The sequence below is a fragment of the Giraffa tippelskirchi genome, chromosome 10, assembly GCF_054371585.1.
Source record: "Giraffa tippelskirchi isolate mGirTip1 chromosome 10, T2T-mGirTip1v1.2.pri, whole genome shotgun sequence".
Lineage (NCBI taxonomy): Eukaryota > Metazoa > Chordata > Mammalia > Artiodactyla > Giraffidae > Giraffa > Giraffa tippelskirchi.
Window position 1 is genome coordinate 147,897 of NC_137284.1, and position 108,537 is coordinate 256,433.

The 108,537-nt window shown below is 52.5% G+C and overlaps 7 protein-coding genes and 1 pseudogene across 27 annotated transcripts; 4 read left to right on the forward strand and 4 right to left on the reverse strand.

Annotated features, from left to right (window-relative positions):
• The first annotated feature begins 954 nt into the window (after positions 1 to 954).
• On the forward strand, positions 955 to 12,990 carry PGGHG (protein-glucosylgalactosylhydroxylysine glucosidase). 20 transcript variants are annotated; one of them, XR_014067324.1, is made up of 16 exons: positions 955 to 1,147; positions 1,449 to 1,732; positions 2,105 to 2,315; positions 2,390 to 2,825; positions 3,361 to 3,480; positions 3,855 to 3,986; positions 4,188 to 4,299; positions 4,476 to 4,548; positions 5,021 to 5,646; positions 5,720 to 5,817; positions 5,892 to 6,103; positions 6,178 to 6,658; positions 7,443 to 9,917; positions 10,413 to 10,587; positions 11,189 to 11,299; positions 11,490 to 12,650. XR_014067324.1 is itself a non-coding variant. In XM_081536062.1 (14 exons), the coding sequence occupies exons 2-14, from the start codon at positions 1,474 to 1,476 to the stop codon at positions 6,231 to 6,233; spliced, it is 2,076 nt and encodes a 691-aa protein (XP_081392188.1). In that variant the 5' UTR covers positions 955 to 1,216; positions 1,449 to 1,473; the 3' UTR covers positions 6,234 to 7,113. The 20 variants fall into 20 exon arrangements, 10 of the variants coding, with proteins under 10 accessions (XP_081392188.1, XP_081392195.1, XP_081392189.1 ...); XR_014067325.1 differs by lacking the exons at positions 10,413 to 10,587; positions 11,189 to 11,299; positions 11,490 to 12,650 and having other exon boundaries at positions 955 to 1,216; positions 5,021 to 5,157; positions 5,299 to 5,432; positions 5,551 to 5,646; positions 7,510 to 8,051; XR_014067320.1 differs by lacking the exons at positions 7,443 to 9,917; positions 11,189 to 11,299 and having other exon boundaries at positions 955 to 1,216; positions 11,490 to 12,990.
• On the reverse strand, positions 9,413 to 11,031 carry IFITM5 (interferon induced transmembrane protein 5). Of its 2 annotated transcripts, XM_081536078.1 has the most exons (3): positions 10,969 to 11,031; positions 10,540 to 10,762; positions 9,413 to 9,894 (listed from the first exon to the last, which is right to left on the reverse strand). In XM_081536078.1, the coding sequence occupies exons 2-3, from the start codon at positions 10,729 to 10,731 to the stop codon at positions 9,682 to 9,684; spliced, it is 405 nt and encodes a 134-aa protein (XP_081392204.1). In that variant the 5' UTR covers positions 10,732 to 10,762; positions 10,969 to 11,031; the 3' UTR covers positions 9,413 to 9,681. The 2 variants fall into 2 exon arrangements, with proteins under 2 accessions (XP_081392204.1, XP_081392203.1); XM_081536077.1 differs by lacking the exon at positions 10,969 to 11,031 and having other exon boundaries at positions 10,540 to 10,852.
• Positions 12,991 to 16,256: 3,266 nt separating the features above from the next.
• On the forward strand, positions 16,257 to 17,386 carry LOC145524226 (interferon-induced transmembrane protein 1-like). The gene is made up of 2 exons (XM_081536079.1): positions 16,257 to 16,477; positions 17,051 to 17,386. Exons 1-2 carry the CDS (start codon positions 16,295 to 16,297, stop codon positions 17,237 to 17,239), a joined length of 372 nt encoding a protein of 123 aa, XP_081392205.1. The 5' UTR covers positions 16,257 to 16,294; the 3' UTR covers positions 17,240 to 17,386.
• A 2,693-nt stretch (positions 17,387 to 20,079) lies between these two features.
• LOC145524224 (interferon-induced transmembrane protein 3-like) lies at positions 20,080 to 21,138 on the reverse strand. The gene is made up of 2 exons (XM_081536075.1): positions 20,820 to 21,138; positions 20,080 to 20,364 (listed from the first exon to the last, which is right to left on the reverse strand). The coding sequence occupies exons 1-2, from the start codon at positions 21,066 to 21,068 to the stop codon at positions 20,173 to 20,175; spliced, it is 441 nt and encodes a 146-aa protein (XP_081392201.1). The 5' UTR covers positions 21,069 to 21,138; the 3' UTR covers positions 20,080 to 20,172.
• Positions 21,139 to 31,291: 10,153 nt separating this feature from the next.
• LOC145522759 (protein-tyrosine sulfotransferase 2 pseudogene) lies at positions 31,292 to 32,346 on the forward strand (annotated as a pseudogene).
• Positions 32,347 to 50,613: 18,267 nt separating this feature from the next.
• On the forward strand, positions 50,614 to 51,682 carry IFITM3 (interferon induced transmembrane protein 3). Its single transcript, XM_081536074.1, has 2 exons — positions 50,614 to 50,941; positions 51,398 to 51,682. Exons 1-2 carry the CDS (start codon positions 50,693 to 50,695, stop codon positions 51,587 to 51,589), a joined length of 441 nt encoding a protein of 146 aa, XP_081392200.1. The 5' UTR covers positions 50,614 to 50,692; the 3' UTR covers positions 51,590 to 51,682.
• A 2,693-nt stretch (positions 51,683 to 54,375) lies between these two features.
• On the reverse strand, positions 54,376 to 55,565 carry LOC145524222 (interferon-induced transmembrane protein 1-like). Its single transcript, XM_081536073.1, has 2 exons — positions 55,297 to 55,565; positions 54,376 to 54,711 (listed from the first exon to the last, which is right to left on the reverse strand). The coding sequence occupies exons 1-2, from the start codon at positions 55,480 to 55,482 to the stop codon at positions 54,523 to 54,525; spliced, it is 375 nt and encodes a 124-aa protein (XP_081392199.1). The 5' UTR covers positions 55,483 to 55,565; the 3' UTR covers positions 54,376 to 54,522.
• A 2,858-nt stretch (positions 55,566 to 58,423) lies between these two features.
• Positions 58,424 to 59,509, reverse strand: LOC145524227 (interferon-induced transmembrane protein 3-like). Its single transcript, XM_081536080.1, has 2 exons — positions 59,223 to 59,509; positions 58,424 to 58,773 (listed from the first exon to the last, which is right to left on the reverse strand). The coding sequence occupies exons 1-2, from the start codon at positions 59,406 to 59,408 to the stop codon at positions 58,603 to 58,605; spliced, it is 357 nt and encodes a 118-aa protein (XP_081392206.1). The 5' UTR covers positions 59,409 to 59,509; the 3' UTR covers positions 58,424 to 58,602.
• Between the last annotated feature and the right edge of the window lie 49,028 nt (positions 59,510 to 108,537).

Consider the following 108,537-nt stretch of genomic DNA (forward strand, 5'->3'; position numbering starts at 1 on the left):
TACTGTTGACTGCTCTTGACCTAACGATGTAGCAAAGGCCCCCCCTACAAACACCACCACAGTGGGGGTCAGAGGCCACTGCGGGGGGGCACACGGAGTCCGTAATGGGGAGCGTGCCTGGGATGGGCCGAGGCAGCAGGGGAGCCAGGCAGCAGCTGCGGGCTGGGGGAGGGGCCGGGGGGAGGGGCCCGGGCGGCTCCTCCTGCCGGTACCGCGGGCACCGCTGCAGGCTTTGAGCAGACCCTAACCACTCTCAGGGTGGCTGTGGCTCTGCTCACAAGAGCCACGGGGCCAGAGCAGGCCTACACCAGCCCAGGAGGGTGGCCTGGTCTGACAGGAGGCAGTGCCTGTGGATGGGGAGAGCCTAGATGGGGAGAGCCTGGAAGGGGTCTGGTGGGCGCCCTGGGAGCGGGGATGGACGGGCCTTGGGGGGGATGGTGAGGTCACCGTTGCTTGTGCTGGGCAGGGGTAGGAGGACCAGGTTTCAGGCACATGCTAAACCTGAATGTCTGGTTGGGCGAGTGGTCCCAGCACAGTCATTTGGGTCAGGCCAGAGTTAGAGAAACAAGTTCCAGACAGGCCCAGGGCCCGGAGCTTCAAGGGGGCAGGCGGGCACGCGGGGAAGACGGAGACTGAGGAGGGGGCGCGGAGCCAGCTAGTGGGGCGGGGGCAAAGGCAGGCGGGGCTCCAGAGGAGAACCCCGGCCCCACCTCCCCCGGGGGAGGGCGGTCAGGGGGAGAGGAAGGCGGCGGCCACGGGAGAGGGGCCACCTAAGCCGAAAGCCCTGTCAGACCCACCCTGGAGAAGCCCCAGGGCAAAGCTGGAGCTGGGCTGCTCTCCGCTCGGCCCGGCAGGCTGGGCAGCCGGAGGCGGCCCGGCCCGCCCTTCGCGCCCTCCGCGCGCACGCCCGGGGGTGGGGACGCGCGTCCGGCCCGCCCCGCGCGGCCCTGGGGCGGGGACCGCGGGGCCTTCCGGTGGCACGGCCGCCGCTGGCTGCTTTTCCTCTGGCCCCCGAGGGGCAGCGCCCGCTGGAGCCGAAGGACGCGGCAGGGCTGCGGACCCAGAGACGGGGCCTCTGGCCAGCCTGCCCGTCCCCTTCCCCAGCTGCTGGCCGCACCCCGCCCTGTACCGACTGGCCTCCAGGAGGGTGAGGCCCGCAGGCTGAGGCTCCGCCCTTCCTGCCAGCAGGACCGGTTGGTGGGAGTGCGGCCCTGAGGTGGGAGCTGGGGCCTCCGTTGGGTCCCTGGATGAATGGGGGGGGTGGGAGCGAGCATCTTCAGGCGGAGGGTGTTTTCCTGGGGCGGCCTGAGAAAATCGGGGCCACCCAGGTGGGCACACGCCCTTCCCTTCACCTCTGGGGGCATCAGTCAAGTTCCAAGGAGAGCTTTGGGAGTTACAGAAAACAGAGGCCCAGCCAATTGTGGGGCCTCTGACCCCCGCTTTTGCAGGCCCCTCCTCGGAGTCACCATTGCCATGGAGGGTGCTGGCAAGGACGCCACCAGATTCACTGCCCATTCTCTGCCCAGCGACCCCCGGCTCTTGGCCACCGTGACCAACGCATACCTGGGCACACGCGTGTATCATGAGACACTGCATGTGAGCGGTGTGTACAATGGGGCTTTGGGGGATACCCACCGGGCCATTCTGCCCAGTCCCCTCAATGTCCAGCTGGAAGCCCCTGCAGGGACAGGAGAGCGGCTAACCAAGACCTATGTTCTGGACACTAACACAGGTAGCCACTGCCTGCCCTCCGCCCACCCCTCACCCCACGCCCCACCCCCCGCCATCGATCCAAGCCCGCGGAATACCAGACAGAGGTCCCATCCCGGGACCTTCCCACTCGGGGTGCCAGCACCAGGAGGCTTGGAGAGGCCGCTTTGCGAGGCTTCCAGCGGGCTGCGCCTCCTGAACGAGCAGGAGCCCGACGGCCCCCATGGAGCTGTTACTTCCCAAACAGAACAGCTGGGGCGTGCAGGTGGCTGCCTCACAGAGGGGAGAGGGGAACTTCATTCCCAGCCCAGAAAGGCCTGCAGTTTGGAACTGTCCTTGGTGGCCCCAGGGCAGGTGTGAGAATTGCCCTGTCTTCCTCGCCACCCTTTCCCAGGCTCCTTCCTGCACACCCTGGAGGGCCCCAGCTTCCGTGCCTCCCAGCGCATCTATGCCCACCGCACGCTGCCTCACGTCCTGGCCTTCAGTGTGTCCATCACCCGCCTGGCCAAGGGGAGCTGGCCCATCACAGTGTGGCTGCAGTCAGCCTTCTCCCCAGAAAGTCCGGACCTGGACCTGCATCTGGGTCCTGACTTCCAGGGAGCCCGGTGAGGAGGGGCAGGGGGCCGGCTGGGTGGCCGGAGGAGAGGCTGGTCCCTGAGACACAGCTGCCCTCTTGCAGGTACCTGTGTGGCCACACACTCACCCCGGAGCAGCCTGGGGGTGCACAGCAGGAGGTGCACATGCTGTGGACACCGGTCCCCCCGGCCTTGACCCTTGGAGAAGGGCAGGAGGATGCGACGTGGGAGTTCCTGACGGTGGTGGGTGGCAGCCAGGCTGAGGCCCAGGCCTGCCTCGCAGAGGCCCTGCAGCTGCAGGCCAGGCATGCCCTCTACACGGCCCACGCCCAGGCCTGGGCCCAGCTCTGGGCGGACTGTGGCCTGGATGTGGAGGGGCCCCTGGCCCTGCGCCAGGCCCTGCGTGGCGCCCTCTACTACTTGCTCAGCGCCCTGCCCCCGCCCGGGGCCCCAGGATCCGTCTTGCATGGTCTCAGCCCCGGGGGCCTCTCCAATGGGAGCCGTGGGGAGTGCTACTGGGGCCACGTCTTCTGGGACCAGGTGCGCGCGCGCCATCCCCCATCCACGCCCGCTGCGGGCCTCTGCTCTGCCCGGGGTGGGGCTGCGGCTGGGGAGGCACAGGGAGCGGCCGGTGGAGGCCTGCTGGGGGCAGCGGAGTCGCAGCTGAAGGAAGAGGGATCAGACCAGGGGACCAGAAGGTGCAGAGGCCCAGAGCTACACAGCTGCAGGACCCCGGCCGGGGCGAGGGGTGCCCTCACCCCTGGGGAAGGAGCCACTGTAGAAGGGCCGAGGAGGGCACGGAGCCCTGACCTGGGGAAGGACACGGACAGCAGTGTGCTCTGGAAAGGCCCCTGGGGCTGCTGGGGCAGTGAGGGTGGGGAGGGTGAGGCCCGCTCCCCACACCCGGACTCCGGATTGAGCCCCGACAGACGAAGCGCCCACCGGAGTCAGAGGAGTGTCTTGGTTTGGGGGATGGGGCCGCGGGGTTGGGGACAGACCCGGGGACGCGCTGGAGGAGGACGCTGGATGTGGCTGCAGGGAGAGACCAGGGGCTTTTCCCGTGGCTGTGCTCCAGGACCTCTGGGTGCTCCCTGGTCTCCTGCTGCTCCACCCGGAGGCCGCCAAGGCTCTCCTGCAGTACCGCGTCCGAACGCTCGGCGGGGCCCTGGACAACGCCCGGAGCCTGGGCTACCAGGTCAGGGGCCCCCAGAGGGCCTGAGGCCCCACACCCCTCTCAGGCCTTCACCCCTCGCCCCAGGCCCCCTGTGTGGGTGGGACCCGGACATCCTGGATTCCTCCCCCAGCCTGTACTGCGCAAGTGGGAAGAACAGCCTGATGGGCCCGGCAGGGCTCCCCTCTCTGCCCTGCACCAGGGCAGGGACACAGTAGATGCCAGGCGGAAGCAAGCTGGCCCACGGCAGGGACACAACGGGCACTCAGAGCCAGCAGGGGCCCACAATGGCCCCTGCCTCTGCCCTCCATGGTTGAAGGCTGGCAGCGAGGGGAAAGGGGCGGGCTACCCCTGGCCCCCAGGAACAGAGTCGTCTGCTCCATCCCTCAACCCCCCAGGGAGCCAAGTTTGCCTGGGAGAGCGCGGGCTCCGGCCTGGAGGTCTGCCCTGAAGCCATCTATGGGACCCAGGAGATCCACATCAACGGGGCCGTGGTGCTGGCCTTCCAGCTGTACTACCACACCACCCAGGTGAGGCGTCACTGTGCCTGCCAGGGCGGCCCCTCCACGCTGCGTGACTGCCTGTCTGGGGCCAGTCCTGTGGAGTATCTCGGAGCCAGGCCTTCATTGCTGGGCACTCACAAGGGAGGGCCTTGACAAGAAATGCAGTGACCAGTGGGAGCTAGAATCACAGGTGCCGTGGCCTCTGACATACCCCCTCCTGCTCCTCAGGACTTGGAGCTCTTCCGAGAGGCTGGTGGCTGGGATGTGGTCAGGGCTGTGGCTGAGTTTTGGTGCAGCCGTGTAGAGTGGAGCCCTGAGGAGGAGAAGTACCACCTGAAGGGTGAGAACGTGGCTGTCGCGGAAGGAGTGTGGGTGACGGGGAAGGGCCCTGGAGCGTGGACAGTCATGAGTGGAGGGGCCGACGGACGCATGTGACCCCAGCCCCACAGTGGTGACTGGGCCGGGGCAGGTGCCTAAGCCCCTCCATGAAGTACCGTCTTGCCCTTCTGTGCTCAGGAGTCATGCCCCCTGATGAGTACCACCCAGGGGTCAACAACTCTGTGTACACCAACGTCTTGGTCCAGAACAGGTCAGACCCCACCCTGCCTCCACCACGAAGGGGAAGGAGTACAGGGGCTGCAGCCCATCTCCCCCTGCCCCCTCCCCCCTCCCCCGCCTCCCCTTGCCCCCTCCCCCCTCCCCCGCCTCCCCCTGCCCCAGTCCCCTCCCCCCTCCCCCGCCTCCCCCTGTCCCCTCTCCCCTCCCCTGCCTCCCCGTCCCTTCCCCCGCCTCCCCGTGCCCCCTGCCCCCTCCCCTGCCCCTCCCCCACCTCCCTGTGCCCCCTGCCCCCTCCCCTGCCCCTCCCCCACCTCCCTGTGCCCCTCCCCCCGCCCCCCCGCCTCCCCTCCCCCATCCCTCGCCTCCCCGTGCCCCCTCCCCTCCCCCCTCCCCTGCCCCCTCCCCCTGCCCCCTCCCCCGCCTCCCCGTGCCCCCTCCCCCTCCCCTGCCTCACCCCGCCCGCTTCCCCCGCCTCACCCCTGCCCCGCTGCCTCTGCTCCTAGCCTGCGCTTTGCTGCTGCCCTGGCCCAGGACCTGGGGCATCCTGTCCCCAACCAGTGGCTGGTGGTAGCTGATAAGATCAAAGTGCCCTTTGACCCGAAACTGAACTTTCACCCTGAGTTTGATGGATACCAGCTGGGTGAGTGGACTCACAGCTCCTTCAAGGCCCTTCTCCCCTCCCACAGGACCTTGTGTCCACCCTGGACTCCCCCTTCCCAACAGAGCAGTCCCTGCCCTGCCCGCACCCCTTCAGCAGCACCTCGCCCGCCCTCCCTGCCAGGAGAGGAAGTGAAGCAGGCGGACGTTGTGCTCCTGGGGTACCCTGTCCCCTTCCCCCTGAGTCCCCACGTTCGCAGGCAAAACCTGGAGATTTATGAGGCTGTGACGTCCCCCCACGGCCCAGCCATGACCTGGGTAAGGAGACGGCAGGGTGTGGGGCGGTGGTCCTCACAGCCCCTTGGCACTGTCCCACTGGCCTCAGTCTCCCCTCCCCACGCTGTGGGCCTTGCGCCAGCATGTTCTCTGACCCCAGAGCATGTTTGCGGTGGGCTGGATGGAGCTGAAGGACCCCGGGCGGGCAGGGGCCCTCCTGGAGAGGAGCTTCGCCAACGTCACGGAACCCTTCAAGGTCAGCCTGGCCCCAGCCTGGACCTCCATGCTCACCACGCCCAGCCCTGCCCTGACCGCCTTGCCCCCTGCAGGTGTGGACAGAGAATGCAGACAGATCAGGTGCTGTGAACTTCCTGACAGGCATGGGGGGCTTCTTGCAGGCGGTGCTCTTTGGGGTCACGGGGTTCAGGTGAGTGTGGTGGCAGCAGAGGGCGATCACCTGCTGCCCCCTGCCCTCCTCACAGAACCTTCCCTTCCCTCAAGGATCACCAGGGCCGGTCTGACCTTCGACCCCATGTGTCCGGCGGGGGTCTCTGGAGTGTGTGTCTCTGGCATCTGCTACCAGGGGAGCAGGCTTGACTTCTCCCTCTCTGCGGGCTTCGTGACAGTCGAGGTCACGGCCCGGGCAGGGCCCTGGGCCCCCTCGCTGGAAGCCGAGCTGTGGCCGTCGCGGACTCGGCTCCCCCTGCCTCCAGGTAGGCCCCCCTCCCGGACCCCCCCAAGGTGGCCCTAGTGTGTGCCTTGCCCCACGATGCCCCTCTCCCTGCAGGACGCAGAGTCTGCTTTCCCTGCTCAGCGGGCCGGATACAAAGGTCAGGCCTATAGGCCGCCCGGGCCGCACGCACTGCCCCACGAGCTTCCTGGAAGGCTTTCTGAAGACGTTGAACGCCCGCCCCAAGCCCACAGGCCCCGCTCTGGGACACCCTTGGGCCCTGAAGCTCCATGAGCCCCTCCCCGGGCCCCCTCCCCGCAGACGGCCAGGGCTGTCCCACCCTCTGGCCACTCCCCCTGCGGATGCCCCCAAGTGGCTGTACGCGCCCCTTCTCAATGCCCTCCTGGACCCCCATCCACCTCCATGTGGCAGCCAGGCTCTCTCTGGCCTGAGTTCAAGACTCTGCCTCTAACCGAGCCCCCGCCAGTACATCCCTGTGGACAAGCCGCTTCCCTGCTGCTCCCGCCCAGCCCTGTCTGCTCCCAGGCCCTTCCTGCCCTTTCCCGAGGGGCCAGTTCTGCGGAGAAGACCGAGGCAGGTATGGGCCTCACCAGGGAGGACCGCAGGGTGCAGGGCGTGGGGAGGACTTAGGACCTGGGTTGCAGCTTCACCACAAAGGAAGTGTGTGTGTCACACACCTGAGCGTCGGGTCCAGTGGGCCTAGGTGCTCCTGGACTGTCTGGAGGACCCAGCACCCTCAGTCCTTGGCTTCTCTTGCCTCTGGGCCACTTCAGTCATGTCTGATGGTCTCTGTGACGTGCCTTCCTTGAGGAAGGAAGGGGTGTGGGGTGTGGAGCAGGGCCCTCTCCCCGCGACCAGCCGAAAGGACGGGGCCGCGGCACTGGGCCTGCCCGGCCTGGGCACGCGGCCTTGGCCTCGGCCCGCCCGCTGTCGGCTCCGGGCCTGAGCCCCTCAGCTGGCGCTGACTTGGGTTCTCGGGTCTTCCAGGGTGGGACGGTGTCTGCTTGGGAAGTAAAGCTCAGTGCCGGGCAAGCTGTGCCTGTGCTGGGGAGCCGACGGGCACCCTCCTGAAAGGGAGGCTCTCGACAACGATCAGGTTTCCCTTCCCTTGCTCACACGGAGCGAGTGAGTGGGTCCCATCACATCTGCACCTGCCTCCCTCGCCCACCACCCCCCGCCACCTTCGTCTGGCAAACTACGGCTCTCCGTTCTCAGTGGAGAGTTAGGCTGCTGCTGCTGCTGCTGCTGCTGCTAAGTAGCTTCAGTCATGTCCAACCCTGTGTGGCCCCATAGACAGCAGCCCACCAGGCTCCTCTGTCCCTGGGATTCTCCAGGCAAGATCCATCCATGGGATTTTCCAGGCAAGAGTACTGGAGTGGGTTGCCGTTTCCTTCTGCGGAGAGTTAGCCTGACTTCTTCCGAAAGCAGCTACCGGCAGGTGAACTGTGACAGACTGAAGCCCCCGAGGAATAGAGGACGGAGGTGGCGGAGGAGCTGGCGTCACCAGGGCCTGCGTGCGCGTGGCTGCAGAGAGCGTGGCTGAGCTGCAGACCAGCTTCCTGAGTGCACGTGGCCTCAGAACGGAGTCAGCACTTGATGGGGCTCCCCTGGGTGCCCACAGGCTCTCATTCAGCTGCTGGCAGTGCCGCAAAGGCCCAGGAGGTCTGCTGGAGCTGAGCATTTAGCCCAGGGATGGTCCCCATGAAGCAGACACTTGTCTTTGCAGCCCTGGAGCCAGATGTGGGCACAGGCATTAGGTGGGGGTGGTAGGTGGCCCTTTGTTCACAGGACTGACATAACCTGACATTTCCCCGGGTGTGTGTGCGCACGCGCACCCACCTGTACAGGGGAAGGGGCAACCCTTTGAGGGGCCTTAACAGGGTGGCAACACATGTATGCTGCCTGGCTGATCCAGTCCGTGGCAGCCCACTGTCTAAACTTGACCAGGTCCCTTCCTGGGGCAGGAAGCATTGCTGTGCCTGGCTTGACTGCACATTCTCTGTCCTCACACCTGGGTATGGGCTGGACAATCTCTGCTCCCCTCACCAAATGTGGGGCCCAGCAGGCCATCCCCTGCTTGGAGACATGTATTCGGCCACACACAGGCTAACCCCAGCTCCCAGCCTCTGTGTCCGGCATGGGTTGCTCCCTTCCTGGGCCAGACCTGGAGCTTAGTGTTGGAACACTGCCTCCATCCTAGTCTGAGCACTGGCCTTGTCCTTGGTCCAGGAAGGGGCAGAGCTCCACCTCTGCCCCAGGTCCCTCCAGCACAACCTCTGTCTTGGGCTGGCTCAGAGCAGCACATACCCAGCATGGGGCTGGGGCACTGCTGGCCTGCAGCTGGGGCTCATCGCTGCTGGCATGTGGTGGAGACAGCTGGGCCACCTGCTGGCTGTCGCAGAAGGGGGGCCACTCCAGGGGCTCTAAGTACAGCAGCTCCACAGAGACCTCCACCCCCAGCCCAGGCAGGGTGGGAAGGGACCATGGGTGGGGTGCTCAAAGCCCTGAACCACCCTATGGTTAAGGCCCCTGCAATTAGCTTGCCCTGTCATCGGCCTGGCCACAGCAAGGCCCCAAGGGCCTCGCCCCCAGCCACACAGAGTGTGCGCGTGTGTTGAGCAGCCCCTTCTCTGGGTCTGGTAGGGGGTTGCATAGGGAGGTAAAACAATGCGAGAACATGCACTTGTGCCAAAGACACTTAGAAATGTCCTCACCCCAAGTGTCCCCCTCTCCGCACAATCGTGCGTGGGGGGGGTGCTCCTGTGCATGTGTGTGTGATGGACGTGTGCACAGATGGTGGTGTGACCGTGCCTGTCTGCTTGTGTGTCTCTGTCCAGCCCCACTGATCCAGGAGGGACGGAGCCCACTGCTAGGACGGAGATCAATCAGAATTAAAGGGATGTGAGGTCGGGAGGACACAGTGACACAAAGAAGGAGGTCAGCACAGGCCCAGCCACAGACAGGAACGTGCAGGACAAGGACGGCTCTCACTGGCCAGGGACTCCCCTTAACACGCGTGCACACTCACTCGGGGATGGGCACACACTTGGACTCGGAGACTCACCACACATGTTCTGGAAGAGAGGCCACTAAACCACAGCGTGGCAGAGATCAAAAGCCCAAGTTCCCCAACTTCATTCTAAAATACTCAGGAGCCTCCACCCAAAAGCCGCAGGCTGCCTGGTTCCTGAATGAAGGGGACAGTCAGGGCACGGGCAAGCCAGCGGGACAGGGCGGCCCACCGCGGATGCTGGGGTGGTGGGTCCCTAGAGTAGCTCCCCTCAGGAAGACGCCCTCCCCAGCCCCAGCCAGGAACAGTCCCAGAAGGCACTTTCTGGAACCAGGTCCTTTTAATTGAACAGCTGAGCCTGGTGAGTGGGGAGGGAGGAGCTGGCCTCAGGGCCAGGGGTCAGGGAGCTGGGGGCATCGAGCTGCGGGGAAGCGCCTGAGGCCCGAGTGGAGGACCTCCAGAGTCAGTGTTAGGTGCCCGGGCTGGGGCGGGGGTGGGCCTCAGGCCTGTAGATGGTCAGGGTTTCAGGGGGCTGGCGTAGAGCCCCAGGGTTGGGGTCCCTGGGTGGGATAGGGACAGAGCCCAGCCTGTCAGTCATAGTCGGGGTCATCGAACTTGGTGCTGAAGAAGGCGGCGGAGCCCTTGGCCAGCCGAGACAGGTGCAGGGCGCCGGTCACCACCAGCACAAGCAGCAGCAGCGGCGGCACGAGCGCCCACATCGCGGCCAGGATGTTGTAGCACTTGGCTCGGGAGCCGAGACGCCGGGCTGCCTCCAGGTCTCCGGCCACCTTCTGGTCTCGGGCCTGCGGACCAGCAGCAGGGCCAGGTCTACACGTTCGCGGGGACCGGGGGCCCCGCCACCCCTATCCCAGGCAGCCACTGGGTCCACACCTTGGGGGACCCATGCTAGACCCAAAACCTGGATGGAAGGGCGAGGCCTGAGGGGATACTGTCTGGGCTGGACTCACTCCCTTCACTGCCCCCAGCTGGACACATGGGCTTGACCTTCCTTGGGGGCCTTAGGTGGTAAAAGGTTCATCCTAAGGTGGGGCTGAAGGGAGCCTCTGCACCCTCCCACTCCAGTTAATGGACCCAGTGGCCATCCCAAGCCAGCATCTACCTTCCAGGACCCCTGAGCGTAGGGAGTCCTCATTGGAGCTGGGAGGCCACCACCACAGGAGCTGAAGCCAGGGAGCTATGCTAACAGGAGCCCCAGCGTGTGAAAAGCCCCATTTGAAAGAAGAGACCCCCTTGGGTAAGGCCCCATCTACCCTGGGTCCTTTGGGACAGACTAGACACCCCCCTTCATTTTTATGAACAGCAGTCAGACGCAGAAGCCTCATGGGAGGAAGGCCTCCCCTCACCACCAGCAGAGAGTCCTGCACCCCGGCTTGATAAGCAGCCCCCATGAAATGCTCCTGGGCCCCAACGAAGCCCCCCAGGCCCACCTTGATGGAATAGGCCAGCGCCAGGAAGCCGAGGCAGCACAGGTTCAGGTAGAGGGTGCTGAACACTGACCAGATCAAGTGGTCTCGAGGTGGGGGTCGCGGCGCCCCCAGCGTCAGGGCCGTGTGGGCGTTGCCGTCGGCCTTGCGGGGCGTCGGGGCCCGGGGATCCTCGCGGGGGTACGACGTGTCCATGGGTTCCAGCGCCGTCTCCTCGCTCGGACTCCTGCTTCGAGGGTGGGCGCCCCGCCGCTTATAGCCCCCGCCACCGCCCAGCTGACCGGCCCGCCGCTAAATATAACGACAAATGACAGCCGCCGAGCGCCGCCCCGCCCGCCCCGCCCCGCGAGCCCACCGCCCGCCCCGCAGGAGCCCCGCCCCTCGGAGCGCTACCCCCTCACCGGGAAACGCTGCCCCACAGGCCCCTCCTACCCCGGGGTCCAGCGGGGGAGCCCCCATCCAAGGCGGCCGGCAGAGGCACGCGGGGCTGCGGTCTGCCCAGCAGGGGCCCCACCCCCGCGGACAAAAGGAGGTGGAGGCCCCGGGTCAGGGCCGCTGTGGCGGGGTGGCTGCCTTGGCTTCAGGGCTGATGAAACCACAGCCCCTCTGTCCTCGGCACTGCCCAGATCACCTTCTGATCACCCGTGTCCAGCCTTAGGGATGTGACAGTCCCCCTGAGTGCCAGTGGGAGGAAGCAGGCCACGTCCAGGTGGAACTAGACAGTGCTAAGGAGAAAACGAAGTGTGGAGAGAGAAAGCCGGGGGTGCGCATTTTAGGGGCCTGGCAGTGACCGAGACCTGCTGTTGGAGGCTGCAGTGAGCCCTCCAGGCTCGGGCCTGCCTCCTCCCTCGTGGCAGCTGCCGCCCACGCTGGTTGCTTCTTCCTCCCCAGTCCAGAGCTGTTTGTGGGGGGTGAGCTTTCTATGTCTTAAGCCTGGACTCATCTCCCTCCAGAGGGCCCAGCAGCATCTGTGTGCCAGCGAATCACATGTGTGTCAAGGGCCTGATCGGATGTGAGAGTTGGACTATAAAGAAAGCTGAGCACCAAAGAATTGATGCTTTTGAACTGTGGTGTTGGAGAAGACTCTTGAGAGTCCCTTGGACTGCAGGGAGATCCAACCAGTCCATCCTAAAGGAAATCAATCCGAGTATTCATTGGAAGGACTGATGCTGAAGCTGAAACTCCAGTACTTTGGCCACCTGATGCTAAGAACTGACTCATTGGAAAAGACCCTGATGCTGGGAAAGATTGACGGAGGGAGAAGGGGACGACAGAGGATGAGATGGTTGGATGGCATCACCAACTCAATGGACACGAGTTTGAGTAAGCTCCAGGAGCTGGTGATGGACAGGGAGGCCTGGCGTGCTGCAGTCCATGGGGTCGCAGAGTCGGACACGACTGAGTGACTGAACTGGCTGACTGAGAGTCACATAACTGAGTGCCCGCTCCATGCAGGAGGGCCCTCCAGCCTGCTCCTCCAAGGGTGACCTCAGGCCCCCAAATCTTCTGTCTGACTTGGGACTGCTACACTGGTGCCCAGACCAGTGACTCATAAATAATGGAAATGTGTCTCTCACTTTGCTAAAGGCTTGAAGGTCCAAGATGGTGCCAGCGTGGATGGGCCCTCGTTGCAGACAGCGTACTTCCTCCTCCTCACTGGTGGAAGGAACTGGGGGAGGGATCCACCCTCATGACCTACTAACCTCCTAATACCATCACTTTAGAATTTCAGTAGGAATTTGGGGGAACATAAGCATTCAGTCCACTGTACCCTCTGCCCAGTCTCCGCCTCCGGCACAGGAGGTAGCCACTGGCCACTCCACCCATCCAGCTCCACCCATTCCTCTGCCCCTCCTGCCCCTCACACCAAACCCGCTTGGTCCCAATTCCAGAATGGGCAGAATCTCAGCACCCCTGAGACCGAGCTGGGCTCACTTCTCCTGGATTAGCGCAGCCCCTCTGCATTCTCTCTCCAGCAGCCAGAGCGGTCCTGTTACAGCAGAAAGCACGTGTTCCATTCAACTGCTTTGATTCAGGAAATTTTGCTTTCAGGTCCACCTCTTATGTGATCTTATTTATTTGGAATATTCCTCATAAATGGCCATTCTATTCTAGGTTGTTTTAGTAAGACTTTGCCATTTTTGTGATATATACAGCTTCTGGGACAGTAGTTCTTAGATATAAAGTAAACAGTTGCGCTGGCAGGTAGCGAGCTCCTTGCTTATATCTAACCCTTGGGTTCTCTCTCAAACGAACTAATACCTCAAAGGGACTTGCCTCTGTGATCAGATTGTCGTGATTCGTGGTGTGCCTCGCTGCTTAGTTTTCTTGGGTTTGATGAGTGATCTGGAGTCAATACAACCAATTCCATGATCAACCTATTCTAACATGTGAGTCCTTAAGTCAGGAGGCAAGTGGTGTAACAGCTCTTAAATGCTTAATCTGCACTACCAATTTTTGCTGCTTGTTTTTCTAACTTGCAAATTTTGCATTCCCAGTAGGACTTGCGCTAGACCCAGTCCAGCTTAAACTGGAAGTAGCTCATTTCGACATCCAGTTCAGTTTTTAAATGAGACCCAGCCTGACTCCGGATGGTAAACACTGACAGTTCCTAACATGGAGTCTGAGGACTGGGAGAGGATTGACCAGCAGAACTGCACACGTGCAGAGTGCAGCCGGGGGCTCCACACCGACCGGAGACCGCGTGGGGACCCACAGTTCCCACACAGGTGCTGAGACAGATTTGGGGGACTGGGGTTTTACCTCCAAAATAGGGAACTGTGAAAACTGTGGCTTGGGGGACCCTTCCCAGTGAGAGATCAAGGCAAGGCTGTGGGTGCCCAAGGGGTGGGGGTGGGGGGTCTATGCCTCCATTGTCCCAAGATGTCCTCCTTCCCAGCCTCCTTAGAAAAGGGACATCCTTCACACTCAGATACATTCAGATCTCGAGTCTGGTCCAGAAAAGAGAAAGGTGCTGGAAGGACACGGTCCCCTGGTGGGTGAGTGGCCAGCAAAGGAAGGCTGAGAGTCTGGGAGGAAGAGATGGAGGCCCCAGGAGGGGAGGGGGCCCACCAAGCACTGGCCTGCTCAGGCCCCGGGGGACGGGCACTGGGGTCCAGCAGGGGGGCCCCACGTCACAGCCCCTGTCACTTAGACCCACACCACCTCTTCTCCCCTCGTCCAGGAAGCGGAAGACGGTGGGCGACACCGCTGGGGCCCAGAGCCACGCTCCACTGCCGGTGCCTGGGCATCTGTGCCCTGGTCCTGGGCCTCCTTCTGACCATCAGGTTGATTGTTCTTGTGTGTGCATACCTGACTGCCACCAGATGGCTTTATAGTTTGTGCAGGATAGCAGAGGCTGTTGCCCACGGCAGGCACCCCACGAACTCCCCTGTCCACCGCTGGTCCTGCCCCTGGGGCTATGGCCCTGCCCCTTGTCCCCACTCTTTTATAAAGCAGTTTATACCTGAATATTCATTGGAAAGACTGATGCTGAAGCTGAAGCTCCAATACTTTGGCCACCTAATGTGAAGAGCTGATTCATTGGAAAAGACCCAGATGCTGTGAAAGATTGAGGGCAGGAGGAGAAGGGGACGACAGAGGATGAGATGGCTGGATGGCATCACTGACTCAATAGCCATGAATTTGAGGGAGATAGTGAAGGACAGGGAAGTCTGGCATGCTGCAGTTCATGGGGTCCCAGAGAGTTGGACATGACTTGGGAACTAAACCTGTCAGCAATTGAATTCAACACGCACGCTAAGTCACTTCGGTCGTGTCTGACTCTGCGACCCTGTGGACCTAGCCCCACCTGGGAAGGCTCCCTTCTTACCTAGAGCGGACAGGAGGCTCCTTCCCCCAGGATCCTCCACCCCGGGAGCCTCGGCTACGCAGAGGGCTGACGGAGCAGCCAGGGAGAGAATGGCTTTCGTGCCCAGTGGCTCCGTCGTGTCCAACTCTCTGTGACCGCAGGGACTGTGGCCGCTGGGCCCCTCTGTCCATGGGATGTTCCAGGCAGAAATACTGGAGTAGGTTGCCATTTCATCCTCCAGGGGATCTTCCCGACTGGGATCAAACTCGCATCTCCTGCATTGGCAGGCAGATTCTTTACCACAAGCCGCATAGGAAGCCCCAGAATGGTAGCAAATCTGAAATTTGTTTTGAAAACTCTACCTTATCGAAAGGGATGGGATTTTTCATACACAACATGGTTAATTATAGGGCTTCCCTGGTGGCTCAAGATGGCTCAAGGAGACCAGGGTTCAATCCCTGGGTCAGGAAGATCCCCTGAACAAGATAATGGCAACCCACTCCAGTATTCATGCCTGGAGAATTCCATGGACAGAGGAGCCTGGTGGGCTACAGTCCACGGGGTCACAAAGAGTCAGACGTGACTGAGTGACTAAGACTTTGACTTTGACGGCTAACTATATGACCCAAAACATTTAAACCTATTCCCATGTATCAAATTAATGTTCCAAACACATATTAACCCTATCCAGCACTGGAATTGGCGCACATGTCAATTCTACTACAAGATGGGAGACAGTAAAATGACAATGGAATCATATCCAAGAGATGGAGAATAACAGAATATCTGGATAGAGTCAGAATCTCTTTTCTGAAGCCCCAGAAGAAAGCTGTACTGTTCCGCCTGATTTTCTCTGGTGGGTCTAGGCATTGCGATGCCATCGCATTTTGGATGCAACCGTGAGGTAATCTATCAACTGCACCAGCACAAAACTGGGATCGTGATGCCCAGTATGTTTTGTCTTCTTCATCTCTGCCAGAAAGATGAAAGTGAGTCTTTAATTATGGCAAAATGTAGCTTCCTCATCGGCCACACGCCCTTGGGCTGACAGTCAGACTAAAGGATTCTTCACATCAGATGAAACTGGAGTAATGGCTATAAAACATATCAAACACCAAGAGCTGCCTGAAACACCGCTGTTTACTCTGAATGAAAAGGAGCAGTGTAAAAACCAGCCGTTACCAAACGAACCCACAGGGATCTTTAAAATAAGACAGATGAGTATCATTCACCCTTCAGAAGGGAGGGAGTTCATGCTACGGTGTGGATGGACCTTGAGGACATGACGCTCAGTGGAATAACCAGTCACCAAACAACATATCCTGTCTGACTCCACTCACGCAAGGACCCTGGAGGGGTCAGATTCACCGACCCAGGAAGTAGACGGTGGGGCGGGGGCTGCAGGAGGGCAGTGGAGGGGAGGGTTTCCGGGGACAGAGTGTCCCTTTGGGAGGGTGAGCAAGTCCTGGAGGTGGATGGTGCTGGTGGTTGCACCACAGTGTGAATATGCTTAATACCCCTGAGCTGCGCTCTTAGACATGGCTAAGACGGTAAATTTTATGTGTGTTTTACCACAATTAAGAAAAAGACAAAGTCTCGTGTCAATAATCTGATGAATGATTAGCTCAAGTGTTTTCCCCAGGGTGGAAACCAGGCCTCTGTTTAGCCAGAAGGGCTGCTGGGAGGACCTTGGGACTAGTGGTACCACCCGGGGAGAATTGGGGCCATAAAATCACATTGAGGCCTCAGGCATCTGTTCCACCCAACAAGGTCCCAGACAACCCAACCAATTCAGAAACAACAGGAAATAGAAAGTAGTGAGAAATAAAAACCAACCTTGAATGGGAGCACCCACTGAAAACCACTGTCATCACAGACTATATAACAGGAAACTCATTTCTCAACCTTTCCCTCTACCATCGGCACAACGATCCTCCTACACAAGACATGCTGGAGGAGCACAAGCTGGCCGTGCTGGGGGCGCCCCAGAGCCAGGCGCCCGTGACGACCACGGTGATCAACATCCCGAGCGAGACCGCCGTGCCCGACCACATCATCTGGTCCCTGTTCAACACCATCTTCATGAACTGGTTCTGCCTGGGCTTCGTGGCATTCGCCTACTCTGTGAAGGTGGGTGGGCACCTGCGGGCGTCTCCAAGAAAGTGTCCGGGAGCCTGGAGGGGCCCGGCCCGGATGACATGTGGGGTTGGGGAGCCCCCGTGCGTGTGGGTCCGTGTGCGTGTTCTTGGTGTGTGTGTGTGTGTGCGTGTGTGAGTGTGGCTTGGGGGGTCATTCCCGCTGAGACTCGTGGCGAGGCTGCCTGGGTGCACATGGGGTGGAGGTGGGGGTCTGTGTCTCTCGCACCCCAAGACGGCCTCCTTCCCAGCCTCATTAGGGAAGGCACGTCCTTCACACTCAGCTTCAGAACTCGTCCAGAAACGAGACAGGTGCTGAAAGGACACTGATCCCTGGTGGGTGAATGGCCGGTGAAGGGGCCTGAGAGGAAGGGAGGGTGAGCCCTGGCCCTCCTGGAGAGGCTGACTCTCTGTGACGACTCAGACTGAGGCCTCAAGAGGGGAGGGTCTCACCGGCCACTGTCCTGCTCAGACTCCAGGGAACGGGAGGGTGAGGGCCCATCGGGGTGACGGGGACCAGCCGGCGGGGGCCTGAGTCACAGGACCCTCAGCACCTCTCCTCCTCCAGTCCAGGGACCGGAAGATGGTGGGCGACATCACTGGGGCCCAGAGCTACGCCTCCACCGCCAAGTGCCTGAACATCTGGGCCCTGGTCCTGGGCATCTTTCTGACCATTGGATCGATCGTTCTTCTCGTTTTTGTCTACATGGCAGCCTACCAGATGACTTTGCAGATGATGAAAAATAGAGGCTACTAGCCGCTGTCCGTGGAGGCGGTCCGGGCCTTCACCGTCCCTGGCTGGTTTGGCACCTGAGGCATGGGCCCGCCCCTCCCCAACCCATAGGCAGCAGTTTATAGACCCAGATTGTCAACCATGGAGTCAATAAAGTGCCCTTGTCTGTGAGGCTGCTGTGATGTCTCCTGTGGAGGGGACACTGCTGTGGCTCCGGCGGCCTCTGGGAAGCCCGGAGCGGTCAGCTGTGGGCTGACTGAGAAGGCCAGAGCAGAGCTGTCGACCCCACCCCGGCCAACAGGAGCCCCAGAGGAAAGACCCCTTCCTCCGCTCAAACCCGGCAGGCCTTGCTGGGTGGAAGGGTCTCCCAGACACTGGGGACCCTGGGACACTGTGGTGAGCCTGGGATGCAGACGGGGAGATGGGGACCCTCCTAGCCCAATGCGGAGAGAAACACCCGAACAGGTATTCCTGTCTCTGACGCCCCAGGGGGAGCGGGTGGGGGACGCACCCCGCCTGCCGAGCCGCTGTGCCCTGCGCAGGGTGTCCTGGGTGTCACCCCAGAGAGGCTGGAGGAGTCCAGGCGGCCACAGGCTGCTGCTGGGGAGGGACCCCGCTCCACATGGCCTCTGGGGACCCAGGCTCTTCTGGGCTCACTCAGGGAGCCCAGGGCCAGTCCTGTCCGTCTCTTGCTGAAGTCGGCAGCTCTTTGCAGTGGGTTCCCTTCCTCCTGGCACCCAGAGGGGGTGGGCGCCCAGCCCCTACTGGGCCCTACCTGGGAGCCAGGCTGGTCGGGATCCTCCCTGGAGGACGGTGACTCAGATGAGGTTGCCCACCTCTCTCTTGGGTCCCACACGCGAGCACAGGGGCTCAGCCTCAGGGACGCTGAGTCCTGCAGGGGGAGAGGCTGGCAGACTGCCTCTCTGAGCCCAGGAAGGACTGTCTCCCAGGCAGGGCCAGGGGGACAGACGAGTGATCCCGACCCCAACCTCTGAACCCCCAGCCCCGGCAGGCCGACTGCGGGGTCCCCGCATCCCCTGTCAGGTGGGCAGCAGTCATGAGGAGTGGTGGCACTGCGTGTAACCCGTCTGAGCTTCACCGATTTGTGGTGAGGGTCCTGCTAAGTGGGAGACCCCCTGGGGCAGGCCGCAAAGCCCCGTGCTCTGGACCTTCTGAAAATCCACAGGAGGCCCGAGGATCAAGCGGGGGAACCCGAGGGACCTTCCCTCGATGGTCCTGGGTGCTGCTGACTGCCGGGCCGTGAGCAGCTTTAGTCCTCAGAGCCACACCCAGGCCTGGTTCCCTGTGGACGGTCCCGGTGTCGTCTGTGACTGTGGGTGGACGGGGCTGGGCTGAAAGAGTCGGGGGGGCCTGGGGACAGAGTGGGGAGGTTGGGGCCCTGGGCCCGGGTGACGGGGGGTCGGCAGCGGGGCTGGGAGGCTCCACTGGTCCCTTTGCCAAGTGGCCCGTGGGGAGAAGGCTCTGCCTCTGCTTTGCCTGGACTGGGCCTCGGAGAAATTCAGGAGACGGGGCTCCTTAAGATGCCAGGCTCGGTCCCAGCTAGGGGAGGGCAGAGCAGGGCACATGAGTCCCGGGTGGGAGGAGGGTGGGCGGGCAGATGTGCCCCTGGCCTCGCCCCTGGCTCCCTTCCTGTCGCTGCTGGTGCGGGAAGATTCTGCCTCCCCAGCCCACCCGGCAGGGTCTGTGCCGCTGGGCAGCGCTCCTGCCCGCCTCCCGGGCTTTGCTGGCTGCTGGCTCTTCCCCACCTTGGAGGCAGTCCTTCCCGACCCCGAGGGGCGTGCCTGCCAGCCGCCCTCCTCCAGGACTTCCTTGGTGCTGCCCCTCCCTGCTCACGGGTGTCAGACCCACAGGGAGACGGGCTCCCTCCTGCCCCATCCTGGGATCCCAGCCTCCCCGCCAGCCTCCCCAAGTCAGGGGGCTGGGGCAGGCACAGATATGGGGGAGGGGACGAGGACCCACATGTGGAGTCAGGGGACCGGGGGTGGCTCCGCGGCCCCTCTACCCGCCTGGCAGCCCAGCTGGCGGTGGGCGGGCCTGCCCTGCCCCCTCAGGTGCCCCGTGTCTGCAGGCCATGGCAGAAGCAGGGATGGGGCTGATGTTGAGGGCAGGGCAGGGCAGGGCAGGGCGGGGGCCTCTCCTCTACCTGAGCAGCACGGGGCTCTCTCTGCAGTGGAGGACACTGTGCTCCTGTTGCCTTCCCGGCAGAGGGGGCCTGTGGGGCCGTGCAAAGGACGGTGACCTGAGGGACGTGCCACAGGGTGTGAGAGGGAGCTGGGAGCCAGGAGAGCTGGAACTGACCAGCGCCCAGGCCTGGCCGCCCGCGGACCCCCTGGAACTCCTGCTCTTCGCTCCCTGGAAACCTCTGTTTAGCCACCCGTCAGCTGCCGGCTGTGACCCTGGCCTGCTGGCGCCGCCCCCTTTGTGCAACCTCCCGAAACCGCTCTGGAAAGTCCTCGCTGTGTTGTCACCCCCGCCACCTGGACTTCCCTGGAGCACAGTGGACTTGCCACCCGCATCTGCATTTCTCCAATTGCAAATCCTAAGGTGCCAAACTATCTTTTTATTTGCAGGCTTCTGAGGGTCTTGTTCTCTGTTTTGTCAACAGAGCCGAGGGTGTTCTGCGCCCAGCGTGGCCCTTCCCTTGAGGAACCCACACCCCAAACCCCTGACCAGTAACTGCAGCCCCAGCCCAAGGCCCCAGACAGGCCAGGCCTGACGACTGGCGGGCCCCGCCTGGAGCCGCAGAGCACGCGGACAGCGCGGGGCGGGGGTGAGGTGGGCTCGGGCTCAGGTCCAGGCTGGGGCTCTCAGGGGCCCCCTCCCCAGGTCAGAACGCAGCGCCCTCACACACAAACGCTTCCTTTTATTTCCGGGTGGACAGATGCCTGTACAGGCTGCAGGAAAGAGGGGTGACTGCCTCGGGCTGTGGGCAGGGACTAGTGGCCTCCGGAGTTCTGTATGAGCTCCGAGACCGCCTGAGCGATCATCAGGGAGCCGGTGGACACCACGATGATGAGCACGATAATCAGAAGGAGGCCCAGGACCAGGGCGCAGATGTTCAGGCACTTGGCGGTGGAGGCGTAGCTCTGGGCCCCAATGATGTCGCCGACCATCTTCCGGTCCCTAGACTGGAGGGGGAGAGGGGGTGAGGGTCCAGGTGGCAGCCGGGCGCTGTGACTCAGGCCCTCCCCGGCTGGTCCCCCAGTGCTCGTTCTTCCCAGCGGGGACCCACGCCCGCCCGTCCCCTGGAGTCTGAGCGCACGACGCCGGCCGGTGAGCCCTCCTCCCCTCCTGGGGCCTCCATCTGCTTTCCCACAGACAGTCAGCCTCTCTAGGAGGCCCAGGGCTCACCCATCCTTCCTCTCAGGCCCCATTCACCGGCCGCTCACCCACCAGGGGACAAAAGGCTGACCCTGGTCATCGCCATGCACCCCCTGCAGCCTCATCATGATCTGCACATGTGTACACACACACACACACACACACACACACACAGGGCTCCCCAACCCCACGTGTCACCCGGACAGGGGCCCCTCCAGGCTCCCGGACTCTTTCTTGGAGACGCCCGCAGGTGCCCACCCACCTTCACAGAGTAGGCGAATGCCACAAAGCCCAGGCAGCACCAGTTCATGAAGATGGTGTTGAACAGGGACCAGACGATGTGGTCGGGCACGGCGGTCTCCCTGGGGATGTTGATCACCGTGGTTGTCACGGGCGCCTGGCTCTGGGGCGCCCCCAGCACGGCCACCTCGTGCTCCTCCTTGAGCACCTCATAGGCTGGGGGCACCCCGCCGTGGGCCCCAGTGAATAAGGCCTGGGATGTGCGGTTCATGGTGGGGACGGTCAACTGCGTTCCAGACGCCAGCACACACTCAGGGGGCCCTCCTTTACCCAGGACTTTCAGTTTCTCCTAAGTTTCCTTTTCCTGGGCCCGATTTGTGTTTCGTTTCGTAAGTGGAAATGGGCTGGTCTTAGGAGGTGGGATGAACCGCTGAGTGTCAGGTTACACTGAGGTCAGCGGGAGGCAGGCTCCTTCCCCAGAGGCTGGAAGGAGCGGGAGGTTTCCTTCCGCCCCCCCAGGGTCTTGGCTGGAACTCCCCTCTGCCACAATAAAAAGACAGTTCAGCAGGAGAAAACAACAGTTTACCAGCAAGTATACCTCCTGTCTATGGGAGGGACCCAGAAAAGCTGAGCAACTTCCCGAAATGCTGAAGCCAGCACCCAAATGCCATCTGAGCTGAAGATGAAAGGTTGCTGCGGGCAGGAGAGGCCTCCTTGGGGAGGTTACCCAGAAAAGCACAGAAATAAGGGTGGTTTCTTGCAGAGGTCAGTCCTTGCCTCCTCCATCCATGAAAGTTTCCAGGAATGTGGTTGCCCCCTGGTCCTGGTACAATAGGGGCACCCTTACAGGGAGGTTTGCCTTGTACATTAAATGTCTCTCATAGGCTGACTTCTACTCAGCCTCCGAATTAAAAATAACCAGTTAAAATAATCAATGTACCAAAGAGGCTTATTTGGGGTAATGAATTCTACTTCCCTTAACACCCAAGTCAGGCCTTGTGTTAGCCACGCTCCCTTCCCTATTCAGGGATGTGGTCTGGGGACCCTTCCCCAGCCTGGGGATCTCAGGCCCAAGCCTGCTGCAGCGCCCACTGTCAGGGGCCCCACTCAGCCTCACCCCCAGGCCCAGAGGAGCCCCGCCCCCACCGCCAGCCCCCCAGCCGCACAGGCCTCCCCTTTGGAGGGCATGGCCCCTCAGTCCTGAGTCCCCGCTCCAGGTGGGGTTTGGGTCCTTCCTGGTTGCAGGTCAGCACCCAGCGGCCCCTCTGGTCTGCCCCGAAGGAGCCTCCCACGGTCCCCCAAGGGCTGGAGGAGCGGACCCGGCCGGCTGTGTGGAGGCGGGACTCCTGCCGGGCGTCTGGCAGCCGCAGGGAGCCCCGGGCCCACCCGTCCGTGCAGCCCCGGCCTTCCTCCCCCGCCCCCCCTCATTTCTCATGGGACCTGGGGTGGCTCCAGGGGAAGCGGGCATGCTGGCAGGTCGGCTCTTGGGCTTGGGGCTGTGCCCGCTCCTCAGGGACAGGGCGGGTGGGCTCTGTGGCCAGGCCTCCGCTCTCTTCAGACTTCTTGAAAAGAGCCAGTTATTTTACTAGCAAATAGATTCATACACAGGAACAGCAGATACTTGCAATTCAGGACAGGAAAGTCACAGCAAAAACTGTAAACACATTCAGGAAACACGGGGGAAGATGTTACTCTATCGAGAAAAAGGAGGCAGTTGGGAGGGATGGCTGTGAAGAAAAGTCCATCCGAGAAACGGGGTGAGAAGGGTGCTGATGGTTTCTGTGGTCTGAGCTGCAAGGACTCTCATTGCCTGGAATTGTTGCTGATATGAGGAAGTACTCCTAGGTTCTCTTGGCTGGTCTAAGAATTAAGTTGTCATAAGACAATTAGGACAAAATCACACAAAAGTTTAGTAACATGTATACATGGGAGAGACCCAGGAGAACTGAATCACCATTGAAATTGAAGAGGGAATTTATGAGGCCTGGACTCCGTCTCAGGCCTGTTCGTGCTGATCACGCTCGGCCACCTCTCTAATGGACTCTGAACTCTGTGCTTAGTGCCTGTGGAAACGACAATAGAAGGATAAGACCCCCTCCGGACAGGGGAACCCTGAAGATCGTATCCAGGTTACTCATCGCCTAAGAGAAAACATACACTCATCACCCCTGTCCCGGACAGGCCATACATTTTTCTGTACCTATCGGAGTGGAACCTCGGGCTTATTGATTATTGGCCAATTGTTTAACTGTTTGAACACATAACACCTAAATGATGAGATTATTGTGATTATATTTACCCTTCCTTTGTTTATGTAAGTCTCAAGGAATTTGGGGTGGTGAGTTCGGACACGTACACATGGGGTATAAAAGATTTTCACAAATGCTGGTCGGGGTGCTTGGCTAAGAGGAGACTCTGCCTTGGGCCCGCCGGTGTAATAAACTGCACTCCACTACCTGCATTGTCCTTCTGAGTGAGTTTGTTTCCCAAAACGCGTGGCTATAACAAAATGGCCAAGACCCTCACCTTAAATACCATCTTCAACTAAAGACAAGGGAAGGTGCTGGGGTAGGGTCTCGTGACTTGAAGGTGGCAACTGACCTGGAAATAGAAAAGCAAATGTTTGGGAAACAAATGTTTGCTGGGCCAGGCAGGGACATTGGGACATAGGCTGGACTCTGATCTCCAACAAACCTTTTATCCAAATTATTTTAGGCTGTTATGGGGAGGCAACTGTAAAAACTTTGCAAATCTTCTGTTGTTTTCTTTTTTTAAAATAAATAATCAGCCTAAATTAATCCTTATGCCAAAGAGAAACATTTTGGAATAGTAAATTTTGCTCCCCTCCAGTGGGTACTATTGTTACAGAATGTTACAAGGAAACCAGAACCAACCTTTCTGGTTGGTGGTTGTAACCAACCTTACAACAACCCAGCATGTTGCTGTGAAAGCCCCCAGCTCTCCTCGGGTCGTGCACAGGCTTCCGATCATGTTTTCATTGACCCAGGGGCAAAAGCTTGCCAGGCAAACCTGGAGCCATGCGTGCCTCCTGGAAGTTTCTGGTCAAGGTGTTATGGAGGCTCGATGACCAGCAAGAGGCCTCTGATCCCTCATGAAGAGAAAACGGAATGTAAATACAGCAAGAGCACTCTGCCCTTTACTCTCCAGCTGTCAGCAAAGACTTGCCCAAGCACAGACTCCGCTGCCAAACGTCCCCTTGTAAGCGGCACTGAGGGGCGCTCATGAGCTGTAGCGTCTGCAGACCCTCGGGTCAGAAGAGAGGCGTCAGCATCAATCAACCAGGGCTACCTCAAATTATGGGTGTCCCCAAGCTGACAAATAGCCTGATTTACATGGATTGCCCTTCAGTTATCTTACAGATCTTGTTTTTCCATCCCAGGGTTGGATTGCTTTGAAGCAAGGAATGGGGCATAGAATTAATTAAGGAATCTGAGCCCAAGATGGAGTTGGGACAGGCCTGCAGGCTAAGCTCTCCCGCCCTTAGTGCATCGTTGGTCACCCCAAACGGGAAGACATGTCCCTCTGCACCTCCAACAGCAAGGCCTCTCTCCTTCCCAACCAGCAGGAGGAAGCAGGTTTCTCCCTGCCGCCCCCGCCCCACCGACAGCCCAGCCAGAGACCTCAGAGGCCCAGCCCCGGGGAAGCCTCGTTACTTTGGACCCCCGGCTCCTCCAATGGACTCTGGTTATCACAGCCCCTCCCAGCTCCCCATTTCCCTAGAGTAGCAGGTCCTCCCTCCTGGTTCTCTGGGTTTCCACGTGTTGCACCATGGTTCGCATATCCTGAGTTGCAATTCCTCTGCTATTCCTGAATAAACCTGTCTTTCCTGGTGCTGACTGGAAAAAAATGCACAAACTAAAAGTTGAGAATTATGTTTTATTTGGCAGGCGAAACTGAGGCCTTAAGCCTGGCAGGCAGCCTCTCTGAGGATAAGGGAGGAGCCAGGACATATAGGAGTTTTGCAACAAAACCCAAGAAGTCAGAACATCAAAAGATCACTGTTACTTAGAGAAAAAGCAGATATCTTAAGTAATGATTTAGTACTGTTCTATGAGTGGGAAGTTGCAAATGTCTGGGCTCATTGGAATCATTCCTTTGACTGCACCTCAACTCCCTGGGGCCAGGGTCCTGTGCTTTCCCGTCCAGAGTCCCCTTAGTGGGGCAGCTGTAGTGGCCAAGGGCTTGTCCACAAATCCTTGTTTACTGATGTGGCAGGCGACATTCTATGCCTGCAAGCTTCTCCTGTACTTTCAATTCTTGACGTACAGAGTATGCTGTGTAGTTCATGTAGTTCGTATTTATTGAATTCCAATATTCATTAGTTTCATAAGTATTTCCTGGACAATAAAAGTACCTTAGAAACTATAAACCTTGTTACCTGCCTAACAGACACCTGCCTGTTTGACCCATCTGGGTCTTGGGTAGACTGGGGAGCGAAATGGAAGTGTGGTGGGGGTGGCCGCCCTGCACCCCCTGGGCCCTGAGGTGGTCAGTGTCCGCCCCTCTCCCAGGACGGGATGTTGGTTTAGGTTTTCCTCCCTGCTGGGCCAGTGCCAGAGGCCCCCAGCCAGCCCCACAGCCGTGGCTCTTACCCAGGAGCCACTGACCCCATGTGAGGACGGTCCAGTGCCACCTGCTTCCGAGTCAACCCCACCTCAAGGTGGGGGGGTGACTGCTGGGGTGGGGGGGCCGCCCATTGCCCAGCGGCCACCCTGAGAGCCAGGCTTGGGTCAGGCCCCCTTGTGAATTCACAGCTAACAACACTCTGCCATTTTGTCATCTGTCATTACTTTTGTCATTTTGTTGTTCTTTACCTTCAATTTGTGTGCTAAGTAACTCAGTCGTGTCCAGCTCTTTGTGACCCCATGGACTGTAGCCCTCCAGGCTCCACTGCCCGTGGAATTTCCCAGGCAAGAACTGGAGTAGGTAGCCATTTCCTTCTCCAGGGGATCTTCCTAACCCAGAGATCAAGCCCAGGTCCCATGAATTGCAAGCAGATTCTTTACCCTCTGAGCCACCAGGGATTGTTTTTATACTTTTTAGCTGGCATCTATCTTCACTGATACATGCAAAACTTATCTGCTCAATTTTTAACACCAGAGGCACCTGTGAAGCTCACACACTTATGATGCAATGTGTCCCAGAGCTGCAGCCCCCTCCTGCCTGCAACTGGGGCTGGCCTCTCAATCACCAGACACATGTGCTAGATGTGAAAAACTACACAGAAAAATAGTGGGGTGGGGAATTCCTGAAGCCCATCTCTCCACAAAAGCAGGAAAAAACTTGCAAAAAATATCAGAATCAACATTTTCAGCCTATGAAAGTGGAGAAAGTCTTGCAGCAAACAGAGGAGTGCTTAATCAAGAAAAAATAGTGTAATTTCAGTACAGAGTTGTGCATCCCTCATGCCTTGGTTCCATCCCTCATGTCTAAGCTCTGTGGCAGCCTTGCAGACAGCACCCTGTAATCCATTTCAGACCCTCCCCACAGTTTGAAGAGGCAAGAGCACTTCCTAACTCATTCTGTAAGGCCAGAATCATCCAGACACCAAAGTCAGAGAGAGACACTACAAAGAAAAACAAAGACCAATACCCCTTATGAGTATGGGTGTAAAAATCCTCGGGAAATTCTAGCAAACTGAATCCAGCATATTATACACCGTGACTGTTACCAGCTGGCGCTGGAGCCAAACTCAAGGTCAGGTGCTCATCACTCGATACTCAGTGTTTGAGAGACAGTTTTGCTGGTGGGAGAAGGAAGATGCTTTATGCAGGAAGCTGGCAGCCTGGGGAGACGGCAGCCTGGTGTCCCCCGAACCACTTCTGTGCTGCCGACAGGGCAGGCGGTTTGAAGGGAAAGCTCAAGGGTTTGCGGGGGGCGGCTGCGGGCAGAGCAGCACAGTCAGCTCTGACCGGCACCCTGAGCGTGGCGGTGCGGGGCCTGGTGAGCCTCATCTTATTTGGAGTGAAGTGAATCTTCAGCTCCAGGGTTGGGTTGTTCTTGTTTTCTTGAGGCCAGTTTTTGGAAGGGGCCACAGGGAGCAGCTTATGTCATCGCTGCAGTCTGGTCATCACGCAGCTAGCTTTTTCCCCCTGGTGGCAGTTTTCGGATCAGTTCATGTCCACTTCTTTGCAACCCCATGGACTGCAGCACGCCAGGCCTCCCTTTCCATAATCAACTCCCGGAGTTTACTCAAACTCATGTCCATCGAGTCAGTGATGTCATCAATCATCTCATCTCTGTTTTCCCTTTCTCCTCTCACCTTCAATCTTTCCCAGCATCAGGGAGTCAGTTCTTCACATCAGGTGGACAAAGTATTGAAGATTCAGCTTCAGCATCAGTCCTTCCGATGTATATTCAGGACTGATTTCCTTTAGGATGGACTGGTTGAATCTCCTTGCAGTCCAAATGACTCGCAAGAGTCTTCTCCCAACACCACAGTTCAAAAGCATCAGTTCTTCTGCACTCAGCTTTCCTTATAGTCAACTCTCACATCCATGCATGACTACTGGAAAAACAATAGTTTTGACTAGATGGACCTTTGCTGGTAAAGTAGTGTCTCTGCTTTTTCATACGCTGTCTTGGTTGAACATAGCTTTTCTTCCAAGGAGCAAGCATCTTTTAGTCTCATGGCTGCAGTCACCATCTGTAGTGGTTTTGGAGCCCCCCAAAATAAAGTCTCTCACTGTTTTCATTGTTTCCCCATCTATTTGCCATGAAGTGATGGGTCCAGATGCCATGATCTTAGTTTTCTGAACGTTGAGCTTTAAGCCAACTTTTTCATTCTCCTCTTTCACTTTTATCAAGAGGCTCTTCAGTTCTTCTTCATTTTCTGTCATAAAGGTGATGTCATCTGCATATTTGAGGTTAATGATATTTCTCCTGGCAATTTTGATGCCAGCTTGTACTTCAGCCAGCCTGGTATTTCTCATGATGTACTCTGCATATAAGTTAAATAAGCAGGGTGACAATATACAGCCTTGACATACTCCTTTCCTGATTTGGAACCAGTCTGTTGTTCCATGTCCAGTTCTAACTGTTGCTTCCTGACCTGCATACAGATTTCTCAGGAGGCAGGTCAGGTGGTCTGGTATTCCCATCTCTTGAAGAATTTTCCACAGTTTATTGTGATCCACACAGTCAAAGACTTTGCAATAGTCAATAAAGCAGTAGATTTTTTTCTGGAACTCTCTTGCTTTTGCGATGATCCAATGGATGTTGGCAATTTCATCTCTGGTTCCTCTGCCTTTTCTAAATCCAGCCTGATCATCTGAAGTTCTTGGTTTATGTACTGTTGAAGCCTGGCTTGGAGAATTTTGAGCATTACTTTGCTAGTATGTGAGATGAGTGCAATTGTGCGATAGTTTGAACATTCTTTGGCATTGCCTTTCTTTGGGATTGGAATGAAAACTGACTTTTTCCAGTCCTGTGGCCACTGCTGAGTTTTCCAAATTTGCTGGCATATTGAGTGAAGCACTTTCACAGCATCATCTTTTAGGATTTGAAATAGTTCAACTGGAATTCCATCACCTCCACTAGCTTTGTTCGTAGTGATGCTTCCTAAGAACCACTTGACTTTGAACTCCAGAATGTCTGGCTCTAGGTGAGTGATCACACCATCATGATTATCTGGGTCATGAAGATCTTTTCTGTATAGTTCTGTGTATTCTTGCCACCTCTTCTTAATATCTTCTGCCTCTGTTAGGTCCATGCCATTTCTGTCCTTTATTGTGAAATGTTCCCTTGGTATCTCTAATTCTCTAGAAGAGATCTCTAGTCTTTCCCATTCTATTGTTTTCCTCTATTTCTTTACATTGATCATGGGGAAGGCTTTCTTATCTCCTTGCTATTCTTTGGACTCTGCATTCAGATGGGCATAGCTTTCCTTTTCTCTTTTGTCTTTCGCTTCTCTTCTTTTCTCAGCTATTTGTAAGACCTTCTCAGACAACCATTTTGCCTTTTTGCATTTCTTTTTCTTGGGAATGGTCTTGATCACCGCCTCCTGTACAATGTCATGAACCACTGTCCATAGTTCTTCAGGCACTCTGTCTAACAGATCTAATCCCTTGAATCTTGCTGTCACTTCCGCTGTATTGTAAGGGATATGATTTAGGTCATAGTTGAATGGTCTGGTGGTTTTCCCTACTTTCTTCAATTTAAGTCTGAATTTTGCAATAAGGAGTTCATGATCTGAGCCACAGTCAGCCCAGGTCTTGTTTTTGCTGACTGTATAGAGCTTCTCCATCTTTGGCTGCAAAGAATATAATCAATCTGATTTCGGTATTGACCATCTGGTGATGTCCATGTGTAGAGTCTTCTCTTGTGTTGTTGGAAGAGGGTGTTCGCTATGACCAGTGTGTTCTCTTGGCAAAACTTTATTAGCCTTTGCCCTGCTTCATTCTGTACTCCAACGCCAAATTTGCCTGTTCCTCCAGGTATCTCTTGACTTCCTACTTTTGCATTCCAGTCCCCTATAATGAAGTGGACATCTTTTTTGAGTATTAATTCTACAAGATCTTGTAGGTCTTCATAGAACTGTTCAACTTCAGCTTCTTTGGCATCAGTGGTTGGGGCATAGACTTGGATTACTGTAGTACTGAATGGTTTGCCTTAGAAACGAACAGAGATCATTCTGTCTTTTTTGAGATTGGATCCAAGTACTGCATTTCGGACTCTTTTGTTGACTATGAGGGCTACTCCATTTCTTCTAAGGGATTTCTGCCCACAGTAGTAGATATAATGGTCATCTGAGTTAAATTCACCCATTCCGGTCCATTTTAGTTCACTGAATCCTAAAATGTCTATGTTCACTCTTTCCATCTTTTGTTTGACTACTTCCAATTTACCTTGATTCATGGCCCTAACAGTCCAGGTTCCTATGCAATATTGCTCTTTACAGCATCGGACTTTACTTCCATCACCAGTCACCTCCACAACCAGGGGTTGTTTTTCCTTTGGCTCCATCTCTTCATTTTTCTGGAGTTGTTTCTCCACTGATCTCCAGTAGCATACTGGGCACCTACTGACCTGGGGAGTTCATCTTTCAGTGTCCTATCTTTTTGCCTCTTTGTACTGTTCGTGGGGTTCTCAAGGCAAGAATGCTGATGTGATTTGCCATTCCTTTTTCCAGTTTAGTATTCGTATCTGTGAAACAACGAAGGAATGTGCATCGGACACTGTTATCTATGTCCTTCAGGGAGGAACTAAAGATTCTGTGACTAATAGATGGCTGATTCACTGTTTAAATTGTTACCCGCTTTTCTGGCCCAACTGTTGTTATTTTTATCACTACATATTCAGATCTTTTAGATTAATTCTTGAACCAGGCTTTTGTGACTCAGGGGAGGCCTCTAGGAGACTAAAGCCTTTTTCTACAAACGAGAATCAGGTCACGTGGAGGGGCCTTTGTACCTGGCAGAGCCCCTGCAGGTTCCTGCTGGGTTTCATGACCAAGAGGGATTTATTCCAGAAATGCAACCATGGTTTAAGAATAGAAGTCAATTAATAAAGTCAAAGTAATTAATACACAGAATTAATAAATAAAGAAAAAATATCATGTGATTATCACAATTACTGCAGACAATGCATCTGACAAAAATCAAACAACATTCCATTGTAGAAGCATTTCAAAACAAAAAAGCACTTCTTTAACTTGATAAAGGACATCTACAGAAAATGTACAGCTCACATCACACTTAGAGGTGAAAGACTGAAAGCTTCTCAAGACTGTAGACTGCTTTGGGAAGTATACAGTCATCTTCACAATATTGATTCTTCCGATCCAAGAACAGATATGTCTCTCCATCTGTTTATGTCGTTTTTTATTTCTTTCATCAGTGTCTTATAGTTTTCTGCGTACAGGTCTTTTGTCTCCTTAGGTAGGTATATTCCTAGGTATTTTGTTGTTGTTTCTGCTATGGTGAAAGGGAGTGTTTCCTTAATTTCTCTTTCTGATTTTTTGTTGTGTCTAGTGTATTGGAAAGCATCCTTATCAAATTGCCAGTGGCATTTTTCACAGAACTAGAACAAAAATTTTACAATTTGTGTAGGAACCCCAAAGACCCCAGACAGCCAAAGCAATCTTGGGAAACAAGACAGAGCTAGAGGGATCGGGCCTCCTCCAGCTGATCCCTTCCTGGGGGAACCTGATGTCAGACTATACGACAAAGTTACTGTAATGAAGACAGTATGGTACGTGCACAAAAACAGAGACAGAGATCAATGACACAGGACAGAAAGCTCAGAGATAAACCCACACTCCCGTGGGCAGCTTATCTTTGACAAAGGAGCAAAAATACACAATGGAGAAAAGACAGCCTCTTCAATAAGTGGTGCTGAGAAACCTGCACAGCTACCTGTGAAAAATGAAATGAGAGCACCTCCTGGCCTCCCCACTGGCCCCAGCGGGAAGTCTCTGCATGCATCGGGCTGTAGTGACCTGTGGATGATCGATGGCTCCTCCCCAGGCCCAGCATGTGCCTGTCGTGGCAGAGGGCGCCGCTGGCAGCTGGCTTGGGGTGGTCCTGGTGGTAGCAGTCCAGCTGGGACAGCGGGTGCTGGAGTGCTAGGTGGTGCTGGGGTCCACGGGGCCTCTGGTGGGCCATGCAGTTGGAGCAGGAGGACTTGGGGATGGTGGGCATGAACTGCGTGGAATTCCGCTAGGGCAAGGCCATGCCCCTCATCTCTGTGGGGGGCATGCCCCAGGGTGGCACCATGCTGGACGCCCGTGCCAGTGTATCATCCCCCGCATGCTGGCTGTGCACCAGGCCTGGTCCAAGTCAGGCTGAGAGAAGCTACAGCTGCAGACGAGGTGCTGGACACCGCCCCTCAGGCCTTCATCCCGGAGGTGGTCTCCTAGCCCCGGGAGCCAGCCGGCATCCTCTGTGACACAGACTCCTTCACCCTCAAGTCCTACGTCAACCTGTCGGCCTCTTCCCCAGCTCCAAGTTCCCGCTGGTGGTGCAGGACAGCCAGGCCTCTGTGCGCTCCCTGCTCACCCACAAGGTCACCATCACTGGCTTCAACCCTAGCAGCAACCGCGACTCCCTCACCAAGTGGGGCAGGTCATTGAGGCAATGTGCGCCCCAAGCACAGAGGAGGGCACGGACGAGTGCCTGCCGTGCCCTGCAAGCCGCTGGTGCTGTACCCCAGCGCTCCCTCAAGCTCGCCCCTGCAGTGATAGCATCCTGTATCACGATGACCTCATCTGCAAGCCCTGCAGCCCAAGTCCAAAATCAAGCTCCACAGACCAGGTCCTCAAGCCCGTGAACCTGGAAGCTCTCTCCAAGTGGACTGGCCATGTTCCTGGGGATGTGTTGAGGGACAAGGGCCCAATGGTCCCCATGCTGGCCCAGCTCAGCTATGACCCCTATGCAAACCCATCCAATTACTACAACCCCAACCCCACCCCATGATCATCAACCACACACACCAGGTCTTGAAACAGGGACTATGAAACACTGGCCAGTCTGAAAGGCTACTTTCAGGTGAATAAGAACAGCACCTCTTCCCACCTAAGCAACTCATGATTTCCAGATCTCTGCAAATGGCTTTGTTGCCAGGAGAAACTCCATTAGAGTGGAAATTGGACCTTTAATCCAAGCATATTTTTTGCTGTTATATTACTCGCCAAAACAGGACTGCTCATGAGCAAGGTATACGCATATGTTTGCAAAAGCTGAATCATTGAAAACTTACCTTGTCACACTCTATCTTAGGACAGTCTGGGGTAGAGAACCAAGGGTGTGGAAGTAGTCTGGTTTTTGAAACTTTGGTATTTTCCATTTTTCCCTCAAAAACTTAAGAAATGGATTTGCAGGACTGCCTTGGTGGCTTGATCTGCAGGGACAAGGCCACCACCTGTGCCTCTCCTGTAGACTCTTATTTTTGAATTCAAAGAATCTATTTAAGAATTTAATATATGAGGTCTTCTTTGATTTTCCTTTTCTGTTTGATTCTACTCAGTTTCACAGAGGAAATATATATATATTATTTGAATAAACTGAATGGGGGAAAAAATCACTTCCTAACACCATACACAAAAATAAACTCAAAACGGATTAAAGACCTAAATCTAAGGCCAGAAACTATAAAAACTCTTAGAGGAAAACACAGAACACTCTGATATAAATCACAGCAGGATTCTCCTTGAGCCACCTCCTAGAGTAATGGAAATAAAAGCAGAAACCAACAAACAAATGGGACCAACAGTTAGAACCGGACATGAAACAACAGACTGGTTCAAAATTGGGAAAGGAGTACAAGGCTGCATATTGTCACTCTGTTCCTTTAACTCGTATCCAGAGTACATCATGCAAAATGCCCGACTGCATAAATCACAAGCTGGAGTCAAGATTTCCAGGAGAAATACCAACAACCTCAAACATGCAGGTGATACAACTCTAATGGCAGAAAGTGAAGAGGAACTGAGGAGCCTCTGGATGACCGTGAAAGGGGAGCGTGAAAAAGCTGGCTTAAAACTCAACAATAAAAAACTAAGATCATGGCACCCAATCCCATCACTTCATGGCAAATAGAAGGAGGAAAATTGGAAGCAGTGACAGATTATATTTTCTTGGGCTCCAAAATCACTGGGGATGGTGATTGCAGCCATGAAATTAAAAGATGTTTGCTCCTGGAAGGAGCGCTATGACAAACCCAGACAGCGTATTGAAAAGCAGAGACATCACTCTACCAGCGAAGGTCCATATAGTCAAAGCTATGGTTTTTCCAGTAGTTATATACAGATGTGAGTATTGGACCATAAAGAAGGCTGAGCACTGAAGAACTGATGCTTTCTAATTGTGGTGCTGGAGAAGACTCCTGAGGGACCCTTAGACAGCAAGGAGATAAACCAGTCAACCTTAAAGGAAATCAACCCTGAATATTCCTTGGAAGGACTGATGCTGAAGCTGGAACTCCAACACTTTGGCCACCTGATGCGAAGAGCTGACTCACTGGAAAAGACCCTGATGCTGAGAGAGATTGAAGGCAGGAGGAGAAGGAGGTGGCAGAGAATGAGATAGTTTTATAGCATAGCCAACTCAATGGACATTGTTGTGGTCCTTTAATAGACCGGAACTTGGGGGTACAGAGTAGAACGATAAAAAAGTGAAAGAAAGAAAAAAAAGAGGCTGAGCCGCATGAAGGGGACAGAGGGGAGAGAGAGACACACACGGGGACAAAGGCATTTGTTTAACATATTGCGGGCATATATATACTCTCCTACAGGAGAGCCCTTTTCAGCAGAGACAGGGATAAAAAACCTAACAAGTCATCCAGAAAGCCAGAGGCTAGAATCATTCTCAATAGAGAGGGCTGTAAAAGTTACTTTACATATAGGAAGGGAAGAGTTGTAAATGGCTGCTGTTCAACATATGGAATTTCTATACAAATGAGATACATGAATTTCTATTATCCCCGAAAGCCGGCTTGCCAGCTCTCTGGCACCTGTATTCAGGTGCTGTTAAGGAACATAGAATTCACGCAAGACTGAAAACAGCACACAGGAAGCCTCCTTTAAATGTATCCTGACACCTCCCCCTGTTTTATTATATTTGTAAAAAAGGTCCTGACCATATGAGTTGTTTAGTGTAAACCAATCTTATAGAAAGGCAACGGTAAACAACAAATAAAGTCACCAAGACAAACACCAAAGTTACAGTTTCAGACCCGATGCTGTGAATAATATTTTGAAATCAACCTCGTGGGTTTAGCCCAGATAATTAAACTGCTAGTTGCTCAGCTATAGTCTCTAGATTAGTGAAGAAGGCAGACGTTTTAACAAGGAGTTCTTTTTGTACATACAGTGAGGCATTATTATGTACGTTTCATAAATGAATTTTGATTTGTACCCAGTCGTAGGTACTATGATTAGATTGAACAGGAGTAACACAATATTGTGTAGAATCTCAATCACAATCAAAAGGGAATCATTTCTTAACAAAGTATATGGTTAGCAATTAATACAGGTTACAGAAGGTAAAGTCTTACTCGCATGTCCTTGTAAAATGTCCGTTCCAAGTTTCAAGTTTTTAGGTGCTCCCAACAGGTTTCCAGGTGTCTCCTAGTTTAGGCCCAATCTGTTTATTGATCTGAAGGCGAGGTGGGGAGATTTTTCTGTTAAGTTGTTATAGCCACGCGTTTTGGGAAACAAACTCACTCAGAAGGACAATGCAGGTAATGGAGTGCAGTTTATTACACCGGCGGGCCCAAGGCAGAGTCTCCTCTTAGCCAAGCACCCCGACCAGCATTTGTGAAAATCTTTTATACCCCATGTGTACGTGTCCGAACTCACCACCCCAAATTCCTTGAGACTTACATAAACAAAGGAAGGGTAAATATAATCACAATAATCTCATCATTTAGGTGTTATGTGTTCAAACAGTTAAACAATTGGCCAATAATCAATAAGCCCGAGGTTACACTCCGATAGATACAGAAAAATGTACGGCCTGTCCGGTGACAAGGGTGATTAGTGTATGTTTCTCTTAGGCGATGAGTAACCTGGATACCGGAGAAGGCAATGGCACCCCACTCCAGTACTCTTGCCTGGAAAATCCCATGGGCGGAGGAGCCTGGTGGGCTGCAGTCCATGGGGTCGCTAAGAGTCGGACACGACTGAGCGACTTCACTTTCACTTTTCCCTTTCATGCACTGGAGAAGGAAATGGCAACCCACTCCAGTGTTCTTGCCTGGAGAATCCCAGGGACGGTGGAGCCTGGTGGGCTGCCGTCTATGGGGTTGCACAGAGTCTGACACGACTGAAGCGACTTAGCAGCAGCAGCAGCAGCAGCAACCTGGATACGATCTTCAAGGTTCCCCTGTCCGGAGGGGGTCTTATCCTTCTATTGTCGTTTCCACAGGCACTAGGCACAGAGTTCAGAGTCCATTAGAGAGGTGGCCGAGCGTGATCAGCACCAACAGGCCTGAGACGAGTCCAGGCCCCATGAATTCCTTCTTCAAAGTCACTCAAGAAGTCCTTTGCAGTGTAACCATGGTTTACAATTTAAGCAAAGTCCGAAAGTCTTTTTTGGGAGGCGGGGCGAAAGCCCAAGTTTGTCGGTATTCTGTTGGTTCCATGCACAAAGGAAGGACTTCATAACCTAGAGAAATGCTAATTAGTTTTTTCTTCTACTTCAGGGTGTGAGGGCCCTTTAATGCTCTAGGAAGAAGGCATATGTATAGAGTCATTAGTAGAAACAATTGATCTCTCCGTCCATTATATCACCTGTAGTAAGAAAGCCCGTTGGGTATGAATGATTACTTTGCCTTAGGCAAAGGGGTGGCACAAGCGACCAAGCTAAGCCTGTCTAGGAAAATGTTTTCTGGATTCAATGGCATTCCCTGTTGAGAGAACAAATTTTCAGCTCGATTAGTAAGGGTTTTTATTTGTCCCCAAGTGGGGAGGTTATAAGGTTGATGTCGCCGAGGGCGGCGCTTCCTGGAGATCTTTAGAGCCACCATGGCCCATATTGGGATTTCTTTCTCCTGGGGTTTTTGTTGTTTTGTCTCTGTTTTGAAGGCTGGGGGGCCCCCTTGAGTCCAATTTTCTGAAGAGGAAGCTATGTGAGTTCGTTGGATCCTTCTGGGGAGACACAAGAATACCCCTTTCCCTGTAAGATTAGTTTCCCAGATTTCCACTGTATTGTTAACCCGTCTTGGTACCAAATGGGCAGAGGAAGAGAAGTGTCCTTCAATTCCTCAAAATGTTTTTCTGCTCTAGTTAAAATCTCTCTCTGTGGTAAATTTTAAAAATTTAAAAGAAATAAAGCTGTATTCTAGTAAAGTCTGCTTTAGATAGGGGAGACAGTACTGTTCCTGCGTATTCCCCCTTTTTCAATTTTTAGAAAACATACACTAATCACCCCTGTCCCCGGACAGGCCAGACATTTTTCTGTACCTCTCGGAATGTAACCTCGGGCTTATTGATTATTGGCCAATTGTTTGACTGTTTGAACACACAACACATGAATGATGGGATTACTGTGATTGCAATTACCCTTCCTAGTTTATGTAAGTCTCAAGGAATTTGGGGTGGCGAGTTTGGACACATACACATGGGGTATCAAAGATTTTTACAAATACTGGTCGGGGTCTTTGGCTAAGAGAAGACTCTGCCTTGGGCCCGCCGGTGCAATAATCTCCACTCCACTATCTGCATTGTCCTTCTGAGTTTGTTTCCCAGAACGTGTGGCTACAACAATGTGAGTAAAGTTTCTCCCTATTAAATTCAGGGGGGCATCTATCACATAAAGTTTTAATGTTGTAGGTTGGCCTTCTGGTCCCTCACATGGATATATTTGAGTACTTTGATAAACCTCTTGTACTTTAGTTTGAGAAATTTCTGCAATTTGGCAAGAAATTTTTTGTATAGGCCAAGATTTGGGCCATACATGTCTGGAAATGATAGTGAAGAAGGAATTCAAAGGGCCCGGACTCCGTCTTAGGCCTGTTCGTGCTGATTATGCTCGGCCACCTCTCTAATGGACTCTGAACTCTGTGCTTAGTGCCTGTGGAAATGACAATAGAAGGATAAGACCCCCTCCGGACAGGTCATAAATTCTTATCTGTAACCTCAGGCTTATTGATTATTGACTGTTTGAACACATAACACATGAATGATGGAGTTATTGTGATTGTATTTACCTTTCCTCTGTTTATGTAAGTCACAAGGAAGTTGGGTGGTGGGTTCAGACACGTACACATGGGGTATAAAAGATTTTCACAAATGCAGGTCGGGGTCCTTGGCTAAGAGGAGACTCTGCCTTGGGCCCGCCGGTGTAATAAACTGCACTTCACTATCTGCATCGTCCTTCTGAGTGAGCTTGTTTCCCGGAACGCGTGGCTATAACAATAGTAATATTAGATCCAGTGTCGAGGAGACCAGAAAATTTTTTACCATTAATTTTGATATTTATATTTGGTCGGGCAAATTCAGATATTAATGAAGTCCACAAGGATTGTTTTTGATCCGTACTGCCGAATCTGCCCGTTTGTACATCTTTAGAGGAGTTAATAGAGATATAAGGAAAAAGAAATAATTGAGTAATTTTGTCTCTCTTTTTAAATTGCCATAAAATCTGGGATGACATCACAATTTGAATTTCTCCTCTATAATCTGAATCAATTACTCCAGGGTGAACAGTAATTCCTTTAGAAGTCAAACTAGAGCGGCCAAGTACAAGACGGAAAGTTTGTGGGGGCAGGGCTTCAAACAGTCGGGTAGGTATTGGAGAGGGGACTGTTTGAGGGTTTGAGGGAAAAGATGGAATTTGTCCCTGGTTATTGTTGGAGGCGACCTGGGGGGGTCTCTTGCTTGGAGTTTCCTGGAATAGGTTTCCCTTCAATGTCAAATCTAGATTTACAATTGTTATAGCCACGCGTTCCGGGAAACAAGCTCACTCAGAAGGACGATGCAGATAGTGGAGTGCAGTTTATTACACCGGCAGGCCCAAGGCAGAGTCTCCTCTTAGCCAAGGACCCCGACCAGCATTTGTGAAAATCTTTTATAACCCATGTGTTTGTGTCTGAACCCACCACCCAATTTCCTTGTGACTTACATAAACAAAGGAAAGGTAAATACAATCACAATAACCCTATCATTCATGTGTTATGTGTTCAAACAATCAATAATCAATAAGCCCGAGGTTACAGAAAAAACCTTCTATTGTCGTTTCCACAGGCACTAAGCACAGAGTTCAGAGTCCATTAGAGAGGTGGCCGAACATGATTAGCACAAACAGGCCTAAGATGGAGTCCAGGCCCTATGAATTCCTTCTTCACAATCTTTGGCCCAATGCATTCCTCTACGGTAGCCAGGGCAGATTTTGGGTAGGTTATTATTAACCTTCTTAGAGCAATCCCTTTTTAAATGGCTTTTATCTCCACATGTAAAACATCTTTCATTTCTCTTTTTAAGGGCAGCAACCATTGTTTTAGCCAGCATTTGCATCTTTTGAGTTTCTGATCCTAGAGTGCAACAAGCCTTCAAATAATCTATAATAATCTCTGCCTCCCGAATAGGAGCTATGGCTTTTTGGAATTTTTGATTTGCATGTTCATAAGCAGTTTCTCTAGTTGTCTTTTAGCTTCTTTTCCAATTACAGTACGGGAAATAGCAGTTTGTAATCTAGCTAAAAAATCAGCATACGTTTTATTAAGTCCTTGCAATATTTTAGTGTAGCTACCTGTAGGCTCCCCTTGAGGCATAATTCGCTCCCAAGCCTTAAGGGCCACTGTTTTTATTTGTTCATGCAACAGAGGAGGGCACTGTACTCAGAATGTGGGCCGTACATAGTTATAGTCTTTTTTATTTGTTGCATATGATAAAAGTTAATAGCTTCATATTGAGGTATTACATGCCCTTGAGCATCAGGATTTCTTAAAACTGGAAAAGCGGAAAAACCATTGGCTTCAGAGACCTGTGATTGTAAAGTCAGCAATTTAGAAAGCCTCTGTCGCGAAGAAGAGTGGGCAAGTAGCAAATTTTTACAATTAAGAGTATGTGGTAAAAACTCATTATTGTTATGAAGAAAGTGTTAATTTTAATGTCAAAAGGTGTACTAGATGAGTCGTTGCTAGAATCATTAGATTTTAGCAAAGGAGCTGCTTTTAAATTTGCATCTGCTGGCAGACGGGGAACGCTTGGAACAACCCAGGGAGGGTTTGTAAATATATTATGTTGTTCCAATTGGGCCTTTTGTAAGGTTTTATCGTTTAGTTTATGTTTATGTAGTAAGTGTTCTGCCTGTTGTTGAATATCTGGAGGCCAGGATGACCTCGAAGTGGCAGAATCATAGTTCCAATAGGAGCCCTGAAAGGCCAGAAATCTGCAGGAGTGTTTCTCCCTTTCTGGCGGCTCGTTCAGCATTCCTTTTGACTTGGTGCCACATTTTTTTTTTTTTTTACATGTTTCAATGCTATATTATCATATGTGAAACAGAACACCATTCCAGGCTCGATGCACGAGACAAATGCTCAGGGCCAGGGCAATGGAATGACCCAGAGGGATGGGATGGGGAGGGAAGCGAGAGGGGGGCCCAGGATGGGGAACACATGCAAACCCATGGCTGACTCACGTCAATGCACGGCAAAAACCACCACAACTCTGCAATCAGCCCCCAACCAAAACAAAAAAAACAAATCATTAATAAAAAAAAAAAAGAACACAATAATAAACAAAAAACCATCAACATCCAAGCCTAATTCATGAAGATGCTCACTCTACTATATCTAAGATCAAACAATGACCATAACTTTAACGTTTCAATGAAAAGGTATTCCAAAATTATTGACAGAAATTAAAAATATTCTATGAAATAGCATGTATCTTCAATATAGAAAGTAAAGTAACAAATCAATCCCTAGCAACCGAATATATCCCAAATACAAGTACTTTAGCAATTCAGTTTGTCAAAATAGTGTTTTCACTATTGTCTATCAGTTTGGTACTCACAAAATACGTGAAAGTGAAAGTGAAGTCGCTTAGTCGTGTCCGACTCTTTGCGACCCCATGGACTGTAGCCCACCAGTTTTCTCTGACCATGGGATTTTCCAGGCAAGAATATTGGAGTGGGTTGCCATTTCCTTCTCCAGACTTGGTGCCAAATTTCTAAATCAATATCGCTTTCCTCAGGGAACCAAGGGTTACATTCAACCACTGTTTGAAGGCCAGTCTCTATTTTCTGGCGTAAAACTAAAAATCCCTGAGCTTTAAATAAGTGATAAAGTAAAAATAAGTGATAAAGTAAAGTAAAAAAGTGATTGGGATTTCTCGCCGTTATATTTACGTCCTTAATATTTACCAGCCTCAGTAGGCTCGCCGTTATACCCACGTCTTTAGTACTTACCAGCTTCAATAAGCTTTCCGGGGTCACTCTGCCCGACCTGCCGTATCCCAAGTCCCTGTTCTGGCGTGCCAATTGTTGTGGTCCTTTAATGGACCGGAACTTGGGGGTACAGAGTCGACCGATAAGAAAAGAAGGAAGAAAAGAGGCTGATATTCCCTGGTTTACACAGTATGCCAATATAACTAACTCTAGGACCAAGAGCGAGCACTGTCTACTCAGGCTCAGGGCGCCCTCTCGAAGAGGTCTTGAAAGCCCGGGCAAGTAAGTAGACACGGTGGACACCTGTGCTCCGTGGAAGCAGCCTGAAACGGAGAGAGCGAGAGAGACAGTGAGAGAGAGAGAGAGAGAAAATGAGGAAAGACACGGGGACCAGCGCTCTGATGGAACAAAGGCATTTATTTAACATATTGCGGGCATATATATACTCTCCTACAAGATAGCCCTTTTTAGCAGAGACAGGGATCAAAAATCTAAGAAGTCATCCAGAAAGCCAGAGGCTAGAATCATTCTCAATAGAGGGGGTTGTAAAAGTCACTTTACATACAGGAAGGGAAGAGTTGTAAATGGCTGCTGTTCACTGTATGGAATTTCCATATGAATGAGATACATGAATTTCTATTATCCCCGAAAGCCGGCTTGCCAGCTCTCTGGCACCTGTATTCAGGTGCTGTTAAGGAACATAGAATTCATGCAAGACTGAAAACAGCACACAGGAAGCCTCCTGTTAAATGTATCCTGACAGGACATGAATTTGATCAAACTCCAGGATACAGTGAAGGACAGGGGAGTCTGGTGTGCTGCAGTCCACTGGGTTGCAAAGAGTCAGACAAGGTCTGAACAATAACAAACTTAAACTCTTTTGCACAGCAAAGGAAACTATACAAGATGAAAAGACAGCCCTCAAAATTGGAGAAAATAATTGCAAAGAAGCAACTGACAAAGGATTAGTCTCCAAAATATACAGGTTCATGCAGCTCAATATCAGAAAATCAAACAACCCAGTTAAAAAAATGGACAGAAAACCTAAGCAGACATTTCTCCAAAAAAGACATACAGACGGCCAACAAACACATGGAAGATCCCCAGCTTCCTTTATTATTCAGCTCAGGTCAGTCGCTCAGTCGTGTCCGACTCTCTGCGACCCCATGAACCGTGGCACGCCAGGCCTCCCTGTCCATCACCAACTCCCGGAGTCTACCCAAACCCATATTCATCGAGTCGGTGATGCCATCCAACCACCTCATCCTCTGTCGTCCCCTTCTCCTCCCGCCCCCAATCCTACCCAGCATTAGGGTCTTTTCCAATGAGTCAACCCTTCGCATGAGGTGGCCAAAGTATTGGAGTTTCAGCTTCAACATCAGACCTTCCAATGAACACCCAGGATTGATCTCCTTTAGGATGGATTGATTGGATGTCCTTGCAGTCCAAGGGGCTCTCAAGAGTCTTCTCCAACACCACAGTTCAAAAGCATCAATTCTGTGGCGCTCAGCTTTCTTCACCGTCCAACTCTCACATCCATACATGACCACTGGAAAAACCATAGCCTTGACTAGACGGACTTTTGTTGGCAAAGTAATGTCTCTGCTTTTAAATATGCTATCTAGGTTGGCCATAACCTTCCTTCCAAGGAGTAAGCGTCTTTTAATTTCATGGCTGCAATCACCATCAGCAGTGATTCTGGAGCCCAAAAAAATAAAGTTTGACACTGTTTCCACTGTTTCCCCATCTATTTCCCATGAAGTGATGGGACCAGATGCCATGATCTTAGCTTTTTGAACGTTGAGGTTTAAGCCAACTTTTTCACTCTCCTCCTTCACCTTCATCAAGAGGCTCTTTAGTTCTTCTTCACTCTCTGCCATAAGGGTGGTTAGGATTTATTATTAGAGAAATGCAAATCAAGACTACAATGAGGTATCGCCTCACACTGGTCAGAATGGCCATCATCAGAAAACTACGAACAATAAATGTGGGAAATGATGTGGAGAAAAGGAAACGCTCTTGCTCTGTTGGTGGGAATGTAAGTTGATAAACTGATACAGCCTCTGTGGAGAACAGTGTGGAGATTCCTTAAAAAACTAGGAATAAAACCACCATATGACCCAGCAATCCCATGGTTGGACATATACCCTGAGAAAACCATAACTCAAAAAGACACATGTACCGCAATCGTCAGGCTTCCTTGGTGGCTCGTGGGTAAACAATCCACCTGCCGGTGCAGAAGACAACAGTCGGAAAGATCTCCCGGAGAAGGAAATGGTAACTCACTCCAGTATTCTTGCCTGGAAAATCCCATGGAGAGAGAAGCCTGGCGGGCTACAGTCCATGAAGCTGCAAAAAGAGTTGGACACAACTAAGTGAATAAACAACATCACCGCAGTGTTCATTGCAGCACCGTTTACGATAGCCAGGATGTGGACGCAACCTAGACGTCCATCGACAGACGAACGGATAAAGAACTTGTGGTGCGTATACACAGTGGAATGTTACTCAGCCATGAAAGGAATGAATTTGAGTCGGTTGAACTGAGGTAAGTGAACCTAGAGCCTGTTACACAGAGTGAAGTGAGTCAGAGAGAGGAAAACAAATGCTGTACATTATTGCATACATATGGAGTCTAGAGAGATGGTACTCATGAATTTATTTCCAGGGCAGAAATAGAGACACAGACGTAGAGAACAGACTTGTGGACACAGCAGGGGAAAGAGAGGGTGGCATGAATTGAAAGAGTAGCATTGAAACCTATATACTAATGAGAGAGTCCATTTCTTGGTAGGGTGATAAGAAGTTCAGGGTCGCGGAGGAGGAGAAAGGGGTTTGGGGCTCTCAAGGAGAAAAGGACAAACATTTTTTTCTACATTGCTTTGTCTTAGTCAATATAACAATGTATCTTGCTCAAGGATATGTTTCTTCTTAACGAGAACCTTTTTTGTACAGAACAACTGTACAAAAATGATCTTCATGACCCAGATAATTACAATGGTGAGATTGCTACCTAGAGCCAGACATCCTGGAATGTGAAGTCAAGTGGGCCTTAAAAAGCATCACTATGAACAAAGCTACTGGAGGTGATGGAATTTCAGCTGAACTATTTCAAATCCTAAAAGATGATGCTGTGAAAGTGCTTCTCTCAATATGCCAACAAATTTGGAAAATTCAGCAGTGGCCACAGGACTGGAAAAGGTCAGTTTTCATTCAAATCCCAAAGAAAGGCAATGCCAAAGAATGTTCAAACTACTGCACAATTGCACTCATCTCACACACTAGTAAAGTAATGCTCAAAATCATTCAAGCCAGGCTTCAGCAATACGTGAACCATGAACTTCCAGATGTTCAAGCTGGTTTTAGAAAAGGCAGAGGAACCAGAGATCAAATTGCCAACATCCGCTGGATCATCGAAAAGGCAAGAGAGTACCAGAAAAACATCTATTTCTGCTTTATTGACTATGCCAAAACCTTTGACTGTGTGGATCACAATAAACTGTGGAGAATTCTTCAAGAGATGGGAATACCAGACCACCTGACCTGCCTCTTGAGAAACCTGTATGCAGGTCAGGAAGCAACAGTTAGAACTGGACATGGAACAACACACTTGTTCCAAATAGGAAAAGGAGTCCGTCAAGGCTGTATATTGTCACCCTGCTTATTTAACTTATGTGCAGAGTACATCATGAGAAATGCTGGGCTGGGTGAAGCACAAGCTGGAATCAAGTTTGCTGGGAAAAATATCAATAATCTCAGATATGCAGATGACACCACCCTTATGGCAGAAAGGGAAGAAGAACTAAAGAGCCTCTTGATGAAGGTGAAAGAGGAGAGTGAAAAAGTTGTCTTAAAGCTCAATAGTCAGAAAACTAAGATCATGGCATCTGGTCCCATCACTTCATGGCAAATAGATGGGGAAACAGCGGAAACAGTGGCTGACTTCATTTTTCTGGGCTCCAAAATCACTGCAGATGGTGATTGCAGCCATGAAATTAAAAGACGCTTACTCCTTGGAAGGAAAGTTGTGACCAAACTAGACAGCATATTAAAAAGCAGAGACATTACTTTGCCAACAAAGGTCGGTCTAGTCAAGGCTATGGTTTTTCCAGTAGTCATGTACGGATGTGAGAATTGGACTATAAAGAAAGCTGAGCGCCAAAGAATTGATGCTTTTGAACTGTGGTGTTGGAGAAGACTCTTGAGAGTCCCTTGGACTGCAAGGAGATCCAACCAGTCCATCCTAAAGGAAATCAGTCCTGAATATTCATTGGAAGGACTGACGTTGAAGCTGAAACTCCAATACCTTGGCCACCTGATGCAAAGAGCTGACTCATCTGAAAAGACCCTGATGCTGGGAAGGATTGGGGGCAGGAGGAGAAGGGGATGACAGAGGATGAGATAGTTGGATGGCATCACTGACTCAATGGACATGAGTTTGAGTAAACTCTGGGAGTTGGTGATGGACAGAGAGGACTGGTGTGCTGCAGCCCATGGGGGTGCAAAGAGTCGGACACGACTGAGCGACTGAACTGAATTGAACTGAACCTTCTGACAAATCTTGTTATCTTGAAACTTGTATACTGTGGGAGTGGGTCTGGTAAGACCTTTCTATTGTTGCTTCTAACCTTCTTAATTTAAGATGCATGTTGTGGGAGTGGGCCTGATAAGAGTATATAAGGCCTTGCTGAGACTAGTGCAGGGGGCACTCTCCGCCCCCTTCTGATTCTATGTCAGAAGGTTTCTCTGCCTCTTTTCAGGGCTTCCCCGGTGGCTCAGATGATAAAGCATCTGCCTGCGATGAGGGAGATCTGGGTTCGATCCCTGGGTCACGAAGATCCCCTGGAGAAGGAAATGGCAACCCACTACAGTATTCTTGCCTGGAAAATTTCATGGAAGAAGGAGCCTGGTGGGCTCCATGGGGTCGCAAAGAGTCAGACACAACTGAGCAACTTCTCCCTTTCACTTTCATACTTTAATAAAACTCTGATACACAAAAGCTCTTGAGTTATTAAGCCTGGCCCCTGGTCCCAAAGCTAAATCTTCTTTGGAGATCAAGAATCCGACACCATTCACCACAAGCTATCCCTACCATATGCAAAACAGGTAGCTAGTGAGAAATTGCTCCATAACACAGGGAGCTCAGCCTGGTGCTCTGAGATGCCCCAGAGCAGCGGGGTGGGGGGTGGCGGAGGTCAGGAGGGAGGAGCCACGTGCATACTCCCAGCTGATTCACGCTGTTGTGCAGCAGAAACCAATGTAACATTGGAAAGCGATTGTCCTCCAATTAATAATAATAATAAAAAAGACTGAACGCTTCCCCTGAGATCAGAAACAAGATGAAGCTGTCTGCTTGAATCCAGCATCATTCTGAAGGTTCTAAGAAAGACAGTGAGACAGAAAATGAAGAGGGAGTTGGGGCACACAGTTCAGAAATGAAGTGCCGTGGAAATATCTCTACATGCAGACGACATGACTTTGTGTGTAGAAAATCCTATGGAAACCACAAAAATCTATTAAAGAGATTAGCAAAGTCACAGCTGACAAAATCAACATCCAAAATCACTAGGATTAACTCAATGATTATAATTAAGAAAACAATTCCATTTGTAATAGTATTTTTAAAATACTTAGTAAAAAATTTACCCAAGTAGGTGTATGACTTGTATGCCAAAAACTACAGATCATTGCTGAAAGGAATTTAAAGAGCCTAAATAAATGAAAAGACATCTATGCTCACAGACCTGAGCTCTTAGGCAACACTCCACAAATGACCTTCAGTTTTAACACAATCAATATCAAAATTCCCACAGTTTTTACTCTTTTTTTCCAGAAATGGATAGGCTGATTCTAAACCCACATGGAACTGTCAGGCCAAAACAATCTTGAAAAACAATAACAGAATTAGGGGCTCATGCTTCCTGATTCAAAATTCACTACAAAGCTGCAGTCATCGAGGCATTGTGCTCCTGGCATAGACACACCTGTGGACTGTAAATGGAAATTAGTGTCCAGTGATAAACTCATACACAGGTGGTCCAGTGGGGCAACCAGGCTGCCAGGGCTGCTCACAGTCGGTTCCATGACAACTGGACGTCCACATGGAAAGGGAAGAAGCTGGACCCTTGCCTCACAGTTCATACAAAATTAACTCAAAGCGGAGGCAGTGAGACAGGCCGTGACCTGGGGCCTTCTGCCGCAGGGCTTATACCTGGACCAACGTCTCCTAGAGCAACAAAGAAACTATGAGGGACTAATAGCAACTGCGTGCGTGGGCAGTTGGGGCAAGTTATGGACAACAAGATACACAAAGGCCAAAACACAACTGCCAGCGCGGAAGCTGAGGCCTGCCCATGATCCCTGCACACAGCACCAGCAACGGGTGGGCAGACCAACCCACCCCTCACCCCACTGAAGGGACCAGCTCGCCCCATGTGCCAGTGAACATGGGCCCCTGTGGCTTGGTTTTGCTCCCTCCTTCTGAAGCAGGGGCCCCAGTAAAGCCATGCCTCCATCTCTCATCTGGCCTCTTATCAATTTCTACAATTAAAGAGTCCAGGAGGCTGGATTGGTAACAGTAGGACCTAGTATGAAAGCTGAACTGCAAAACTGTTAGAAAGAAACACAGTGTGCCTTTGGATCTGGCAAAGGTTTCTTAACATTACAAGCAACTAAAGAAAACACAGATAAATTGTAGTTTGCCAAATTAAAAATGTTTGTGCCTCAAAGGACACTCAAGAAAGTGAAAAGACAATGTAAAGAATGGGAGAGAATTTGGAATTCACCTATCTGACAAGGGACTAGTATTCAGAATATAAAAGAACTGCAATTCAACAACAGCAAGACCCATAGATCAAGGAGTCAGTGGACAAAGGCCAGAGCAGACATTTTCCGAAGACACGTGAACGGCTGGTGAGCAGTAGCCATGCTCGGCACCATTAGTGGTCAAGGAAGTGCCCATAAAACCACCAGCAGGGGACGGCTGCTGCAGTTTGTGATGGGAAAACCCCTGTTGGTGAGGATACGGAATGGTTAATCTCTCCTCCGAAGCTAGCAGCAAGGGAAAATGATGCACTCGCTATGGAAAACAGTTCTGGGGGGGCCTCAAACAGATAGACGTTGAGTTAGGTTCTACAACCCAGTAGTTCCACTCCAAGATGCATACCGAAGAGAAGTGAAAATGTGTGGTTGCAGAAAACCTTGACCACAAACATTTCTAAGCATTCTTCATAATAGCCCAAAACTGGAAATGGTCAAATGTCCATAGGTTGATGAAGAAAGAAAAAAAATATGGTGTCCTCTTGCAGTACGTTAACCAGCCATAAAGAAATGGAGTTCCGACGCAGCCTACAGCACGGATGAACCTTGAAAACATTATGCTCAGTGAAATAATACAGAAACAAAAGGCACATAATTTATATGAAATACCCTGAAAAGGGAGACCCATGCTGAGAGAGTACACTGGTGCTTGAAGGAACGTGATGAATTGAGGGGAAGGGATTAGGGAGGACCGCCTAATGGGAACGGGCTTCCCTTACCCTAAGGCAGGCGGGGAGAGTGGCTGTCGGAGCTGGACTGTGGCAGCTGTACCATCACACCAAAAATGTACTAGAGAAGCTCACTTGTACACTTTCTGTGGGTAAAACAAAAAATGTTCTGTTCTGCAAATTTCAGGTGATTAAAAATTAAACCATATAACCAATAAATAGAAGCACACTGAACCAAAGGTGTTACTGCCACCTGGCAGTGCCCTCCTGCGTGTCACTGTCGGCGCGGCACTGCGGGTCCTCCTCATTCACAGACCGGCCCCGGGAGAAGCTGCCGGAGGCTGAGCTGTGGCCCCTCTCCGGCCAGGAGCAGGGGGCCTGCTGGGGCCTCGAGGCCGCATGGGAGCCTCACCCCACGCGGCCGAGGCCAGGGAGCCTGCCACAGGCACGACCGCCCGGCCTGCGGGTGTCCGTCCCGCCCAGGCCGAGTCCGCCCTCTGATGGCCCGGCCTGCACCTCAGCTCTGGCCGAAGGCACAGCCTGCTGGGTCCATGTAGCCCAAGACACCTCAACAAGGAGGGCTTAACAGGAGGATCGGGGCCCAGAGCACAGCTGTCCAAGGAGGCAGAAGAGGCAGGTGCAGGCAGCAGCTGCCCCCCTCTGACGGGAACCAGGAGGAGGCCCAAGGTGAGAGAGCCAGGCCTCTGGGTGGTGTGGGGGCCGCCGGGGGCACCCAGAGCCTTGACCTGGGAGCCTTGACCCAACGGACCCAACTAGCGGAATGGCCCTGCTCCTAACAGGACGGTCCAGACCTGGCCATCACCTCCCACAGCCTCACGCACAGCTGAGGACAGAGACAGGAGAGCCCTGCAGTCTGAAGAGAGCGGAGGCCTGGCCACGGAGCCCACCCGCCCTGTCCCTGAGGAGCGGGCACAGCCCCAAGCCCAGGAGCCGACCTGCCAGCACACCCGCTCCCCCTGGAGCCACCCCAGGTCCCATGAGAAATGAGGGGGGGCGGGGGAGGAAGGCCGGGGCTGCACGGACGGGTGGGCCCGGGGCTCCCTGCGGCTGCCAGACGCCCGGCAGGAGTCCCGCCTCCACACAGCCGGCCGGGTCCGCTCCTCCAGCCCTTGGGGGACCGTGGGAGGCTCCTTCGGGGCAGACCAGAGGGGCCGCTGGGTGCTGACCTGCAACCAGGAAGGACCCAAACCCCCCCTGGAGCGGGGACTCAGGACTGAGGGGCCATGCCCTCCAAAGGGGAGGCCTGTGCGGCTGGGGGGCTGGCGGTGGGGGCGGGGCTCCTCTGGGCCTGGGGGTGAGGCTGAGTGGGGCCCCTGACAGTGGGCGCTGCAGCAGGCTTGGGCCTGAGAGCCCCAGGCTGGGGAAGGGTCCCAGCCCCAACCAACCCCTAAATAGGGAGCAGGTGTTGCTGAGATGGGGCCTGACTCTGGTGAGACCCCAAATAAGCCTCTTTGGCACATTGATTATTTTAAGCTGTGTGGATGAAAAATGTCATCTGCCCCATCAGTAAGCAAAGGCGCTGCGGACCTGAAGGCCTCACACTGCAGCCCCCCAGGGTGCACCCCGAGTGGACTCAGGGTGGAGAAGCAGGCTGCTGCCCCAGACAGCTGAGTGGCGCAGCAGAGGGGTGATCTCACACGGCCCCGAATCTTGCATTTTCTGATACGAAGAAAAGGGCTAACTTCTCTCAATTATGACATTGAGTTTTCTTTGATTAACAAAATCTTTTGATGTTCCACCTACCTGGTTTTGCTGCTAAAACTCCTATAAATTCTGCCCCCTCACTTCATCTCTTTGGAGCAACCTGTCAGAGCAAACAAACGTGCTGGGTCTTGGACTTAGGTGCTCAGGTTTACGGCAAATGAAAGACAATGCTCATCTATTAGGTTGTACTCTTTTTTTTTTTTTGGAGTCAGCAAGAGAAACTGCCCTGAAAGGGTGTCCTCTCTTGTACCAGGAAGGGGGTGGACGGGAGACCACATTCCTAGAAGCTCTCATGGATGGAGGAGGCAAGGATTGACCGCCACAGGAAATCACCTTTATTTCTTTGCTTTTCGGGGTCACCTCCCCAAAGGGGCCTCTCCTCCCTACCCCATCACCTTTTGTCTCTAGCTCATAGTGGCATTTAAGGGGGTGGATTCAGCATTTCCGGGAGATATGTCTCAACATTTTCTCATTTACAGAAAACTGTTTACTCAGTTTTCCTGGGTTTCTCCCGTATACAGAGGTACACATGCTCTAAAACTGTTATTTGTATTTCTTGTATTAAAGTGTCTTTACTACAGAGGAGGGGGAGGGTAAAAGGAAATCGGCCCCTTGCAGCCTCCCAGACAGGAAATACCTCCAGGCCCTCGGCTTTCCCCCCACCCACCCTGAAGTAACCCGATACTCAGTGGCTCTTCCCGCCTCCTAGGACCAGCCCATCCCCAATTTCCCAAAAGCCAGGAAACGGAAATTCACAGAAATCGAAACTCCTGGGTAAAGGAGGGCCCCCTGAGTGTGTGCTGGCGTCTGGACCGCGGTTGACCGTCCCCACCATGAACCGCACATCCCAGGCCTTATTCACTGGGGCCCACGGCGGGGTGCCCCCAGCCTATGAGGTGCTCAAGGAGGAGCACGAGGTGGCCGTGCTGGGGGCGCCCCAGAGCCAGGCGCCCGTGACGACCACGGTGATCAACATCCGCAGCGAGACCGCCGTGCCCGACCACATCGTCTGGTCCCTGTTCAACACCATCTTCATGAACTGGTGCTGCCTGGGCTTCGTGGCATTCGCCTACTCTGTGAAGGTGGGTGGGCACCTGCGGGCGTCTCCAAGAAAGTGTCCGGGAGCCTGGAGGGGCCCTGCCCGGATGACATGTGGGGTTGGGGAGCCGTGTGTGCGTGTGTGTGTGTGTGTGTGTGTGTATACACATGTGCAGATCATGATGAGGCTGCAGGGGGTGCATGGCGATGACCAGGGTCAGCCTTTTGTCCCCTGGTGGGTGAGCGGCCGGTGAATGGGGCCTGAGAGGAAGGATGGGTGAGCCCTGGGCCTCCTGGAGAGGCTGACTGTCTGTGGGAAAGCAGATGGAGGCCCCAGGAGGGGAGGAGGGCTCACCGGCTGGCGTCGTGCGCTCAGACTCCAGGGGACGGGCGGGCGTGGGTCCCCGCTGGGAAGAACGGGCACTGGGGGACCAGCCGGGGAGGGCCTGAGTCACAGAGCCCGGCTGCCACCTGGACCCTCACCCCCTCTCCCCCTCCAGTCTAGGGACCGGAAGATGGTCGGCGACATCATTGGGGCCCAGAGCTACGCCTCCACCGCCAAGTGCCTGAACATCTGCGCCCTGGTCCTGGGCCTCCTTCTGATTATCGTGCTCATCATCGTGGTGTCCACCGGCTCCCTGATGATCGCTCAGGCGGTCTCGGAGCTCATACAGAACTCAGGAGGCCGCTAGTCCCTGCCCACAGCCCGAGGCAGTCACCCCTCTTTCCTGCAGCCTGTACAGGCATCTGTCCACCCGGAAATAAAAGGAAGCGTTTGTGTGTGAGGGCGCTGCGTTCTGACCTGGGGAGGGGGCCCCTGAGAGCCCCAGCCTGGACCTGAGCCCGAGCCCACCTCACCCCCGCCCCGCGCTGTCCGCGTGCTCTGCGGCTCCAGGCGGGGCCCGCCAGTCGTCAGGCCTGGCCTGTCTGGGGCCTTGGGCTGGGGCTGCAGTTACTGGTCAGGGGTTTGGGGTGTGGGTTCCTCAAGGGAAGGGCCACGCTGGGCGCAGAACACCCTCGGCTCTGTTGACAAAACAGAGAACAAGACCCTCAGAAGCCTGCAAATAAAAAGATAGTTTGGCACCTTAGGATTTGCAATTGGAGAAATGCAGATGCGGGTGGCAAGTCCACTGTGCTCCAGGGAAGTCCAGGTGGTGGGGGTGACAACACAGCGAGGACTTTGCAGAGCAGTTTCGGGAGGTTGCACAAAGGGGGCGGCGCCAGCAGGCCAGGGTCACAGCCGGCAGCTGACGGGTGGCTAAACAGAGGTTTCCAGGGAGCGAAGAGCAGGAGTTCCAGGGGGTCCGCGGGCGGCCAGGCCTGGGCGCTGGTCAGTTCCAGCTCTCCTGGCTCCCAGCTCCCTCTCACACCCTGTGGCACGTCCCTCAGGTCACCGTCCTTCGCACGGCCCCGCAGGCCCCCTCTGCCGGGAAGGCAACAGGAGCACAGCGTCCTCCACTGCAGAGAGAGCCCCGTGCTGCTCAGGTAGAGGAGAGGCCCCCGCCCTGCCCTGCCCTGCCCTGCCCTCGACATCAGCCCCATCCCTGCTTCTGCCATGGCCTGCAGACACGGGGCACCTGAGGGGGCAGGGCAGGCCCGCCCACCGCCAGCTGGGCTGCCGGGCGTGTAGAGGGGCCGCGGAGCCACCCCCGGTCCCCTGACTCCACATGTGGGTCCTCGTCCCCTCCCCCATATCTGTGCCTGCCCCAGCCCCCTGACTTGGGGAGGCTGGCGGGGAGGCTGGGATCCCAGGGTGGGCCAGGAGGGAGCCCGTCTCCCTGTGGGTCTGACACCCGTGAGCAGGGAGGGGCAGCACCAAGGAAGTCCTGGAGGAGGGCGGCTGGCAGGCACGCCCCTCGGGGTCGGGAAGGACTGCCTCCAAGGTGGGGAAGAGCCAGCAGCCAGCAAAGCCCGGGAGGCGGGCAGGAGAGCTGCCCAGCGGCGCAGACCCTGCCGGGTGGGCTGGGGAGGCAGAATCTTCCCGCACCAGCAACGACAGGAAGGGAGCCAGGGGCGAGGCCAGGGGCACATCTGCCCGCCTACCCACCCCCCACCCAGGACTCATGTGCCCTGCTCTGCCCTCCCCCAGCTGGGACCGAGCCTGGCATCTTAAGGAGCCCCGTCTCCTGAATTCCTCCGAGGCCCAGTCCAGGCAAAGCAGAGGCAGAGCCTTCTCCCCACGGGCCACTTGGCAAAGGGACCAGTGGAGCCTCCCAGCCCCGCTGCCGACCCCCCGTCACCCGGGCCCAGGGCCCCAACCTCCCCACTCTGTCCCCAGGCCCCCCCGACTCTTTCAGCCCAGCCCCGTCCACCCACAGTCACAGACGACACCGGGACCGTCCACGGGGAACCAGGCCCGGGTGTGGCTCCGAGGACTAAAGCTGCTCACGGCCCGGCAGTCAGCAGCACCCAGGACCATCGAGGGAAGGTCCCTCGGGTTCCCCCGCTTGATCCTCGGGCCTCCTGTGGATTTTCAGAAGGTCCAGAGCACGGGGCTTTGCGGCCTGCCCCAGGGGGTCTCCCACTTAGCAGGACCCTCACCACAAATCGGTGAAGCTCAGACGGGTTACACGCAGTGCCACCACCCCTCATGACTGCTGCCCACCTGACAGGGGATGCGGGGACCCCGCAGTCGGCCTGCCGGGGCTGGGGGTTCAGAGGTTGGGGTCGGGATCACTTGTCTGTCCCCCTGGCCCTGCCTGGGAGACAGTCCTTCCTGGGCTCAGAGAGGCAGTCTGCCAGCCTCTCCCCCTGCAGGACTCAGCGTCCCTGAGGCTGAGCCCCTGTGCTCGCGTGTGGGACCCAAGAGAGAGGTGGGCAACCTCATCCGAGTCACCGTCCTCCAGGGAGGATCCCGACCAGCCTGGCTCCCAGGTAGGGCCCAGTGGGGGCTGGGCGCCCACCCCCTCTGGGTGCCAGGAGGAAGGGAACCCACTGCAAAGAGCTGCCGACTTCAGCAAGAGACGGACAGGACTGGCCCTGGGCTCCCTGAGTGAGCCCAGAAGAGCCTGGGTCCCCAGAGGCCATGTGGAGCGGGGTCCCTCCCCAGCAGCAGCCTGTGGCCGCCTGGACTCCTCCAGCCTCTCTGGGGTGACACCCAGGACACCCTGCGCAGGGCACAGCGGCTCGGCAGGCGGGGTGCGTCCCCCACCCGCTCCCCCTGGGGCGTCAGAGACAGGAATACCTGTTCGGGTGTTTCTCTCCGCATTGGGCTAGGAGGGTCCCCATCTCCCCGTCTGCATCCCAGGCTCACCACAGTGTCCCAGGGTCCCCAGTGTCTGGGAGACCCTTCCACCCAGCAAGGCCTGCCGGGTTTGAGCGGAGGAAGGGGTCTTTCCTCTGGGGCTCCTGTTGGCCTGGGTGGGGTCGGCAGCTCTGCTCTGGCCTTCTCAGTCAGCCCACAGCTGACCGCTCCGGGCTTCCCAGAGGCCGCCGGAGCCACAGCAGTGTCCCCTCCACAGGAGACATCACAGCAGCCTCACAGACAAGGGCACTTTATTGACTCCATGGTTGACAATCTGGGTCTATAAACTGCTGCCTATGGGTTGGGGAGGGGCGGGCCCATGCCTCAGGTACCAAACCAGCCAGGGACGGTGAAGGCTCGGACCGCCTCCACGGACAGCGGCTAGTAGCCTCTATTTTTCATCATCTGCAAAGTCATCTGGTAGGCTGCCATGTAGACAAAAATGAGAAGAACGATCGATCCAATGGTCAGAAAGATGCCCAGGACCAGGGCCCAGATGTTCAGGCACTTGGCGGTGGAGGCGTAGCTCTGGGCCCCAGTGATGTCGCCCACCATCTTCCGGTCCCTGGACTGGAGGAGGAGAGGTGCTGAGGGTCCTGTGACTCAGGCCCCCGCCGGCTGGTCCCCGTCACCCCGATGGGCCCTCACCCTCCCGTTCCCTGGAGTCTGAGCAGGACAGTGGCCGGTGAGACCCTCCCCTCTTGAGGCCTCAGTCTGAGTCGTCACAGAGAGTCAGCCTCTCCAGGAGGGCCAGGGCTCACCCTCCCTTCCTCTCAGGCCCCTTCACCGGCCATTCACCCACCAGGGATCAGTGTCCTTTCAGCACCTGTCTCGTTTCTGGACGAGTTCTGAAGCTGAGTGTGAAGGACGTGCCTTCCCTAATGAGGCTGGGAAGGAGGCCGTCTTGGGGTGCGAGAGACACAGACCCCCACCTCCACCCCATGTGCACCCAGGCAGCCTCGCCACGAGTCTCAGCGGGAATGACCCCCCAAGCCACACTCACACACGCACACACACACACACACACACACACACACCAAGAACACGCACTCGGACCCACACGCACGGGGGCTCCCCAACCCCACATGTCATCCGGGCAGGGCCCCTCCAGGCTCCCGGACACTTTCTTGGAGACGCCCGCAGGTGCCCACCCACCTTCACAGAGTAGGCGAATGCCACGAGGCCCAGGCAGCACCAGTTCATGAAGATGGTGTTGAACAGGGACCAGACGATGTGGTCGGGTATGGCGGTCTCCCTGGGGATGTTGATCACCATGGTCGTCACGGGCGCCTGGCTCTGGGGCGCCCCCAGCATGGCCACCTCGTGCTCCTCCTTAATCATCTCTGGCTTAGAGGGAACCAAGTGCTGATGCTGATGAGCAGGATTGAGATGTGTGTTTCCTGAGGCAGAGACGGAGTAGATGTGGTCTGGACACAGGCAGGAGCACCAGGGGCTGGGGGCCGGGCCTGACCAGCAGTTTCGATTTCGTGAATGTTTTGTTTGGGCCAGTCCTATGAGGGGGTGGAACCGCTGCGCATCCTGTTACACTAAGGTCAGAGGAAGTGAGCTGGTGGCGGGGCTTCATGCCCGGCCCCAGCCATCTCACTTACCATATCGCACTCTTCAGGCTCCGGGACCCTTCCCCAGCCTGGGGGTCTCGGGCCCAAGCCTGCTGCAGCGCCCACTGTCAGGGGCCCCACTCAGCCTCACCCCCAGGCCCAGAGGAGCCCCGCCCCCACCGCCAGCCCCCCAGCCGCACAAGCCTCCCCTTTGGAGGGCATGGCCCCTCAGTCCTGAGTCCCCGCTCCAGGCGGGGTTTGGGTCCTTCCTGGTTGCAGGTCAGCACCCAGCGACCCCTCTGGTCTGCCCCGAAGGAGCCTCCCACGGTCCCCCAAGGGCTGGAGGAGCGGACCCGGCCGGCTGTGTGGAGGCGGAACTCCTGCCGGGCGTCTGGCAGCCGCAGGGAGCCCTGGGCCCCTGCGTCCGTGCAGCCCCGGCCTTCCTCCCCCGCCCCCCCTCATTTCTCATGGGACCTGGGGTGGCTCCAGGGGGAGCGGGTGTGCTGGCAGGTCGGCTCCTGGGCTTGGGGCTGTGCCCGCTCCTCAGGGACAGGGCGGGTGGGCTCCGTGGCCAGGCCTCCGCTCTCTTCAGACTGCAGGGCTCTCCTGTCTCTGTCCTCAGCTGTGCGTGAGGCTGTGGGAGGTGATGGCCAGGCCTGGACCGTCCTGTTAGGAGCAGGGCCATTCCGCTAGTTGGGTCCGTTGGGTCAAGGCTCCCAGGTCAAGGCTCCGGGTGCCCCTGGGCAGGGCTGACAGTCTGCCATAGCAGCTGCACTTGGGCTCCTAGGGCTTGGTCCCGTGTCCAGAGTCTCCTCCGGGTCCATCTGGGTCTTGGGCAGACCGGAGAGTGAAATGAAAGTGTGGTGGGGGTGGTGCCCCTCCACCCCCTGGGCCCTGAGGTGGTCAGTGTCCGCTCCTCTCCCAGGATGGGATGTTGGTTTAGGTTTTCCTCCCTGCTGGGGTGGGCGCTGGGGAGCCATTCCAGAGTCCCCCGCAGCCACCCTGTGTCCGAGGCTCTCACCCAGAAGCCACTGAGCGCGTGAGAGGACTGGGAGCCCCACCCGCTTCTGCTCCTGCTCTCCGGGGCTGGCTGCCCACTGGGGGCCGGCCCCGCTCCGAGCGTAACTAGGGCCTGGAGCCCAGACTCCTTGGCCCCCGCGCCCCTCAGGAAAGGGCACCTGGCGATGTTCAGCTTTAGAGACACTGACCTGGGTGCCAAGCCCACTTCGTGAGATGTTGGGAATCCCGAGTCCTGGACTCTGTTACCCAGGACCCACCTATTCCCCACCCTCCCCCCACCCCGGGACAGTCTGAGGATGTGCCTGCAAGCTCCCCTGCCCAGGGCCCGGCTCTCAGTCAGCCACAGGATCAGGTCACAGCAGAGGGCACGGGGTCACAAGGTGATAAGACTTTGCCTCCCACTCCTGGTCTGCTATCCTACCTCCTGGGCTGGTGGGCGTCAGCTGTCTGCCCTCTATTGTGCCCTGAGGGACACATCTGTGAATGTCTCTAGAACTCTCTGCTGTAGGTCCTGGGGAGGTCACAGCCCTGCCACCCCATCACTGGTCTGCTCACTTGCCCACATCCCCAGCACAGTCCTGGGGCAGGGCAGGCGGCTGCACCAGCCTCCGGCCTGGCTCAGGCATTTGGTGGCTTTTCCAGTTTATGCACTCTGTCCTGGGGCTCAGGGTAGAAGGCAGGACACAGTGCAGATGCCCAGTCACCAGAGGGGCTCCAGGAAATGTGGGAACGTGCAGCCCCCCAGGAGGGGCCATGGCAGAGTGGAACGAAGAGTCCCATGTGACTGGCAGCCCGTCCTTCCTGAGCTCTGCCAACTTGCCCTCTGCAGCCCACAGCCCGGGGTCAGGTCGTGCATGAGTCTGCCTCCGTGACAGGGGTCCAGGGTGGCCTCTAGCCACTTCCCACCTCCAGAGTCCTTCCTAGACCCAGAGAAGCAGGTGGTCCAGCCCTGCCTCCAGGACACACCCTCCCTGGAGCTGCCGCACTCTGCTCACCCCCCTGGGGCCCCCACGACCTGCCCAGGGACCTCTCCCCCCAGCCACTTCTGAGGGGTGGGGTATGTAGGGTGAAGTGAGAGTGAGAGTCGGGGATCACAGAGGGGAGCGGGGATGGACATCGGGGGGGGGCTCCCACCACCGCAGCCCGGCTCGTTGTGAACATCGTCTGCCCTGGGCTGCCCAAATGCCCGAACGTCCAGGGCCCTGAGAGGATGCAAAGGGGCTGCCTCCCTCGTCGGGGGCTGACCTTTCCAGGGTTTAGCCGGGGCCAGAGCTCGTGGTACCGAGGTGGCTGCTCCTCACTCTAGCTGCCCTGTGCTGCCTCAGGCCACTGCTCCCCCAGCACCCTCTGGAGGAGCCGGGACAGCGCCTGGTGGCTGGGGAAGGTAGCAGCAGGATGCAGCAGGCTGGACCTTCCCGGCAGCTGGGAGGGAGACGGGGCCCCCAGACACAAAAAGCAGTCCCTCCCTAGAGAGCCTGGGCTGCCGCAGTCACCCTAGCCCAGCTGCTCCCTGCCAACCTGATCCTGAGGATCAAGGGTGTTCCGGACCCAGAGTGCCCTTGGATCAGGGTCAGGCCTTGGGAAAGGAGGGACCCCTATTCTGGGACCCTGGTCCAGCTGTTGCTCCCAGCTGGAAGCCAGAAACCAGCAAAACCAGAGCAGCACAGCGGGTTGAGGGAGGGCGCTGAGCCGCAGAGGCAGACTGAGGAGTATCAGCACACTTTATTGAATTCACTGGCCTTCAGCGGGTCTCTGTAAACTGCTGCAGGAAGGGGCAGTGGCGGGGGGAGGGCAGGGCCACCGCCGCTGGTGTGGAGCCAGCCGTGGACTGCCCAGGACTTGGTGTTGGCCATGAGCAGCTACTGCTAGCCTCCTTGCTGTGTTAAATCCTAAAATGCAGACCGAAACTCTGCCCTGATCTAGTGGCAAAAACAATGATCAATATGATGATCAGAAGGAGGCCCAGGACCAGGGCGCAGATGTTCAGGCACTTGGCGGTGGAGGCGTAGCTCTGGGCCCCAATGATGTCGCCGACCATCTTCCGGTCCCTAGACTGGACGGGGAGAGGGGGTGAGGGTCCAGGTGGCAGCCGGGTGCTGTGACTCAGGCCCTCCCCTGCTGGTCCCCCAGTGCCCGTTCACCCCAACGGTGACTCTCCCCTGCCCGTTCCCCAGAGTCTGAACAGGCCAGCGCCCATGGACCCCCCTCCCCTCCCGGGGCCTCCATCTGCGTCCCCGCAGACTCTCAGCCTCTCCAGGAGCCCCAAGGCTCACCCTCCTTCCTCTTAGGCCCCTTCATTGGCCCCTCATCCCGCCAGGGGATAAAAGGTTGACCCTGGTCATTCTCATGAACCTCCTGCAGCCTCATCATGACCTGCACATTGGTATATGCACACACACAGAACAATACACACAGGAGCTCCCCAGCCCATGTGCCATCTGGGCAGGGCCCTCTCCAGGCTCACACACACTTTCTTGGAGATTCCCCCAGGTGCCCACCCACCTTCACGGAGTAGGCGAATGCCGCGAAGCCCAGGCAGCAGATGTTCACGAACAGCGTGTTGAACAGGGACCAGACGATATGGTCACGTCCAGGGCCCTCAGTCTGGATGTCGATCACTGCGTTCCCCATGGGAGCTGAGCCCGGGGGTTCCCCCATCACAGCTACCTCCTGCTTCCCTGAGAACATGTCTTAGAGGGTAGGCTGCAGGCGTGAACACCAGCGAGGAGGACTGAGAGCTAGAATCATGAGGCTGAGCTCTGACCAGTGTCACGGTGAGCCGGATGCTGGAGGGTGGTCCTCATGGCGCCCTAACCCCACCTCACACCAGTTCTGCTTTCTCAGAAGCTTCAATTTCCTGCTGTTTTGTAAATGCATGAATTGCCTGGGCACTGGGAAGGTGTACAAATCACGGAGAAGTTGCACACAGGCGGGGCGGGATGGCTGCCATCCAAGAGCTGGCTTTCTGCCCCAGACACCCAAGTCAGGACCTATTTAGGGTGTGGTCCCAGGACCTTCCCCAGGGGGTCTCAGGCCCAAGCCTGCTGCAGCGCCCTTGTCCCCACCCGGGGCCCCTGCCAGGCCCCACTCAGCCTTACCCCCAGGCCCAGAGGAGCCCTGCCCCCACTGCCAGCCCCCCAGCCGCACAGGCCTCCCCTCTGAAGGGCACTGGCCCCCCCAGTCCTGAGTCCCCACTCCAGGAGGGGTTTGCTCCTTCCTGGTTGCAGATCAGCACCCAGTAGCCCGTGTGGCCTGCCCCGAAGGAGCCTCCCGCAGTCCCCCAAGGCTTGGATTCAGTTCAGTTCAGTTTAGTCAGTCAGTTGTGTCCTACTCTTTGATTTAGGTCATACTTGAATGGTCTAGTGGTTTTGCCTACTTTCTTCAATTTAAGTCTGAATTTGGCAATAAGGAGCTTGTGGAGGAAGAGTGGGTTGCCATGCCCTTCTCCAGCGGATCTTCCCCACCCAGGGATGGAACCCAGGTCTCCTGCAGTAGCAGCAGTAGCAGTGTTAGCCGCTCAGTCCTGCCCTACTCTTTGAGACCCCATGGACTGTATCCTGCCAGACTCCCCTGTCCATGGGATTCTCCAGGGAAGAATACTAGAGTGAATTGCCATTCCCTTCTCCAGAGGAAATTCTTGACCCAGGGGTCAAACCCAGGTCTCCTGCATTGCAGGCAGGGCTGGATTACCAGGGACCTTGGGCCCTGAGTGAGCTGAGGTGCAGCTGTGTGGAGGCAGGATGACTGCAGGGCATCTGGCAGCAGCTGGGAGCCAAAGGCCTGTATGTCCATGCAGCCCTGCCCCCCGCCCCGGGCCCCATCATTTGATACAAGAACCAAGGAGCCTAAGGGGAAGGATGGAGGGGCCCGGAGTGTCACACGGTGGGGTATGGGGAGAGGTAGTGCTCCACTGGCCAGGGCCTTCCTGAATTTCTCGCTTTCCTCTTCTCGCCTCTGACCACCCCCACGGAAAGATGGGGACATCAGAGCAGAGAGGTGTGTGTGTTGCGGTGCAGCCGTTGCAGTAATTCAGGGGCAGGAAGCCTGTGCTGTTTCCTGGGAATGGAGACATGATGCACGTGGCCGGCCTGGCCCTGCCCCTGCCTCCCCCTCAGGCTCCTGTCCACGGCGACATCCGTCCGGCCCCCCACGTCCACCTGCTTGCTCTGCTGCCCGAGCGCCCCCCACCCAGGTCAGGGTGGCTGCTTTCTCTCCGGGACCTCAAAGTCCCCTATGTTCTCCTCTCTGTCAGGCTGTGGGAACAACCTGGTGCCCTCATGCCACTGCCCCACCTGGGGGTCCTCCCACCAGCTCCCACTCCTCAGGCAGCCTGTGCTCCGGAACATCACAGCGGCCACAGCCCCAAGAGCATGGCACGTTCCGGGGAGGAAAACCACATATGTAATTCTCGTATCAGACTTTGAAAGCTGAAAGAGAAAAAAAAATTTTTTGTAACATATTTCATCAATAATATCTCTCATTAATCATATGTTCATATAATATTTTTGCTATCTTGGTTCAAAGAAGATAGGTCTTTAAAATAAATCTCACCTGTTTTTTTTTTCTTTTTTAATGTGGCTGCTGGAATATTTTAAATTCTGTAGCAGCTCACACTCTACGATGCTTAGGCCCTGGTGATTTGTGGGCAAGAGAAAAGAGGCCCTGATCAGACCCTTTCTACTCACAACGATAAAACCACACCACCTTGTTTAGACCCCCATCCACCAGCTCCCCAAGTCCAAGGTCTTTTCTCAGATGGGAACAGTCTCTCAGAGGCTGACTCCGGCCCTGCTGGGTCCCTGCGTGGTAGGTGAGGTGGGGGCAGGCGAGGGAGGCATGGAACCACTGGGTGCTGTTTCAAGGGCCTCCGAAGAGCTTCTGGTCCTTTATGTCTCAGCACAGGAGGAATTCAGCGAGAGGTAAAACGATAGATAAGAAGGGATTTATCAGGACGCTTATTAGGCTTCCAGGCAGGTGGGTGAGAGACACTGCACCCTGAGAACTTCTGGGCTGCAGTTTTATAATCAAAAGCAAAGTGGGGAGGGGGAGAAGACCTTCTTTGTTTTTCTTGAGCAGAAATCATGCTTCCATCATCAGTTCCTCTTCCAGGCTGGCCAGGGGAGTCTTCTTGTCCCTACATGATCAAGCCAGGTCCACAAACTATTGTTTTTTATGAGTGTAGAGAGCAAGTTCTAGGAATCATTAACTTACCAAGTTCTCGGGGCAGGATGTGTGTCTGACGTCATTGTTTTATCGTTTGGGGGCATCTCTCATGGTTCTCTCACATGGTTTTGTTGCTAAGCAAGTCTGCTTGGCTGTGTGGTTAAGCAAACCTGCTTTCTTGAATAATCAACTTACAGGGATTCTATATTTTTTCTACTTACAGTCCCCTAGTGGGATCAACTATTTGATCACCTACTTCGTCCCTTTACTCTGTCCCTATCGGGGGAAGGATCATACAGGTGAGCACTGTCTGATCACCTCAGAAGGGTCATTCCTATGCAAAGTTTTAGCGATTTTATACAAAGTTTTAGGGGTTTTCCTAATTAATTTCCAAAGACTGATAATCAGAGAACAGAACAACCTATCAGTTCAGTTGCTCAGTCGTGTCTGACTCTTTGTGACCCCATGGACTGCAGCACACCAGGCCTCCCTGTCCATCACCAACTCCCGGAATTTACTCAAACTCATGTCCATTCAGTCAGTGATGCCATCCAACCATCTCATCCTCTGTCGTCCCCTTCTCCTCCTGCCTTCAATCTTTCCCAGCCTCAGGGTCTTTTCCAGTGAGTCAGCTCTTCCCATCAGGTGGCCAAAGTATTGGAGTTTCAGCATCAGTCCTCCCAATGAATATTCAAGACTTATTTCCTTAAGGACGGACTGGTTGGCTCTCCTTGCATCCAAGGGACTCTCAAGAGTCTTCTCCAACACCACAGTTCAAAAGCATCAAATTCTTCGGTGCTCAGCTTTCTTTATAGTCCAACTCTCACATCCATACATGACTACTGGAAAAACCATAGCTCTGACCAAATGGACTTTTGTTGGCAAAGTAATATCTCTGCTTTTTAATATGCTGTTTAGGTTGAACATAGCTTTTCTTCCAAGTAGCAAGCATCTTTTAGTTTCATGGCTGCAGTCACCATCTGCAGTGATTTTAGAGCCAAAAAAAAATAAAGTCTGTCACTGTTTCCATTGTTTCCCCATCTATTTGCCGTGAAGTGATGGTACCAGATGCCATGACCTTAGTTTTCTGAGTGTTGAGCTTTAAGCCAACTTTTTTCACTCTCCTCTTTCACTTTATTCAAGAGGCTCTTTAGTTCTTCACTTTCTGCCATAAGGGTGGTATCATCTGTGTATCTGAGGTTATTACTATTTCTCCTGGCAATCTTGATTCCAGCTTGTGCTTCATCCAGCCCACCATTTTGCATGATGTACTCTGCATATAAGTTAAATAAGCAGGGTGACAATATGCAGCCTTGACATACTCCTTTCCCAATTTGGAATCAGTCCATTGTTCCATGTCATTTTAACTGTTGCTTCCTGACCTGCATACAGATTTCTCAGGAGACAGGTCAGGTGGTCTGGTATTCCCATCTCTTGAAAAATTTTCCACAGTTTGTTGTGATCCACACACTCAAAGGCTTTGGCGTAGTCAATAAAGCAGAAGTAGATGTTTTTCTGGAACTCTCTTGCTTTTTCGATGATGCAACGGATGTTGGCAATTTGATCTCTGGTTCCTCTGCCTTTTCTCAAACCAGCTTGAACATCTGGAAGTTCACAGTTCATGTATTGCTGAAGCCTGGCTTAGAGAATTTTGAGCATTGCTTTACTAGCGTGTGAGATGAGTGCAATTGTACGGTAGTTTGAGCATTCTTTGGCATTGCCTTTCTTTAGGATTGAAGTGAAAACTGACCTTTTCCAGTCCTGTGGCCACTGCTGAGTTTTCCAAATTCGCTGGCATATTGAGTGAAGCACTTTCACAGCATTATCTTTTAGGATTTGAAATAGCTCAACTGGAATTCCATCACCTCCACTAGCTTTGTTCATAGTGATGCCTCCTAAGCCCACTTGATTTCGCATTCCAGGATGTCTGGCTCAAGGTAAGTGATCACATCATCCTGGTTATCAGATTAGCATAGTATAAAACCAGATTTCTGAACATGTCTAAGGTGTATAAAGATAGCTCCTCCTCTTGTGAAACCCAGCCTCTGAAATTTCATGAATTAGCATTCTAAGGAAAGGCAAGTCTCTACTGGCCCTCACTGGCCAAAACAGAGTAGCCAATAAATAGAGCTTTACCTCACAGAGAAATCAGAAGCACATAACATCTGCCTTGGCCACAAGCACTCTGACACACTGTCCTTTAGGAACTACCCTCTCCTGGAGGTATGAGGTCCAGCCCCTCAGGCCGCTACAGGCAAGAATTACCTTTTCTTTCTTTCTTTTGAATAGTTATTTATTCATTTCACTGCATGGGGTCTTACTTGGGGCAAGCCCACTCAGTAGTGGGTTGAGCTGCCCCTGAGGCATGTGGGGTCCTAACTCCCCAACCAAGGGTTGAGCCTGCCTCCCCTGCATATGAAGGCAGATTCTTTTTCAAATGAAGGCAGTACTTTTTCATGTCGCAGCTGCCACGCGGCCAGAGCGGCCCTGAAGCCAGGGCTCACGGCCCAGCTGCCCGGGGACTGTAGAGACAGGTCAGCCGGAGCGAGTCCCGGTTTCCGAGGAGGCCCCCTCGCCTCCCAGGTTCGGGCGGCGCGCAGGCCCGGAGCTGCAGGGGGCGCTTCCCGTCTCCTCCGCGCGCCGGCTGGCCGCGCGCCGCGCCCCACGACCCTTCCAAGTCCCGCAGCGCCCGGGACACGGGTGTGGGTGCGGGTCACTCGCACGCACCACGCGGGCTCCCCACATCCCTGTGGCCCTCAGGAAGCCCCCGGGGGGCCCTCATCCCGGCCCCGGGGCCCCTGGGTGGGAGGGACCTGCGGCCCACGGCCGCCCACCCGCGTCTAGTGGCGGCAGGAGAGAGCTTTCTGGGCCGCCACTGGGATCAGGGTCACTTGTCGTCCCGGCACAGTCCAGCTCACCCTGACCAGCGCCGGGAAGCCTTGTAACTGTGGCCTTGGGCCAGGAGAGAGCAGCAAAAACGTGTTCCCAGCGGCTGCAAAGACCGCCCCAGTGAAGTCGTGTGCTCTGAATGTTGCGCGTCAGCCTGACTGAGGCGCAGGGCCCAGAGGTTTGGTCAGAGGTTATCCTGGGGGTCTGGGGGTGTTTCTGGATGAGCTTCGCTTTGAAAGCTGGGCTGCGTGAAGCGGACCCCTCCCTCAGAGGGCCCAGTAGAAGGCAGAGCAGAGAGAGCCGCCTTCCGGCAGCCCCTCCAGAGCAGACCTTTTATCCGGAGAACCCTGCGTGATACACGCCGCGAGGAAACGCGGGGGCACCCGGCTCCCCGCGATGTTTGGAAGGGGGGCCGGGACCTGAAGCCCTGTGTGCCTGGAACCAGGTGTTGGTCAGAAATACCCACCGCCTGCTGTTGGCCGCTCTGCGTGTTCTGGCCTCTGAGCTCAGAGGGAAGGGCTGGTGGTGAGATCAGATGAAAAGAAACAGAGGAAGGCCAGGGAGGCCGGGGTGGGAAGATGGACAGCGCCTCCAGCAGCAGCAAAACGTCCAACGACAAAGACTCTCCATTGTCCTCCAGTTGGGGCCACTTGCCCACCTCAGCCTGGCACGTCAGGTACCTCCATTGTGGGGCGGTGGAGGAGGTGGGCGTGAAGGACAGAGGCTGAAAAAGCGAAGAAAAGCAGAAATGAACGCTGTGGGGAAAGGAGCGCCAGGTGTGACTGGCACCTGAACCCGAATGAACTTAAAGTTTGAAAAGTTGACCGCGTATGTGAAAGAGTTCTCCTGTCCCTCTAAAAGCATCAGCCTGGACCCAAAGACTCTGTGCCGGCTTGAGGCCTACGATACCCCTGGGGCCCCTGACTCTCTGTGGGGAGAAGGGGCTGGGAAAGCCCTGGGGTCTCCGAGGGCCGTGAGAACAGCAAGTGGGGCGCGCCCTCCAGTCTTGCCGAGCAATGAGCGCGCCCGGGGCCGGCTCCTCAGCACAGCTGCCCGGGGACGGCAGGACCACGCCGGCCTCTGCTCCCTGGGCTGCGCTTCGAGTGTGGGCCTGCCTCGGGGACCCCTCGTTTTAGCCTCGAGTCCTCCTGCTCGACACCAGGCCTCTCCAGGCCCCCTTCGCCTCACTTTCAGTCTTCATGGGGCTGGAGGAGGCTGCGAGATAGTCCCCCAGGGGACACAGGAAGGAGGAACCCAAGGTCTTCTTGGCCAGGTGTGAACGTGGGGCTCCATTCTGCCCAGTCCTGGCAGCCAGGCTGTGAGTCCCAAGTGCCCCTCCTCTGCCTCCAGCCCGGAGGCCACCTTCCCTGGTCCCTGCCTGACTGAGGGAGGCAAAACCCCGGGCCCCTTCCTGGGGGTGCAGTCAGATCAGGACACAGGGACTTGGGGCTGTCCGTGCCGCAGCCTAACCCACGTGTCCTGAGCAATGCCCCCTTCCTAGCGGTCAGCTGGGGCCCCAGCTCATCTCCTGCCCACAGGAGACCCCGGCCTTGCCTTCATGTTTTCCCAGGCATTCTCCTGGTAGAATTTTGATGACCTTAGGAAAACTGTTGCTAACAAATCCACTGCTCCCAGCGTTTCCATTTGCTGGTGCCTTATGTGCTATCTGTGTTGTTAGGTGCGTATACTTTTAACCTTTCCTTGCTGTGAAATTTCACAAATACACCAAAATGCGAGAAACATGAAAGTGCTGCCTCGCAACCTGCTAAAATGCAAACACCTGCAGAACTACCGGTTCACAGGTCGCCCGCTGCCGCTGCTCCACGAGGAGTCCTGCGCCGGCCCTGCGGAGCTCCCTGCTCTCTGGGCCTTTATGCTGTGCACATGCTTGCCCTGGATGCGACGTTTAACCCCTAAGTGGAGGTTAAACTGAGCCTAATTCAGCACAGGTTGAACCTGAACACTAATTTGCCTATTTTGAGGCAAAGGAGCAGAGGAGCCTGGAAGGTTACCATTCCAGGTTTCACCAGAGTCGGACACAACTTAGCGACTAAAAATGGCGGAATAGCAAAAAAAGAGAAAGGACGCTGTCTTCTCTAGTCTCTTTCGTCCTTCCCAGCATCGCACTGTGGGCCTTCTCCTGGCTGTAGCTGCAGCTCATTCATCCTGATCGGTGTTGTGTCCTTGGTGTGACTGTTCCACAGCTCGTCTGTCTTCCGTCCGAGGGCAGAGCCACTTGCCGTTTGCTGGAGTCCTGCTCCAGCGGGTCCAGGAGTACTCAAGGGATGAACGGCGTCAGCGAGAGGAAAGAATCACACGGAGTCTCTTGAAGGTCCAATGACAATCTCTCTCTTTATTGATTTAAGTTTTTACTTATATAGCACATGTTTTGGGTCAGTAATCTTTGTAATGATTCTTGCAATATTTTCCTATTCAGATGATTTATCTCTTGATTTTAAGATGTACTAAAGGTTCTTTCCTGGTCCCTTGTTACATTTTGGTTACATTTTTACCCAGAAACTAATTTTTATTCTACTAAAAACATGATCTATGATGTCATAAATCATATTGTTTTATCTCATTTTGTACAGCCTGCTACTTCAGTGAATACAGCATCTTGCTTCAGCGAATAAGCACTATAGTGATATCTAAGGTCAAAAATTTCTCATAGTACAGCCATTGTCAGTGGCGGTCTGTTTACCATCTACTCACATACCACAAGACTATTTCTGGCAGGAACAAGTCTTTTGCAGTCTACCCTGCAACCAGCTACAATGTGACTCACATATTTCTTCTTGTGTGCGCTCAGATTCTGGGGGGCACAAATATCTCTAGTGTCCCAATCTTTTGAGAAAAGGCAGTTGGCTTAGTTTCTGTAATTTTCCCTGATACATGACCCAAGTTTTCCAGTCATGAATAATAATCTCCTCATGAAGCCAGGTCACGATAGGCTTAGGGCTTGTTTTCCAAATGAACATGGCCTTATTCCCTGGCTGAGTGTTAAGAACCCATCAGCCAGGGGCCTCAATAGGTTTAATCATTTTGGGAATATTTCTTTGGGGCAGAGGGTCATTTTTCTTTTCCCTGGACTCTCATGAACTCATTACAGAAGCCCCTTCAAATCCTGCCAACAAAGAAAGAAACACAGCTAGCCACAACAGAAGCACAGAAACAGGAAGGAGGGAAGGTTCCCATCCTGGAGAGAAAGCGCTGTGCAGTCTCTTCTTGACTGTGTCACCCGGCAGTGGTTCCAGAACGGCTCCCAACAGCCTCACAGGGCGTGAGCTTCTGCTTCTGCAGTTTCTGTGACGTCAGCTACCGAGGAGCTGTTACACCTTATCAGGAGATCTGGATCGTTACCAGAGTGTCTATGACTTTGTTCATGCCTTTTATTTGCTACAGATTTACTTGATGTGCAGAGATGTGGACTCATTTGTATTTGCTCTGGCAAAGGCTTCTCCGGGTGCTTACATCTGCGGGCTGGCCTTCCAATAGTTTTAGGACATTCTCACCCAGTGTGCTTTCAGATACTGATTTCCTCCATTCTCCAGTTCCTCTCCCCGGAGAAGGCAATGGCGCCCCACTCCAGTACTCTCGCCTGGAAAATCCCATGGACGGAGGAGCCTGGTAGGCTGCAGTCCATGGGGTCCCGTAGAGTCGGACACAACTGAGCGACTTCCCTTTCACTTTTCACTTTCACGCATTGGAGGAGGAAATGGCAACCCACTCCAGTGTTCTTGCCTGGAGGATTCCAGGGACAGAGAAGCCTGGTGAGCCGCCGTCTATGGGGTCGCACAGAGTCAGACACGACTGAAGCGACTTAGCATCAGCAGCAGCCACTTCCTGTCCTTCTGGACCTCCAATCAAACACAGATTAACAGTTTTCACTGTCCTTTATCTCTCATCGCGTCTGTGGTTTCATCCACTGTCTGCACGGTTTCTTTCCATCCATCCGTCTTCTCAAAGTGCAGGTCCTGGGCGGCAGCGGCAGCCTTGCCTGGAGGCGGAGTTTCCGTGAGATCGAGACCGGCGGCAGGTTCCCTCCGGCTGTGCTGCAGGCGCTGTAAACTCCCCATTGGTTCTTATTTCCATTACGGTATCTTTCAGTTCTATGATTTCCAATTAGTATCTTTTCAGTTCTGTAAAGTCACTTTTCAGTTCAGTTCAGTTCAGTCGCTCAGTCGTGTCCGACTCTCTGCGACCCCATGAATTGCAGCACGCCAGGCCTCTCTGTCCATCACCAACTCCCGGAGTCTACCCAAACCCATGTTCATCAAGTCGGTGATGCCATCCAACCATCTCATCCTCTGTCGTCCCCTTCTCCTCCTGCCCCCAATCCTACCCAGCATTAGGGTCTTTTCCAATGAGTCAACTCTTCTCATGAGGTGCCCAAAGTATTGGAGCTTCAGCTTCAACATCAGACCTTCCAATGAACACCCAGGATTGATCTCTTTTAGGATGGATTGATTGGATCTCCTTGCAGTCCAAGGGACTCTCAAGAGTCTTCTCCAACACCACAGTTCAAAAGCATCAATTCTGCGGCACTCAGCTTTCTTCACCGTCCAACTCTCACATCCATACATGACCACTGGAAAAACCATAGCCTTGACTAGACGGACTTTTGTTGGCAAAGTAATGTCTCTGCTTTTAAACATGCTATATAGGTTGGCCATAACCTTCCTTCCAAGGAGTAAGCGTCTTTTAATTTCATGGCTGCAGTCACCATCAGCAGTGATTCTGGAGCCCCCAAAATAAAGTCTGACACTGTTTCCACTGTTTCCCCATCTATTTCCCATGAAGTGATGGGACCAGATGCCATGATCTTAGTTTTCTGAACGTTGAGCTTTAAGCCAACTTTTTCACTCTCCTCCTTCACCTTCATCAAGAGGCTCTTTAGTTCTTCTTCACTTTCTGCCATAAGGGTGGTGTCATCCGCATATCTGAGGTTATTGATATTCCTCCCGGCAATCTTGATTCCAGCTTGTGTTTCTTCCAGCCCAGCGTTTCTCATGATGTACTCTGCATATAAGTTAAATAAGCAGGGTGACAATATACAGCCTTGACGGACTCCTTTTTCTATTTGGAACCAGTCTGTTGTTCCATGTCCACTTCTAACTGTTGCTTCCTGACCTGCATACAGGTTTCTCAAGAGACAGGTCAGATGGTCTGGTATTCCCATCTCTTTCAGAATTTTCCACAGTTTATTGTGATCCACACAGTCAAAGGCTTTGGCATAGTCAATAAAGCAGAAATAGATGTTTTTCTGGAACTCTCTTGCTTTTTCGATGATCCAGCGGATGTTGGCAATTTGATCTCTGGTTCCTCTGCCTTTTCTAAAACCAGCTTGAACATCTGGAAGTTCACGGTTCACGTATTGCTGAAGCCTGGCTTGGAGAATTTTGAGCATTACTTTACTAGCGTGTGAGATGAGTGCAATTGTGCGGTAGTTTGAGCATTCTTTGGCATTGCCTTTCTTTGGGATTGGAACGAAAACTGACCTTTTCCAGTCCTGTGGCCACTGCTGAGTTTTCCAAATTTGCTGGCATATTGAGTGCAGCACTTTCACAGCATCAACTTTCAGGATTTGAAATAGCTCAACTGGAATTCCATCACCTCCACTAGCTTTGTTCGTAGTGATGCTTTCTAAGGCCCACTTGACTTCCCATACCAGGATGTCTGGCTCTAGGTGAGTGATCACACCATCGTGATTATCTGGGTCGTGAAGATCTTTTTTGTATAGTTCTTCTGTGTATTCTTGCCACCTCTTCTTAATATCTTCTGCTTCTGTTAGGTCCATACCATTTCTGTTCTTTATCGAGCCTATCTTTGCATGAAATGTTCCTTTGGTATCTCTAATTTTCTTGAAGAGGTCTCTAGTCTTTCCCAATCTGTTGTTTTCCTCTATTTGTTTGCACTGATCGCTGAGGAAGGCTTTCTTATCTCTCCTTGCTATTCTTTGGAACTCTGCATTCAGATGAGAATATCTTTCCTTTTCTCCTTTGTTTTTCGCTTCTCTTCTCTTCCCAGCTATCTGTAAGGCCTCCTCAGACAGCCATTTTGCTTTTTTGCATTTCTTTTCCATGGGGATTTTCTTGATCCCTGTCTCCTGTACAATATCATGAACCTCTGTCCATAGTTCATCAGGCACTCTGTCTATCAGGTCTAGTCCCTTAAATCTATTTGTCACTTCCACTGTATACTCATAAGGGATTTGATCTAGGTCATACCTGAATGGTCTAGTGGTTTTCCCTACTTTCTTCAATTTAAGTCTGAATTTGGCAATAAGCAGTTCATGATCTGAGCCACAGTCTGCTCCTGGTCTTGTTTTTGCTGACTGTATAGAGCTTCTCCATCTTTGGCTGCAAAGAATATAATCAAAAGTCACTTTTAATGGCTTACTATTCCTGCTAAAATATTTCTGTTTACCTCCAAGAGCTTAGTAAGCACGGCTGGTTCATTATCTGGAAATTCCAGTATTCAGAGTTTCTGTGATGTTTTTCCTGCTGATCCTCAACCACGTTTTCTTGTCTCTTTGGGTTCTGGGTCCACAGTTGGTCTCAGGCCTGAGAGGGCATCTCACCTCAGAGAGGATCCTGATGATTTTGGCAAAGAATCACCTAAATCCAGTTTCAGGGACTTCCCTGGCCATCTAGTGGTTAGGACTTTGCTTTCCAATGCAGAGGGTGTGGGCTTTGTCCCTGGTCAGGGAATTAAGATCCCCCATGCCTCGGGGCCAAAAAACAGAAGCAATATTGGAACAAATTCAATAAAGACTTTGAAAATGGTCCACATCAAAAGTAATTAAAATTTAAAAATATATCCAATTTCAGAGACAGAGATGTCTCCATATCTCCGGGTCTTAGTTATATCCCCTGTTGGACCTGTTTTTAATCCGTGTGATAGTTCTTCTGTCAGGTCGCATTCCCATCATATTCGTCATGTTTGTTATTTGCTGTACGCTCCTGTTTCTTTCTTCATTTTTGTCGATTTTCATTGTTGCATCGCCTTTATAAATTTATAACTTTCATAAGAAGTCACATTACTCACTCACCAATGCACACTAAGCACCTACTTTGCCCACAGCTGTCGGGGTGGTGGGCACGAATGTGCTGCTGCGTCTGCAGCCTCTGCCCACTCCCAGCAGCAAGCGTCCAGGTCCCTGACAGCTTCACTCTCTGGTGTCCCTTCTCGTGCCCTGTCACACTGGCATCACCCAGCATTTCATGTGGGGCTTATACGGCTGCCCTTTTGCCCTTTGTTCCTGCCTTTTTGTTGGTGGTGATTTGTTCCTAAAACAGGAAAAAGCTTTGCAAAGATGTTTGGCCCCTCACTTCCTTTATGGCCTGTGGATTTTCCTGGGTGTGTTTTTCCTCTTTTTCAGTTCCTGCTTCAAGAATGTTATCAGTGTAGGTGTTTCGGAGGGGCACATTCTGAGGCGTTCTGGAAATATCTTTGTTCTACTCCTATATTTGAATGACAATTTGGCTGAATATTTAATTTTATATTTTTTTACTTGTAATTCTTTAAAATATCATCCCATATCTTCTTGTATGGTTTGTTCAGAAATCTGGGATCAGTATGATTCTTGTTCCCATGTTCTTTCTCTGAACCTTCTTTTTGGACGCTTTTCTCTGATCCTCTTAAACGTCACCACAGAACATCTAAGTCTGGGTTATTTCTTATCTTGCCTCTTTGTGACCCTCAGTCTGAAGCCCTTCACCTTTCCTCACCTCTGGGATGTTTGGCTTCATTCCTTCCTCTCATTTCCTTTCTCCTTCTATCCCAGGACATGAGGCACTTCTTTCCCAACAGCTCAGCTCCCTCTTCATCCCTGCCTCCTGCACGCCCCCCGTCACCTCCCGGGACCACTCTAGACCGACATCCCACACGCCAGCCTGCCTCTCAGGGTCCAGCCCTGTTTTCAGCTCGGTCATCAGAAGAGCGGTAAGAGCCAGCCCTCCAGAGACTCAGTCTGTACCAAACACTGTTCTACATGCTTCACGTGTATTAACAGATTTAACCTCTTAACAACCTGATCAGACAAGTGCAGTTATTTTCCTCATTTTAGAAAAGAAGCAATGGAGGCGTTAGGTGACCTCTCCAGCATGGCATGGCTGCACAGTAGTGGAGCTGGCCTCGGTGCCCGGGCAGCTGCCTCCAGGCTCCAGCCTGCTCATCCTAGCACCAATTACTTATTTCAACAAGCCTAACCTCGACTTTTCCCTAGTTTTGTATTTTGAAGCAATTTTAGACATATGGAAAATCACAAGGGTAGTACCAAGAGCCGCTGTACCTCTTCAGCCAGGTTCCCCATGGTACCATCATCAAACCAGGAAATTAACATGAGTACGATGCTATCGACTAAACTGAAGACCTTGTTCAAATGTCACCAGTATTTTCACCAATGTCCTTTTTCTGTTCCAGGACCCAGTGTTGCATTTAGTTATTCCTCCCAGCCTCCTCCAGCCTATAACAATCTTCAGTCCTTCCTTGCCCTTCATGATCATAATACATCTGAAGAGTATCCGTCAGTTATTTTGCAGAATATTCCTCAGTTTAGTTTGTGTAGTGTTTCTCATCTTTGGAGTGACTCAAGTTAAGGAGAGGTTTCTGATCATAGGAGGTATGGCCCTCCATAGGAGCGAATCCTGAGTCATGAAGGCCTCCTGGTGGGTCCTTCCTAACCTTGATGTGGATCCAGGGGAGCTGACCAACGGGGAGTTTTCGTGGAGAGCTAGCGGCACAAGTTGACAAACTACTAGGCACTGCCTGGCTGTGTGCCAGCATTTAGGCTTCCAACGGCCCAAGAAGGGCGATAACCACCCCAGGCAGAGGTGAGCCTGTTGCGTTAGTGTTAGCTGCTCAGTCGTGTCTGACTCTTTGCGACCCCATGGACTGCAGCCCACCAGGCTCCTCTGTCTATGGGATTTTCCAAGCAACGATACTGGAGTGGGTTGCCATTTCCTTCTCCAGGGGATCTTCCCAACCCCCTCCCATTAGGGCATGTTGTTCATGGATTTGTTCACAGGGCCTGCTGGCTGTGTTTACCTGTTTTTTAAGCCAGGGGTCAAGCAGATTTTAAGCATATGTGGTAAGAAATCTTCTAGTCTGAAATAAAGAGTCGACCTAAATATCTGGCAAAATTGAGTGCTGCTGGAGGTATTTCTTAGCTGCAGGGGCAGCTCTGACCTAGATAACGATGGGAAGCTGAGGATGCAAACACACTAAGATTCAGGTATTTGTGTGTAATAGCGCAAGTACAATCGTAACTGGGTACAGGCTAAAACAAGACACATAAGGTAACAAAGAAGAACAAACCTGACTCCATGTCGGATCTATTGCCTTAGCTCTGATCTTTGTGCTACTGGCTCTGCACCCCAGCTCCTCAAAGCTGAAAGTTGTTGCCTTAGGAATCCCCTGGTGGCCCAGTGCTTAGGACTCCATGCCCTCCTTGTTCAGTCCCTGGCTGGGGACCTGAGATCCCACAAGCTGTGTGACCTGGCAGCCAAATATTTAAAAATTAAGAAGTAAATGAAGGTTGCCTATAGCCTGAAATATACATAATAGCCCTTTCTGAAGGCTCTGCCTCCCAGGCTAGACCTTTAAAGGCATAACAATGTTTCATTCAGATAGCAGAGAAAAGGCTACAGAAGAGAGAATAACACTTGTCTCCCTGGAGGTTTACAGAAACATTTGTGACCAGACCTACACAGGCAGCTCCAAGAACATCGAGTTATCACATCCCCTCCAGAGTCTGGAAGAAGGCTGCAGCAACTCCCTCCCCTTTTAGTGTAAAAGAAACCTGAATTCTAACTCAGGGAAGGTGGTTCTTTGGAACATGAGCCTGACATCTCCTTCATCTTTGCAAATAAAGTTACTATGCAGTGTCCCAACATCTGGTGTCTTGATGTATTGGCCTGTCATGTGGTGAGCAGACAAGCTTGGACTCAGACACAGTAAGAGCTGAACTCAGCAAGAGATTTCCAAGGGGTCTTTTGTAGTATGCCAGCCTCCCTGGTGGCTCAGACGGTAAAAAGTCTGCCGCAATGCGGTGCCGGAGTCCTGCTCCAGCTGGTCCAGGGGTTCCCTCAGGATGGACGGCATCGGTGAAAGGAAGAGAAGACACAGCAAGTCTCAGCATTTCCTAGCTTTATTTTTCCAGGGCAGCTTTTATATCTTTAGTTGTACATAGAGGAAAATGTAAAATGTAGAGTCATGCCAAATCAGCTCAACGGGTCAGCAGATTTTGACCCTTATTGAAACCAGGATACCATTTGTATATCTTAAAAAAGTTTCACGTTGTTTACATCATCTTCTGGCCTGGAGGCCTGTTAACATCTTGTAACTCTTTATTGATAAGAGTTGATTAGCCAGAACACTTTTTAAAGGTATTCTTGTATCAGGCACAGAACATACCAGAGCTAAATTTTTTAAAGAATACAGGCACAGTGATTTATGACAAAGAAAGGATTCATTAACTCAAAGTTTCAAAGTAAAACCTATTTTTTATCATCTATTTTTTGCCTCGAGCTTAAGGGAAAAGAATGTGGTAACATAAAGTCATGGTACGGCAGGCTGAAACAATGTAGCACCAAGGTCAGCTCTTTTTACAAAAGTCACCAGCTGGATTAACAACTGTCTTATTTTTATATTAAGGCTAAACCTTTATTTTTATAAATCTTTAACTACTATACCTTTATTATATAGGCTCAGGGCGTTAACAGCAAAAACATAGCAAGTAAATATAGACCGAATAACAGTTTTATAAAGTAATATTTCTTGTGTGTTTCCAATAGGCTTTTTCCTCCTCGAAGGGCTCTGTGCCCATTGGGGCCTTTTATGCGTTCAGGCTCTCAATGCTGTTTATTGTTGAGGAGTAGTCATGCATACTAGTTCTAAAGGTACAGGCACATTTGTCAAGCAAACTAAGATGCTAGCAAAAGGAGCTTAGATTAAAATACTCTTTTTTATGAATAATCTTATAGAGTGCCACCGTTCAGGGGGCATGTTGGTTAGAGTTTTAAATTGACCTGGTTGGGGAAGAATCAGGGAAGGCCTTCTGCCTAAGTCACAGAAATTAGGGAGCAGTCTATCATAGCAAGCATCGGAAAGATATCATCTTTAAGGTGAGTGCCAAGGCAGCTTATCCAAATCCCTGAGGCCTGAGTTGCCTTGCTCGTCAGGTCTTCTCCTCATGACCTTGTCATGGGTGGGCTCTCGTGTGCTGGCTCCCGGCAATGCGGGAGACCCGGGTTCGATCCCTGGGTCGGGAAGATCCCCTGGAGAAGGAAATGGCAACCCACTCCAATACTCTTGCCTGGAAAATTCCGTGGACTGAGGAGCCTGGTAAGCTACAGTCCATGGGGTCGCAAAGAGTCGGACATGACTGAGCGACTTCACCTTCACCTTTGTAGTTTGCAGTGACATTTGGAATAGAAAAGAAATTGGCCTCAGGGAGAACCAGGGGTCTCCAGCGTCATGGACAAATCCGAATCTTGGGTGATACATTCAGTAGTATGAAAGGCCAAAGCCCAGGAGATACTGATAAGAACGATATCTGTAACTGTAACCTTATCCAAGCTCACAGGACAGGCCAGTGAGTGGGGAGAAAGGTGTTAGGGAAGAATAGTGACTTTATTCAGAAGCAGGCAAACCGAGAAGATGGCAGACTAATATCCTAAGAGCCATCTTAATGCAGACTGCTCTCATAACAGGAAAGTGGGAGCCTGCAGAGATGAGGTCAGGAAGAGGAAGAGGCCACAGTCCATGGTCTTTTTTCTTGGTCAGTTGACTCCAGTTGACATTAATCTGATCTGGTCATGATGCTCCTTCAGATCAAATAAACAAATGTTTATTTTCCTTCTTCACATTTCCTTACCATGTGAGTTTCTTTGAAAGGGGGCTGCCACATACACCCCAAGCTGTGGGCAGAATTCCTTCACTGACTAACGTGTGTGCACAAGGCTGAGCAGAGGCTTATGGCTCAGAGGTTAAAGCAGCAGCAGAGATGGATGCCGAGATCCTCATACACAAGGCAGGTGGGGCTTCGTGCCCTAAGAACAAAGAATTCTGGCAAATTGTTGTGGACACACCTTGAGGAGCAGCTAGGACTCTGTTTATCCTGAACTATTGTCATTACTTTCCTCCTTGAACTGATTTTCCTGTTTCTGCATTCCCTCACTTCCCTAACTAGTAACTACCTTCCCTGCTCTTCGGAACACAGGGAGGGCCTGGGAGGCCACAGCCTTTTTCAACAAACAAGAAACAAGAGGACACAGAGGGGTGTTCGTGCTCAGGGGGCCCCACAGCACCCTGCTTGCTTTCAGTCCTCCCTTCTCTTTGATATCCCTCGATCATGAGGGGAATGGGGTGGTGGGAGGCACGAAAAGGAGTAAAGTTTTGGATAGAGAGGTTCATCATAAACTCCACAGAGAAATTCAGTTTAAGGGGGCTCAGTTTCAGTGCCAGAGTAAAGGAAAGAATAAGAAAGGGTTTTGCATTTTAGTTAGAGTCTGAAGCAAGAGAGTTCCAGAAAAACATCTATTTCTGCCTTATTGACTATGCCAAAGCCTTTGACTGTGTGGATCACAATAAACTGTGGAAAATTCTGAAAGAGATGGGAATACCAGACCACCTGACCTGCCTCTTGAGAAACCTGTATGCAGGTCAGGAAGCAACAGTTAGAACTGGACATGGAACAACACACTTGTTCCAAATAGGAAAAGGAGTATGTCAAGGCTGTATATTGTCACCCTGCTTATTTAACTTATGTGCAGAGTACATCATGAGAAACGCTGGGCTGGAGGAAGCACAAGCTGGAATTAAGATTGCCGGGAGAAATATCAATAACCTCAGATATGCGGATGACACCACCCTTATGGCAGAGAGTGAAGAAGAACTAAAGAGCCTCTTGATGAAAGTGAAATAGTGAAAAAGTTGGCTTAAAGCTCAATATTCAGGAAACTAAGATCACGGCATGCAGTCCCATAACTTCATGGCAAAAAGATGGGGAAACAGTGGAAACAGTGGCTGACTTTCTTTTTCTGGACTCCAAAATCACTGCAGATGGTGATTGCAGCCATGAAATTAAAAGATGCTTACTCCTTGGAAGGAAAGTTATGACCAACCTAGACAGCATATTAAAAAGCAGAGACATTACTTTGCCAACAAAGGTCCATCTAGTCAAGGCTCTGGTTTTTCCAGTGGTCATGTATGGATGTGAGAGTTGGGCTATAAAGAAAGCTGAGCACCGAAGAATTGATGCTTTTGAACTGTGGTGTTGGAGAAGACTCTTGAGAGTCCCTTGGACTGCAAGGAGATCCAACCAGTCCATCTTAAAGGAGATCAGTCCTGTGTGTTCATTGGAAGGACTGATGTTGAAGCTGAAGCTCCAGTACTTTGGCCACCTGATGTGAAGAGCTGACTCATTGGAAAAGACCCTGATGCTGGGAAAGATTGAGGGCAGGAGAAGGGGATGACAGAGGATGAGATGGTTGGATGGCATCACCAACTCAATGGGCATGAATTTGAGCAAGCTCTGTGAGTTGTTGACTACTGTGAGGCCTGGCGTGCTGCAGTCCGTGGGGTAAAAAAGAGTCGGATATGACTGAGAGACAACTGACTAACTGAAACCAGATAAGGGCTGTGGACAGACTTCAGGACCCTGTAGTAATAAAAGCTGGGACAACATCAGCAACATGATGAGAATTATTAGATTGCTGGCCAAGAATAAAACAATATCCCCCCATCCTTGCTGCTCTAAACAAGCAATTGATTAAATAAATAAATTGAGGGGGCTTTCCTGGTGACCCAGTGGTTAAGAATCCATGCAATGCAGGGGACAATCCCCACCCACCCCACAACGTTCGATCCCTGGTCCGGGAAGATCCCATATGCCGCAGAGTAGCTACGCCCAGGCGCCACAGCTGCTGAGCCTGTGCTCTAGAGCCCAGGAAAGGCAACTACTGAGCTCACACACCTGGAGCCTGTGCGCAACAACAGAAGAGAAGCCACTCAGCGAGAAGACCGCGCACCACAGCTAGAGAGTAGCTCCCACGCGTTGCAACTAGCGAAAGCCTGTGTGCAATAACAAAGACCCAGCACGGCCAAAAATAAATCAGTCAATCATCTTTTCAAAAAAAATGGAGGCTGAGGGAAAGTGCTTTTCACATTAGAATTCCAATTAACAAGCGGAGAAGGAAACAGGTAAATAGGAAATCACACAACATCCAACAATAATAGTCGTAGACATGGTCCACTAATGGGTGCTGAATCTGTGGGTGAAATTGGGGAAGAAACAGGATTTGCATGAAAGTGAAAGTGAAGTCGCTCAGTCGTGTCTGACTCCTTGGGACCCCATGGACTGCAGCCCGCCAGGCTCCTCTGTCCATGGGATTTCCCAGGCAAGAAGAGTGGAATGGGTTGCCATTTCCTTCTCCAGGGGATCTTCCCGACCCAGGGATCAAACCCAATCACCTGAATTGCAGGCAGACTCTTTACCAGCTGAGCCATGAGGGAATTCTGCATGGTCTTGAAGTATCTCCCCAATATACTAATTAAAAAATTTTTTTCGCATTATTTTATTATATTGAATTCATCTCAAGTGAGCTCATTGAGATTGTCGGCCTTGTTCTTTGTTGTAGAATTCTATTTCTTCCCTGGACTAAGGAATGCTGGACTGCAGGCTCACTTTGAGGGGGAGGTTTCCTGAGTTAGCTTGCTCCTCCGTCCCCACATGGGAATCTCGAGGTCGCCCCTGAACTGGATGTTGTTGCTGCCCTACCCAGAAGCCTTTGCACCTGCTGCCCTCCCCCTTCAGCTGCTATGAGCATCCGTTGCTCGTTCCCCCAGAGAACTACTATTTTAAATAATTATTTTGCCACACAGCATGTGGGAACTTAATTTCCCGACCAGAGATCAAACTCACACAGCCTGTATTGAAAGCTCCAAGTCTTAACCACTGGACAAGGAGGTAAGACCCCAATATACTATTATCTACAAAGAAAACAGTGACTTTACTTATTTTCTTTCTTTTTTAAATTATGAAAGTATAATAACACCTTTATTTTCCAAGGAGACTTGGAAAATACAAAACAAAGATACATATAGTTCCACTGTATATTATTTTTTAAGTAAGTTGAGATGTTTTAGTTGGAGTTTCAATATCAGACTCTCAAAGATTAATAGAATGAATAGACAGAAAGGTAGAAGGATATAATGGACCTGAAGAGCCCTATAAACCAATTCAACACAATTAAGATTCCTATAATCTTCACGTAACAGTAGGATAAAAATTCTATTCAGGTTCCCACAGACAATAAAGCAGAAGATACCAGAACATACCTAGGGACACAAAACAAGGTGCAAAATTTTCAAAAATTTCATGGTATCAGTTCAGTTCAGTTGCTCAGTCGCGTCCGACTCTTTGCAACCCCATGGACTGCAGCACATCAGGCTCATACCATTTCTGTCCTTTATTGAGCCCATCTTTGCATGAAATGTTCCCTTGGTATCTCTAATTTTCGTGAAGAGATCTCTAGTCTTTCCCATTCTATTGTTTTCCTTTATTTCTTTCCATTGACCACTGAGGAAGGCTTTCTTATCTCTCCTTGCTATTCTTTGGAACTCTGCATTCAGGTGGGTATATCTTTCCTTTCCTCCTTTGCCTTTCATTTCTCTTCTTTTCTCAACTATTTGTAAGGCCTCCTCAGACAACCATTTTGCCTTTTTGCATTTCTTTTTCTTGGGGATGGTCTTAATCACTACCTCCTGTACAATGTTACAAACCTCCATCCATTGTTCTTCAGGCACTCTGTCTATCAGATCTAATCCCTGGAATCTATTTGTCACTTCCACTGTATAATCATAAGGAATTTGATTTACGTCATACCTGAATGGTCTAGTGGTTTTCCTTACTTTCTTCAATTTAAGTCTGAATTTTGCAATAAGGAGTTCGTGATCTGAGCCACAGTCAGTTCTCAGGGTTAGTGTGTGTTTATGAGTACTTCCTTGTGTTCTGACACCACAAGAGCCCCCAGGCCCATCTTGGAGGCTCCCTGCCTAGGCCTGGATTGGGCCATTTCTCCAGGGAACCTGGCTCCTTTACTGGAGAACGAATGGTCTTGGAAACCAAGATCTGGGCACCATGTGCTCCTTGCCTCTTGGTCTCTCAGCAGAGATGGGAAATACACACGCATGTAGTAACGGATCCCACATCCTCGGTTCTGTATCTTTGTACAATACAGACCACAAGTGTGCAGACCCACAGGACCCCTATCCAACACTGCCTTCCCTTACCTTCTCTTAATCTCTTTCTCCGACAGTGAGGTTGCTAAGTTCTTCAGTCAATGCAGTCACTCAGTCATGTCTGACTCTCTGTGACCCCATGGACGGCAGCACGCCAGGCTTCCCTGTCCGTCACCATCTCCCGGAGCTTGCTCAAACTCAGGTCCATTGAGTCGGTGATGCCATCCAACCATCTCATCCTCTGTCGTCCCCTTCTCCTCCTGCCTTCAATCCTTCCCAGCATCAGGGTCTTTTCCAGTGAGTCAGTTCTTCCCATCAGGTGGCCAAAGTACTGGAGCTTCAGCTTCAGCATCAGTCCTTCCAGTGAATATTCAGGACCGATTTCCTTTAGGATTGACTGGTTTGATCTCTTTGCTGTCCCAGAGACTCAAGAGTGTCCTCCAACACCACAGCTCAGAAGCATCAATTCTTCAGCGCTCAGCTTTCTTTATGGTCCAACTCTCTCATCCGTACATGACTACTGGAAAAACCATGGCTTTGACTGCATGGACCTTTGTCAACAAAGTAATGTCTCTCTTTAGTGTGCTGTCTAGGTTGGTCATAGCTTTTCTTCCAAGGAGCAAGCGTCTTTTAATTTCACGGCTGCAGTCACCATCTGCAGTGATTTTGGAGCCCAAGAAAATAGTCTGTCCCTGTTTCCATTTTTTCCCCATCTATTTGCCACGAAGTGATAGAACTGGATACCATGATCTTAGTTTTTTGAATGTTGAGTTTTAAGCCAGTTTTTTTACTCTCCTCTTTCACTTTCGTCAAGACGCTCTTTAGTTCTTTGCTTTCTGCCATAAGGGTGGTGTCATCTACATATCTGAGGTTATTGATATTTCTCCTGGCAATTTTGATTCCAGCTTGTGCTTCATCCAGCCCGGCATTTCACATGAGGTACTCTTCATATAAGTTAAATAAGCAGGATGACAGTATGCAGCCTTGATGTACTCCTTTCCTGATTTGGAACCAGTTCGTTGTTCCATGTCCGTTTCTAACTGTTGTTTCTTGACCTGCGTACAGATTTCTCAGGAGGCAGGTAAGGTGGTCTTGAAGAATTTTCCACAGTTTGTTGTGATCCACACAGTCAAAGGTTTTAGTGTAATCATTGAAGCAGAATCAGATGTTATTCTGGAATTCTCTTGCTTTTTCTATGATCCAATGGATGCTGGCAATTTGATCTCTGGTTCCTCTGCCTTTTCTAAATCCAGCTTGACTATCTGGAAGTTCTCAGCTCATGTACTATTGAAGCCTAGTTTGGAGGATTTTGAGATTACTTTGCTAGCATGTGAGATGAATGCAATTGAGCAGTAGTTTGAACATTTTTTGGCATTGCCTTTCTTTGGGATTGGAATGAAAACAGACCTTTCCCAGTCCTTACCCACACAGATTTACACATTTGTCCAGTTCTCACATCCACAAGCCCAGACCACAGCTAGAGGGAAGTCCAGCCACCACACTTACACACAGCCCTTTCTGTCTCAAGCCTGTGGCTTCCTGTCAAGTTCCTCTTCCCACGAAACTTGGCAAATTTTCCCCACTCTGCCCTGTGTCTCTTTTCCACAAATGAGCAGACACATGTCATCTTCCTTCGTAAAAGAAAGGAACTACTAGAGGTGACTTTCTGTGCTTCTATTAACATAGGGCCTGGAAATCACACCATTGACTTAGAGTGACCCTCCTCCTTTTTCTTCAGGGCCTGCATGCCACTCTCATAACTGTGGACATTTGGGTTGTTCCTAACGTCTTGTGGTTACAAACAATTCTGCAATGAATCCTCTTTGCATATCTGTTTCCCATTGTTTGAAATGCATCTTCAGGGTATGTGTGTGCTCAGTCATGTCCAGCTCTTTGCGACCCCATGGACTGTAGCCCTCCAGGCTCCTCTGTCCACGGAATTTCCCAGGCAAGAATACAGGAGTGGGGTGCCATTCCCTTCTCCAGGGGAGCTTCCAGACCCAGGGATCAAACCCACGTCTCTTCCATCTCCTGCATTAGCAGGCAGATTCTCTACCACTGCACCACCTGTGAAGCCACCTTCAGGGTAGGTTCCTAAAAACAGAGTCGTTGGTCAAAGGACAATGCATACACATCTTTGTCAGGTCTGACCCATTTCCACTTCAGGATTTACCATTTTGGGTCCCCCAGTTCTGTATGAGGATGCTGGTTTCTCTGCAGCTTCAACAACAGAGCGAGTCATAAAGTGAAAGTCACTCAGTCATGTTTGACTTTTTGAGACCCAATGGACTATACAGTCCATGGAATTCTCCAGGCCAGAATACTGGAGTGGGTAGCCGTTCCCTTCTCTGGGGGATTTTACCAATCCAAGGATCAAACCCAGGTCTCCCACACTGCAGGAGGATCTTTACCAGCTGAGCCACAAGGGAAGCCCAAGAATACTGAAGTAGGTAGCCTATCCCTTCTCCAGCAGATCTTCCTGATCCAGGAATTGAACCGGGGTCTCCTGCATTGCAGGCGGACTCTCTACCAACTTAGCTATCATAGTTTTTAATTTTTTGCCACTTTGAGAGGTAAGAAGTGAGACCTTGGTCTTATATTAATTGCATTTCTCTATTAATGAGTGATTTCAATGTTTTTTCATATGTTTAGGATTTTTTTACTATAAACTGTCTGTTCGTGTATTTTCTCCATCTACCTACTCATCTTTCAGACCTCTTGGCGTATCAGGGTTACACGCACTTCTTCTGAGCATATGTTCTGAATATTTGCTCCCAATTTGTCAAGTACTTGTACTTTGTATACTGAGTGTTTGTCATGCAACTTTGAAAACTGTTTATGTAGTCAAATTTATTCAACTTTTGTTTTGTCTGGATTCTAAATCTTAATTATGTAAAAAACAAAATTCAACTGAGTAAATCTGAAGCTCTAACCACTTTACAAAGTCATGTATGGATGTGAGAGTTGGACTATAAAGAAAGCTGAGCACCTAAGAATTGATGCTTTTGAACTGTGGTGTTGGAGAAGACTCTTCAGAGTCCCTTGGACTGCAAGGAGATCCAACCAATCCGTCCTAAAGGAAATCAGTCCTGAAGCTTCATTGGAAGGACTGATGTTGAAGCTGAAACTCCAATACTTTGGCCACCTGATGCGAAGAGCTGACTCATTTGAAAAGACCCTGATGCTGGGAAGGATTGAGGGCAGGAGGAGAAGGGGATGGCAGAGGATGATGGCATCACTGACTCGATGGACATGAGTTTGAGTAAACTCCTGGAGTTAGTAATGGACAGGGAGGCCTGGCGTGCTGCAGTCCCTGGGGTTGCAAAGAGTCAGACATGACTGAGCGAGTGAACTGAACTGAACTGAACCACTTTGTTTGGTAATTCATGAATTGGCAGCATCTCATCCCGCAAGCACCAGGGTGCTCAGAGGAGCAGCACAAAGTGGAAGTTTTTGTAGGAAGGAAGACGCGGCAAGGAGATCACTAGTGAAGAAAGCAAAGGCAACTGGGGCCGGATGGCTCCTTTGAGGGCTGGGGGAGGGGAGGGGAACAGCTAGATGTCCCTCGTCTTCCAGGGATGGAGAGCACCCACAGGGCATATCAGCTCCTCAGTGCTGACCAGGAAATCCTAGGAAATTCTGGGGAAGGCTGAAATGCAGTCAAGGTGAGCAGGAGCCTAGGTTTGGTATCGTGGACTTTAGCACAAGTGACGCCACTTTGGGCCTGTGCGTTTTTCTTCACCAGCTATCCCGGAGGTCAAGAGGGATTCACCGTGTTCTTTCGGTGTTTTGCGTGTTTCAGATTCCAGTTCATCGGCACCCCATGCAAGAGCCCCCTCTGTGCAGGGCTTAGCCCTATTCCATTCGCAAGGTCTGTCTGCTGCCCCAGCACCAGCAGATTTGATTGTGGGGAATCATGTTCACCACATTTTTCACTGTTCTGGGCCCATCTGGTGTGATGACTCAGTCAGATGCTATGTCAGCAAAGGGTTGTTTTTCTTTTTAAGTCTCCACTTCCTGCTCTGGGGGAGCTGCTCCCATTTCCTGGGGGTCCTGGGATGGGGGCAGGGGAGGGCATGAGAATGACTGTCCTCCAGCCCCCCTGCCGGGCGGGCCCTCCTCCTCAGCAAAGCCTGAGGGCGAGGCAGGGGCGAGCCTCCTGGCTCCCAGCCGGGAGCCGAGCGGGGGAGGAGGAGGAAGGAAGAGACTGTGCTGTCGCCACCTGAACTGACCACTCACCGGAGGGTCCCCACCTTCCTCTCCTTTCTGCCTCGAACACCCCCCAGTCTCTGCTCCTGGAGAGTCCTGGGTTTTTCCTGGAAAATCTCTGGGAAGAGCGAGTTTTGTTCTAGATTGTGCCGTTGTAGAGCTGGTGACGTGAAAATCACACTCATCCTAGTAACCCTTGGGCCTTTTTAAAGGAGAGAGACTCTGGGTATTGATAACTCACCCCGGGCAGGCAGAGGAAGGTGGGATGGAAAGTGCTCCGCGGACACCCCGGCGGTTCCCCCTGTGAACTCCGGCCCTCGGGGCAGAGCCATGGAAAAGCCCCAAGAAGTATTTTCTTCTTCAAACTGAAGGGGAGCAGATTTTGCCACCACAAAATAGTGATGCTGAAAACCTGGCCTCTGTACACTGGTGCTGAATTGAATCTCTGAGACAGAGTTTTTGGTGAAGTAGAAAAGAATAGCTTTATTGCTTTACCAGGCAAAGGGGGACACAGCAGGGCTGTGCCCTCAAAACCATGTGTCCTGACCCCGAGGCGTGTGGTGAGGAGTTTGCTAGCAGTGGGTCAAGGGTGCAGCTGTGCGGAGGGCCAGCGTGTGTGCAGGGCCCGCCTCCTTTAACCTGGCCTCAGGTGGTCCCCTGGTGAGCTTCTCTGGTTCTCAGGGTTACCAAACTGCGATCCTCTCTGGGAAGAAGGATGCTTCCTCAGGTTAACATCTGCATCTGTTGGGGGGTCGAGTTCTGTAAGGAGCTCAAAGACACTGCTGTGTGTCCCTGAAGCAGAACCAGGATCCTGACCCCAGGCTGCACTGCTGTTCTTGGCTGCTCCTTCCTTGTCTCTGTGTCCCCTCAGTTGGATCAGCAACTGTCCAAACCTGCCCTTGGGAATCCAGGGATGGTCAGCAACCGGGGACACAGGAAGGATTTCATGCCCAGGAGCCCCACCGAGTCCTGACGGGTTTCACTATCTCTCATCAGCATAAAGGTTAGGGAAAGCACATTGACTAAAACCCTTCACCCTGGCCAGGCACCATGACAGGAAATCATAGTAAAGAACACAGAACTAACAAGCCACCGCCAACCGGAAGAGTTCAGGAACGGTCAGAAGGGGACCCCCCGTGTCCTACCACCTCCCAGAATCCTTCTTGCTGACATCCATCTTGGCTGAGCAATGTGTGTGCCACCAGGAAGGACCTTGAGTCAGAGTGACTGGCCAAAGACAACCCAGAAACGAACCCCATCCCCATAACCCTGAGACCGCAGCCGCGCAGCGGGCAGGCGAGCCTCCGCGGTCCCAACTCTCCCCTCCCGCCAGGTGCCCACCGTCCAGTCAAGTCTCTGCCTTTGTCAGCATGTCTCCCCGAACAACTTCGTTCCGAGCGTTAGACAAGAGCCCACTCTTAAGCCCAGCAAGTGGTCTCCTCTCCTGCAACAACTGGCAACCATGAAGGGATCCCTTTTTACTGCGACTGACATCCCAGCCCCTCGGGGCATTCAAAGAGCAGCCAGCCTGCTGAGGGACCAGCCCCAGCAGGTGCAGCCAGGCCTCTGGCCCCTGGTCTCTTCCCAACACAAACAACCGTCTGGAACGCCCCGCTGGGTAAGAAGCAGGAGACTCTGGTGATGCCTTTTTTTTTCCTCTCATTCTCCTGTCCAACCCCTCCTATCCTACTTTTTTCTTGTCCCCTGGTACTGGACGCAGGAGTCTGGTAGAAGGGGCTCAGCCTGAGCTGAGGGCTGGAGCCTGATCACCTCTGGCTGGCTGAGAACTCAAATTCTGGTTCTGGTTCTGGTTCCGGTCTGGTTTCCGATTACTGGTAGGGCCGAGCTCCAGTCCTCCCTTCCCTGGAAGCCCAGGGTAAAGTCCCATAGTGCCAGGGCGTCTACAGGTGGCCGGAGACGTCTGTAAAGACACCCCTTTTCCCCTCTCTCTCCTGACCCTAACCCCTTTTTCTTCTCTCTCCTTCCTTCTTACTTAATCTGGCCTCTTTCCCTCCCTTTGAAGACCCAAAGCATCTCCATTTACTCTACCGGTATTCGGGTCTGAAGGTGAGTCCTGGTGAGAGACTTTCTGAGGCTGCAGTCTCTTCTGGCGTCACCTGTGCCCTCCGTTCTCGGGGAGATAATCGGGCAATGGAGCCCCTCCACCAGCTGCCCCGCGTCTATAAACTCAGTCATTTGATTGTTCATTCGGCTGAGTGCTTCCAAGTGGAAGTGACTGACAAGGCTCAGCACAGTCTCACCTGGTCTTGGGTGAATGTTAATACCTTAGACGTGTGTCTAGGCGTTCATTAGCCTTTCAGGACAAGCCCTACAGCCCCACTGATTGTGCTTACCACTGGGCATTTCCTTTGGCACATATACAATCAAGCAATCTGGGACCAGCAGGGAGCTTACAACCTCTAGAGTCAGATACAGGGGCATCCACCCCAGCACGGGTCCCCTGGTGACAGGATATAGGCTATACCACCATCGAGATGGGAAATAAGCCGGCTTCCCTTTACACACCCCGCTGGGTTATCTTTTGGCCCCCTGGGAAGGATACCAACTGAATGGACTAAAAAGAAGAAAACGTATCAAATATTATACCTGATACTGGCCTACTTACTTCCTGGGAGGAGGGGGAAATGGCCCCAGTCAGGGTCACTTGGATTTAACACCATTTTGCAGCTCAGTCTATACTGCAAACTCGAGGGTAAATAAAAGGAGGTTCCCAATGTCCAGGCCTTTATGGCCCTCTACCAGGATTCCCAGAAAAGGAGACAACGCAAGCTCAGAGACCCCGACAAAGGCTTTTTCAAAGTTCTTTTGGCAAGGTCCAAAGCCGAAGATCCCCTTGCCCTTCTCCTGACCCCCTCAGCTTGGACAGAGAGGACAGGGAAAGGAAAGTTCAGGCAGCCCTGGAAGTCACGAGACCTGAGGGAAAGTCAGGGAGTCGCCTCAGCTCCGCTTCCATATGTCCCTTCCCCCTGTGGGATTACAGTCAGGTAGTGAGCTGTGCCCTCCACAAAAAGAAAGTTTACCCTCCGACTAAACCTGTCTCCTAAGAGAGGTACCAGGTGGAGAAGGGGGAACCATGCAAGTTCACGTTCTCTTTTCTATGCAACACACTATGCAATGTAGGAAACGATTGGGTTCATATTCTGAAAACCCCCAAAACTTTAGGGACAAATTCAAGCGTCTCAGCCTTAACTTCTCCGTCACCTGGGTCACTCCCATCCAGGGTTGTAATGACGAAGAAAAAGCTGGAATCCTAGATCAGGCTAGAAAAGTGGCTGAACTGATGCCAGCAGGCAGATGTCAATCTGGCCCCTGCAGAAGCGGCAATCCCCTCCACAGAGCTGGATTGGGATCCCAATACAAGGGCAGGGAGAGGATCCCTAAGACACCTCATTACTTACCTACTACAGGGAATGACCTGGGGTGTCCAGAAGGTCATTAATTACAATAAGATAAAAGAAGTTATACAGGCAGAGAGTGAAAATCCAGCCCTTTTTTTGGAAAGGCTCACAGAGGTCTTTAAAATTTTTACCCAGGCAGACCTCAATTCAGTTTAGTCGTTCCAGTCGTGTCCAACTCTTTGTGACCCCATGGACTGCAGCACGCCAGGCTTCCCTGTCCATCACCAACTCCTGGAGCTTGTTCAAACTCATGTCCATCAAGTCAGTGACGCCATCCAGCCGTCTCATCCTCTGTCGTCCCCTTCTCCTCCCGCCTTCAATCTTTCCCAGCATCAGGGTCTTTTCTAATGAGTCAGTTCTTCACATCAGGTGGCCAAACTATTGGAGCTTAAGCTTCAGCATCAGTCCTTCCAATCGATATTCAGGACTGCTCCCTTTAGAATGGACTGGTTGGATCTCCTTGAAGTCCAAGGGACGCTCAAGAGTCTTCTCCAACACCACAGTTCAAAAGCAGCAATTCTTTGGCAGGCAGACCTAAAAAGTATTAAGTAGAGTCTGGCTAGCCCATTCCTTCCTAACCCAGGCAGCCCTGGATATAAGGAGAAAACTGCAAAAACTAGAAAAAGGACCAGAGACCCCAATCTCTGAGTTGGTGGAGGAGGCAAATAGGATGGTTTTGAGTAGGGACCTCGAGGAGGAAGCCAAAAGGGAGGAAAGACAAGCTGGAAAGGACAGGAGGGTCTAAGAGAAGAGATCAGATCTAAGACAGAGAAGCAGACCTAAGCCTTAGCCAACACACTAAAACCTTGGCCTTGGTTCACAGGGAGTCACAGGGAAAGTGAGAAAGAAAAAAGAATCTTCAAACTCCATGCCCAGTGTGCCTACTGTAGAGAGGACAGGCGTTGGAAAGGGGGGTGTCCATATCGCCCGAAGGGAAGGTGTGTGGAGACCCCCGCACCTGCTCTGTGCTAGTCCTGGGTGACTGGGACTGATGATGCCCAGTGGTGGAGAGCCCCCCCGCGAACGGTGCGCTCCAGTTCACTCCTCTCAACCCTTGGGTGACCGTGCAAATAGACGGTAAGGATACGGGGGCTGCCTTCTCAGCTCTTCCTTTCTGATCAGGACCTTAGACTCCCTGACTAAAATGGTGATGGGGTAGATGGAAAACTCCAAAGCCCCTCCATTGTACGGTGGGCGATTGGCAAGGGACCCATCCCTTCTTACACATCCCCAGCTGCCCTGCTCCCCTACTGAGAGAGACCTGCTTTGTCACCTCCAGCCGAGAGTGACTTGGGGAAAGCTAGAAACGAATCATTTCCTTGGTCTGGTGTCTGAATACTTGCAGTGAGACAGAGAAGCGTCATCCTGGCTCAGGCCCCACCTTTCTCAGATGAGGTCAAACCCAGGTGTGGGATGTCTCCTGCCCCCGGCTAGCCATAAATATTTCACCAGTAAAGATTCTCCTGAGGCCAAGTGCTTCCTACCCCTGGAAAAGACCTCAACACCAGAAGCTCTTGACGGCTTTAGGCCACCGGTCAACACGCACCGGGATGCGGGATTGTGTTGTCTGTGAGTCTCCTGCTTCATGCCAGCCCTTCCTGTTAAGAAACCGGATGGACCTACCGATGCCTCCAGGGCCTAAGAGCAGTCAGTGAGGCTGTGGCTCCCGTCCACTCCGCAGTCCTGAGCCCACATAGCCTCCGACCCCAGGTCCCAGGAACTGCTAAGTACTTTAATCTTGGACCCAACGGATGCTTTCTCGTGCATTCCTCTCCCTCCCGCATCCCCAGAGCTCTTTGCCTTTGAGCAGAGGGACACAGGAACTGGGGAGGCCATACACCTTTCTGGACTCAACTCCACAGGGGTTTTGAGATAGCCCTCATATTTTTAGAACATCCTTGGGGACAAAACTAAGACACTTAACCTTAGCAAACAATAATACAGTGGGTAGGTGACTTGCTCATAGTAAGTGCGGATTTGACCAGCTCTCAAATGGACACAATTAAAACCTTAATTGAATATTAAGGACTTACTGAATAAAACCTTAAATGTTCTCGATGAAAAGAGACACTGAATATCCACTAAGAAAGCTCAGATTAGTTTAACCCAGGTAAGATACTGTGGATTTATAATTACCGATGGGAAAAGAATGCTCCACCCCCAAAGGAAATCCCTCATCTTAAATACCACCTACTCCCAAACAAGGAAACAGCTTAGGGCATTTTTAGGAATGACTGGGTTTTCCTGGACCTGGATTCCTGGTTATGGGAATCTAGCCCAAGCCCTACATGAAAAATTAAGAGGGAAAGAGGAAGGGCCGCTTGACTGGGGTGAGACCTGCAAGGGTGCCTTTAATGCCCAAGAGGCAATCATTGCAGCTCCTGAACTCGGAGGTTTAGGCCTCCCAACATGGAAAAGCCTTTCAGGCTGTATGTCTCAGAGAGTGGGAACTGCTCTTGGGACGTTAGGACAAATGTGGACGGGGGCGGAGGGGGAGGGGTGCCTGTATTACAACCCATGGCTGACCACTCTAAACAACTAGACCAGGCAGCGGGGCCATCGCTCTTATGGTCCAGGGGATCTTCTGGTTAAAAGCTGACCCTGGGTCAGCCCATCACAGTGTACACACCTCACCAGGTGGAAGCAGTCTTGGAGACTAAAGCAGACAGGTGAACGACAGGGGGAGGGTCACCCAATACCACGCCCTCCTCCTTGACACTCCGGAAATATAGTTAGGGGTCTGTCAGAGTTTAAATCCAGCCACCTTAATTCCAGATCCCCATACTTCCTCTTTGGACCACCAACGCATGCAAGTCATAAGCAAATCACACTTCTCACCCTGGCCTACCCAAGATACCCTTATCCGACCCAGAGGAAGAAGGGTGCACAGCTGGCAGTGGGTTTGCAGAGAAAGGAGACAGGAAGGCAGGACATGCCGCAGTGAGCGGAGAAGAAACCAGGGGACATCGGTCTCCTCCCCCGGGCACCTCAGCCCGAGGAGAGCTCTGGACTTAGGGCAAGGACAGGGGATTGACCCAGGCCCTAAGTGTGCTGTCCTCATCCTGCACGCCTGGGAGGAGAGCCAGTGCCCCACGCTCGCTCTCTTATTAAACACAAAGAGCTCATTCTCAGGCTCCTGGAGGCGGTCAGACTTCCTGCTCAATTAGCTGTCATCTATGCAAGGGTCACCAAGAGGGAGAAGGAAAGGAGGCCTGGGGGACAGGAAAGTTAACCAGGAGACACAACGAGCTGCTAGGGCGGCTCCCCCATCCCTGCCATCCGCTCGCGTTTCCCCAAGGAAACCCTGACTCCAAGTAAGACCTGTGTCAAACCCTGACTCCAGAGGAACATTCCTGATGTGCCGAGCGTGGCTGGGAGATTGGGTCACATGGGTGGTTCCAGACTGACGAGGTCCAAATAACACTCCCTTACTCTCAAGTCTGGAAAATTATTAACTCTTTACACAAAAGTACCCATTTTGGAAGAGATCACCTGGAAATCTTGCTCAAGCCCATTCTCTGCCACCTCCAGTGGCTGAAGATACTGAGCACATCACACGGAACTGTGATACCTAAGAGACCACCCGAACACCAGGCCCTCGCCACCTCCCCTAATTAAGCCTGTCTAACATCAGGGATCATTCCTAGCTGAGGACTGGCAGGTGGATTTTACAGCCATGCCAAAGACTCAAGGCTTCTCTTATGTGCTAGTCTTTGTTGACATATTCACAGGATGGTTTGAAGCATTCCCTCCTAGGACAGAGAGAGTGACAGAAGCCTGTGAAGCCCTGCTAAAGGAGATAGCTTGATCACTTCAGAGCCACAATAGGCCATCATCTGTGGCCATGATATCCCAGAACTTGGCCGCATGCTTAAGATTCAAACACCACCCCCACTCATCCACGAGGCCTCAAGCCTCAAGGAAGATAGAATGGGCCAACCAGACTCTTAAAAGAGCTCTGGCCAAACTAAGTCAAGAAGCACATAATAAATGGATCCAAATGCTACCCATAACCCTCATGAGGGTACGTGCAGCCCCCAAATGGCCATCATTATTAAACCCTTATGAAATGATGTATGGGTGTCCATTCTTAACTTCTGATTTGTTTTTTGATGAGGACACCAATGCACTCCTAAAACTATAATTGACCTAGGAAGGTTTCAACAGGGATTCCAATGATACGGAGAGCAAGTCCTCCCTAAACTGCAGGAAGACTGAAAAACCCCAAGTAGAGCCGGGGGACCAAATATTAGTGAAGACCTGGCAAGAGAAAGGGGTCCAAACCAGCTGTCAGAGACATGGGCCGGGCCATCCAGGTTGTCCCGTCACCTCAACTGCTGTAAAGGTGCAGCACCTCTCTACCGGGGCCCACAATTCTAGACTAAAACCCTACAGTCCATAGGAGCGGGAGACAGAGACTGAGGCCCCAGAGTCAGAGGACAGCTATTCCTGTGAACCTGTTGAAGACCTCAGAGTCTTTTTCAGGCAAAACACCATCAAACCTCCCTCAGAGAAGTCAATGTGTCCTGTGAAGTCCCTCCTCTTCCTGATCACGCCTCCCTGCCCAGCCATTAACCTCTCCTTAGTGACACATGTGCTTACTCACTTAGTTGTATCAGACTCTTTAGGCGCATCAGATTCTTTAGTTGTGTCCGAATCTTCAATTATGTCCGACTCTACAACCCCGTGGACCATAGCCTGCCAAGCTCCTTTATCCATTGGATTCTCCAGGCAAGAATACGGGAGTGGGTTGTACACGTGCAAACCACACGCTACTCGACTTAACCTTACTGTCCCATTAGTGGCAGAAGTTGAGGATATGTCCAACATATCCCAGGGTATCAACGGCCAACCCTTCCAGCCCAGCTACATGCTACCACTTAATGTACCCAGTCTGGTCATGCAGTAACCTTTTGGGTAAAAGGGGAGGAAAACTTTATGGCTTGGTATCAGCAACAGCTGTCTATATTTCCTCCCACCCAAGCCCTTATTTTCTCTCTTGACTAACATTCCCCAAGTGACCTTCCTGATCCGTCTCAAAAGCGACTCCCTGGCAGGCGTGTCTGCAGGTGACCCAGACAACTCGAGACGTGGAGTAGCCTTCAGTGTCAGAACTGATGGAGAAAACCAGGGTCTAGAAACTGCTCTGGGGTATTATGACTTAGCCCAAAGCCTGGGAACTAGAGGTTCTGACAGAACTGACATGCTACAACTATCCCCCGGCATGAGGCTCTCCTCAGATGCCATTAACCAGTCTCAAAAATCCATGTTCTGTTCTGGACAAGCAAAAAACCACACCCTGGTTTCTAAATCGGACAGGCAACTCTGACCCCTGTTATTTCCTGGTAGGGGTCCCCACCCCTGAGAACCTAGACCTATGGTGGGAACCCAAATGTAATACTCTCTACCTCGAGGACAAGTCCCAGGATGTCTCTCAACACTTGAATCCCTTCCTAAATCCCCTCACTGCTGCCAACTTTGCAGCAAGTGGGGTGAAGTTCTCCTCCCAGTTGCCAAAGGACTGCCCCATTCCATTATGCCACACACCAGTTGTAAAGCAGATGGAAACCCTGTTCCCCTTTGGCAACTTCGTTTTGTCGCCCAGCTTGAACACAGCTGTGGTGTCCACTTCATCTGTGGGACTAGGGCTTACCCACCTCTGTCCTCTGGCGAGGGACCTGCTCGGGAGGGTACGTCACACCCCACGTGGAGGCAATGCCTCCTTGCCTCTACCAGTGTACGCCCACCAGAGGATACGGCATGCAGTGGTACTTACCGCCTTTTTCCCGGCACTAGGATTGACCACTGGTTTGGCAGGAGCTGCCACTAGGGCAACTTCTTTATATAAATTTCAGCAACTTTCTGTCAACACTGCTGAACCCACAGAAAAAACTGCAAGAACCCTCCCACATCTACAGTCCCAGTTAGACTTCCCAGCCACTATGGTCCTACAAAATTGTCAGGCCCTAGACTTACTGACTGCAGGGCAGCGGTGCACTTGACTTTCTCTGAAGGGCGAATACTGTTTTTATTATAACCGGCCTGAAAAGGCCCAAGAAGATATGGAGGAGCCCTTAGAACAGGCTACGAGGACCCTGGGTTGGGGTTCGACAGACATTTGGAGGCCTGCTTTCCCTTCTTGGCTCCTCCCGTCTCTGGGTCCAGTGATGACTGTCCTTGTAGGCCTCCCGTTTGGCCCTCGTATACTCCAACTCTTACAAAGTTTATCGACAACAGGTTCCAATAGTTTCAGATCAAACTGATGTCACTACAAGGGTAGAAGCCGGTTTCAGATTTGGACTACTTTGACTTAAATCAGGTAGAAAGGGACTTCTGCTCTGCTAGGCAGGACGATGCCCACACCCAGCAGGAAGAGTATCTTGAGTGTCAAGTCTCTCGGGGGAGCTGTTAGGAGAAGCACACCGACGGGAACCCCCACCTTGGCCGGGCACCACCACAGGAGATCCTGGTAAGGGTCACAGGACTAACAAGCCACCACCAACCGGAAGAGCCCAGGGAAGGTCAAAAGGAGACACTGCGTGTTCTACCACCTCACAGAATCCTTCTTGCTGTCATCCATCTTGGCTGAGCAATGCGTGCGCCACCAGGAAGGACTCTGAGTCAGTGACTGGCTCAGACAACCCGGAAAATAACCCCATCACCATAAAATCTGAGACTGCAAGCCCTGTGGCAGAGCAGTCCTGGGCTCCCTCACCCTGCTGCTCTCCACCCGGGCGCCCCTGCCCAGAGACACACACGCTGTTAGACAAGAGCCCACTCTCGGGCCCTGGAGGGGGTCCCTCTTCCTGCAAGAGTATTTTGAGAGAAAGGCAAAGTCCAGCAGATTTAGGAAAAGAGCTTTACCTCCCCAACTGCCTGATTTACAATGGAGAGGGGGCTGGGCCAGGAAGTGGGCTGTGAGGTTTACTGCAGAGAAGCCTTCCTCTGCACCCCAGGACCCACCGCTCTCCTTGTCTTGGGAAGTTGCAAAAGCCGCAATTATCCTGCAGTCCTTTGGCTGCCAGGTATTTATGGGATTCCTGCAAGCACAAAATTTACTTTTCTGCTGTTAACTTGGTTTATGTCAATTTAATTATTACGAAGCCGAAGACCCTAGAAGGGAAAAAGGGGAAAGTTTCCTTCTCATAACAAAACAGCCTTTTTTGATGTCAAAGCAAAGCCTGGGCTGTGAGCTCCTGCTGCCAGAAGCCTGCAGACTCAGGCTGGCTCCAGTGTCTGGAGTCCATCCAGCCTTCCTGACGGCCACGCCCAGAGCCCAGAGCGGCCGGGAAGTCACGTGATCTGTTTATCAGCACTCACAATAAAGAATGGTGGTTTGTTTGGGATTGCTTTCTTTCCAAGTACTTAAACTTGTTTGGACTTGAACTTAAGAATTTTAGTTCCATTTTTTTGAGGCTTACACTGCTTCAGGAAAGGGTGAACTCTTGTACCATAACTTCTCCTGGGATACTGGACATCAGGAAAGGTTTATACTCAAATTGGGGCTATCACAGTGTCCGTGCTGCCGTTGATCTGAAGGTGTAATTCGGGTTAAGGGTAACCTGCGGTGGAAAGCAGGACGTGATGGGAACTGGCCCAGAACACAACGTGGATTTAACCTGAACAGACTGTTTCTGTCCATGTCAGAGTGTTAAGGAGGCGCAAGCCCCCAGCCCCCAGCAGCCCCTGCAGGACACCCACAAGGCTGCTGCTGGTAGGGAGGCCTGACTTCACCCTGATGGTCAGTGAGCAGGCAGCCAGGCAGTTGACTCCACACCAGGTCTAACTGGTTAAGAGAACAAAGGCCGGAATCTGGTGGGGAAAGGGGGAGCAGAAGCTTGAGGGAAGGAGGAGATTGCATGCTGGGAGGAAGGAGATTTCACCCGTGTTACAAGCTGACAGGAGAACACGCAACAGTTTTAGAGGATGCAGACCCCTGGACCAGAGAGAAAGGGCCCATTTCACAATGTCTCCGAGAAGAACCAACTCCGACTCCACGTTGGAACTCTGTCTTGCGCTTGCTTTCCGTGTTGCTGTTGTTACTATGTTGTTGTTCAGTTGCTCGGTCATGTCCAGTTCTTTGTGACCCCATGGACTGCAGCACGCTGGGTTTCCATCCTTCACCATCTCCCGCAGCTTGCTCAAACTCATGTCCATTGAGTTGGTGATGCCATCCAACCATGTTCTCCTCTGTCATCCCCTTCTCCTCATAACTGCCTGCCTCAAAGGACCCCTTCCCTCTGCCTGATCATTAAAGCTCCTTTGCTATGCTCACCTGTGACTCTGCCCACCTGTGAACAGGAGATTAACACACCCCTTCCAAAGGCTGGCCCTCCTAGATGTTCTGCACGACTGAAGGCCCTTTTTACTTTAGTTCCTCACTGCTTTTCCCTCTCTCTGACTATATATAAAGGACCTAGCATCCAGACCCCGACAAGATGGTTACTTTAAGACATTAGTCTTCCATCTTCTCAGTCACCCAGCTTTCCAAATAGTCTCCTTGCCTCAGCAGCTCATCTCTCTGATTCAGGGGCCTATCTCCAGCCAGCAGAGCAAGCTTGGACTCAGTAACAATAACAAATTCCCAGGCGTCGTCCACAGGGGGGGTCTGAAGACCCTGGGTTCTCAGAGAGGAGGTCTAGACTGTCAGAGGAACCTTCACCCCACGGATGACGTCACACCACCAGCACTGTGTCCCCACTCCCCTCACAGGCTGAGCCTCATCTCGGAAGTCCGTGCCCCCAATTCTCACTCTGCAGGCGTGTCTGCGGCCAGCTCCTGCCCACCAGCAGGCTCAAGCAGTCTGAGGTTAAGGGCAAGCTGGCGTGGCGGTGGGGGGCGCCGGCGCGCCTTCGCAGCAGCAAGGTTGGCAGGTCGCCACCCGTGGCCGCTTTTCTAAGCTGCGCTCCGACCCAGCAGCATCACAGGCTCGACCCCATGCCTTCGCCACCCCTCTTCCTCCGAGCAGGCTCTAGCCGCGCCCACAAACCCACGTACGTGACACGACTACTTTCACCATTTCTCTTACACACAGCTCTGCAGACCGCAGGGCCAACGGGACCCAAGGCCTGCGCCCCTCCCGGTTCCGGCCGCAGCCCAAGCCTCCCGGGCTCCCGGGCTCCCCCGCCCTGCGCGCCCGTCACTTCGTCACTTTGGAGAAACAGGAGGTTCGGGTGGGGCAACAGCGCCACAGCCCCGTGCCCGGCCCTTGCTCCCCCTCCCCGGCCCCTCCCCTCCCCTCCCTCCCCCTCCCTCCCCCTCCCTCCCTTCCCTCCCCCCTCCCTTCCCTCCCCCCTCCCTTCCCTCCCCCCTCCCCTCCCTCCGCCCTCCCCTCCCTCCTCCCCCGCCCCGCTCTCAGACCCTCCGCCACCTTCCCAGGCGGAGCGGCCGAGGGGGAGGAAGCGGGAGGGTTCGCCGGGCGCCCCAGAGACACTCTCCACCACCGCCCGGCCGGCGGCCCTCGGGCGCGCCGGGAATCGCGTCGTCCTCCCCCAGGACACTACCCAGCGGCCGGAGGACTTGGGCCCCGCCGCGCGCGGAGAGCGGGCCCGGCGGCCCCGGCGGAGCCCGGCGCGGGCCTGCGGCGCCACCTGGCGGCCGCGGGAGCCCCGGGACCCGGCTCGGGGCCCTGTTTTAACCCGCGGCTGTCGGCCCAGCGGCGAGGGATGCTGACCTCAGAGGTGGCCGGGGCCTCCGCTGAGCAGGAGGCCTTCCCCCCAGTGAGCTGGGGGTACACTGGGAGGGAGGGCCAGGCCGCCCCCCGGAGCTTACAGCAGGATACACGTCACCTGTACCTCAGTTTCCCCAAGCCTACCCCCAACCCCTCCTGAGGCACCCGTGATGGCCACAGCAACCGCCGCACCTCAGACAGCTGCCGGCAGTCGGCCGTCCAGCCGGCACACACGGGGTGCAAGGGCCCCCAGCTGACAGCCTCCCCGGGCAATCACACCCTCAGCCAAACTCACACCGTCACAGGTCGGGGTGCTGACGGGGCTGGCACCCCTGCCCGCCGAGTCCCACACTCGCTCCACTTTCAGGGCAGGGCCATCAGGGACTGACCCCGCCGCACTCCCCGGATGCGGACTCAGACATGAGCCCCAGTGGGCTGCGGGCTGCCTCTCAGAGGGCTTGAGGCTGGCATCCGCTCAACCATGGCGGGAGGTGCCTCTCCCCTCAGCCAAGACGGGCTCAAACTGGCCGTCTGTTGTCCATCACGATCCACACAGGTGCTGACCTCGGGCTGCGCTGTCTCACCAGCCTGGTAGGTGGAGTGGTGGCCATTGTCTCTGGGGATAAAGACAGGAGTCTGTCCCCCACCCAGGATAACCTGGGGTCCAGTGAGAGGACGTGGTTGGAGATGGGGTTACCTGGCGATAGTTAGAGGTGATGATGCCTAGAAGGGAGTGCCACCCCTACACACACACACAGACACAGACACAGACACACACACACACGCACGCACGCACACACACACGCACGCACGCGCGCGCAGAGGCATCTGAGGCCCAGCCTCCCCACGTGTGGCCCAGGTTGAATTGGGTTTGAATCCCTGCCTTCTGGGTTTGCTTAAGCGTGAGAGCAATGTCATGGAGCATTGCTACATGTAGCTTAATCCAAGACCACTTGGGCACGAATCAAAAAATAAGTTTCAAAGAAATTGTAAGAAAAGAATTTGGACTAAATTAAAGTGAAAATACAGCTTACCAAAATTTGTGGGATGCAGTGAAAGCACTGCGTATAGAGGGAAGTCTATACTATAAATGTGTATATTAGGGAAAAAAGAAAGATCTAAAATCAGTAACCTAAACTTCTTATTTAGGAAACTAGAGAAAAAAAGATAATATAAACCAAAAGAAAACTAAAAAAAAGAAATGATAATAAACTAGAACAGAAATCAATAAAATTGAAAATCAATTTAAAAAAAAACAATGAAACCAAAAGCTGCTTATTTGAGACAAAAAAGTGAATAAGATAGATAAATTTCTAGGAATGTAAGACAGAAAAAAAAAGAGAAAAAGGGGATTACTGTAATGAGAAATTAAAGAGGGGCCATCACTACAGTTTCCACAGACACTGCTGCTGCTGCTAAGTCGCTTCAGTCGTGTCCGACTCTGTGCGACCCCATGGACGGCAGCCCACCAGGCTCCCCCATCCCTGGGATTCTCCAGGCAAGAACACTGGAGTGGGTTGCCATTTCCTCCTCCAATGCATGGAAGTGAAAAGTGAAAGTGAAGTTGCTCAGTGGTGTCTGACTCTTTGAGACCCCATGGACTGCAGCCTACCAGGCTCCTCCGTCCATGGGATTTTCCAGGCAAGAGTACTGGAGTGGGGTGCAATCGCCTTCTCTGTCCACAAACATTAGGAGATAATAAAAGAATACTATAAACAACTCTATGCGCACGAATTTGATAACTTGGATGAAACGAACCAATTTCCTGAAAGACACAGACTACCAAAACTCCTACAAAGAGAAATAGATAAACTAAATAGGCCATATCTGTTAAAGAAATTGAATCAATAATTAATTATCTTCCAAACAATAACCTGCTGAAATGCGGGAGGCCCAGGTTCAACCCCTGAATTGGGAAGATACCCTGGAGAAGGGCATGGCAATCAACTCCAGCATTCTTGACTAGAGAATTCCACGGACATGGCGGGCTACAGGTCACGAGGTGGCAGAGCGGGACACGACTGAACAGCTACACTCGCTTTCAAACAAGAAGCCCCCGGCCCAGGATGGTTCCACTGGTGAATTGCACCCGACATTTAAGGAAGAAATGACACCAATTCTCTATAATCTTTTCCAGAAAATAGAGACAGAGAGAATGCTTCCTAACTCATCCTGAGGCCAGCATTAACCCAATAAAACCAAAAGCAGATAAAGACATAAAAAGAAAGTCACAGATCAGTATCTCTCATGAAAATAAATGCAAAAATTCTCAACAAAATATTAGCAAATTAAATTCAATGATAAATTATACACCACAAAACAATTATGTACTACTATCAAGTGGGATTCATTCCAGATGTGCAAAGCTGGTTCAGTATTTTTTAAATCAATTAATGTAATTTATGAAATCTACAGGCTAAGAAAGAAATAGAATACCTGATCAGTTGATGCAGAAAAGCACTTGACAAAACCCAACACCAATTCATAATGAAAATTCTCAACAAAGTGGGAACAGAGGGGAATTTTCTCAACTCGATCAAGATTATTTACCAAAAAATGCACCACTAACATCATACTTAATTGTGAGAAACCAGATGCTTTCCCCTTAAGATCAGAAACAAGGCAATGTTCAACTTCACTCCTGTTCAACTTCATACTAGAAATCCAGGATAATCAAATAAGTCAAGAAATGAAACACACAGATTGAGAAGGAAGAAATAAAACTATCTTTTTTTCACAGGTGACAAGACTGTCTGTACAAAAACCAAAGAATTAACAAATCAAAAAACAGAAAACACGTGGAATGCATAAGGAATTATAACAAGGTTGCAGAAAACAAGTTTAATATACAGAAGCCCATTGCCTTCCTATATCCTAGCAATGAACAAGGGAGATTTGACAAAGCACAATACCATTTACATCAGCATCCTAGAAAATTAAACATTCAGGTGTAAATCTAAAAACAAATAAAATATGTGCAGGATCCGCATAAGGAAGACTACAAAATTTTGATGAGTGAAATCAAAGATTTAAATAAAGGGACAGATATTGCATGTTCACTGTTAGGATCTCAATATTTTTAAGATGTCATTTCTTCACAACATGACCTATAGATTCAATGCAATCCCAATCAAAATCCCAGTAAGTTATGTTGTAGATATCGAAAGTTTATACGAAAAAGCAAAAATCCAGAATAGCCAACATTATACTGAAAAGAATGACAAAGTTGGAGAACTGACACTGTATGATTTATTATAAAGCTACAGTGATTAAGGCAGTCTGGTATTGGCAAAAGACGAAACAAACCGCTCAGTGGAACAGAATAGAGTCCAGAGATAGGTCCATACAAACACAGCCAACTGACCCTTGTTAAGTGAGCAAAGGTTTAACAAAGCCCTAGGCAACACAGTGGAGAAAATTTGTGGAAATTCTTCTCCACAAACTTTCTGGAACAAGTGGACATCTATGAGCAAGATATAACTAGACACAAACCTTATACTTTTTATAAGAATTAACTAAAAATTTATCATGTGTATGCTCAGTCATGTCCAACTCTTTGTGACTCCTTGGACTGTAACCCTCCAGGCTTCTCTGTTCATGGGATTTCCCAGGCAAGAATACAGGAATGGTAGCCATTACCTTCTTCAGGGGATCTTCCCAACCCAGAGATTGAATCTGTGTCTCCTGCATTGGCAGGTGGATTCTCTACCATCTGAGGGATCTTATAGACCAAAATTGTAAAGCTTCCAGAAGATAACGTAAGAGAAAATCTAATGAACTTTGATTTGGGGATGATGTTTTAGATATACCATAAGTGCAACCCCTGAAAGAAAAAGATTGATTAGCTGGACTTTATTAAAATTTTAAAACTCTGCTCTGCTAAATACACTGTTAAGACAATGAAAAGATAAGCCACTGAGTAGGAGGGAATATTTCCAAAACAAATATTAAACATAGGATTGTATCCAACAATACAAGGAACTCTTAAGACTCAACAGTAAGAAAACAAATAACCATTTTAAAATGGGCAACAGATCTAAACAGACACCTTACCAAAGAGGATATACAGATGTCAAGTAAGCATCTGCAAGGATACTCAACATCATAGTTGTTAGGGAATTGAAAATAAAATAACAAGACACCAATCGCAAGGCTAAGGTTTAAAATTCTGACAGTTCCAAATGCAGACCAAGCCCTGAAGCAACAGGAGCTTTCATTCATTGCTGGTGGGGACGCAAAATGGCAGTCACTTTGGAAGACATTAGACAATTTCTGAATTATATAGTGAGTTACACATAATCTCACTATATAATTCAGTAGTTGCAATCCTAGGTATTTATCCAATCGCTGAAAACTTTTTTTTACTCAATAAGTTGAAAACTCATGTCCACACAAAAACCTGCACACAATGTTTATAGCCGTTATATTCATAACTGACCCAAACTGGAAGCAGTCAGAATGTCTTTCAAGGGGGTAGTGAATAAACTACAGTGTGTCCAAACCACGGAACTTATTCAAGGATAAAAATAAAATGGCTGCCAATTAACAAAAAGTCGTGGATAAACCACAAACGCACACCGCTAAGTGAGAGAGGCCAGTCTGAAAAGGCTACACACTATATGGTTCTGACTCTGGACATTCCGGAAAGCGGGATCAAAGGAGACAGTAAAAGGACGCGTGGTTGCCAGAGACGCCGAGGGAGGTGGGCGAAGGTGGGACTTTTAGAGCCTTGAAGCCGTCGTGTTGATGTCGTAACGGTGAATATACGACCTGTGCGTTTGTCAAAACCCACAGGACTGAACACCACCACCTAACTCTGCAATTAAAGACTGTTTAGCAGGCGGAGGACCCCAGGCAGGAATGCAGGCGCAGTCACCTGGGAAAATGAAACGCTCAGGTGTAAATCAAAAAAAGTGTACAGGATCCACGTAAAAACTACAAAATTTTGTGACTGAAATCAAAGATGTAAATCGGGGGACCGATACTCCATGTTCGCTGATAGGATCTCAGTAGTGGTAAGGTGTGACTTCTTCTGGACCTAGAGATTCAGCGAGATCCCAACCAAATCCCAGTAAGTTACTTTGCAGACACGAGCGGGATTCGTAGGCGAGAAGGCCTGGGACGTGCACAGAGCACTGTGCCCTGGGGGTGAAGCTGGTTCTCCCGTGCGGGTTGGCAGCAGGGTCCCTGCTGCGCCAGGCCCTGGGACCACCCAGGTGGCGGGTGGGCGCCGAGAGCCTCAGTGCTGGGGGGGAGGTCACAGGCGACCGAGCGGAGAGCGACCCGTGGATAAGAGATGCTGCTGGGGCATCAGTGAGGACTCAGGTGCAGGGTAATGTGGAGCCGGGTTACACACAGGAGCATTTGTAGTGTGCGTGTGTGCAAGGTTGGCACACACATACTTTCTTTGCTTTGTCTGCTGAGAGGGCACAAAGAAACAACACTCTAGCAGCAATGAACTCATCTGAGATGATTCTCTAGCAAAAGGAAGGAAGCAGAGTTCCTTGAGGAAATGGCTGACCCTAGGACTGGAAGCAGAAATACACAGGATAAGCCTGGAGCCTTTGTAGCCGGAAAGGAAGGAGGTGCTCAGAAAAAGAAGACGAAAGCACACAAAGACGGGGCGTGTCCACGGGACGCAGGAGCCAGAACGGGAACACTCTGAGAAAGAAACTGCACAAAGCAATACTGTGTCATAACCTGAAGTATGAAATGCGGATCCATGTGATCACACTGACGAAACTGACCGAATAAATCAATAAATGGAGGAGAAGAGGCAAACTGGCCATGCCGAGAATTCCAAAGAAATTATGTGGACATTCTGCCCACTACGTGCAGGCTGTGCGTGAGGACCTCCACCCCCAAAGCACAGGACGGAAGGGAGGGATATGATTTTACAGTGGAGAAGCCTGCCGAGCACAGCTCAGCCACGTGATCACGGCCAGCGTCAACAGCCATAAATTAAGTTGGCAGGAGGCACCCTGGATGTGGCAAGACGAAAGGGGGCCTTTACACCTCCTGCCTCCATCCCCCAAACCCATAATCCCATCAAAGCCTGAAAAGAGCAACAGACCAGTCTCTACATCCCACAAAACACCTGCCCAGTCTTCCTCAAAACTGTGCAGGTCATCAAATCAGGGGCCGTCTGAGAGCCTGTCAGAGCCCGGAGGAGCCTGAGGAGACGGGACTGTCAGGTGGGGCCTGGGTGGGGGCCTGGAGCAGGAAAAGGACATTAGCTGAAAAGTAAGGAAGTCTGAATAAAGTATAGCCTTTAGTGAATAATGACACGTCAATATTGCTTCACTGATTCAAGGTGTTAATAACAGGGGAACTCTGGGGTTGGGCACACGGGCACTCTGTCTACACGATCAACACTCGTATAAATCCAACACTGCTGTAGAAAGCACAGCCTGCTCATTTTTGCAGCTGGACAGGCCGAAGTTAGTGCTGGCTCTCCTTCCTGACTGTCCCTGGGGGATCTGGGGGCCCCTCCTCACTGACCCAGGCTCTGATAGACACTTGGGTGAGGGCAGCCCATCCTGGGGGAGCTCTCTGCAGATGAGGAATGACACTGAGACGGGGTCTCCGAGGGTCTCAACATGCAGAGATCGTGCTACACGTGGGACTGAAACCACGGGCAGCCTGCCTGTTCATATAAGGAGGAGAGCTCCAGACGTGAAAAACACGTGCGTCTCAGTCTGCTCGGCGGCCAAACCAAGTCCCCAGACTGGGGGGTAAACAACAGACATCTGTCTCCTCAGTGCCCGGGAGGCTAGAAGTCAGAGGCCGTGGTGCCAGCGTGCCCGGGCTCTGCTGCAGGCGTGTGGCCTCCGCCGCATGCACGGCCCTCTGACGTGCTCGCGGAGAGCCGGCTCTGGCGTCTCCTGTTGCAGACACTGACCCCATCAGACCAGGCCCAGCCTCACGGCCTCATCTAACCCCAGTGACCTCCCAAGGCCCATCTCCAAATGCACTGGGGGTCAGGGTTCCCGCCTGTGAACTGGGGGAGGGGGACACCAACGTTCAGCCCATGACAAGAAGCCTGACTTGAATCACGATGACAGAAAGCCGCAGACCCCCAACCAGCTTCCTGGTCTGAGCTGGTCTGCAGATCCAACGCCCTGTGGATGAGGGCGAGGCCGTGTCCTTGAGGAAGGGTCCTGTCACAGCGCCAGAAATGTCCTGTGACTCTTCCTCCTGGCCTTCCCTGGAGGCCCCGAAGGGACACTTACCAGCGTCTGAGGAAGAGGAAGCAGAAATGCCAGGCTTTCCAGGGTCCCCAAACCACCACCGGGACCACCAGTCAGAGCAGGGGCTTGTGGTGTTCAGGTGTTTGGGTCACACCCATCTAACAGTGGGGCCAGTGCACCCCGAACCCCCGGTGGTTGCCCCCATCACAGATGCGATCGCTGTGGCAGACGCACAGCTGGCAGCACACCGGCCCCCGTCCCGTGGAGTCGGGGCCACCGTTGTGGAAAGGCCTCCTCCTCCTCCTCCAAGGAGAGCAGTAGACCACAGCAGGGACACCTCCCAAAGGCACTGCCGGGGTTGGCGCCACAAGAACTCAGGGCCCAGGAGGGGGCTCCCACCACGTCCCCACTCAGTTCTCCTGGGGGACCCATGCAGAAGACAGGGGGCCTGGGGACCGCCAGCCAACAATCACAGGCTTAACCAGTGGTGACTCCCGCCACAGCCGTGTTCCTGACGGGGCTTCGTGGCTGAAGCAGATCCCTGGCAGGGAGCCCAGCCGTCGGGGGCGGGTCTTCCCATGCCCGCTAGGGAGAGCTGCAGAAGAGGCAGCGACATCTGCCCACCGCCCTCCTCAGAGCAGAGCAGCCCCAGAGGCCTGGCTCACTGCCCCTCTCGTGGCCGTCACACTGGTCCGTGACACTGGTGATGCCATGTTGTTTGAAACTGATAAGCAGAAAGTAGTGGCTACCAGCTACCCTGGTCTGCCCAGGACTTTCCTGGGCTTAAAACTGAAAGTGCCACATCCTGGGAGTCCCCTCGGTAACAGGTAAGCCCTAGAGGGCTTCCACCAGGGGGCACATCAGACTGGAGGCCGCCGGCCGCTCGGCCACTCGGGGGAATCAACACAGGGTCACCGCGCTGGTGGGGATGGTGGTCATAGAAGGAGGACTGAGTTTGCATGACTGAACTGGGTGAGCAGGTGGCAGTCCGGAAGGCAGGAGACCGTCTAGCGTGTCTCTGAGTGTCCCCGGTCCTGGAACTAGAAACACCCAACGCAGGCGGAGACCTTTGGGATCACCCCACCGGACAAAGACCCACAAGCACCTGAGGTGCTGGCTGCGGACGCAGGGAACGTGCAGTGGGCGGGGCATGGAGGCAAGTGGCTGCCGCGGCAATGAGAACCTCGTCCTCACCTCACACGAGGGGCGGGCACACCACTTCCACCAGCCCCGTCCTCCCTTTTTCCACTCCCCCCACTAGGCCTTCCCTCGTGGCTCAGATGGTAAAGAATCTGCCTGCAATGAAGGAGACCCAGGTTCAGTCCCTGTGTTGGGAAGATCCCCTGGAGAAGGGGATGGCAATCCACTCCAGTATTCTTGCCTAGAGAATTCCATGGACAGAGGAGACCCGCAGGCTACAGTCTGTGGGGTCGCAGAGTCAGACACGACCGAGCGACTAACACTCTCACTTTCTTTTTCACTTCTAACTTATGTTAACAATAGTTGACCTTACATCTTGGTGTTTGTGTTATTAACACTCAACACGCTCTGAGAGTGTTCAAGTGTCCAACGAAATTCTTAAAGAGAATGTGTTATTCAGTTGGGCTCCCCAGGTGTTGCTAATGATAAAGAACCCACCTGCCAATGCAGGAGACCCAGGAGACGTGGGTTCGATCCCTGGGCGGGGAAGATCCCCTGGAGGAGGGTATGGGTACTCAGTTGGAGTCAGTATACCCAAAGATGGATACAGTGACGTGAAACATCCCTTCACCTCTTTTTGGCCAAACATGTGCATCATATTAAGCAGAAGCGTGATTTTGCCTGTTTTTATTTGGAAGTTAAACATGGTTTAAAGTAGAAGTGTGTATGCAGAGTTGCTGAGGAGCCTCTGCTGGTGTTCTATGTTCAGCTGGGAATCCATTTCCCAGGACCCCCTTCCCCATATGGTTCAGGTCAGAGTTGAGCAAGAGAGGAACTTGTGTGAAGCTGGAAAGGCAGGAGCAGGCAGTGGCTGCCACTCTCTGAAGGGTTGTTGTGGCCATGCATGGTCTCCAACAGAGTAGCCGTGTCCGGCAGACACCCGCTGCCTTCTTGCCTACCTCTGCCCCCTGCCCTTCACCCACCTGCTGCCCTCCAGGCTGAACCAGGAGCCCTCCTGGGCCTTCCCAGGCAGTAGGGTCCCCAACTCTTCCCTCCTGGCACCCACTTTCTGGTGCTTGCTTTTTAAAGACTGCATTTATGCTTCAGATCCGACGTCGCTTCCCCAAACAGCGAATTCCTAGTGGTCACTCCAATGGAAGAAACCCTTCCTCAGTCTCCCTAGGCCATCAGCTCTCTTTATTGTCTTTACAGCACTTCCCACCATTCTTGTTCACATGTGCCCCTGCCTAGGAAAACAGACGCTCCACAAAAGGAGGGGCTGTGTCTGCCGTGTTCACAGCTGTGCCCCTAAAGCCTCTGGCTCATAAGGACCTGGGGCATCTGTTGGCCCAATGGGCATGGGGAGGACCGGGAGCAGAGGGAAAGCATCGCCCACACGACAGCATGGAGACGTGCGTTTGTGAGTGTGAAGTTTGGAGAAAACACAGGAAACACAATGAGATTTACAGCACAAAACTACTGATACAATGCTTAAAATACACACAGTGTGACGTACACCGTAAGGAATGTTCAGATAACGCGGGCATGGAAAGCGGATTGGAGGGGGGGGACGAGAACGGGGTGGGGAGGTTTGAAGAGATGTGGGCGTTGTTCGCAGGACAGGTGACAGAACGGGGAAAACGGCCCTGAGGTTAAAATGAAAGGGGAAAAAGGATAGTGCAGCAGTGTTACAACCGCAACTCCCTGGACAACCTTCCCAAGATGAGGGGGGTCCACATCCCCTCCTCTGGAGCCTGGGGGGCCTGTGACAGCAGGGGCAGGATTGCGCAGTGACTCTCCAGGTGTGTTGCCCTGTTTGCTGGAGTCCAGAGGCCACCACCCCGAGTGGCCACCCCCAGGTACTCTGGTTAACCATCCCAGCCAAGCCCAGC

Bases quoted from the DNA above. Each gene is read 5' to 3' on its own strand.
- PGGHG (XM_081536062.1), top strand. From the start codon at position 1,474: ATGGAGGGTGCTGGCAAGGACGCCACCAGATTCACTGCCCATTCTCTG. The intron at 2,826-3,360 runs GTGCGCGCGCGC...GCTGTGCTCCAG, and splicing joins GCCACGTCTTCTGGGACCAG to GACCTCTGGGTGCTCCCTGG. The intron at 3,481-3,854 runs GTCAGGGGCCCC...TCAACCCCCCAG, and splicing joins CCCGGAGCCTGGGCTACCAG to GGAGCCAAGTTTGCCTGGGA.
- IFITM5 (XM_081536078.1), bottom strand. From the start codon at position 10,731: ATGGACACGTCGTACCCCCGCGAGGATCCCCGGGCCCCGACGCCCCGC. The intron at 9,895-10,539 runs GTGGGCCTGGGG...GCTGGTCCGCAG, and splicing joins CGCTGGCCTATTCCATCAAG to GCCCGAGACCAGAAGGTGGC.
- LOC145524226 (XM_081536079.1), top strand. From the start codon at position 16,295: ATGCTGGAGGAGCACAAGCTGGCCGTGCTGGGGGCGCCCCAGAGCCAG. The intron at 16,478-17,050 runs GTGGGTGGGCAC...CTCCTCCTCCAG, and splicing joins CATTCGCCTACTCTGTGAAG to TCCAGGGACCGGAAGATGGT.
- LOC145524224 (XM_081536075.1), bottom strand. From the start codon at position 21,068: ATGAACCGCACATCCCAGGCCTTATTCACTGGGGCCCACGGCGGGGTG. The intron at 20,365-20,819 runs GTGGGTGGGCAC...CTCCCCCTCCAG, and splicing joins CATTCGCCTACTCTGTGAAG to TCTAGGGACCGGAAGATGGT.
- IFITM3 (XM_081536074.1), top strand. From the start codon at position 50,693: ATGAACCGCACATCCCAGGCCTTATTCACTGGGGCCCACGGCGGGGTG. The intron at 50,942-51,397 runs GTGGGTGGGCAC...CTCCCCCTCCAG, and splicing joins CATTCGCCTACTCTGTGAAG to TCTAGGGACCGGAAGATGGT.
- LOC145524222 (XM_081536073.1), bottom strand. From the start codon at position 55,482: ATGATTAAGGAGGAGCACGAGGTGGCCATGCTGGGGGCGCCCCAGAGC. The intron at 54,712-55,296 runs GTGGGTGGGCAC...CTCCTCCTCCAG, and splicing joins CATTCGCCTACTCTGTGAAG to TCCAGGGACCGGAAGATGGT.
- LOC145524227 (XM_081536080.1), bottom strand. From the start codon at position 59,408: ATGTTCTCAGGGAAGCAGGAGGTAGCTGTGATGGGGGAACCCCCGGGC. The intron at 58,774-59,222 runs GTGGGTGGGCAC...CTCCCCGTCCAG, and splicing joins CATTCGCCTACTCCGTGAAG to TCTAGGGACCGGAAGATGGT.